This window comes from Scyliorhinus canicula, chromosome 9 (genome assembly GCF_902713615.1).
Source record: "Scyliorhinus canicula chromosome 9, sScyCan1.1, whole genome shotgun sequence".
NCBI lineage: Eukaryota > Metazoa > Chordata > Chondrichthyes > Carcharhiniformes > Scyliorhinidae > Scyliorhinus > Scyliorhinus canicula.
Genome location: NC_052154.1, coordinates 129,062,560 through 129,206,738, shown reverse-complemented (window position 1 = coordinate 129,206,738; position 144,179 = coordinate 129,062,560). Strand labels below are relative to the sequence as shown.

The window sequence follows — 144,179 nt, the reverse complement described above, 5'->3', positions numbered from 1 at the left end:
GGAGCCGTTCATCGACTTGTTTGAGAAAAATTATGCTGTCAGCAGGGGGATGGGGTGAGGGGGGGAGGGGGAAAAAGGGGAGGCATGGGAGGTGGTTGGGGAAGGTGGCACTGTTTGTATAAGCCATGTTGGCTGGGGTGTGTGCCCAGGGGAATTTGTTGGGTATATTATTGTGTTTTGTTTTTGTTGAAATTTGATGTTTAAAATTGTTAAAATTCTAAATGCCTCAATAAAATATTTTCGAACAAAAATGTTTCGAGGGATAAGAGACTTCAGTCATGCAGGTAGATTGGAGAAGCTGAGGTGGCGGTCCTCATGAAAGAGAAGATTGAGGGAAGACTTGATAGAGGTGTTCAAAATCATCAATGGTCTGGACAGAATAGATGATGAGAGACTGTTCCTACTAGCTTGAGAACCAAAGGACACCAGTTTAAGGCCATTGGCACAAGAATGAAGGGCTGAATGAGGAAAAGCCCTTTTTATGCAGCTAATAGTTATAGTCTGGAATGCACTACTTGAGAGGATGGTGGAGACAGATTTCAAAAGGGAATTAGAGAAGCAGCTGAAGAGAAAGAAATCCAGGGCTGTGGTAGTCACCACTGTTGTATATATCACATACCAGATGTAATACGGTAAGGCTCCTGTACTACAGGTACGGGGGTAGATCCCTGCCTGCTGGCTCCACCCAGTAGGCGGAGTATAAATGTGTGTGCTCACCGAGCTGCAGCCATTTCGGCAGCAGCTGCAGGAGGCAACACATCTCTGCTTAATAAAGCCTCGATTACAGTCTACTCTCATCACGTCGTAATTGATAGTGAATCAATTTATTAAGCAGAGATTTTACAGCAATGGACCTCCGCATCAAGCCAGATTGCCTGCAGCTTCACCCTCAAGCAGACAATGCCACGTCGGCCTTCGACCACTGGCTAGCTTGTTTTGAAGCCGACATCGGATCTACGACAGAACCACCCACAGAGGCATAGAAACTCCAGATCCTGTATACACGGCTGAGCTACGATATCTTTCCCCTCATCCGGGACGCATCCACCTACGCTGAGGCCATGGCGCTACTGAATGAGAATTACACACGGCAGACCAACAAACTCTACGCCAGGCACCTCCTGTCCACGCGGCATCAACTCCCCGGTGAGTCTGTGGAAGATTTCTGGTGTGCCCTGCACGCCCTGGCGAGCTGTTGAACATTCCGAACTCCTAATCAGGGAAGCTTTCGTTACAGGCAGAGGGTTGGCGTACATCAGCCAGCACCTCTTAGAAGGGGCTACCCTTGACCTCGTGGTGACCACGAAACTCGCAATCTCACTCACGGTTGCCTCCTGTAATGTGCAAGCGTACGCCCCCAACCGCATGGCACCCCCCCTCCTGAACATCGTTGACTCCACCAGCGACCCCCCATCGTTCACCCCGCCAGCGACCGCCCCACCCAACCCTGCGCCATGCGGCAGCCCGCCAACCCCGGGGGACCCAAGTACTAATTCTGCGGACAGACAAAGCACCCCCGGCAGCGCTGCCCGGCGTGGAGCGCCCTCTGTAAGGCCTGCGGGAAGAAAGGACATTTCGCTGCAGTGTGCCAGGCCCGCTCGATCGCCGCTGTAACCAGGCCCATTGTTCCTGCACCCTCCACGTGCGACCCATGGGCACCGCCATCTTCCTTGCATCAGAACACATGCGGCTTCTGGGAGCCGCTATCTTGCTTGCCTCAGGACACGTGCGGCCCGTGGGCATCGCCATCTTTAACGCCACCCGCCACGTGCGCCCCATGGACGCTGCCATCTTCCCCGCCTCAGGTCCCCTGCTCGTCGGCCGCTCATCGCCTGCAACCGCCGCCAACCAGCCCGGGGCCTTCCAACATCAGCTACAGCTCGCCCCCATCACGATCGACTAGTCTCGGCCGCACAACCTCGCAACCGCGTCGACGACGGTAATGGTCGATGGGCACAAGACATCATGCCTTCTTGACTCCGGGAGCACAGAGAGCTTCATCCACCCCAATACGGTAAGGCGCTGCTCTCTCTCGGTACACCCCCTCACACAACGAATCACCCTGGCCTCCGGATCCCACTCCATGGAGATCTGGGGGTACTGTACCGCCACCCTCACCATCCAGGGCATAGGGTTCAGCGACTTCCAGCTCGACATCCTGCCCAACCTCTGAGCTGTCTTGCTACTCGGCCTGGGCTTCCAGTACAACTTCCAAAGTCTCACTCTGAAATTTGGTGGACCCCTACCAGCCCTTACTGTCTGTGGTCTCACGACCCTTAAGGTCGACCTGCCTTCTCTGTTTGCAATCCTCACCCCGGATTGCAAACCCGTCGCCACCAGGAGCAGACGATACAGTGCCCAGGACAGGACCTTTATCAGGTCTGAGGTCCAGCGGCTGCTGCGGGAAGGCATCATTGAGGCCATCAACAGCACCTGGAGAGCCCAAGTGGTAGTTGTGAAAACTGGGAGAAAAACAGGATGGTTGTTGACTACAGTCAGACCATCAATCGGTACACGCAGCTCGACGTGTACCCCCTCCCACACGTATCTGATATGGTCAATCAGATTGCACAGTACCGGGTTTTCTCGACAGTGGACCTGAAATCTGCCGACCACCAGCTCCCCATTCGCAAGGCGGACCGTCCGTACACTGCCTTTGAAGCAGACGGCCGCCTTTGCCACTACCTTAGAGTTCCCTTTGGCGTCACTAATGGGGTCTCGGACTTCCAACGGGAGATGGACCGAATGGTTGACCGGTACGGTCTGTGGGCCACCTTCCCGTACCTGGATAACATCACCATCTGCGGCCACGATCGGCAGGACCACAACGCGAACCTTTCCAAATTCCTCTAGACCGCCAAACTCCTCAACCTTACGTACAACAAGGAGAAGTGCGTGTTCAGCACCAACCGCTTAGCCATCCTCGGCTATGAGGTGCAAAATGGAGTTCTGGGGCCCGACCCCGATCGCATGCACGCCCTCATGGAACTCCCACTCCTCCACTTCCCCAAGGCCCTCAAACGATGCATGGGGTTCTTCTCATACTACGCCCAGTGGGTCCCTAACTAAGCGGACAAGACCCGTCCACTCATTCACTCCACTGCTTTCCCCCTGACAGCCGAAGCTCACCAGACCTTCAGCCGTATGAAGGCCGACATCGCTAAGGCCGCGATGCATGCGGTCGACGAGACACTCCCCTTCCAAGTCGAGAGCGATGCATCAGACGTTGTTCTGGCCACCACCCTCAACAGGCAGGCAGGCCCGTGGTATTCTTTTCATGCACCCTCCATGCCTCCGAAATTCGGCACTCCTCCATCAAGAAGGAGGCCCAAGCCATCGTAGAAGCTGTGCGGCATTGGAGGCATTACCTGGCCGGCAGGAGATTCACTCTCCTCACTGACCAACGGTTGGTTGCCTTCATGTTCAATAACACGCAGCGGGGCAAGATCAAAAATGATAAAATCTTGAGGTGGAGGATCGAGCTCTCCACCTACAATTACGAGATTTTGTATTGCCCCAGTAAGCTCAACAAGCCCCCCGCACTCTATCCCGAGGTACATGTGCCAGCACACAAGTGGACCGACTCTGAACCCTACACGACGCTCTGTCACCCAGGTGTCACCCAGTTCTTTCACTTCATAAAGGCCCGCAATCTGCCCTACTCCATTGAGGAGGTCAGGGCTATCACCAGAGACTGCCAAGTCTGCGCGGAGTGCAAACCGCACTTCTACCGGCAAGACCGCATGCATCTAGTGAAGGCCTCCCGCCCCTTTGAACGCCTCAGAGTGGATTTCAAAGGTCCCCTCCCCTCCACCAACCGAAGCATGTACTTCCTCAACATGGTCGACGAATACTCCAGATTCCCCTTCGCCGTCCCATGCCCCGATATGACATCTGCCACAGTCATCAAAGCCCTCAACACCATCTTTGCCCTGTTCGGTTTCCCCGCCTACATCCACAGCGACCGGGGATCCTCCTTTATGAGTGATGAGCTGCATCAGTACCTGCTCAGCAAGGGCATCACCTTGAGCAGGATGACCAGCTACATCCCCCGGTGAAATGGGCAGGTGGAGCGGGAGAATGGGACGGTCTGGAGGGCCGTCCTGCTGGCCCTACGCTCCAAATATCTCCCGGTCTCCCGCTGGCAGGAGGTCCTCCCCGACGCCCTTCACTCCATCCGATCGCTACTTTGCACTGCGACTAATGCAATCCCCCATGAACGTCTCCTTGCCTTCCCCAGGAAGTCCACCTCCGGGGTTTCGCTCCCAATGTGGCTGGCAGCTCCAGGACCTATTCTCCTCCGCAAGCACGTGCGGCTCCACAAGGTGGGCCCGTTGGTCGAGAGGGTACAGCTACTCCATGCAAACCCGCAGGCGTACCCCGACAGCAGCCAAGACACAGTCTCCCTCAGGAACCTGGCACCAGCTGGTTCCCCCCCCCCGCCCTGGCGTCACCCTTCTTCCCCGCAGCGCACCTCACGACAGCCCCCGCTCCAGGACGATCCGTCCTCCCCTTGGTCCCACCTGGGGATAAAGATGAGGTCTACACGCTCCCGGAGTCACCGGCAACCGAGCCGACGCCTGCATCGCCACCGGGACTGCAGCGCTCACAACGGAGGATCAAGGCACCCGATCGGCTGGATTTGTGAACTTGCCCCAAAATGTTAACCTTAAAATGCATGGAAATAGTTTTGCACCACCCCCGCTGGACTCTTTTTTAACAGGGGGTGAATGTGATAGTCACCACTGTTGTATATATATCACATACGAGATGTAATACGGTAAGGCTCCTGTACTAAAGGTACGGGGGTAAATCCCTGCCTGCTGGCTCCGCCCAGTAGGCGGAGTATAAATGTGTGTGCTCACCGAGCTGCAGCCATTTCGGCAGCAGGTGTAGGAGGCCCACACATCTCTGCTTAATAAAGCCTCGATTACATTCTACTCTCGTCTCATCGTAATTGATAGTGCATCAAGGGCTACAAGCCTCAAAATGCTGAATGGTCCCCTTCTGTGTTGTAATCATTCTCTGATTCTATGAAGGGACGGCTGAGGCCAGTTAAACATCATATCCAAAAAACCATTTGTGACAATGTGACACTGTCAGCCTACATTAAGGGGTGGGGTTTCTGAGTTAAGGAGGAGGGTGCTAGCGACTGAACCAATCTGTGGCTCCCATTGTAATACTGTGCTAGATTTTTATTCTTTCAAGAAAGGCTGTGCCTGTTGACATGGTATGTTTGCTTTGATCAAGTTAATTAAATTATTTAATGTCATCAATGGAAAACCTCTGTAATGTACTAAACATTTTTCACACAAGTCATCCTAAGAAACTGTAACAAACCAGTTTGATGAAGGGTCACTTTCTGGATTTGTCTGATCCGTGTTCTCGGCACATTTCCAGTTAATCAGGTTGTGTATGTGAGATGCACAGCAAACTGTGAAAGTCTCAAGTTTCATGCAGTGCAATTGCTCCCTGCAGTACCAGATTAGCATGCCTTAAGCATTCATACCATGCAGCAGAAAAACTGGGTCAAATAATGTGACTTCTGATGGAGGAAAATATTCCATCATTGTGATAGAGACATAAAGAGCAGGAATCCAGGGAGAGATTCTGGACAACAGAATTATTTTTATGTTCAAACCTATAGTGTTCAATTACAAAACATTGACTTTCAATAGCATGATACAAATCTCACACTCGATTGTTTTTTTTGCTCTCTAAATAACTGGTTATTGAGCAGTCCCTGTGCGGCAGTGAACTTGTGTACCTGTTTCCACCAGGAATATGGTCAAGACCATTCTCAAACTTACTTCAAAATTATTAGTACATGCACAGAGAGGAGACTTCCATCCTCTCAGTCAGACTTGCAGTTAATTCCAAGTCTGAGGGAAAAGCACAGTATTATCTATCTTGGAATATTCATGGAATAGAATCATAGGATCTCTCCAGTGCAGAAGGAGGCCATTCGGCCCATCGAGTCTACACCAGCCCTTGGAAAGAACACCCAACTTAAGTCCACACCTCCACCCTATCCCCGTAACCCAGAAACCCCACCTAACCTTTTGGACACAGCTGTGGCGCAGATAGGCTATTCCTTAAAGCGGTCTCACAGATCTCAGGACCTGAGAAGAGAATGCGTTGGACGCTGTCTATAAGGAAAGGGTGAGGTAATGACACCATGGGATTAATCCGCGCAGTCCTTCTGCATCCTTGTGTGCATTGAGTGAATGTGTAATGCTGAAAGGCATCCTGTTGCAGACAACCAATGCAACCAAAGCAGCAAAGGAGAGGGAGTGCATGGCCCCAGTGCAGCCAAGTGTGTACAGGACCAGGATGACATACTTGCAGATGTCAGAGAGACAGTGTAAGGAGAGACTATGCCTCTCAAGGCAGACAGTCACAGACCTCTGTACCCTACTGCAGCATGACCTGCATCAGTAGTGTTACAGTGGAAACTCAATTACAATAGCCCTGAAAATCTCCACAGCTTCCAATTCTTCATGTCCCATTTCATCTAGGTTTCCACAGATTTGGGGTGTCTCCCAATCAGCTACTCACGGCAGCATAAAGGTAACAAATGCACTGTTCAACATAGCTGGAGGGTACATCAGGTTCTGCACAGATGCTGGCAGACAGAGGACAATAGGATTCATTGTTCTGGCCAGGTTTCCATGTGTTCAGAACTTAATAGACTGCACCCATATCACCATCAAGGCATCATCTGAGCAGTCAGTGGCCTATATTAATAGAAAGAGCTACTATTCACTCAATGTACATTTAGGAGATGAATACAGGTGTTTGCTCGATATCCATGCTGTGGCACAAGCCTATGTGCTGCGTGACTCAGAGGTGTCACACCTGTTTGCACCCCTGGTTGCAGATTCATCCATGGATCCTCAGTGACAGAGGCTACCTTTCGTACCTGGCTGATGATACCCATCAGAAAGCTGCACAGTGAGGCAAAAGTGAGGTACAATGCTCGTCACACAATAGCAAGGGCCATAATTGAACAAACCATCAACCTTCTGAGGATGCGCTTTTGTTGCCCAGACAGCTCTGTTGGTTGTCATCTTGTGCTGTGCACATCACAACCTTCCCATGCAAAGGGGGGAGAACCTCAACCCAGAGGAAGAAGGGGAGGAATGTCCTATTCTCCTCATCCATCTGATGAGGAGAATGGGGATTATGGAGATTGAGGGGACCAGAACATCTGCATGCAGTTGCTGCCTGAACCTTGGAGTTATTCAGACGGGAAGTAAGGGAGAACTTTATCCACACCCACTTCCAAAGACCACAATACCAATAAGGATCAGCCATTCATCATCCTTATTCTTTGGTCATGGATGGCACATATCCTTGCAATAAAGACCTTACATTATCCTTCCACTGTTGTCATAGAGACACACACTTCTGAAATGGTGAACACGTTTGTAAGGCTCCTTGCATATATTCTGATGGGCATCCATCCTTGGATGACTATGCTGGACATCCTCTGGCAGCCCCAGGCCTGGCAGGCCCAGTTAACTACAAGTCTCCTGCACCAATGCAGGAGGCTCCTCTGTAGCCTTTGTCATGGGAGGAGTGTGGATTACTAGCAGAAGGGCTGAAGAAGCTCCTGTTAAGACATTGAACCCCTTGCGAGGAACCCTCACGTGTGTGAAGCTCCATCTTCCCCCAGCCTCTCAGTGCAAATGGCATCTCCCTGCTTCCTGGTGATTGAGGTATACCTAGCGGAGTGTCCACTGACAACCTCTCACTAGCCCAAGCTGATGTCACTAGCAATGGTCTGCAGGTAAGCTGTAACACCAGGCACACACTGAGGGGTCTCTTGGATCTGCCTCTCCATGTTAGTCACCAATCTCTCCACTGACGGAGCAAAGCATTCACCCACCTGAGACATGGCAGAGGCCGTGGCCTGGATGGACTTTATCATTGATCGTGCATGTCTGTTCAAACCCTCAGGCAGCCCAGCCCGATTCTCTTTGTTTGCCTCTTTAACCCCAGCAGGTTGAGTGTGGTCCTCATCAGAGGCCTTTCATCAGTCTGGGCAAAAGCATGGGCCTGGTCTCCAACAGCCATCCGAGTGTCAGTGGCCTGGTCTCTTGCAGCCTCCGTCATCTATGTAGTTGCCTGTGAGGCACTCACCAGATTGTGGCCCAGGGCCAGTTGGCAATTGTCTCCCCAGCAAAGAGATCGTACCTGCGCTGCTGCTGGGATCAGGGGAAAGATGTAACACTACACCCTCAGAGACAATGGGACAGTCCGCAGGTTCCATGGCAGGAGACTCTTGAGTCTCGGCTGCAGAGGAACCCATGAAGGAAGAACAAACCGTGTTAGCTGGGTGAAGACTGTACGGCCTATTGACAGTGATCTGTTGATATTACAGAGTAGGGCTACATCACCTGATCATTTTAGGTCACAGTTGTCTAAAGGGACACTGTCTCGTGGGAGGACTAGTCATGGTATGCAGTCACATGCTGAAGATACGCAGAACAATAAATATTTCCAATTGATCTGAATGGTGACGGTGCAACACAATTTGAATCAAGTTTTTGGCAAGTAATCACGGCCTAAATCTGATTGTATTTAAACCAATATTTAATTATTACCTCCTGTCAAAGCATGGATTGGAAATTCAGCTGCTGTTGATTATTTAATTTGTTTTTTGTTACAGATCCATTGGCATAACTGGAATGCTCGACCAGAGACTGTGAAAGCTTCGTACTTTAATAGTACAGTAACCGTGGCAACAATTGTATTAGGCATTCTTTTCTCTACCAATGTCTTACTCCTCTCCTGAAGGCACTGAGTCAGAGTGTGATATATTTACCAGGGACACTGGCAACTTCCCTACTACCTCACTAGGTGGCTACTTTTGCAAGCTTTAGGAGCAAATGTCAGCAGGTTACAGCCAAGCCAAACTTGTTTTTGTTGAATGCCCACACACATGTATTCTTGTACAGTGATCAGGAATGGAACAGACAATCATTTCTTGCCTTTTGCCCAGAGGTGTTTAAATCATCGCCATCCCAAACTAGTCCCCCAGCTGCAAAACTGATCATTTTTATTGGTTCTTAATGAAACACATAAGGCGGAATTTTCCATTCCTCAGACTAAGGGCGGGATTCTCTGATCCTGAGGCTAAGTGTTGACGGCGTCGAGAAACACGGCCTCAGGATCAGCAATTCTGGCCCCAACAGGGGGCCAACGTGGCGGGCCGCTCCAGCGCCAACTGGGCACCGCAGGGTCCGCACATGCGCAGTGGCACCGGCACCAACGCGCGCATGCGCACTGGCTACCTTCTCCGCACCGGCCCCGACGCAACATGGCGGAGGACTATGGGGGTCGGCGTGGAGGAAAGGAGGCCCCCAACCAGAGAGAACGGCCTGCCGATTGGTGGGCCCCATTCACGGGCCAGGCCACAACGGAGGCCCCCCACCCGGGGTCGATCCCCCCCTCCCCCCCCCCCCCCCCCCCCCCCCCCCCCCCCCCCCCCCCCCCCCCCACAGGCCGCCCCCGGACCCTTCCAGGCCGTGGTCCCGCCGGCTAAGAGCAGATTAGAACGACGCTGGCGGGACTCTGGTGTTATGCTATGGCCGCTCGGCCCATCCCGGGCCGAGAATAGGCAGGGGGCTGCGTAGAATGGCCCCCGACCGGCACCGCACCGACACACATGTGCCAGCAGTGCCGATTCTTCGCTCTGCAGAGAATCGTGTCCTGGCATCGGGGTGGCATGGCGCGATTTGCGCCGGTCGCGCGGATTCTCCAGCCCGGCCACGGTAGAACATCTGATGCTGCACCTGGACCGATTCAGTGACTGTGGAGGGGCTAGCACTGGCACCACGTGGAACACAATTGATTCTAATGAGAAACAGTGCTGGATTCAGCAGGTTCGCAATTGACACTCAGGAGGCTGACAAGCTGCAGCCACAATACACACTCCACTCCCCGCACACACCATCCCAGCCAACAAGATGGCTGCAAGGTGCGTGGCCCCACAATTTATGGACGCCAAAGCTCGAGACCCTCCTGGATGCTGTGGAGGAGAGGTGCGCCACTGTTGGAACCAACAATTCTACGGACATGTGCTTGTAGGATTAGAATAGCGGTTTTAATATACTCACAACAGAGCCAGCCTATTAGCCATTGAACTTTCGGTGAACTGGCCGGCTGACCATGTGGCACTGATCTTTTATAGAGCAGCTTCCAGGGGAGGAGTCCTGGGCAGAGCCAAGGGGGAAGTCCCGTACAACTCGAGCATTCCCAGAGCTACTCCCCCTGGAGGACAGGTAGTGCAACTGCACTTACAATATAGACACATGTATATACAGATTATAATCCGGTGTGAATCACATTCACCACATTCACCCCCTGTGAAAAAGTCGAGTCCAGCGGGGGTGGTGGCTCACAGAGTTAGTCTGCCCGGTGGATGAATTGTTCTTTTTGATCTGTGGAGTTCCTCAGCGGGGGTGGGGGGGGGGGGGGGGGGGGGGGGGTGGATCCAGCGGGTGCCAGGTCCCGAAGGGATACTGTGTCCTGGCGACCGTCCGGGAACTCCACGAATGCGTACTGGGGGTTGGAATGGAGGAGGCGCACCTTTTCAACAAGGGGGTCAGTTTTGTGCCCCCTGACGTGCTTCCTCAGGAGGACCGGGCCTGGTGTCCTCAGCCACGCCGGACGTGAGACTCCTATGGTAGTGCCCCTAGAAAAAATGAAGAGTCGCTCGTGAGGGGTTTGATTTGTAGCTGTACAGAGGAGGGATCTGATTGCGTGGAGCGCGTCTGGGAGGACTTCTTGCCATTTGGAGACTTGCAGTTTTCTAGACCGGAGGGTCAGTAGGATGGTCTTCCAGACCGTCGCGTTCTCCCTCTCCACCTGCCCGTTCCCCCTGGGGTTGTAACTGGTAGTCCTGCTCGAGACGATGCCCTTGTCGAGCAGGTACTGATGCAAGTCGTCGCTCATAAAGGACGAACCCCGGTCGCTGTGCACGTAGCTGGGGAAACCGAACAGGGTGAAGACACTATGCAGGGCCCTAATGACTGTGTGGGAGGTCATATTAGGGCATGGAATGGCAAAAGGGAATTGGGAGAACTCGTCGATGATGTTGAGGAAATAAATGTTCTTGTTAGTAGAGGGGAGTGGCCCTTTGAAATCGATCGCAAGGCGTTCAAAGGGCCTAGAAGCCTTGACCAGGTTGGCCCTGTCTGGTCTATAGAAGTGCGGTTTGCACTCTGCACAGATCGGGCAGTCCCTGGTGACCGCTTTTACCTCCTCGTTGGAGAAAGGCAGGTTTCGGGCTCTGATGTAGTGGGTGAGCCGGGTGACCCCTGGATGGCAGAGATCAACGTGGATGGCTTTCAGACGGTTGATCTGCGCGCTGGCGCATGTCCCGCGGGATAGGGCATCCGAGGGCTCGTTGAGCTTCCCCGGTCGATATTTAATAACGTAACTATAGGTGGAGAGTTCGATCCTCCACCGAAGGATTTTATCATTTTTAATTTTGCCCCTTTGCGAGTTGTCAAACATAAAGGCAACCGATCGTTGGTCGGTGATGAGGGTGAACCTCCTACCTGCGAGGTAGTGCCTCCAGTGACGAACAACCTCCACAATGGCTTGTGCTTCCTTCTCGACTGAGGAGTGTCGGAGTTCTGAAGCGGATAGGGTACAGGAGAAAAATGCAACGGGCCTCCCTGCCTGATTTAAAGTGGCTGCTAAAGCTACCTCTGAGGCATCGCTCTCAACCTGAAAGGGAGTGGATTCATCCACCGTCCGCATGGCTGCTTTGGCGATGTCCTCCTTGATGCAGCTGAAGGCCTGGCGCGCCTCAGCTGACAGGGGAAATCGTGTGGCCTTAAAGAGTGGGCGGGCTTTGTCCGCATATTGAGGGGCCCACTGGGCGTAGTATGAGAAGAACCCCAAGCACCGTTTGAGGGCCTTGGGGCAATGAGGGAGGGGGAGTTCTAAGAGGGGGCGCATACGGTCCGGGTCTGGGCCCAGGACTCTGTTCTCCACGACGTAGCCGAGGATGCCGGAAAACGCATTTCTCCTTGTTATAAGTGAGGTTTAATTTTTGTGCCGTTTGGAGAAAACGGTGGAGGTTGGCGTCGTGGTCCTGCTGGTCATAGCCGCAGATGATAACATTGTCCAGATACGGAAGCATGGCCCGCAGCCCGTACTGGTCTACTATTCGGTCCATTGCTCGTTGGAACACCGAAACCCCGTTAGTGACGCCGAAGGGAACCCGGAGGAAATGGAAGAGGCGGCCATCGGCCTCGAACGCCGTGTAGTGGCGGTCCTCCGGGCGGATTGAGAGCTGATGGTATGCAGACTTCAGATCCACCGTGGAAAATAGCCGATATTGGGCGATCTGATTAACCATGTCTGCAATTCTGGGGAGGGGATACACGTCTAGGAGCGTAAAGCGATTTATGGTCTGGCTATAGTCGACGACCATGCAAAATTTTCCCCGGTCTTGACGACCACCACCTGAGCTCTCCAGGGACTATTACTGGCCTCTATGATCCCCTCACTGAGCAGCCGTCGGACCTCCAATCGGATAAATACCCTATCCTGTAGGCTGTATCGCCTGCTGCGAGTAGCTACTGGCTTGCAATCTGGAGTGAGATTGGCGAAGAGCGGAGGGGGGGAGATGCGCAGCGTGGCTAGGCTGCAGATAGTGAGTGGGGACAGGGGCCCGCTGAAGCTGAGGGTGAGGCTCTTGAGGTTGCACTGGAAATCCAGGCCTAATAAGAGTGGCGCGCAGAGGTCGGGTAGGACATAAAGTTTAAATTTAGAATAACTAGCGCCTCGAATTGTGAGCGTAGCAACGGTGCGTCCTTGGATTTGGACTGAGTGGGAGCCCGAAGCGAGGGCGATAGTTTGGCTCACCGGAAAAATAGAAAGTGAACAGCGTCTTACCAGCTGTGGATGTATAAAGCTCTCGGTTCTCCCGGAGTCAAAGAGGCATGGCGTGCTGTACCCGTTGATCTGGACCTCCGCCATCGAACTTCGTAGGTGCTTGGGGCGGGATTGATCCAGGGTGACTGCGCTGAGTTGCGGGTAGTCGGCGGCTCGATCAGCTGTGCTGGAGTGGCCCCGTGATGACTGCCCTCTGAGTTCGTAGTCGTCGAGGTGAGTTTCAGGGTTTGAAGGGGATGGATCCCAAGATGGCCGCCCCCATGAGTCGCACATGGCCGGCCGCATGGAGGAGGATTGCCAAGATGGCCGCCACCATGAGTCGCACATGTCGAGTGGGGGCGGAGACGGCATACAGGCTGCAGCATTTTGGGGCCTGCAGGCCTGTGAATTCAGAGAACGAGTGCTTTGAGCCGTGGGAGGGTTAGAGGCTGGTGCTTTCTTCGCCAGACACACTCTGGCATAGTGTCCTTTTCACCCGCAGCTGCTGCAGGTCGCGTTACGGGCCGGGCAGTGCTGCCGCGGGTGCTGGCTTTGGCCACAGAAATGGCAGGCTGAAGCAGCCGAGTAGCTGGCTGGGGCAGCAGAGTAACTGGCTTTGGCAGCGCGGTAGCTGGGGGGCCGTGCGGCATAGGCTTGGGGGGACTGTTGGTCGGGGGTCCACGATGAGGTTGCGGGGTCCGTGGGAAACGAGGTGAGGCTGCGGAAGGAAACTTCCATAGTGGTAGCAGCCTCCACAGTAGTATCTAAGTCCTGGGCCCCCTTTTCTAGCAGTCTTTGGCGCACATAGTTAGACCTAAGGCCCGCCACAAAAACGTCCCGCACAGCAAGCTCCCTATGTTCAGCCGCGGTAACGGCTTGATAATTACAGTCATTGGAAAGATTGTTCAATTCCCTTACAAACTCGGCTAGCGTTTCTGTAGGCCGCTGACGGCGGGTCGTAAACACGTGGCGTGCGTAAACCTCGTTTATGGGCCTAACATACATTTTGACCAATATTGCCAGCGCTGCGGTGTAAGAACCGGCCGGATTCAGCTGTGTGGATATTCTGTGGCTTACCCTGGTGTGCAGTAGGCTGAGTTTTTGTTCCTCCATTGTTCCGGCGGTGCTGGCTTCTGCCAGGTAGGCTTTAAAACATCTCAGCCAGTGGGAAAAAATTTCCTTAGCCTCTGCATCCTCTGGGTCGAGTTCTAGGCGTCCGGGCTTGAGGGCTGCTTCCATAATTTCTTCGACTGTTTCCTGAGTATATTAAATTGTTGGAACCAACAATTCTACGGACACATGCTTGTTGGATTAGAATAGCGGTTTTAATATACTCACAACAGAGCCAGTCTATTAGCCATTGAACGTTCGGTGAACTGGCCGGCTGACCATGTGGCACTGATCTTTTATCCAGCAGCTTCCGGGGGAGGAGTCCTAGGCAGAGCCAAGGGAGAAGCCCCGTACAACTCGAGCACTCCCAGAGCTACTCCCCCTGGAGGACAGGTAGTGCAACTGCACTTACAATACAGACACATGTATATACAGATTATAATCCGGTGTGAATCACATTCACCACAGCCACCATATACCCTGGCCCAGGAAGGAGGCTGCCAGCTGCCGCCTTTCACCGTGCCTGGGTGCAGGTGGCACAGGTGATCATCACCGTTAGCAACACGTTCCAGACAGGCCTGCGGTGGTGGAAGAAATTGCAAGACTTCCTCAACCTGCCAGGGAGAGTAGGCAGCACTGTGCCCCTGGCACTAACCCCCTCCCACACACCCATAACCTCACTTCCCCCCACCAGGAGGGTAGCCGAACCCCCATCCTGCACCGCATGCCGGCACCCATACCGGCTGCCATGGCCGGGTGCCCTGGCTACTGAAGACACCAGTTACCTACTGGTCTGCATGTGTCAGACTGTCTAACACTGTGTGTTATCTGTTTCCCCCCTCCTCAGGAGAAGGCCACCCAAAGCCTCAGGGAGCGGGTAAAGACTGGAGGAGCACCTCCAGACCTGCAGGCCCTCACCGTGGCAGAGCAGTGGACCCTGGTTGTGGTTGGTGGGCCTGAGGAAAGGGAAGTCGCTGAGTTGCGGTTCCCCATGCATACGTGTGTCAACCCCCCCCCCCCACAACAACACCCCCACCACCCTCACACCACCCTCACCCCGCATACCACCCCCACCATCCCACTCACCAAAGTCTAACCATGCGTCTTGTCTTGTGTCTTACAGGAGCTGCTGGTGATGGGGCGGGTCCATCTGGTGTCCCCAGCCCCCAACCACAGCCAGTGCCACAACCATCCTTATTCTTGTATGCCGATATAACTATACCAACATGGAGTTCACGCATATGCCTGAGATCCAGGACACCCCAGAGCTCAAGTCCGTGGATGACACAGATTTCCTGTCACAGCTATCTCCAACACACGCCACCTTCCCAAAGACACTCACCTTGGTTGGGCACTTTAGTGAAGAGGTTCCTGGGCACTATCTGGTTCGCACCACACAGATGCTCCAGTACATCGGGTGGAGGAACTCCCAAGGGGGTGGACAGTCGGAGGGCAGTAACCACCCTGCCCCCCCCCCCCCCCAGCCCAGTCAGTAAACCTGGAGGTGATCAGAGCATTCCGTGTGCATTGGCCTGGAGCACATGTTGTGTGATCTTTTGTGTCTGCCTGGATCCCATATCCTGCCCATTCTCGCTGTCCCCTGCATCCTCCTCGTCGGAAGAGGAGGACTTCACCCTCCTCCTCTAGCACGTCGCTCCTCTGCTGTGCGATCTTGTGGAGGATGCTGAAAGCTGCCGCAATGCAGGCGATACTCTCAGCGCCATGCTGGAGAGCCCCTCCAGAGCGGTCCAGACACCTGTCCCGCAACTTCAGGATGCCGAAGAACCGCTCGATGCATTCAAAAGGCATCTTGACAAATACATGGATAGAATGGGTATAGAGGGCTATGGCACAAGGAAGTGCTGAGAGTTTTGGCCCCAGTTCTGATGCCCCGCCGGTGGCTAGCGGCCACTTGGGGGGCTTGCGGGGAGGTGGTAGGGTGGGAACTGGTGTGTGGACGGTTGTGGGGTGGGGGCTGGTGCACGGGGTGGTGGGTGATGTGTTGGGTATGCTGGGTCTGCGAGGACTGCGTTTATCAGAGCAGTGAGAGAGACAGGCTACCAACATTTGTAGAAGTACAACTCTATTTTATTTAACTATAAGCTGTTAAACATACTTGCTCTGTGGGTCGACACTATGTTAGGTTGACTGGAGACCTGAGGCTAACCTGACCAGACTATACTGCTAGCACATGGTAGATGTTCGTGTTACTGATCACGGGCTCTGGCTGTCTCAGAGGCTGCATCCTGAATGAGCGGGAAAACTAGCGCCCTCTGGCTTTATAGTGGCCGTGTCCTGTCTGGTGATTGGCTGCTGTGTTCTGTGTGTTGATTGGTCTTTCAGTGTGTCAGTCAGTGTGTGTCTATGCACCATCATATACTTGTGTGTATATTATGACATCTCCCCTTTTTGAAAAAAAGTATGCAGACGTGGCAATAAATAGTGTGGTATGTGAATGTTCCTGACTCTGTGGGGAATATGTGAGCATATTTACAGGACTATATACAAAATTGCTAACAGATTTACACAGGAAGGTGTCTAGTGCAGATAGACTGTATAACAAAACACGGAACATGAATAACAGTATGTACAAACTAGCGAACGAATAACCAGGATGATGAAACAATCAGTCCATGAGTTTAGAGAGTTCATAAATTCAGGCAGTTCATAAATCCGGTCTCTGTGGTGGGAGACGAATTCTGGTTGACCGCCTCAAGGGTGGGTCAGGGGCCGCCTGCTCTGGAATGGGCGGGACTGTGCCAGTCGCACAGGGTGGCAACAGAAGAGGTAGATCTGCGAGCTCTTGGACGGGCCTGTCCTGAGGGTGAGGCAGGTCATCACAATCTGGCGGTGAGTGTGGAAGCAGCTGCAGTGCCCACCTATTACGGTAAAGAAGAGAGCCATCCTGCAGACGAACCAGGAACGGCCTGGGGGCCACTTGCTTGATCACCACAGCGGCAGCAGACCAGCCACCTTCAGGAAGTTGTACATGAACCTGGTCATCAGGAACGAGAGCAGGGAGATCTGTGGCACGGGCATCGTACAGCGACTTGTGTTGGGCCTGAGACAACTGTATTCGATGCAGGACCGGAAGGTTGTTCAAGCCTGGGACGTGTATGGTGGGCACCGTCATTCGTAACATGCGGTTCATTAACAATTGAGCTGGTGACAGGCTAGTGGACAATGGAGCTGACCTGTAGGCAAGTAGTGCGAGGTAAAAGTCGGATCCCGCATCGGCCGCTTTGCACAGGAATCGTTTGACAATGTGCACCCCCTTCTCAGCTTTGCCATTCGACTGGGGGTAGTGGGGACTTGAGGTGACGTGCGTGAAATTATACTGCCGGGCAAAGTTGGACCACTCCTGACAAGCAAAACATGGGCCATTATCGGACATGACCGTGAGTGGGATGCCATGGCGAGCAAAAGTCTCCTTGCACGCACGGATGGTTGCTGTCGACGTGAGGTCATGCAGCCTAACTACCTCTGGGTAGTTAGAGAAGTAATCCACTATGAGGATATAGTCCCGGCCTAGTGCATGGAAAAGATCAATGCCAACCTTGGTCCAGGGGGGCGACACCAGTTCATGTGGCTGCAAGGTTTCCTTTGGCTGAGCTGGCTGGAACCGTTGGCATGTCGGGCAGTTGAGAACGGAGTTGGCGATGTCCTGGTTGATGCCAGGCCAGTATACTGTCTCACAGGCCCGCCGTCGCCACTTCACCACCCCCAGGTGACCCTCATGGAGCTGCTCAGGGACGAGCTCCCGCATGCTGCGGAATGACGATCCTGTCCAACTTTAGCAGAATTCCATCTACCACTGCCAGGTCATCTTTGATGTTGTAGAATTGCGGGCATTGACCCTTGAGCCATCCGTCTGTCAGATGGCGCATGACGCGTTGGAGCAAAGGATCATTGGTTATTTCAGGACGAATCTGGATGAGTCGTTCATCTGTGGCGGGCAAGTTAGATGTGCAGAACTCAACATGAGCATCAATTTGGCACACGAAGCCCGACGGCTCGCAGAGCGTAGTGACAGAACGGGAGAGTGCATCGGCGACGATGAGCTCCTTACCCAGGGTGTAGACCAGTTCGAAATCATACCGCCTGAGTTTAAGGAGGATGCATTGTAGGCGCGGCATCATATCGTTAAGGTCCTTCTTTATAATGTTGACCAGTGGTCTGTGGTACGTTTCAACCATACATTTGGGGAGTCCATAGACGTAGTCATGGAATTTGACAATTCCCATGAGGAGGCCCAGGCACTCTTTTTCGATTTGCGCATAGCATTGCTCGGTGGGCGTCATTGCACGCGATGCGTATGCGACTGGAGCCCAAGTGGAGGCGTCATCGCATTGGAGGAGCATTGCTCCAATGCCGGACTGGCTCGCATCAGTGGAGATCTTCGTCTCCTTGGCAGGATCGAAGAATGCCAATACCGGGGCCTTGGTGAGTTTCGCCCTGAGTTCTCGCCATTCTTGCTCGTGGGCGGGGAGCCATTGGAATTCGGTCATCTTCTTCACCAGATTGCAGAGAGCCGTGGTGTGGGATGCGAGGTTGGGGATGAACTTCCCCAGGAAGTTGACCATGCCCAGGAAGCGGAGGACCGCCTTCTTGTCCTCCGGTTTCTTCATGGCATTGATGGCTGACACCTTGTCAGCATCCGGCTGCACACCGAACTGTGGTATGTGGTCGCCGAGGAATTTTATTTGTTTGACCAAAGGAGCATTTGGCTCTGTTGAGGCAGAGGCCACGCTCATGGATTCTCCGGAAGACGCATTGGAGGCGATCAATGTGTTCCTGCGGGGTGGTAGACCAGACGATGATGTCGTCTACATTTGCCTGCACCCCTTCGATGCCCTCCATCATTTACTCCATTATTCGGGGGAACACCTCCGAGGCTGAGATGATGCGAAATGGCATCCGGTTGTAACAATACCGGTGTTAAAGGCGCAGATCTTCCGACTGGATGCGTCAAGTTGTATCTGCCAGAACCCCTTGGATGCGTCCAGCTTTGTGAAAAATTTGGCGCGAGCCATCTCGCAGGTGTGTTCTTCACGCTTAGGGATAGGGTAGTGTTCCCTCACAATGTTACGGTTCAGGTCCTTGGTGTCGATGCAGATGCGTAGTTCTCCGGATGGTTTCTCAACACACACCATGGAGCTGACCCAGCCAGTTGGTTCTGTTACTTTAGATATGATGCCCTTGTCCTGGAGGTCCTGCAGCTGCTGCTTGAGGCGGTCCTTGAGGGGCGCCGGTACCCGGTGAGGTGCGTGAACCACAGGCGTGCCATTTGGTTTTAAAATAATTTTGTACGTGTATGGGAGTGTGCCCATGCCCTCGAAGACGTTGTGGTATCGAGTAATGATGCTATTCAGTTGTGTCTGAAAGTCGGCGTCCGGTGATGCTGACGCCTCAGCGGGTGACATGGAGTGAACCTTTTGGACGAGGTTTAGAATCTTGCATGCCTGAGCACCGAGCAGGGAAGCTTTAGTGGACCCTACAATCTCGAAGGGCAGGGTGGCCTTTAAGGAATGGTGCCACACCAGAAGCTGGCATGAGCCGCTGGCAGCAATGGCATTGCCATTGTCGTCGAGAAGCTGGCAGGCGGATGGCAGGATGGTCGGCTTGACGTGGAGGCTGTCCAGGTCAGACCACGCAATGAGGTTGGCTGAAGCGCCGGTGTCCAGCTGGAATCGGATGCGAGATTTGTTGACCGTGTGGGTGGCACACCACTCATTGTCCGGTTCAATGCTCATCACTGGGAAGGGCTTGGCCTTTTTCTTTTGAAGCACCTTGTGCTTGGTGATGATGCCCACCCGGAATGGGGATTTGAGATCCTCGCTGTCAGGGTCTGGAACCACGTTGGAGTCGGAATCGGCGACCGGTGGTTGGACGGTCCGGACGTCCCTGCGCAGCTGGTGGGAGCAACAGGAGGCAGGTATTTGAGCAGACCTGCACAGGGCTGCGTAGTGACCAAGCTTGCCACACTGGAGACTGCGTCGAGATTTTGCGGAACATTGCCGCTTTAAGTGGGAGGAGCCACAGTTGTTGCACGTCGTGATGTCAGAACGCTCAGTGCGCCACCGCGCATGAGCGGTGCAGTTGTACGTAGTGCGCGCCTGCGCAGTTCGGTCTTCGGCCTCGCCGTCCCTCGGTCGTTGCGCATGCGCGGGAGCCCGGGAAAAGCGCGAGAAATGGCCGCCCTCATCCAGGCTCATGCCCTGGAGCTGTTTTACGGCCTGCACCCACTCTGCTTCGTGGGGGCCTTGCATCGCCGTCTCTGCCGCTTGAATGTGCGAGTATCGGTTAGTGGCGTGCTCATGCAGAACGCAGGCTATAGCGAGGGTCAGCTGTTTAACTTTGAGGAGCTGCTGGTGTAGGGGGTCAGATTGCACACCAAAAATGGTCTGGTCGCGGATCGTTGAATCGGAGGTGGAGCTGTAATTGCAGGATTGCGCGAGGATGCGAAGATGGGTGAGGAAGGATTGAAAAGGTTCATCCTTACCCTGCAGACGCTGTTGAAAGATGTAACGTTCAAAACTTTTGTTGACTTGGATGTCACAGTGGCTGTCGAATTTGAGCAGGACTGTTTTGAACTTGGACTTGTCCTCACCTTCAGCGAATGTGAGGGAGTTAAAAATATGGATGGCTGGTCCCCGGTCGTGGAGAGGAAGAGAGCAATCTTTCTGGCATCTGAGGCAGCTTCCAGATCTGTAGCTTCGAGGTACAGTTGAAACCTTTGTTTAAAAATCTTCCAGTTTGCACCGAGGTTGCCGGTTATGCGGAGCGACGGGGGAGGCCGGACGCTGTCCATACTACCAGATGGCTGATTGCTGGTCGAAGGCAGATTATTTCAGGGTAGGTCCATCAAACTCTAACATCACGTACTGGTACCATGATGTGCTAGGTCTGCGAGGACTGCGTTTACCAGAGCAGTGAGAGAGACAGGCTACCAACACTTGTAGAAGTACAACTCTATTTATTTAACTATGAGCTGTTAGTGCCCTCTGGCTTTATAGTGGCCGTGTCCTGTCTGGTGATTGGTTGCTGTGTTCTGTGTGTTGATTGGTCTTTCAGTGTGTCAGTCAGTGTCTGTCTATGCACCATCATATACTTGTGTGTATATTATGACAGTGGGATGGAGTGTGGAGGCTGGAGTGTGGAAGTTAGGTGCACCCATACAGCCGTCACTCTGCAGAACCAGGGGCCAAGATAGGTAGTCAGTGGGGTGTCCAGCAAGATGGCTGCGTTGCAGGCCACAGCAATGGCGGTCCAGGCCTGGACAATGCCCCAGTCCCGTGGGGGTCACCCCAGCCCTATGGCCTGTTCCCCCATCATCACCCCCTTCCCGGCCCTGGCAGGCACCCCAGACAGCCGAGCCAGTGTCCAGCCCTGTTGCCTATGGTTGTGCCTCTCCGTGTCTTACCTCCTCTCTCTCCCTCATTAGCTACGGTGCCAGTTACACGGGGCGGAATTCTCTGACCCCCCGCCGGGTCGGAAAATCAGCGCCTCGCAAATCACGCCATGCCACCCCGATGCCGGGATGCAATTCTCCGCAGTGCAGAGAATTGCCGCCATCGGCACCTGCATGGTCAGCGCGGCGCCGGTCGGGGTATGCGGCCACTTTCCAGCCCGGGCCGGCCACCTGATTTTCCAGGCCGGATGGGCCGAGCGGCTGTCAACAAAAAGCCAAGTCCCGCCGGCACCATTCTAACATCCTCTGAGCCGGGGGGATCTTGGCGTTGAAGGGTCCGGGGGCGGCCTATGGGGGGAGGGGGTTCTGACCCCGGTGGAGGGCCTCTGTAGTGGCTTGGCCCGCGATTGGGGTCCACCAATCAGCGGGCCGGCCTCTCTGCCCCCCAGCCTCCTTTCCTCAGCGCCGGCTCCTGTAGCACTGCGCCCTTTGGCAGTGGGGCCGGCGCTGGGAAAAAGGCCACTGCGCATGCGCTAATTGGCGCCGGCCCAACTGCGCATGCCTAGGCCGCTCCAGTGCCATTCTGTGTGCCGCAGAATGGGGTCCTGGAACGGGTGACGACGCGGAAGTAAAACACTCCCGTTTTTACTCTGGCGTCGGCACTTAGCCGCCCGTTGGGAGAACCCGCCCATGATCTTTAAAAGCACAAGTGAACCTCGCCGTCAGGAATTCGCTACAGTGGAGGCAGATACTGGGTGAGACCCGCTCTTGATATGCCAGTGGTGTTTACAGTACATGCGTTCCGGAACGCATTGACGCCACTGTCGAAGCAACGGAGGATTGCGATTTGCCGTGAAACCGACGCCAGCCATGATTTCGGTGTCAGATTCGATTCACCGCCCAATCGTGTTTCCTGATTCCGCCGTCGGCAAACGGAGAATCCCACCCAAAGATCGTATCACAGCTGATGGTTAAAAATTCAGGTATGTCCTAGGCATTTTCTTGGGTTCAATGTCATTGTTCAACCTGCTAAATGGAACCCAAATCCAGATTGACTGCCCAAATATCGTGTGACTTGGAGGATGTATTATTCAGACCCCTTATTGTGTGTACTGAATACTACAATTACTACATATGACACCATGTGCATTTTTCCATTTTTTTTGGTAGGCAGACTGTGAAGCACTCTAGCGAGATGCGGCCAATTATAAATCAGCAAACTGTTTATTTTACATGTAATGTTTCAATGAACACAGCACAGTTTTTTACGGTGCCTTTCAATCACTTTCCTATCATCGCTCATGTCATGAAACATAAAGCCTTTGGGCCAAACTCACTTTGTAAGTCGTATCCATTTGTAATACTCAAACTTCCTGCAGAATGACTCTTTCAGAAATAATGTGAAAGACAAATGTTGACCTCTGACCTTACCCTAAGCTGAGTGTGTCATGAGTTGGTTCCCTCAACCACTCAACCATCTTGAAGAAATCGCCCCCCCCCCCCCATATTTCGAATATTCAAAACCGTATTAGTTGCTTAGCTCATCCCACTTCAAAGTGAGTTCTGAATGAAAACCATTCCAACATTTTGATAAAAAGTCACAAAGCTGAAATGCTAACTTGGTTTCTCTCTCCACAGAGAGAGAGCATTTCCAGCATTTTCTGTTTTTATTCCAACATTAAAGGTGTAAGTATCTTTAGGACAGTTTCAATAACGTCCCACTGTGTCAAACTGACCTGGTATATGAAAATGCACAATTCTCAGACAGCTGGTATTCCAATTGGCTGACTCTGACTAATGTTCCAGAAACTTGTAACTCTCTGACAGTGAATCCTTCAATCCCAATATTTAAGAAAGAAGGCAAATTAGTCCAACATTAGTAATAGGCAAGAAGCTAGAACCTTTAATTAGGAATGTGCTAACAGAGCACTGGGAGAATCATAATCAGATTAAGTAGAAATCAGTTAGTCAATGCGGATTTACGAAAGGAAAATTGTGTTTGATAAAGTAGAGATTTTTGGGAATGTGACAGGTGGGTATGTGTAAGAGGTAACCAGTGTACTAGATTTTCAAAAAGTATGTGATTAGTGGCCCCACAAAAAGTTATTGCACAGAATTAGGGCTCATGGAATTTGGGGTAATAAATTAGCATGGTTTGAGAACTTGTTAATGGACAGAAAACAGAGGGCACGAACTAACGGAAACTTTTCTAAGTGTCATTTCAGGAGGGTTTCTGTTGGCGAGTTCCCCACCAGTATCTAACCACACTAAGTCACTGGGGAGTTTCTCTATGGGCTAGCCCGCACTGATTTTTTTCCATCACTGGGGAGCTGAACTCGTTGGCCAGACCAACTCCTCAAAGATTGTGCCAACTTTTTTTTTAAATTCCAATTAAGGGACAATTTAGCATGACCGATACACCTACCCGGCACACCTTTGGGTTGTGGTGCATAATAATAATCTAATAATCTTTATTAGTGTCACAAGTAGGCTTACATTAACACTGCAATGACGTAAATGTGAAAATCCCCTGGTCGCCACATTCTGGCGCCTGTTTGGGTACACTGAGGGAGAATTCAGAATGTCCAATTCATCTAACAGCACATCTTTTTGTTGGAGGAAACCACAGCACCCGGAGGAACTCACGCAGGCACGGGGAGAATGTGCAGACTCTGCACAGACAGTGACCCAAGCGGCAATCGAACCTGAGACTGCGGCACTGTGAAGCAACGGTGCTAACCACTGTGCTACCTTGCTGCCCAGTGCCACCGTTTTGAAAGGGTGGTCCCGATCTCTAAGTGAACTTGAGGGTTCCCACACCCACCACCCATGGGTAATGTCACCCCGACCACACACACACACACACACACATGGGCATTACGCAACCCCCCCCCCCCCCCCCCCAAGTGAGGACATGCCGCTATGGAGTTGCTGAGGACTCCCCATTGTTGGGGGGATCCAGACCCCGACATCTCACAAGATCTTGCGAGAAGCAGCAGCCGTCAGGAAGCCTGCAGGAGTGCTCTCCTGGCATTTACTGGTTGTGTGGCGTCCCAGAAGTAGGAAGAAATAGAACATTTACTGGTTAGCAGTCTGGGACCAGCAAGAATCAGTACTTAGACCCCACCTATGTACAATCTATATTAATGACTTAGATGAGGAGACTGAGTGAGGCATATCCATAATTTCTGATGATGCAAATTTTGGTGTGAAAGTAAGTGGTGACAAGGATTGAACATTTTTGGGTGGTTGGGCAAGAACATTTCACACAGAATTCAATGTGATAAAGCATTGTCTACTTTGGTAGGAAAGATTAAAGAGCAGAATATTTACAAATAAATATTTACATTCAGAGGAATCCAGCTGTCCCGGTACACCAATCACGGGAGGTTAGCATGCAGGTACAGAAAGCAATTTGGAAGGTGCATGGTGTGCTAACATTTATTACGAAGGATTGGGCCATGAGAGTTGAGAAGCTTTTCTACAACAGAGCAGGATATTGGTGAGGTCACACCTGGAGTACTGTGTGCAGTTTTAGTTTCTTAGTTTGGAAAGGATATACTTACTCTAGAGGCAGTGCAACAAGCGTTCCCATGATTAGTTGCAGAGTATCCTGAATAAGGATTGCCCCATTAGGGAGAGGTTGAGTAGACTAGGCCTATACTCCCTGGAGTTTAAAAGAATGATTTGAAACACAAAATTCGCAAGGAGCTTGACAGGTTCTATGTTGAAACGTTTCCTTTGGATGGCGCATCTAGGCACTGGGTTGCAATCCAAGCTATTTAGGACTTAGATGAGGAAATATTTATTCACTCAAAGGGTTGGGAATCTTTGAAATTCTCTACCCCAGGGAATCCCCCTGTGGATTCTCAGTAATTAAGTATATTCCTTGCAGAGGTTGGTGACATTTTGGGTATTAAAGGAATTAAGGGATCTGGGGTAGTGAGGGAAAGCAGAGTTGAGAGAAGATTGGACATTATCTTGTTGAATGTGGGACAGACTTGAAGAGCCAAATGGCTCTTATTACATTGCTATATTCTTATGAGTGTACCTTACACTCTTGGTCAAGTGTGATTCATACCAATTAATGTATAACAGATTATAATGCTGTATTTCTGTCAATGCATTTAATAGGTTTATTAAAGGAGGTCATATGAATTCTGTCATCAACTTAAATTCACAATGGGTAAATGTAAATTTGGGATTTCATAAATCCTTGGACAGGAGTTAGACTGGCGAATGCAGGAGAGCATTTATCTGGCAAAAACCCCACAGTATTGGGCATACTCCATAATGTATGAAAAAATTCAGTTAAAGATCTATTTTCCACAATATTACATTTAATTCAGTCTCTTTCGCTATCCCTAGAACTATTATTGAAATGAAATGAGTTGCCACACACAGCCACACTAGAACTATGAGGTTGGAGATCCAAGAAATCAATTGAGGGCAGGCAACCAATGGAATTGGAAACCCAGTTGATTGTAGGGTGAGGAACCAATCCATTGAAAGGTGAGTGATGACGGGGTGATTAATGAATACTACTATAGGCAGAAGATTGGTGAAGGAGAGATAAAATACATGTTGACGGGGGGGTTAGCAGATCAAATAACTGCGGATTGCAGATTAGCCAATCAATGCTATAGAAAGATTGTTCGAATGAGGAGTATGACATCAGGTTGTTGAGGACATTAATAGAGAGATGAGGGATCGGTTGATCAATGAGTATGAGATCAGTTGATTAATGGTGAGAAATGTGTCAATCAAGCAAAAAAAATGCGTCAATTGAGAAGTTGTCTTTCCTTTAATAATTCAAACAGTTCTGTTCCATCCAGGCAGAGTCCTATATTTGCAATTTGTCCAGCCCCCATAATGTGTAAAATCTCTGGTTTTCCCAGTGGCATCGCTTACCCTTTTCCTGTTCATCTCCATATTGTCAACACCCCACTGCACCTCCCCCTCCTCACCCCATCCCTCGCTGCACAAACAGCCTGTTTCGTACGAACACACAGTGTCAACAAGCACGTTAGCACAGTGCTTAGCACTGTTGTTTAACAGCGCCAGGGACCTGGGTTCGATTCCCGGCTGGGTCACTGTCTGTGCGGACTCTGCACGTTCTCCCCGTGTCTGCGTGGGTTTCCTCCGGGTGCTCCGGTTTCTCCCACAAGTCCCAAAAATATGTGCTTGGTAGGTGAATTGGACATTCTGAATTCTCCCTCAGTGTACCTGAACAGGCGCCGGAGTGTGGCGACTAGGGGCTTTTCACAGTAACTTCATTGCCGTGCTAATGTAAGCCTACTTGTGACACTAATAAAGATTATTATTCTTAGGCAGCACAATGGTGCAGTGGTTAGCACTACTGCTTCACTGCCCTGAGGACCCGGGTTTCGATCCCTGCCCTGGGTCACTGTTCGTGTGGAATTTGCGCGTTCACCCTGTTCTGCGTGGGTCTGACCCCCACAACCCAAGAGAATGTGCAGGGCAGGTGGATTGGCCATGCTAAATTGTCCTTTAATTTGGAAAAAAATAATTGGGTACTCCAAATTTATTTTTTTTAAGGATTATTATTATTATCCCTGTGAGCGTTAAGCACCAGCTATTGTTGGATCTCTTACTCTTCACTCTTTTGCTTCTGTTATGGGAGAGTGTCATGGTTTAGTTTTGATCAAACCTCCCACTATGTTCAAGGACATCATCTGCCCTCTTCATTCCCAATGAAAAATATGCAGTTCCCACATTTAAAAAGTGAAGTGAATTGTGGGCTTTGCATTTGCATCTCATTATTCTGAGGTCCTTTATCTTACCCCAACATTTAGAATAAAAACTCATATCAATTTGATAAGGTTTTCTTTCTGCAAATGTTTTCTTCTATTATGAAGAATAGCCAATGCTTTCTGGGTTTACTTCCATGGGCGTTTGCTGCCCTGTGAGAAAGTGCTTATTTTTCATCTTAGCCTGAATAGTAGGGGCCAGTGTCGACTGTGGATGACATCGTAGTTTAGCCCAATCTTCTCAACACTTAACATTCACCTGTATGCCTTTCTAGCAGATCGCTGGACATGAATCTAATTCGGAAGTCTTGCTGATTATCTCACAAAGCCAATCATTCAGACATCAATGATAGCATCACCAATTAGCACACATCTGTGGTCAAAGCTCAGACCTTCCTTTTCTGTATGGCTCAGTACCACTATGACTAAGGCATTTACACACTATTGTGCACCTATAATCAACGTGACACATTTTCATGCTGGGCATAGCAGAGATTGGACTAAAACTCCAACAATGCTGCTCAACCAATCATACTTAGCCCTCACCTCAGCAGGTCAGCCACTCCTTTATCAGTTGATACTTCATCCCTCCGACATCCTGATGACCTATTTATTGAAACTGGTGACAATTTGTACTGAACCTATTGTTCGCATTGAATTGTGGATCTGTGCACTACAAGAACAGCTGTAGTTGCCCAAGGGGCTCACTCCATTTAGGATCCTAACAGCCAAAGGCATGAGGACTTTAAGCCCATCAGTCTCAGTGGTGATAGGCCAATCTGTTAATTTAGGTGGGGAAATGGTCATTTGTTGGATCCAAGTGGAATTGTGTCACGATATATCGATAATAACTGCCTGCCATGAAAGGCCTCCTCAGAAACAGAGTAAGGCATATAGCAAAAAGGAATTCCATTGTACTCATGTGCTTATGACAATCTATAACGGGTGGCCATATATCTGGGTACATGAACATGGTTGGCGAGGGTTTTGATGAATACCTACAATTCAATTTGTTTATACCGGAATTCACAGTGCACTCTGGGTACTCAAGATGATTCAGGCACAAGGAGGGAATTAGGGGGAGATACATGGGGTGATCAAAGTCTTGTGGAGCAGTGGGGACTGCCGTTGCTTCTCAACCAGAAGCATTGGGTTGAAGTTCAACTCCAGGACTTGTTGACCACGGAAAGGGCGATCATGGCATGGTCAAACAGGTGGAAAGAGCCAGAGAGATTCCTGTAGTAAGCCATGCTAGTTTCAGAGAGATTCCCCTCCAGCTATAACTACTTGTGTGTTATGCCGATGGTCCCTTGTGGACTATGGGGATGGTGTGATCATTGTTGTTACATAGTTCATAGAATTTATAGAATTTACAGTGCAGAAGGAGGCCATTTGGCCCATTGAGTCTGCACCGGCTCTTGGAAAGAGCACCCTACTCAAGGTTAACACCTCCACCCTATCCCCTTAACCCAGTAACCCCACCCAACACTAAGGGCAATTTTGGACACTAAAGGCAATTTATTATGGCCAATCCACCTAACCTGCACATCTTTGGACTGTGGGAGGAAACCGGAGCACCCGGAGGAAACCCACGCACACACGGGGAGGATGTGCAGACTGTGTTACACTAGGTAACTGTACCAATTTGCATTGTCATGCTCCTTGATGAATTATCTAATGTGGTTAATACTGAATTGAGTTAACACAACTCCCTCAAAGGCTTAATTGGTGAAGCCAGCATGTTGCACAGTGATAGAGAAGTCCTGGATTCAGTTCTTAGATTTTGCTGAGCCAGTACAGCTTGACATTTGCAACAATAGAAACATTGGCTTTCAAGCCCCTGGGCATGGGAGAACAACATAGACCATGCAGGGTGACTACACTTGATCACTAGCAAGTGATAACTGTTGGAAAGTGTTGGTGTAAGATGTCAAATGTATACAGGGGTGGGTTGATTGTTGTGATGCATACCACGTAAGGAAGCTCAGTTGAATGAGGTACAAGACTCAGAACCTTCAGGAAAGGACAGTAAGAAGTCTTACAACACCAGGTTAAAGTCCAACAGGTTTGTTTCAAACACTAGCTTTCGGAGCACTGCTCCTTCCTCAGGTGAAAGGCCTCTTCAGAAACAGAGTGAGGCACATAGCAAAAAGGAATTCCATTGTACTCATGTGCTTAGGACAATCTACAACGGGTGGTAAATCTACAATCTACAATTGCTAGTGATCAAGTGTAGTCACCCTGCATGGTCTATGTTGTTCTCCCATGCCCAGGGAGCAGTGCTCCGAAAGCTAGTGTTTGAAACAAACATGTTGGACTTTAACCTGGTGTTGTAAGACTTCTTACTGTGCCCACCCCAGTCCAACGCCGGCATCTCCACATTCAGGAAAGGAAATTGGGAATAAGGAATAAAATGAATCAAACACACAAACTCAGGTTTGCAGCCTGGAAGGGAAAATAAGAGATCAGTGTTCAAAGCTTTAATGGACATCCTGGTGACTGGATAGCTGTCCTGTTAACATCTGGCGAGAGACACTGTGAGGGATTGGAAGCAAACAGCGCCACCTGCTGATAACACATGGAACATGAACAAGTATGTCTCAAGAGAAACAAATTTTATATAAATATGAAAAGCGACAATGCAGATTAACCGCATTCAACAGTCAATACACGCACACAATAATCAGCTGGCCTCCAAACAACACTGTCTGTCTGCCAACAGGCAGCCAGAGACGAGTCCTGAAATTCCAAATGTGTGTTTTCTTTTTAAATATTTACCTGTCTGATTTTGCCCAAAGCCGGAGAATCTAATACTGTATTGGAAATAAGATTTCTAACATCACAAAGGTAAAAATGCAGACATACGTGAAGTTGCTAACTTCACCCAAGCAGTATCATGTCCTCAACCTCCTGCTGTGTCTCTCTTTATTCACAGCATAATAATAGTGTTTAATTGGGAAGTCTATTTCTGCTGAGCAGCGCTGATACAAGCGAGCAGCAGAAGTTCAGAATGAGTACCGTTGAAATACTAAAGGCCAATATGACGTCAAAGTAACACTAGCTCATAACCTGGCATTCTCAATGTGGTATCCAATCTTTCCAGAGTTCCAACTGCCATTTATAGATTGACTGTAATTACTAGAGATAGGCTTGGAGCAAAGATTGGACTCGCTGGATGGCAATGCGCACATGTGGTGGATTGGGCTCCAAGTTGGCCTTAAAAGGAATTTTCTGCAAGGATAATTCAGATGCATTTTCTGCGGCAGATTTGAGATGGTAGCCACTGTGTGTAAAGTTTATTCCATGTAATCCCAGAACTGCTCAAAAACGAACTGTAATTCAACGGAAAATCGTTCCCTTCTATTCAACTCCCGGAAATATTATTCCTGCTGAGTTCTCAGCTATGATTCTAACCCTTAAGAAGAATAATTTAGCAGTGCAACCAACAATATTTTTATTATGCTGCGTGTGATGCTTTTTAGGGCTTCCATCTGGTGCCTGTTGTTGTTTTTTCTGGAGCCTGAGGCAATTGATTGCAACTGGAAACTGTGGGCAGAGATTGGGGAGAAAGGGCAGTGAGAGGGAAGCTGGCCAGGGGCAAGATTCAGACTGTGCAATTGCACCAAGTGGATCATGAAAGGGGATCCCAGTGCAGGGAATCCCAGATCATTCTGCAAACTATTTTATATTACATTTTTGAAACAAGCCTTTTCCTGGTTGTATGTATGTGGATTTGACACCAGACTAAGTAGGTAGTAGTTAGCTTCTCTGTCCAGCAAAACACAAAGGCCTTCTAACCAAACCTTTGCTGACGGCCCCTGCAAGACAAACATCAGCCCTATGTTAGCACTGCTGCCTCACAGCGCCAGGGACACGGGTTCGATTCCAACCTCGGTTGGCTGGAGTGAGGAGTTGCATGTTTGTCCGGTGTCTGTGTGGGTTTCCTCTGGATGCTCCGGTTTTCTCCCACAGTCCAAAGATGTGCAGGTTAGATGGACTGGCCATGCTAAATTACTCTTGAGTGTTCAAAGGTTAAGTGAGGTTACGGGATTGCGGAGGAGGGGGCCGCGGGAGGGTGCTCTTTCAGAGGTCGGTGCAGTCTTGAGGGGCCGAATGGCCTCCTTCTGCACTGTAGGGATTCTATGATTTTCATCTGTGAACACATATAGGTCAGGCCACCGGAATACAAAAATAAAATACTGCAGGTGCCGGAAAGCCGAAATAAAAACAGAAAATGCTGGAAAAACTCAACAGGTCAGGTAGCAACTGTAGAGAGAAAGACCATCAACCTCAATGTTTCACTTTAACGATGCTGTCAGTCCGGCTGAGTATTTCCAGCATGTTCTGGTTTTATTTGAGCTACCAGAAAGTTGCTACCTCGCCAGACAGCGGCATGGGGAGAAATGTATTCTTTTTATTTGTCCTATTTGTTGCCAGAGATGTGCAAATGGCAAAAGTCGTTCGACTGCAGTGTGGATGGCTGGAGCAAGGGTTTTTGATAAATATATTCACACATGCATGTTTGCATCCTTACATGTATTAAAGGCATAAATATATTCACACATGCATGTTTGCATCCTTACATGTATTAAAGGCATACACCCAAAGCACATGCTGGGCGGGAGGGTGGAAGCTCGAGCTGGGAACCAGGCTCCACTGACACTGAGTGAGTGACAAGCTGGCGAAGGGCAGCCTTGCACAGAACCTCAAACAACTGGAGTTAAAGAAAGTTAACGTAGCTGCAACCATGAGGATCGGGTGTCTGATTAAAAGCACGAAATGCCAGCTCCTGGGCATCAGTCTCACCGTCATGGTAAATAACATATTTGTTCTAATGTTTACCCTAATGCAATTTTAATGCGCTGCGTGGGAATTGAAAAGAAAAATGGAATATGTTCTAATACAAAATTGGATGTTTGCAAGCCACTTCCTTTGCAGAGAATAAAACCTCGGGTGTAATGATGTTTCGGGTGTACGTGATGCTTTTGATGAACAATTAAAAAAGAAAGCCTTATTGGGATAAAGTTTTTTTTAATGTTTTTTTAAAGCCGCCCCATCATGATCCACCCCCATTTCCTCGTGATGTTAATGTTAAAATATGAGTTACCTCAGCCCAGGCCCCAATCCTCGTGTTGTAAAACAGTGAATATCTGCGGGCTGCTGGACTTTGGGGAGGTATCAGAGCTGAGTGATTATTCCTTCATGATGATGCATTATCAAAGAGTGTGAACAGATAGCAGCAACATCGGGTTGTGTTAGTTATACTGTGCTAATAAACTCACAAGATTAAAATTTAGGGGCACTTTTCAGACAACCCACTCCCACTCTGCTGCAACAGTTTGCTTCCCGGGGCCAGCTTTTGTGAAGCATCCCTTATTGCACAATGAGATGTTTTCCACTTCCTACACCAGCCATCTTATGGTTTCTCAGAGTTTGCCAATTTCAAATGCTGTGGGAAACATTGTAATGTTTCATTTATTAATGCCTGGAACATGTGGCGCTTCACCCTTAAATGGTGCGATTTTTTAAAATGCCTTTCAATTAGCTGTCACCAAAATAGGGATAGAGGACAGTACAAATTTCAGTTTCTAATGGGACAAATCCTTTATGGCCTACTTTGCTGTTTATCATCAAGTGACCCGGATTGGACAGTCCCATTTCTTTCAAGAATATCTTCAATTTTCCCCCAAAACATACCAGGCAGATAGGGACAAAAGAGGATCGTATATGCTCGAGGCTCGGGGAAATGCTGGAATATTTAATGAATACTTTGTATCAGTGTCCACTAAGGAAGAGAAAGGATGCTGATAAAATATTGGTTGAGAAGTAGAGATGGTAGAGGTAATGGATCGGGTGAAAATTCATCAGCACTTTTTGCTAAAAAGGCTGGCTGTGCTTAGAATGGATAAGGCACCTGATCCAGACGGTTTGCATCCCATATTAATAATGGAAGTTGGGGTAGTCCAAAGGTGTGCAGGTTAGGTGGATTGGCCATGATAAATTGCCCTTAGTGACCAAAAAGGTTAGGAGGGATTATTGAGTTACGGGGATAGGGTGGAAGTGAGAGCTTAAGTGGGTCGGTACAGAGTCGATGGGCCGAATGGCCTCCTTCTGCACTGTATGTTCTATTTCTATGTTCTAGAGGAAGGGCTTGCTATTATCTTCCAGTTTCAGTCGATATAGCTGAGAAGCTGGAGGATTGGAAAGTGGCAAATGTGATATGTTTGTTCAAGAATGAGTGTAAGGACATTCCTATTAACTACAGCTAGTCAGTTTAACATCAATGGTGGGTAAGGTTTCAAAAACAATTATCAGGGAAAAGATCAACAGGCACTTGAAGAATTAATAAAGGAGAGCCAGCATATATATGCGAACGGTTGACTAATCCAACTTTTTATTAAAGAGAGAAATTTGTTTAGTTCTGCAGAGGAGATTTGCAGAATGGTTGCAGGATGACGGTTTTAGTGACAAGATTAGGTTGGAGAAGCTGGGATTGTTCTGGAGTGAAGGAGATTTGATAAAGGTGTACAAGATTATGTATGGTTTAGATGAGGTAGACAAAGTAAACTGTTCCCATTAGCTGATGGTACAATAACTAGGGGACACAAATTCAAAGATTTGGATAAAAGATACCGGGAGCATGTGAGGAAGAACTTTTGTTTACACAGCAACTAGTAATGACTTGGAATTTTTGACAGGCGTCACGGTGGCACAATGATTAACACTGTTGCCTCACAGCTCCAGGGTCCCGGGTTCAATTCCGGCCTCGGGTGACTGTGCAGAATTTGCACTTTCTCCCCATGTCCGTGTGGGTTTCCTCCGGGTGCTCCGGTTTCCACCCACAGTGCAAAGATGTGCAGGTTAGGTGGATTGACCATGCTAAACTGACCCTTGGTATCCAAAAGGTTAGGTATGTTATTGGGTTATGAGATAGGGCGGAGGCATGGGCTTAAGTAGGGTGCTCTTTCCTAGGGCTGGTGCAGACTCGATGAACTGAATGGCCTCCTTCTGCACTGAAAATTCTATGAACTTGCTGCAATTGAGGGAAGCGGAGATGATTTCAATTTGGATGTGCAATTGATGGAAGCAAACCTGCGTGACTACGGGGTGGAGCTCTGACTGGATTTCCCTGCAGAGAGCTAGCATGGACTCGATGGGCCGAATGGCATTCTTCTGTGTGATTATGACTTTATGACTCAATGGTTCTACATCCACGTTCTTATACCCACACTCCAAAATTAGTATTTATCCTCAGTTTTTTGGAAAGGAAATTTAAGTTTCTCAATTGAAGGATTGAAATTTCTGTCCCAAAAAGTTCTTGGTGTAAGTCATTTTCAAGAACAGTTCATATTTATGAGACAGATACAGTTGTAGCTTCAGGGTAATTTTGTCAATGATAAAGTTAGCAGAGGGCAAAAGAGTTAGCCCAATATGCACCAAAAGCTGTGGAGGAAAGACGTTAAATGCAGATAAGTGTGGCAGTAAATTGGAGAATAATATGGTTATCTAGGTCAGTGCTTCTCAAACATTTTTGATTGATAGACCCTTTTTTCAAATATTGTTGTAATCACAGACACCCCTATCAAAGTTATAATACTATATAATACTTACAATGTGGAAGTGTTGAATGTTAAGAGTGTTTTAATAATGCTTTTAAGAAAGCAGATATTTGCTTCCAAAATTCAATTCAATGTGTGTGCCTGCTCCTCACTGCAAAGTCTGTCAATCCTCAGTGTAATGTTTGACAAAGACACTCATAAATCATTCTCCACTTCCTCTTGAGACCCGTACTTTTTCTTCCCGGCCTTTAGGAAAATCGCACCCTGGAAAAAGTTATATCTTGGTGCCCTTTGAGTTTAAGCATGCAGTGTTTAAATACATTAACTGTACTCCCCTCTGTTGAACAAGGCTAAACTCATCTGATGCCCCCTTGAAACCACGGGGCTACTTGTGATCTTCGTGCCACTCTCAAAACTCCTCTGTGCACACTCCCTTCCGAGGTAAGATAGTCAGCCCACTCTGCAGGACACATACGGAGGCTGCACTCCACCCGTGCTGCCTGGCTCGTACCAAATCTGCATCCAGTAGCAGCTGAATCACTTACTCTTTTTTTTAATATAATTTTTATTGGAATTTTTTACAGAAAATATAAAACATAACGACAAACAATGAAATGCAACAAAATAACCCATAATAACTGTAACACCCCCAGACCGTATCGACGCATGTATCCCATCCCCCACCCCCCCAACCCCAATGAACAACAAAAGAACTTAAAACTAAATTTAAATTAAATAAACAAACATAGTCATCGTCCGCCCCCCCCTCACCTTTTCCCTCCCCCTTACCCCCCTCCCCCCCGGGTTGCTGCTGCTACTGTCCCCGTACCCTATCGTTGAACCAGAAAGTCGAGAAAAGGTTGCCACCGCCTAAAAAACCCTTGCACCGACCCTCTCAGGGCGAATTTGACCTTCTCTAGCTTAATGAAACCCGCCATGTCATTGATCCGGGTCTCCACGCTTGGGGGCCTCGCATCCTTCCATTGTAGCAAGATCCTTCGCCGGGCTACTAGGGACGCAAAGGCCAGCACATCGGCCTCTTTCGCCTCCTGCACTCCCGGCTCCACCCCAACCCCAAAAATCGCGAGTCCCCATCCTGGCTTGACCCTGGATCCCACCACCCTCGACGCTGTCCTCGCCACCCCCTTCCAGAACTCCTCCAGTGCTGGGCATGCCCAGAACATATGGGCATGGTTCGCTGGACTCCCCAAGCACCTGACACGCCTGTCTTCACCCCCAAAGAACCTACTCATCCTCGTCCCAGTCATGTGGGCCCGGTGCAGCACCTTGAATTGGATGAGGCTAAGCCGCGCACACGAGGAGGAAGAATTAACCCTCTCCAGGGCATCAGCCCATGTTCCGTCTTCGATCTGTTCCCCCAGTTCCCCCTCCCACTTAGCTTTCAGCTCCTCTACTGACGCCTCCTCCGCCTCCTGCATAACCTTGTCGATATCAGATATCTTCCCCTCTCCGACCCAGACCCCCGAAAGCACCCTGTCACTCACCCCCCTCGTGGGAAGCGAAGGGAATCCCTCCACCTGCCCCCTAGCAAATGCCTTTACCTGCAGATACCTGAACATGTTCCCCGGGGGGAGCCCAAATTTCTCCTCCAACTCCCCCAGGCTCGCAAACCTCCCATCAATAAACAGGTCCCTCAGCTGTCTGATGCCCGCTCTGTGCCAACCCTGAAATCCCCCATCAATGTTCCCCGGGACGAACCTATGGTTCCCCCTTAACGGAGCCTCCATCGAGCCCCCCACTTCTCCCCTATGTCGCCTCCACTGCCCCCAAATCTTGAGGGTAGCCGCCACCACCGGACTCGTGGTATACCTCGTAGGAGGGAGCGGCCACGGCGCCGTTACCAGGGCCCCCAGGCTTGTATCTCCACAGTACGCCCTCTCCATCCATTTCCATGCTGCCCCCTCCCCCTCCATTACCCTGAATCACTTACACTTGACCACGATCCCCTGGGCAGTTGCCCATCTGTACATCTGGCCATCCTCAGTCAGCACTTTCACAATTATTATCTCCTACCTGTCCATGGAAAAAGCTATTTTCTGAAGAGTTACTATAACCTGTGATCAGTCTATGTAACCCTCCTGGAATCAGCAAGATAACTGCCCTTCTGTACTTGATCAAAACATAAGGGGCAGCACAGTGGCAAGGAGCAGCACGATGGCACAGTGGTTATAATAATAATCTTTATTGTCACAGGTAGGCTGACATTAACATTGCAATGAAGTTACTGGCAACATTCCGGCGCCTGTTCAGGTACACTGAAGGAGAATTCAGAATGTCCAAATTACCTAACAGCGCGTTTTTCGGGACTTGTGGGAGGAAACCGGAGCACCCGGAAGAAACCCACACAGACACGGGAAGAATGTGCAAACTCTGCACAGACAGTGAGCCAAGCCGGGAATTGAACCTGGGGCCCTGGCACTGTGAAGCCATAGTGCTAATCACTATGCTACCGTGCTGCCCACGGCACTGCAGGTTCACGGTACCAGGGACCCGTGTTCATTTCCGACCTATGGAGTTTGTATGTTCTCCCCGTGTCTGTGGGTTTCCTTTGGGTGCTCCGGTTTCCACCCACAGTTCAAAGAAGTGCAGATTAGGTGGTTTGGCCATGATAAATTGCACCTTAGTGTCCAAAGATGTGAAAGTTAGGTGGGGTTACGGAGATGGGGAAGGTAAGTGGGGCTTGGGTAGAGTGCTCTTTCGGGTGGTCGGTGCAGACCCGCTGGGCCGAATGGCCTCCTTCTGCACTGTAGGGATTCTATAATGATTCTATTATTAACTCCCTCAACTCTTTCTGCAAAAAATGTGTTTAATTCAACATTATGGACATCATTTTGTGCAGACAGCAGAGGTCCCACTGCTTGAGTCTACCCCAGCCCAATCCCAGGGCCGTCAACAGAGCAGTCTCAGCAACGCCATTGATTGCTCCTAGTGGCTATTGCTGAGGCAGCAGATGACAGGAGAAAACATCTCCCTGAATGTGGGGTAAGTGAGGTTGGAATGCTGGGGTAGGGCAGGCCGGTCCTGGTATTCGGTGGGTGGGCTGGTGGGCAGAGGAGGTTGTGGTGCACAGGCAGCGCTGTACTTGTGGGATCACAGCATTGCCATTGTGGGTACCCTGCGTGGACTAAGGAGTGCCCAAAGAGGAGAGGCCCTGCTGGAACCTGCTGGGAGGCTGTCAGCTCAGCTTTCATTGGTGGTCTTCCCTCATGGTGGCAAACACCCGTGATGTGGGGAAAATGCCCATAGAGGCAGGAAGAGGCCCTTACTGGGCCACTGAATTGCCCCAATTGGGCTCCCAGCAGGTGGCCAATCTTCCAACCTTCCCACTGCTGGGAAAATGGCATCAAGAAGGCAGACAACCAACTGATGCCTTCCTCTGTCATATTGACAGCTTTCCAGATTCCCAGCCAGTTGCCAAAGGATTGAGAAAAATCAGCCTTTTGTTTCAAAAGAAGTCATTCATTCATAAAGATTACAACTATAAATCTCTGAAAACTACATTTGTTTTCCTAACACACATGTAGGGGGGAATAAATGGTAGGGGTTCGGGAAAAGGGTTGGGAGTGGGACTGGCTAAATTGCCGAGAAACAGGATAGGCTTGATGGACCAAATGGCCTCCTCCTGTCGGTAACCATTCTATAAGCACAAACAAGAATATTTCCGAAAATAAAATTGATGATCCAAGAAAGGAAAGGATCCATTTCTCAGAGGGTGAAAGTCAAGTTTAGGTTTGGGTCATTTGGATTATGGAACGTGCTGAGTTCAACACAAATTCAGCAGTAAATAGTTAATATATAACTAATTAAAATAGATAGTTGAAGGTCAGAATGGAAAGAAGCTTGCTTTTCTTTAACCAATGGTGGGCTTTGTTATTCTACACCACACACTTAGGGACTGAGAGGATGGACAGTGAAGCTAGTTAAAATATTTCAGCCACAGAAAAGCCACACGGGGCATAAAAGATGCTGATTGCCCCAGCCCGAATGTAGAAACCCAGCTGAAGATAGTGACAATGTTATGATGTTGATGGCTTCCCCAGAATATTTGACCGCTCTCGGTTCAAATTGGATGTTCAAATGATCGCATGCAAAAGACAAGGTTTAGTGTTGAATTATCTCTTGGAGACAGACGTAAAAAATGTTCCCAGAATCCTTGCTGAAAAATTGATTGGTTAGCGTCCACAGGCGGACATTTTCTGAATATCAGCAAAGGCCGATAGCAGGCGGGAAAAGCGGCATTGCTTTTTCCGCCACACTGTTCGGACTTAGCTAAAAAATGGCCAGTCCCACGATTGATCCTGCCCTTCCAGCAACTTCGTTTTTTGGAAATCGGGATGCCATCTTTGAAGGTCTCCCCACTGCACAAGTGTTAACCAGGAACCAAACCTCACTCACACGCCCCCCCACAATCGCCCATCGCTGCCCAGGCACTACCCCTGGCACAGCCCCCTCATCTGAGCCCCTCGGAGAGGTCTGCTCGGCAGGTGCATGTCTTGGGAATCCAGTCGTCTGCCCTCACACCAACATAGAACATAGAACAGTACAGCACAGAACAGGCCCTTCGGCCCTCAATGTTGTGCCGAGCCATGATCACCCTACTCAAACCCACGTATCCACCCTACACCCGTAACCCAACAACCCCCCCCCCCCCCCCTAACCTTACTTTCATTAGGACGCTACGGGCAATTTAGCATGGCCAAAATCCACCTAACCCGCACATCTTTGGACTGTGGGAGGAAACCGGAGCACCCGGAGGAAACCCACGCACACAGGGGGAGGACGTGCAGACTCCACACAGACAGTGACCCAGCCGGGAATCGAACCTGGGACCCTGGAGCTGTGAAGCATTTATGCTAACCACCATGCTACCCTGCTGCCCTGAATGGCCTTTCTTTCGTTGGGGGGTGATGATTCAGGTATAAGAGGCCTGATAATGTGATGTTAATATATGGAAATAATGTTACCAACATCGAATGTTTGGAATCCTGTTATGCCACTAGCGGGGGGGGGGGGACAATCACATTACGCTTTTAGGTGGGTGGGAAGCGCGATTTGGACGTCTCGCGAGATTTTACGCTCCCATCGCCAAAGTGGTGGAAGAAGCAAAAAATAAATAAAATATTCCAATATTATCGCTGTCTTGTCATGAGTGTAGTCCTGACTCTCACATCTCATTACCTTCCCCTTTGTTGTGTTTCACACTAGTTCCTTGGAGTTGCAGTTGCTGCAGTGACCTCGTGGACCTCCTTCAGTGCTGAGTTTAATGTTATCCGCAATATTACCATTGAAACCAACCGATACACCAGGTTTCATGATCTTGGTGAGTTAACTTGCAGACAGCTGAAATACAGACTCTTTTTCCATAGTGGCAAAGTCTTTTTTTCAATCCTGATGAAAGTTCATATGAAAGAACTATCACGGTTCTCTTTAAGGCCTATATAAACACCAGAATTTATTTAAAATACTGAGCGAGCAAGATACATTTGTATCTTGACTCATTTAATTCTCATTCAGTACTAAATGGCCTCCTTCTGCACTGTAGGGATTCTATGATAATACTCATGGGATGTAAGTTTTCTGTCTGGAAGGACCTGACATGAAATGGATAGTAACTCAACAACTTGCATTTTCATAGTGCCTTTAGCATCAAAAATCACCCCAGAGAACTTCACAGAAGCATTATCAGAGAAATTTCAACACTGTGGCAAAAGTGTAAATATATGGAAGGTTGGTCAAATAATGGATTTTAAGACAGAATCTTATGGTAGAGAGAGAGATAGAACAAGTTAAGAAATAAATTCTCACATTGGAAAGGATTAGCTACCAGTAATGGACAAAGTGAGTGGCGAATACTCAAAACGTCAGAATTGGAAAGCGGCAGACCTCAGAGGGTTGTAAGCTGGAGAAGGTTACAGAGGTATATGGCCAGAGATCCTGAAAGGGCTTAAGCATGAGGGTGAGAATTTTACATTTAATTTTTAAAAAATTATTTCAAGGGATGTGGCCGTCGCTGGCTAGGCCAACATTTATCGCCCATTCCTATTTGCCCTCAAGAAGAAGCTGCTTTCTTGAACAGCTGCAGTCTGTGAGGTGTAAGTACACCCCCAGTTCTGTCAAGGAGGGAGTTCCAGGATCTGGACCCACCAGAACATAGAACATAGAACATAGAACAGTACAGCACAGAACAGGCCCTTCGGCCATCAATGTTGTGCCGAGCCATGATCACCCTACTCAAACCCATGTATCCACCCTATACCCGGAACCGGCCTGCTAAACAATGACCCCCAGTAACCCCCCCTCGCCACCCATGGACCACCCCCCACCAGTCCCCCCAGACCTTGCCGAAGCCCCCCGCGGTCCAGCGGCCGCGCTGGACACAGTCTGCAGCTGCCACGAATGGTCGGTGAAAAAATATAGCATAAGTGTTCATCGGAAATCGGCCCATTGGGGGCGGTGCATCGGGGAGGGGCTTCCGAAGACGCGCCAATGCCTTTCCAACGGCGTGAACCGCGCAACACGATGATGCCATTTCGGAAGAGGCAGAGACTCGAAAACCGGTGTCAAACCGGTGCCGCCACCGCTTTAGGCGTCGGAAGGGATTCTCCCCCCGATCGCCAATTACGATATCGACGTTGGGCAACGGAGAATCCCACCCCCGGTTCCAACTAAGGTGGTGTGTGACTTGGAGGGTAACTCCATGCATTTGCTGCCCTTTTCCTTTTAGGTGGTAGAGGTCATGGGTTTGGAAGGTGCTGTTGAAAGAGACTAGGTGAGTTACAGCAGTGCATCTTGTAGTCTTTCCCGCCCCAGACTTAATCTGGGTGAGGGCAGGAAGGCAGCGAAATGCTCACCCAGCACCCTCCCACCCAGTTAAATGCAACCCGCCTCCAAGCCCACCGCTAGAGAGGGCAGAAGTTTCCGCCCCCAAATTTGAAAAGGCCAGGTATTCAGTTCCAGTTTTCTTGGTTGCAACGGTTTGAGTTCAGCTCAGGAAATGAGTTTGTGGCATTGAAGACTGAAGCTCAAAGATAACTTTTGCCCCGGCTGCTCAGTAGTATAAAACATGGTAAAAATGCCCATTTGTCATGCCTAAATTGTACAAAAGTTATGCCTGACAATATCTTTTCATCATAACTTCTTAATTTAATCAACTGTCAAATTATCGGTGCAGTTACAGACAACCCGGTGACTTGGCAAAATTAGACAAGCTACATCCTGGTGGCTTTTGTTCAGCAGAGAACGGTTTCTGTTCAGCCACATAGGTTCTTCTGGGTGCAGCGAGCTATATGCAGGGTGCACTCAAAATATTTTCTAATGATATGGATAATCCAGAGTCATCTGCAGCATGGCTCGCCATGAAATGCTTTTATAATCTTATAGAATATAAATGCTTTCAGTTCCAATGAAGCACAGTCTCATACTGTCACATAAACATTCTCCTCATCTTGTACAAAATAAATGCTCCTTGGAATCAGCAGGTTTTGGAATCACAAAAGCACAATACTGCCTGATGCTGGAAATCAGAAATAAAAACAAAGAAATGCAAGAACTACTCAGTATGTCAGGCAGTATCTGTGAAGTTCCAGGTTATGATGATCGGTCGTCAGAACTGAGGAAAGATAGAAACATAATGGGTGGGATTCTCCGTTGGCTGAAGCTGAAATCAGGAAAGGTGGAGAATCAGTTTCGATGCCATAAATGTGGCAGGTGCTGATTTGACGGCAGATTGCAATTCTCCATCACCTGGACAGCGATGTCAATGCGTACTGGGACGCACGTACAGAAGACATCATTTACATATCGTTAGTGGACCAGACCTGGTATTCTCCAGGGCCTCCTCGATTCTCCACCTCTGATGGCCTGCGTTCCCCATGGCGCATTTCACTTGTGCTTTTAAAAATCGTGAATCTGCCATCGTGGCTGATGAGGGAAAGAGAGGCGGTAGGACCGGAGAAGAGCGACTGCGGCGCAGACACTGGACGTGCTGGCTGGGGTGGGCCTTTCAACGGCTGGGGGAGGGGAGGGGGAAGGTGGGGAACAGGCCAAGTGGCCGGGGTGACAGCCAAGGGACTAGGGTGGTGTCCAGGCACGGATCGCCATTACAGCGGCCATCTTGCTGCGCACCCACTGATTACCCACCTTGGTCCCTGGTTCTGCAGAGTAACACCAGCCATATGGGTGCCCCCATCCCCTCACCCACACACCCCATGCCCCCGCCACACCACCGCCCCACCCTAATCCCCTCCACCACCCAGCCACCACCCACCGGCGGCCCACCCAGGGCAACACCCACAGTAGCCCCTGACAAACGCAACGCCAGCCAATGATACACCTGGCATCAGGGATGTGCGCCAGAGCCAGAGGCACCCACGGAGCCGGGCACCCACGGGGCCAGGGTTGCGGGGATGTGGGGTGGTAGGACCAAGCGGGAGTAGCACAGTGGTTAGCACTGTTGCTCACAGCTCCAGGATCCCAGGTTCGATTCCCGCTTGGGTCACCATCTGTGCGGCGACTCCACGTTCTCCCTGTGTCTGCGTGGGTTTCCTCCGGGTGCTCTAGTTTCCTGGCACAGTCCAAAGATGTGCAGGTCAGGTGGACTGGCCATGCTAAATTGACCTTGGTGTCCATAAAGGTTAGGTGGGGGTTATGGGGATAAGGTGGAGGCATGGCCTCCTTCTCCATTGTAAACTATATGCTCAAAGCTTCAGCTCTAACCAGGGCCCGTTGGCACGTTGTAGCCCGTTAGATCTGGTTGGGCACAGAGGTACGCACCATGTTAACATGTCGCCCTTTCAGCCCCTGCAGACAATTGATATTGGAATACAATCAGCAATGGTGGCCTTCTTGCTAGTCGCCGCCACCCTGGGGGATGCCCTGTGGCTGTGCAAGGAGAAGGAAGAAGCTGCAGCAGAGGAGCAGGCAGCAGCGGACCATGCCGCAGAGGGACAGGTGGCAGTCAGCCAGGTTGGAGAGCCGGCCACCCAACAGGCCGAGGGGGAGGAGATGCCAAGGAGGCGCCGCATGAGGCCTCGTGTACCGGCATCGCCTGTCATTGGAGGACCTGCCGGACTGGGCATGCCATTGAAGACTCCGGCTGAGTAGGGAGACATATCTGCAAGATGATGGCACACCTGGCACCGGGGTATGGGGGTAGACACCTGCTCCCGGTGGCCGTTAAGGTGACGGTCACCCTGAACCTTTATGCGAGGAGGTCCTTCCAGGCGCTGAGTGGGGACCTGTCCCAGATCTCAGATATCGGTGCACAGATGCATCAGCGGAGGCCCTATATGTCCAGGCAGATCAGCTTCAATGAGAGCCAGGCCCATCAGGATGCTCAGGAAGCGTGGTTTGCCACCATCGAAGGGATGCCCCAGGTCCAGGGGTAATCGATGCGATGCATTTCCCCCTACGGGCACCTGCGGATGACAGGCCGCTGTTCACAAACCGAATGGGGTTCCAATCGATGAAGGTGCAACTGATATGTGACCATCAGGTGCGCATCATACATGTCTGTGCCCGGTACCTGGGAAGTGTGCATGACTCCTGACACTCGACGATTCCTGACATGTTCGAGACGTCCCTCAGACAGGGGGGGGGGTTGGCTCCTGCATGACAGGGGGGAAACCACTGCAGTCATGGCTTCTGACATCTATCCAGAGGCCACAGACCGGTACAACGACGGCCCTACAGCAACGACCAGGAGTGTGATTGAGAGGTGCTTCGGCATCCTGAGGATGTGGTTCAGGTGCCTCCAACCGCTCTGGAGGGCCCTCCAGTGTGATGCTGAGAGGGCCGCCCACATCGTGGTGGCCTGCTGCATCCTCCACAACATCACGCAGCAGAGGGGCGATGTGCTGGGGGAGGAGAATGAAGGCCAGGCCTTGTCCAACGAGGAGGGCGAGGGTGGGCTGAACATGGAGCCCAGGCAGGCATGGGAGGCCACATGATGTGTGCGCCAGGGCCAAGCGCATGGGACGCTCTTATAGCCTCCAGATTCACTGACTAGGAAGGGGGTTAGAGGGGGAGCACTGGCCCGGGGCAGGGACGCCACATCCCAACCCCGCACAACCTCATTTCCCCCCGGCCACCCCGCCTTCAATACCTCTGTGATAATAATAATCTTTATTATTGTCACAATGTAGGCTTACGTTAACGCTGCAATGAAGTTACTGTAAAAATCCCCTAGTTACCACACTCCGGCACCTGTTCAGGTACACCGAGGGAGAATTCAGCATGTCCAATTCACCAACAGCACGCCTTTCGGGACTTATGGGAGGAAACCGGAGCACCTGGAGGAAACCCACGCAGACACAGGGGAGGTTGGATTCTCCGCCAGCAGGATGCTCCATTTTGCCGGCAGTCCAGGGGTTTCACAATGGGACAATTCCGCCCAGGGAGAATGTGCATACACCGCCCCAAGTGGGAATCGAACCTGGGACCCTGGCGCTGTGAAGCAACAGTGTTAACCACTGTGCTACTGTGCCGCCCACATACACAGCAGGCTGCCACGATACATACCTTTCCCACTATGGGGTGGGGGCCCTGGATTGGCAGTAGCACTGGGTCTGGTCCATGGGATGGGGGATAATTACAACCCGCCCAGCGATGAGCTCTGATGCTCCACATCATATGACAATGTCTAACTCCTGCTCACAATAACACCTTCCACCGTCCACCTGGGTGCTCCCTCCTTGCGAGCTGGCCATTCCATGACATGGTACCAATGGATACGTTGTGTGGAAGTGGTGGGGCGGTTGCAATGTCCAGGGGGCTCAGGCATATGGTCGCCTGAGAGGCTGCAACCCTGTCGTGGGCCACAGCCAGAATCTGCACAGAGTGCCCCAGACCTTGGACCTGCTGATCCATAGCCAAAATCGTCACCCCCCCCCCCCCCCCCCAATGCCTCCACTGCGGATGCCACCCCTGCGATTTTGGCCTGGGTGGCACGCATTGTCACCACCACCTCCTGCTGCTGTACCTGCAGGTGCTGCTTGCTCGCTGATAGCCCTCATGTCGTCCCTCCCTGCGCTCAGGCATGACGAACAGCAGCGGCTGGCAGCCTCCTTCTCGAGCCGGGATACAGGGTGATCCGCCGCTCCCCCACCGTGTCCTGTGAACCTCGGGGCTGCTCTCCTCGCTGCCATCTTGTTGGCTGGGATGGTGTGTGTGGCGGGAGAACAGTTTATACGCGGCTGCAGCTTGTCAGCCTTTGGGTGTCAATCGCTAAACTGGCAAATCCGGCACCATTTCTCATTGGAATTGATTGTGTTCCATATGGCGCCGGTGCTAGCCCCTTAATAGTAACTGAATTGGTCCAGGTGCAGTGCCCGTTTTACTGTCGTGAAAGTCCCAGCGTGTTGGCGTGAAGTCTCAGACACGGAGAATCCCGCCCAATAGGTTTTGAGCCATTGAAAGGGGGGCATGGGTCAAGAAGAACAAAAGGGAAGGCCTGTGATAGGGTGGAGGGCAGGAGAGACGGAAAGACAAAGATTTCAGGCTGCAAAAGCGAAAAGAGTGACAATGGGTATTACAAAGAGAGCAAGAATGTGACCAAGTAGGTGTGAATGGTTACATAGCACCCATCTGAAGGCAACATTAAGAGAGATGAGGAAAAAAATGACACCAGACCAGATGGAATTAGACTAGGTGTTAAATTTAGACTCATGTTGTACTGTATTTTCCTGCATATAAATCACATACATAGAGGTCTACTCCTAAATTATTTACCACATTGTCATAGAAACTTACAATTGTCACAAACGCGGACTACTGCTACCAACTGCCTTCGGGCAGATCAAACTCTTGGCGGTAGAACTTAAAAAATTATGACAGGCTATTGTAATTTTTAATTACGCCCTTGACAGAGCAATTTAAGGGCCCTGGCCCCTCTTTGTGCAGTCTTGGCAAAAACCGACCAGAAGGCGCAAGGATGTAGAGGTGGCCCTTTCGAGGCAGAATGACCAGATTACCTCCCTGGAAGTGGAAATGGAACTGGAGGCCAGTGATAACAAGGCATTAAGCGCCAAGCACGACGATCTGGAGAATCGCTCCAGACGGCAGAATTTGAGAGTTGTTGGGCTGCTGGAGGGTCTGGAAGATCTGAACCCAACAAAATAAATGTCGCAGCTGTTTGGGACGATGATGGGGGAGGGTGAAATGGCTTCCCCTCCCGAGTTGGATCGGGCCCACAGGTCGCTCAGGCAGAAGCCCCGTTCTGATTAACCAACGCGGGCAATCATCATGCCTTTTCACAGTTACCAGGAAAAGGAAAGGGTCCTGCGGTGGGCGAAGGACCGTCGGGAATATAAATGGGGGGGGGGGGGGCACGCCATTAAGCTCTACCAGGATGTGGAAGCGTAGCTGGCGAAGAGGCGTGCAGCATTCAACAAGGCCAAGGCTGAGTTGTACAGGAGCAAGGTTCGATTTAGTGGTGTAACCTTTGTGCCTCTGACTAACTACGAATCGACAGATTACTATTTTGATGCACCGGACGGGCAGGATCATTTGTACAGAAGCATGGACTGGGGTTGGTGATGCACCATCAATGACCACGAGACGAAAATGGTGAAACTATTGAGGCTTTATTGCACAAGATGTTTTGCCTCATGCAGCTGGAACCAGAATGGGAGCAGCGCAGGAGAGCATAGACTTTTATACAGAGCCTGCTGGGAGGAGCCAGCAGGCTGGGATTTACTGTGTTACCTGTAGTACAGTGGTATACCATAATACACCTAGTATGTTACCAGTGGTGTTTACCACAGTTGGGCTAACTGCAAATTGGATTTGTTGTGAGATGTTTGTTGGGGGGGGGGGGGGGGGGGGGGGGGGGGTGATATTTGGCATCTGTTGGGATGCCTGTGATAGCCTGCCCGAGGTCTACAGGGTGGGAATGATTAACTTTGATTTGATTTGATTTATTATTGTCACATGTATTAGTATACAGTGAGAAGTATTGTTTCTTGCATGCTGTACAAACAATGCATATCGTACATAGGGAAGGAAGGAGAGACTGCAGAATATAATGTTACAGTTATAGCAAGGTGTAGAGAAAAGATCAACTTAATACAAGTTAGGTCCATTCAAAAGTCTGTTGGCAGTAGGGAAGAAGCTGTTCTTGAGTCGGTTGGTACGTGATCTCAAACTTTGGTATCTTTTTCCTGACGGAAGAAGGTGGAAGAGAGTATGTCCGGGGTGCGTGGGGTCCTTAATTATGCTGGCTGTCTTTCTGAGGCAGCGGGAATTATAGATAGAGTCAATGGTTGGGAGGCTGGTTTGCGTGATGGACTGGGCTACATTCTCGAACTTTTGTAGTTTCCTGCGGTCTTGGGCAGAGCAGGCTCCATACCAAGCTGTGATACAACCAGAAAGAATGCTTTCTATGGTGCATCTGTAGATGTCGGTGATGGTTGTAGCTGACATGCCAAATTTCCTTAGTCTTCTGAGAAAGTAGAGTCATTGGTGGGCTTTCTTAACTATAGTGTCGGCATGGGGGGGACCAGGACAGGCTGTTGGTGATCTGTATATCTAAAAACCTGAAGCTCTCGACCCTTTCTACTTCGTTCCCATTGATGTAGACAGGGGCATGTACTCCACTACGCTTTCTGAAGTCGATGATAATCTCCTTTGTTTTGTTGACATTGAGGAAGAGATTATTGTTGTCGCATCAGTTCACCAGATTCTCTATCTCAGTCCTGTACTCTGTCTCGTCACTGTTTGAAATCGGGCCCACTACGGTGGTGTCATCAGCAAATTTGAAAATCGAGTTGGAGGGAAGTTTTGCGTCACAGTCATAGGTGTATAAGGAGTATAGTAGGGGGCTGAGGACACAGCCTTGTGGGGCACTGGTGTTGAGGATGATCATGGAGGAGGTGTTGTTGCCTATCTTTACTGATTGTGGTCTGTGGGTTAGAAAGTTCAGGATCCAGTCGCAGAGGGAGGAGCCGAGGCCAAGGCCACGGAGTTTGGAGATGAGTTTCGTAGGAATGATGGTGTTGAAGGCTGAGCTGTAGTCATTAAATAGGATCTGACATAGGTGTCTTTGTTATCTAGGTGTTCCAGGGTAGAGTGCAGGGCCATGGAGATGGCATCTGCTGTGGACCTGTTGCAGCGGTAGGTGAACTGTAGTGGATCAAGGCAATCTGGGAGGCTGGAGTTGATTCGTGCCATGACTAACCTTTCGAAGCACTTCATGATGATGGATGTCAGAGCCACTGGACGACAGTCATTAAGGCACGCTGCTTGACCTTTTTTTCGTCCAGGGATGATGGTCGTCTTCTTGAAGCAGATAGGGACCACAGATTGTTGTAAAGAAAGGTTGAAGATGTCTGCGAATACCCCCTCCAGCTGATCCGCGCAAGACCTGAGTGCTCATCCGGGTACTCCATCCGGGCCAGTGGCTTTCCGTGGGTTGACCTTCGAGGAGGCTGCTCTGACGTCTGCAGTAGTGATCTCAGATACAAGTTCATCCATGGCTTCTGGGGTGGAGGTCTTGCTCTCGCTGACCTCTTGCTCAAAGCGGGCATAGAATGCGCTGAGCTCATCAGGGAGGGATGCGTTGGAGCCGATGATTTTCCCCATGCTCCTTGTGCAGTACGTTAGGGGCGGGGGATCTCTATTAAAAGGTCTGCAGTAAGGCACCGATACCAGATCAGGATTCTGGTCGGGATCGACCAGGCAGTGTTAATATCATGTGGAAATAAGAACTATATTTCCGTATTTCACTCAGTGTGGACTCCCCATGTCCTTATTTAGATGCCATTTGGGCATTTCGGTGTTTGCACTTGTATTTTTATTGTGGGCTTGTAGGATGGGTATTGTTCTTCTTTGTTTAGCTATTTTTTAAAAATATTTTATTGGAGATATTTTCAAATATATTCAGAACATAAACGAGTAAACAATACACAATTAACACCCCCCCCCCCCCACCCCGTACCACACCCTCCATCCCCTTTTTACGCCCAGCTCCCCCAAACCCAAGCAAAAGAACCCACCCCCCACTGAAATGTTAGTGCTCTTTAAAGAAGTAAATTAACAGCCTCCACCTTATGGGGAACCCCTCCTCCGCCCCTCTTATGGGGAACTTTACTTTTTTCTAGTTGGGGGAACTCTGCCAAGTCACTCACCCATGTCCCCATTTTCGGCAGCTCCGGGTCCCCCCAGCTTCTGGGCTGTCAGGGAGGTAAAGACTAGCACCTCGGCCTCTCTCCCCACCTGCACCCCCGGATCCACTGACACCCGGAAAATCACCACCCACAGGCTCAGTGCCTCCTCCACTCCAAAAATCTTTGACATTACATTCACAAACTCTTTCTAAAACCCCTCCAACTTCGGACAAAACATATGACATGTGGACATGGTTTGCCGGTCCCCTTGCACACCGCCCACATCTATCTTCCACCCCGTAACAAAACGGCTCTTCCTGGACCCTATCACTTGAACCCTTTGCACCACCTTGAACTGTATGGGACTCAGTCTTGCTCACGACAAGGACAAGTTTATCTTACACAGAGTCTCACTCCACACCCGGCTTGTATCACCCATCCCATCTCCTCCTCCCACTTACGCCAAACCTCCTCCACTGGAGCGCCCTCCCTCCCCATCAGCTCCCCATATATATCTGACACCTTGCCCTCACCTATCTCATCCTCGGACAGCAGCTTGTCCTGTAGCGTTGGAGTTGCGGGAACGAACCCAACTCCTTCCTCAAGAAGTCCCTCACCTGCAGGCACCTGAACCCATTCCCCTTTGGTAGTAGGTACACCTCCTCAAGCTCTTCCTCAACGAAAAAGATCCTGGAAATACTCTATCCCTATCTGCCCCCACCCCAAAAAGCTCGCCCCTACCAACCAAAACACTGACCTCCTTAAACTCCCCCCTGTCCTGGGTATTGATTGGGAATCCCTCACTTTTCCCCATGTTGAGCTTATATCCCAAAAAAGGACAGAATTCCCCCAGGATCCCCGAAATCTTGTTGAAACCATCAAGTGGGTCCACAATATATAACAAGAGGTCAACAGCGTATAAAGAGACTCGATGATGAACCCCGTCTGGTCCTCCCCTATTACTCCTAGTTCTCTATCTACACGGCCAGCATTATTGACAATAGCTTTGTATCAACATTTGACAACGTTATCGGCCGGTACGACCCATACTGTTATGGGCCTTTGTCTTTCTTTAAAAAGAGTGAGATAGACGCCTGAGACGGCGTGAGAGGAAGCTCCCCATCAACTCGTTGTACTTCTCCACCAACAGGGGGTCCAGTTGAACCTGTCCGGGCCTGGGGCCTTTCTTGACTGCATCGACCCCACACAATCCATCATCTCTCCTGGTCTAATTGGGGTTCCCGGCCCCTGCACCCTCGCCACATCCACCCTCGGAAACTCCAGCTCATCCAGAAACCGCCTCATGCCATCACCCCTTGTCGGAGGCTCCAAACTGTACAATTTCCGAGAAAAAGCCTCAAACACACTAGCCTCAGCCTCTTTGTCCTCACTCTATGCAGCCTAATGGAAATAAAGTCCACTCTAACCACTGCCTTCAATGCCTCGCGCAATGTAACCGCAGAGACCTCCCGCCTTATTATGCTCCACATAGTTCAGGTTTAGGTTAGCCACCCCTTTCTCCTCACAGACCTCCTTATCATCCAATAACCCCAGATCCACCTCCACTGCAGCCTCTGGGAGCTCGCCCCGCCAACCTGCAAGTCCACCCAGTGTGGCAGGTGGTCAGACACCATGATCGTTGAATACTCGGTCCCAACCACCCCCGCCAACAGAGCCTTGTCCAGGAGAAAACTAATCAACCCAGGAGTACCCCCTGTGGACATGCAAAAAGAACAAAAATTCCTTCGCCCTCAGCGCCTCAAACCGCCATGGGTCCGCCGTCCCCATTCGCTCCATGAATCCCAGCAACCCCTTCGCCAATGCCGACATCCCATAAACTGGGGCACGATCAGTCCAACCTAGGATCCAGCACCGCATTAAAATCCATCCCCCCCATGATCAGCCGGTGCGTGTCCAGGCCCAGGATCTTTGCCAGGACTCACCTCATAAACTCCATATCGTCCCAATTTGAGGCATAAATGTTCACCAACTCCAACTTCCAGCTCACCATCACAAACCTACCTCCTGGGTCCGTCATTATGCTCCCCACCGCAGAGGACACCCTCTTATTAACCAGCATTGTCACCCCACTCGTTCTCATATTCAGCCCCAAATGAAACATCTGTGCCAACCATCCTTTCCTCAGCCTCATCTGATCAGCCACCTTCACATGAGTCTCTTGCAAAAACACAACGTCTGCATCCAGACTCCTCAATGCACCAACACGGCAACCTCTTAACCGACTCATTTAATCCACAAACATTCCATGAAATCAGTTGGGTTGGGCCCAGCACCCCTTCCCCTCTGATCAGCCATATCTCTACTTTAACCAGCTCCCCCAGAGGGTCCACGCCACACTCACCAAGGGCCTTCCCAATATGTCCGCCACATCACCCCCAAGCAACTGCGCCACACCAACTCCATTCACATCAGCAACGTCCCCTACCCCCGCTATCCCCAACAGAGAAAACGAGAATGAAAACCACGCCCCCACTAACAAATCCCCCCACCACAACAGATGTATCCCCCACTTCACTCCCGTTAACTAGCGAGCATGGCCCCAGTCAAAGCAACTGTCTTACCCCAAACCCGAACAGGTGCCAAATTTGATGACTAGGGGCTTTTCACAGTAACCTTGTAATGTTAATGTAAGCGTACTTGTAACAATATTAAATTATGAATCCCTCGTACCCCCTCCCCCAACACCTTCGCAAAGTTCTCAGTCAGCCTTGGGCCTTCCACCCCCTCATTCAAGACCACAATTCTGGAATTCTGCCACCTCAACCTGTTCTCCAGATCCTTCACTTTGGCTTTGAGTCCTTTGTTGACCTCCACCACCGCCACAGCTCCTCATCCATCGAGGTGAACTGGTCCCTGTGCTGCGACAGAGCTTCCTCCACCCCCTTCAACTTCTCTCCATGCTCCCGTACCTCGGCCAATATCTTCAACACCGCTGCCTTCACTGGGGCCATCGCCTCCTCCGCCAGCTCTTTCATCGTAGCCATCATCTCCGTACGCATCACCTCCATGTGTTTGGCAAACTGCCTCTCAAACCCTCCGGCCATCACCTTGGTCAAATTCTCCTCAGTGAAGGGCGCGGCCCCATCCAGCGATTGATCCTCCGCTATCTTTCCTGCTGCCGGTTTGCCCCGTTCACTCGATGCCAAACTTTCGCTCGCCCCCTTCTTCCCAGCGTTTTTTTCTGGGTCTTCGACATTCCCCATCCTTATGTCTTCCTGCACCAGCTTATCTGAAAACGGCCCTTGGAACCGGACATTAAACTCCAAAACCCAGAACCACCCAACATGCAACTCCCATCGACGTGCCGCCACCGGGAGTCCTCCTATAACCCAACTAGCACATCCCTGCACACTTAGGACAAGTTAGCATGGCCAATCCACCTAACCTATAACCCAACTAGCACATCCCTGCACACTTAGGACAAGTTAGCATGGCCAATCCACCTAACCTATAACCCAACTAGGACATCCCTGCACACTTAGGGCAAGTTAGCATGGCCAATCCACCTAACCTATAACCCAACTAGCACATCCCTGCACACTTAGGACAAGTTAGCATGGCCAATCCACCTAACCTATAACCCAACTAGCACATCCCTGCACACTTAGGACAAGTTAGCATGGCCAATCCACCTAACCTATAACCCAACTAGGACATCCCTGCACACTTAGGACAATTTAGCATGGCCAATCCACCTAACCTACACATCTTTGGACTGTGGGAGGAAACCGGAGCACCCAGAGGAAACCCATGCAGACACGGGGAGAATGTACAAACTCCACACATACGTCACCCGAGGCTGGAATCGAACCTGAGTCCCTGCTGCTGTGAGTCAACAGTGCTAACCACTGTGCCGCCCTTACGCAGGTTTCTTTCCTCTCCTGATGTGTTTCCCAGAATAAACTGCTTCAGCCAGCATGCACCTCTCCTTTGAGTAGTGCAGGAAAGCTTACATTGGTGCTGGCCTCAAAGTCTGAGCTGCAGCTTCTTAGCAGCACCATGGCGCCAGGCTGCATGGCTTTGTCGTGGAAATGAGCATGTTGCCTGCATTATTTTAATTGGCCACAGGTTAATCGCTCATCGATACCCCAGTGTCCCTTATCAGACCGTATCAAATTTATTGCCCATTCTGTGTAATATATTCAATCCATGTAATTTTTTATTTGTCTAACAAATTCAACTTGGTCTTTCTGCAACATGCTCCGATGTGATTGCTTTCACGAACACTCTGGATAAAACTGTAATTCCTCTTGTGTTTTTGTGATGCTCTCACTTTGTAATCCAGTTACATCCTTCTCTCATCACTTAAAACCTTCCATCCTGTGTAATAGTCTCTCCAGATACACTTTACAGACATAACACTGTTTCTCCAATATACTCCCAGTGTGTATGATCTTTATGCAACACGTTTGTTATTGCTGATAATTTGTAGTTTAACGCATACCAACTTGTGTAATGTTCTCACTGTGTGCATTCTCCAGTCTGTTAAATACTTTCTATTCCAAACTCTCCACGTTTCTGCTCCGTGATAGGGTTGAACAGCATGGCTGGGAGTGAGTACATGGTGCGTTATCTGAGGGGCCCCTCTCTCTCTGCTATCTCTCAGTGACCATGCTGAATACTGTTTCTGGTATCAGCAACTGACACCTCAACAAGAAAAATCACCCTGGTTATTTTTCTTGCTTCAAGTTCTGGTAAATATTGAGCAGAGTTGTGAGATCTGACACTATGTCCTGAATTGTTCACTGCAGATCTTACGAACACTGAAGGTTTTCCTCTGAACTGTGACTCGTGAAAGTGAAGCTTCACATTGAAGTGAATAAACAAATTTACATCATAGATTCTGACCGTCAGAAAGGCCATGAACAGGCGTGACTGAGCCATGTAAACTGGGAAGGTGCCAAAGCCAGAGGGGCCGGATAGCCTTGTTCGGGTTGTAATGCCTGATTGTAATGCCTGATTAAATGTGCACTGGGGATTGCAATGCCTGATTAAATGTGCACTGGGGATTGTAATGCCTGATTAAATGTCCACTGGGGATTGAAATGCCTGATTAAATGTGCACTGGGGATTGCAATGCCTGATTAAATGTGCACTGGGGTTTGTAATGCCTGACTAAATGTGCACTGGGGATTGTAATACCTGATTAAATGTGCACTGGGGATTGTAATGCCTGATTAAATGTGCACTTGGGTTGTAAGGCCTGATTAAATGTGCACTGGGATTGTAATGCCTGATTAAATGTGCACTGGGGATTGTAATGCCTGATTAAATGTGCACTGGGGTTTGTAATGCCTGATTAAATGTGCACTGGGGATTGTAATGCCTGATTAAATGTGCACTGGGGATTGTAATGCCTGATTAAATGTGCACTGGGGTTTGTAATGCCTGATTAAATGTGCACTGGGGATTGTAATGCCTGATTAAATGTGCACTGGGGATTGTAATGCCTGATTAAATGTGCACTGGGGATTGTAATGCCTGATTAAATGTGCACTGGGGATTGCAATGCCTGATTAAATGTGCACTGGGGATTGCAATGCCTGATTAAATGCGCACTGGGGATTGTAATGCCTGATTAAATGTGCACTGGGGATTGTAATGCCTGATTAAGCTCCACCCAATGGTTGAAGTGAAGGTAGAACATCAGGTGCCCAAAAGCGGGTTTGGCACCAGGCAGTACACCCGTCCCCAGTCTCCGGTCTGTTCCCGACGGCAAAAGCCAGCTTTCCGTCCCACTTGGGTGGGAACATGCAACAGCTCAAATGCATTCATTTGAATACGATTAATGGGCTAGGAGCCTGAATCTCCAAACCCCAGTTATCCACCAATCCTCCCAGTGGACACTCCATCGGGTAAACCTTGGTGCAAATATTGACAAGTGCTTTCCTGGCACCATGAACCCCAAGCGGCCGGGGGGAGGGGGGGAGGAAGTTAGCCCATTGCTCATATGCCCCTCTCCCCGTCCAGTGAAATGATCGGCAGCTCCTCACCACATAAAAATGAGCTAATTGCTTTCTGCTGAGAAAGAAAGGAAATTAAAGCACTTTGCTCCTTTTGATGTGTGCGGAGCTGTCAATCATTGCAAGATTGTTTATAAACATTGTGGTTAGCATCAATGAAGGGTACTTGAGATGCATCCACCTGTGACTGGAATGATAAATAAACAAACCCCAAGCAGCTGTGTCAGAATCCATAAAACTGTCAATCACTGGCTAGTGAAATGTATTGCTGTGTGAAATTGAATTGGAACTTAAAAGTCTTTCAAGTGTATTTGGCTTTTGAAGTCTCTGACACATTTAACAGCTGCTGCTTTAAACATTTTTGTCTGAGATAGCAGATGTTAGGGAAGGGTAAGTGAAAATGCAGTGATCTTTCACTCTACTGCCTGAACTGCTCTTCAACTATCAGGCAGGGGTGACTGATGGGGGCTTCTGATGGGGGTCTCTGTTGGGAGGAGGTCTCTGATGGGGGTCTCTGTTGGGCGTTCTGATGGGAGGAGGTTTCTGATGGGGGTGGACAAAGGAGGGCTTCGCTGAGTCTTCTGTCACTAGGGAATATGGAAAGCTTGGCTGAAACCTACATGAGTACATGAAATAATAACATTTTACAAAGTGCTTTAAAAACAGATTTTCATAATTATACAGTATATTATATGTTAATCTGTGATATGCAAATGAAAATAATTATATACTGAATGTCACTACACTGCTTTATTAATGGTTTTGTTTTTGTTGGTGTCTGGGGTCACATAAATGTGTCAGTGTTAAAATGGGGTCACATTGGAAAATACTTTAGGAAGCACTGCCTTAGAGAATGCACATTCTTGTTATTTTATCTATACAATGACTCAGCACTCCCTCTGCTGGCCTTTCTATTATATGCAAAACAATCCTGGCATCAATTTGTGGCCTCTTTGGGTCAGATTGCTAACAGGTGAAGTTTTGTGTTGTGTGCTTTTAGTAACTGAGGAAGCGAGCAGTAATGGAATAATTATTTATTTCAAACTATCTACAATACTCTGCCCATGGCAGTAACTCCATTATTCAGTCCCCGTTGGGATAATCAACATCTCCGAGCCCTGCTTGGGCCGGCTTTTATGTGTAAGTCTAACAAACCCCAGCTGAGTGGCCTCCGCCCCCTACCTGGGAAGCTCGTACTCCATGAGTCCCATGGGGAGATCGACAATGGTTTCTCCGTGGTCCTCATGGGGGTTATGACAGTACTCTTAGTTACCAGCCAGTAGCCAAGAAATGGTTCAGCTTCTAATTTTTGACTAGATTTAAACCTCATGCCAAAAGATTAAAGCCAATATTTAACCTGCTCTAGACTCTACATTTCATCAATTACAAAATATGGTGAGATTTTTGTCTTAAGTAGCATTCGTCTGGGCTACCACAGGTTGAAATTAATTTTGTTCCTCTGTCTATTCCTACAGCTGTGTACAGTGGCCTGTCCGCCAGCATCTTTCTCGTTCTCCTGGGAATTATCTGTCTGATTGGAATTCTGAAGGAATCAGAATATTTGCTCAGTGTGGTGAGTAGCACATTATTTGGGATATATTACACAAGATATTCAGGCAACAAGGAGCAAATAGACTGTGCTTGAGGTCACCATCAGGCAGACAAACAAATCTCGGTGTTTCAAGCAATGATCTGACTGTTGTGTGTGGGCAGACATGTTCTGGGCTGAATTCTCCGCTTCCTGCCTCCGGCAGTGAGGATTGCGATCGGGCGGAATATAGCGCACAAGTGAAAAACTGCAGCCGGCACCGAATCCAGTGTCATGCTCCAGGCCCCTGTTGGCGACGTTAGTGAAGTTTAGGACCATGCAAAACCATCATTTCCATTGATTTAAATCTCAGTTCAATCATTAGCGGGTTGGCCACTTCATTCTCCATCCCTCTCAAGCGGAAGTCACGCAGGTGTGAATTAGTGTAAGTATTTACAAGCGGGAACTGGCCGCCGTGGCCATTGGGGGGAGTAAGAGGCTAAAAACTCAAAACCTCTGAATGATTGTGGGGCTTGCTGGGGGTGGCTGCCTGGGCTGAGGGGTGTAGAGGGGAACGACTTGGTGCCAGGTCTGTGGACTCAGGTTGTCCCTCTCGGGATCGGGGTGGCCTGGCTCAGACTGCCTTTGCTGCAGTATGTAATTTAACCGCACCACTCTGCTGCTACTTACAGGCTCCTGGCTGCTCACACTGCTGACTGCTCACTATGTCCTGTAAAGGTTCAGAGAGCCTCTGGTGATGTGGGAGCCCACCCATGCCACCCCTCTGGAAACCCCCATACCCCAGCAGTATCACCAAGGGGATGGGGGCGGCCAAGTTCAGTCAGGGGCCAGCCAAGTGTTGGCAATCTTCAGAACCACTGCCCCATTGCAGAGAAAGCAGGGGATCAGCAGAGCTCACCCCAACCAAAGGTCACCCTGCCCAGTTTCTCTGCCCCTCTCAGAGCAGAGGCCTCACCAGTGACCCCCCCCCACACACCCCTCAGGATCATAAGCTGTCTCCGCCTGGTGAGGTTGGCAACACTGTCTGCATCCGCCACCACCTCTCAGGCACTTTTCAGGAGAGCAGGCTTGATCTGCCACCCCCCCCCTTTGGGGAAGAGGGTGACCATCCGCTCCACACTGCCATTGAGCTGTGGGTCCACTTTAGACTGCCGAAATTGTGGGGGGGGGGGGGGGGGGGGGGGGGGGGTCAGTGTGTGGTGAGTGGAGTGCTGGAAGCAGCTTCAGCTTGTCAGGCTCTTATATCGTGAACTCGGGACCCAGCGGTTCTGCCACCAGTGGGGATGGGAATTGCTTCCAATGGGAATTGAGGAGTGCTTGCCCTTTGGATGTCCTGAATCACAGAATGTACAGCACCCCCAATGGAAACACAAATCGCACACTATTCAGTTTTGGTGGGATTCACCGTTCCGCAGGCAGCTTGCCCTCGCTCACGGGTTTCCAGGCGGCGGGGGATGGTAACAATGCCAAATATCATTGCAGGTGGTGGGAACAGGGAATCCTACTGCCGGTGAGGGCCGGCCACCGAGGAACACCCGGTTGGCGACCGGAGTCCCCGACCCTTAGTCTCCCAAATGGAGAATTCAGTCCTCTGGCTTCTCTCTTTGGGCTGGATCCTCCGATTCTGGGGCTATGTCTCCACGCCGGCGTGGGAACGGTGGTGTTTCACGCCAGAAGAAATGGTGTAAAACAGCCATCGATTCACTGTTTTGCCTGGGGCTAGCGTGCCACAGCCCCAAATAAAGTGTCCCCCCCCTGCCGGCGGATTGGCCCTCCCCTGACTGTGAAGGTGCTGGACTGAGTCCGTAGCCGCCACACTGATCTCCCGACGGGTGAGACCACATGTGTCCCGCGCTGACAGGAACTCGGCTGGCCGGGGGTGGAGCATCGGGGGGTGGGCGTCAGGTAATGTCAGAGGCCGTTGATACGTGGCGCGGCGTACTCCGCTCCTGATTCGGTCTGGAACTTTGATTCTCCGGTCGCCGAACACGATTTCGGCATCGGCGACCGGAGAATTCAGCTCTTTGTTTCTCAGCTCCTGCAGTTGCTTTATTGCTGGTGTACCCACCATGGCATTAATGTGTCCCAGCTCAGCTGTGTGTCCCACTTTGAATTACCAAAAAGTTTTTAGTCACTTGGTATCTAGGAGGTGGAACGATTTAAAAATAAAACGCAAGAGTTCAGGGCCCATTCCTGAAATCTAACCTAACCGGCTGTTCATGAAGAGACAGAAGGCGAGGACCTGGAAAGGTCAGACGACAAGAGCAACCCCACGTGAAGTAGGTAAAAACTAAGAACAAACCAGAAGTATGATGAACTAATGTAAACATGTGACGTTGCTCAACAGATTAAGCCCCAGGAATCAGATTAAAATTAATTTATCACAGAATTGGTATGGTGCAGAAGGAGGCCATTTGTCCCATCATGTCTGCACTGACTGTACAAATGAGCATTATGACTTAGTGTCATTCCCCTGCCTTTTCCCCGACCCCCTTGCACATTGATTCTATTCGAGTAATCATCTTGAATCATCTTGACTGCCTCAGTTGAACCTGCCTCCACCACACTTCCAGGCAGTGCATTCCAGACCTGAACTACTCGTTTATCTAACTACTAAATGTATATTTTCTCCAGCACTTAAAATCAGCCCAAAGTATTTCTTTAGTCCGAATCAAAAAAAAAGGCACTAAGCCTGGAAAATTAATTAAAATCCAAAAGAAGACCCCAATGTGCAATGATCAGCTGACCTCTATGCTATTTCCCTCATCTCTCACCCCACTCCCCACCACCTCCCCAAACATCAATTTTCCTTCCTTTACTTATGTTGGGTAAATACCAACTGTAACTATAGAGAATCCAGGGCCAAATTACACGACGTGCAGTTTTTCAAACTGTGACCCAAGTGAGTTGCAACATTCAAGAATGAACTGAGAGGATACACTGCCAAACATAATTAACCTGGAAGCAAAATGTTAACAGTTGTTGAACTTCTCCAATCGTGACTAAAGCATTGGTGAAGCAGTGACAGGATTCGTATAAAAGATTGAATAAAAAGAGTCCCCAGGAGTTTCAGCTGTTAACCTCATGGTGCAATTCAATTGCCTTCCACTAGGGAGCAGCAAAGTCTTGCTGATTAACTGCATTTCCCGCTTATACGCGTCCAAATGGAGGGCAGGAGTTCCTGCTGGATTGTGTTGGTTTTTCAAGAATTGATCCCGAATCAGCCAAAGCAGCATAAATTATGCTCTACATGAATCGAGTTTCCATGATGTTTTGCGCTAGTTTAAAAAAAAACATTGCGCCAGAAGCGAGTCTCACCCACCAAAATGTCGGGGGCCCAAGACTGAATTCACTACCATTGGGAATTTCCACAAATGGCCCCCTTGCAGACGTTTGGGGAGGCTCCTAAAACAAAACTGCTGTTAGGCAAAAGGACACCCTTTTAAAATCTTCTACAATTTATAATTTACTAAGAAATTTGAAATTTGTTTCCAACTAATAATGATTTTGTTATGCTGTCCTCAATATAGATGAGAAAACTGTAAATCATCGGGAACGGAACAGTCATAATCCTGGGTGCATAGTAATAATCATCATTATTATTGTCACAAGTAGGTTTACATTAACATTGCAGTGAGGTTACTGTGAAAATCCTGCACATCCTTTTGGGTTACATAGAACATAGAACAGTACAGCACAGAACAGGCCCTTCGGCCCTCGATGTTGTGCTGAGCCATGATCACCCTACTCAAACCCACGTATCCACCCTATACCCGTCACCCAATAACCCCCCCCCCCTAACCTTACTTTTATTAGGACACTACGGGCAATTTAGCATGGCCAATCCACCTAACCCGCACATCTTTGGACTGTGGGAGGAAACCGAGCACCTGGAGGAAACCCACGCACACACGGGGAGGACGTGCAGACTCCGCACAGACAGTGACCCAGCCGGGAATCGAACCTGGGACCCTGGAGCTGTGAAGCATTTATGCTAACCACCATGCTACCGTGGGGGTGAGACCCACGCAGAAATGGGGAGAATGTGACAACTCCACACGGACCGTGACCTGGGGCCAGGGTTGAATCCAGGTCCTCAGCGCTGTGGAGCAGTAGTGCTAACCACTGTGTCACCGTGCCGCCTGATAACTATAATCTTTATTATTGTCACAAATAGACTTGCATTACCACTGCAATTAAATCACTATGAAAAGCCCCTGGTCGCCACACTCCGGCACCTGTTCGGGTACACAGAGGGAGAATTCCCAATGTCCAATTCACCCAACAAGCACGCCTTTCGGGACGTGTGAGAGGAAACCGGAGCACCTGGTGGAACTCACGCATACACGGGGAGAACACAGACAGTGTCCCAAGCCGGGAATTGAACCTGGGAATTGCGCTGTGAAGCAACAGTGCTAACCATTGTGCTACCGTGTGCTGATGTCAATAAACCGTTAATTAGGTTCAATTTACTGCAGTCACACTATCAGGAACTAAGCAGGTTTATGTGTGGTATTATTAATACTCCACTTTGAGCTTAGTCAAATTTAGCCAACTTCAGTTTGCAGAGTGAAGTATCTTAACAACAATTACATTAAACTTTAGGAATATACAGAACGCAAGAGAACACTACAGTCAATCTGACAGGTGCAAGGTTAGAAAAATATCATATATCAAGCAAGATGCCAGTGAGAAAATACTTTACATTTCTCAACCTCCTCAAACACTTTCGTCACCCAAATATCCGTCAGGTTTGCTCCTGAACTCACTGACACCATCTAGTTCCACTGTCTCTCTGGCCATTTACTTCCATGTACTATTTTTGTTAAGCAACTGAACTCATCCAGTTTGTTCTTCCAGTCTAGAGTCTATATGAGACATACTTGTAAAAGTTGAACATTATGGCCGGGATTCTCCGGGCGAAATTCTCCCAAAACGGGAGAAATCGTCAAACTGCCGTAAAACCCGGGCGGGTTTTACGGCATCGCGCCCCTTCCCGACGGGGGACCGATTCTGGTCCCCCGTCGGGGCTAGCAGCCCGACGTCGGAGGCTCCGACAAGTCGGGCTTAACGAAAATCGTTAAGCCCGCTTGTCGGATTTAGCGCCGGCTGACGCGTCATATGACGTCAGCCGCGCATGCGCAGGTGGGAAGACTCCACCCGCGCATGCGCGGGTGACGTCATCGCGTTTTTGCGCGAAACCCGCGCATGCGCGGTCCGGGTTGCCCCTCAGCCGCCCCGCGTATTGATACTGCGAGGCGGCGGAAGGACAAATAGTGCGCGGGCATCGGGCCCGCTGCCCGCGATCGGTGGGCACCGATCGCGGGCCCATGGCACCCTTGGCACGGCCGTGGTACTGCCGTGCCAATCGGTGCCATGGTTATTTTTTTCCAGGTGGTCACGACGTTTTTACGAACGGCAGGACCAGGTGTGTTTGCCGTTCGTAAAAAGGTCGTAAAGGGCTGGGACTTCGGCCCTTCTAACAGCTGTGAATCGCTGCCGGCCGTAAAAAAACGGCGGCAGCGATTCGTGTCGGGATTTCGGCGGGGGGGGGGGAGAATAGCGGGAGGGCGTCAAAAAAGTCGGGAAGGCCCTCCCGCTATTCTCCCACCCGTCGTGGGGGGGGGAGAATTTCGCCCTCCGTTTGGGAGACAAAGGGCTGGATTCTCCGATTTTGCGGCTATGTCCGGAGGAAGTGTCTAGTTTTACGATGAAAAAGTCGGTGCCGCCCCCGCACTGATTATCCGCCCGGTGGGGTACGAGCAGCCGTATCATGTGAAGTTCCCGGCGTTTCCGTCATAAACGGCCGGAGAATTGCCGTGTCCATGGCCACACATGCGCACGGTGACGACCTGCAGCGGTCGCGCCTTACAACATGGCGACGGCGGCGCTGGACCCAGCCAAATCGTGTTCTCCTGGACACCCCCTCCCCACCCCTTGGACACCCCCCGCCAGCCCTGGCTGAAGCCCCCCTCCCCCCCGTCAGCAGTGGGGCTCCCACCCCACTGTGGTGGTGCTGGACACAGTCCGTAGCCGCCACACTGGGTTTACAAAAATTCAGACCACACGCGGTCAGGAACTCAGCCCATCGGGGGCAGAGCATCGGGGAAGGGTCCCAAAGCTACGCGCTGACACCGTTACAATGGCGGGTGCGGTGCACGCCTCAATGACACCGATTTGGAGGAGGCGGAGCATCCGAAAAACGGCACCGGCCCTGATTTGGTGGCAAACGGGGATCCTCCACCCGATCACCAAATACAATTTTGGTGTCGGGCAACGGAGAGTCTCGCCCAAAGTGTTGCCACCAGGACTGAAGTGCGTCTGCTTTGCATTCCCGTTGGGGGCGCTATTCGTGAAGTACATTGTGACATGTAAATGAGCTAGCACGCTGCCCATGAGAATCTAGAACAATCCCATTCCTGCTGGCGTCTGAGTCACTGGGGCTGGAATTGGCGCTGGACAGCCTGACAGGTTAAAGCTGCTTTTAAGCACCACTCCCCACACACACTCATTCCAGCCAAGAAGATGGCTACATGAAGACCAGGGCAGAGGTTCATGGAGACTGAGCTGGACAGAATGTTTGAAGCGGTGGAGAAGAAGAGGAACACCCTCTTTCCCAGGGTGGGCAGGAGACTGAAACCTGCCATTGTATACAGGGCCTGGGAGGAGGTGGCAGAGGTGGTCAGTGCTGCCCGCCTCACCAGGAGCACTGGACCCAGTGCTGAAAGAAGATGAATGACCTCCTCAGGACAGCTCGGGTGGACAACCCACCTGCCTGCATCCCCCTTACAACCCACCCTACACCAAACCCCAACACCTGTATTGTCCTCTTTGTCCAGGTGCTTCACACGCATTCTCTCCCCCCCCCCCCGAACTTGTCTCCATGGGTCTCACCATGTCCTTTAATTGATGGCCCAGAATGGGTGGAAGCAGCAGAAAAGCGTCAGGGGCATCCCAGAGGGACATGGCACAGTGCCAGAGGGACATGTGTACCGTGACTGAGGGCATGGAGGCTGTGGCTCAGATGAGAGCGGGTCTCCAGGATTGGCAGTGCCAGGTGATGGTGGAGCCTTTTGAGCTCACTCCAGCCTCACCTCCATCCCATGGAGTAGCCCATGGGCCAACAAGCACCCCAAGGAAGGAGGAAGTGAAGGAGCCCATGCCGGTGCCTCCTGAAGGAGACGTGCGGGAACACCACAGCGCTTCAGAGCCCCCCCCCCCCCCCCCCACCACCGACATTGCCGCATTTGATGGGCAGCGGGTGGAACAGGGTGGCACCTCATCACCTGTGATATTCAAGCATAGGCTGGGCCCATCCAAGTTCCGGCCCTCCAGAGAACAGCCGCCAAAGGCATTTCAGGTCAGAAGGCGAGAGACGCAATAGGCCGCCTCCACGTCTGATATGCTGTTAAAGGAGCTGTGGGCCAGTTACGTTGGCACTGGTGCAGCACATAGGATTGGGGGGGAGGGATTTTCTGGGTTGGTCCTGGAGTATGCGGCGGATCAGGGCCCCCAGGACACTTTAATGTCTCAGCTGGGGTCATCTTCAGCGAGAGATGGCAGAGGAATGGGACCAGAATGTGAGCCCGCCTTGAATGACAGCTTACCGAGTTAATGACACGTCACCCTCACCGTGAAATGGAATGGCCAACACACATGCAGTGATCTTCCAGGCGGACAGTGAAATGTGATCCTGAAGGGGAGTTAAACTTTGCCAAACGATGAGGAGCACCAGAGCTCATCTCACAGCGAGGTGTTGTCATTCTTCGTCCGGAGAAAAAAGACCCGCTGATACTGCCTGCCCAGGGCCAACACCCTGTGGTGATGCTGGTACGATCCTCAGAGGGGGAGCTGGGGTAGTGGGACGGAGTGAAGGTCTGAGGGACAGGGAGGGTGCAGTGAAGAGAGGGGACACAGGGGAGGTGCAGTGAAGGGAGGAGGGACAGGGAAGGTGGAGTGAAGGGAGGAGGGACAGGGAAGGTGGAATGAAGGGAGGAGGGACAGGAGAGGTGTGAGTGGCTATGGGGAAGTGGGTACCATTTGGAAGGGTGGGGTGGGGGGTGGTGGTGAGGTGGGACAGGGCAGCAGAGCGGCCAGAACTCTTAGTCAGTAAACCAGGAGTTGATGAGGTTATCGTGTGTGCAGCGAACCTGGAGCACACACTGGGTGGCCTGCCCTGCCAGCCTGGACTCCATGCTCGGTTCTTCCTGGACACCCTCTGCAACCTCCTGGTCAGATGAAACCTGGCACTCTTCCCCCTCCACCAGCATGTCTCTGTTCTGCAGCATAATGTAGTAGAGGGCACAGCAGGCCAGCATGATGTTCAATTCCCTCCTAGGGCGATATTGGACAACCCCACCAGAGCGGTCGAGATATCGGAAGCGCATCTTGAGATCGCCGAAGCGCTGCTCAATGATTGCTGCATGGGCATCATTATAATGGGTCTTCGTGTCGGGCTGGGGCCTCCGGACAGGTGTCATTAGCCTAAGACATCAGTCGGTAACTCTTGTCGCCCAAGAGTCCACCCCTCACCCGAGGGAGCACCTCAAAGGTGGTGGGAATTGATGAATGCGGCAGGATGTTCATATCGTGGGCGCTGCCTGGGTATCGGGCACAGACATGCACTTGGTGGTCACACACCAACGGCACATTCAAAAATAATAAAATCTGTGCCAAATGGTGGGGCACCTGGTACCGCGGGGGTTTGGAAGAGGACAGCCGTTCCCGTTGGCCCGCAAGGTGACGGTTACCCTGACCGTTTATGTGTCTGGGTCTTTCCAGGAGCCGAGCGGGGACCTCACACACCAATGGCACATTCAAGAATGGAAGCCCTTCCTATTGATGAAGAGTATCCCCTGATGAGCCAGTGTTCATGGGGTGACGTGCGTGCCATCGATACCCCCCGGACCTAGGTTATGCCAGTGATAGCAATGAATCCTACTGCCTGGGCATCCTGGTGTGCCTGGTCCAGACTGAAGGTTATATAGTCCATTGCCCGGGGGCATAGGGCATCCGTCACATGGTGGATGTCTGCGAGATCCCAGACAGGTCCCCGCCCGGCTCCTGGAAAGACCCAGACACATAAACGGTCAGGGTGACCGTCAACTTGTGGGCCACCGGGAACGGCTGTCTTCTTCCAAACCCCCGCGGTACCAGGTACCCCACCATTTGGCACAGATTTAAAAATAAATACATTTAGAGCACCTAATTCATTTTTTCCAATTAATGGGCAATTTAGCATGTTCAATCTGCCTACCTTGCACATCGTTGGGTTGTGGGGGCGAAACTCATGCAAACACGGGGAGAATGTGCAAACTCCACACGGACAGTAACCCAGAGCCGGGATCGAACCTGGGACCTCGGCGCCGTGAGACTGCAGAGCTACCACTGCGCCACTGTGCTGCACCCCATTTGGCACAGATGACACATGGTCTTACTGGTGAGCCAAAGTCCTCAACAGCACAGGTGGTCCAGCAGCAACTCGAAGGACAGGCACTGACGTTGTGCATGTGCCCTCATGGGGCGCCTCCTTCACATCTCCTCCTCGGCATGTTGAACGGCCGGCACTTGAGCCTCACCAGCTGGCACCTGTTCTTGAGGGGCAGGCTCCTGTTGGGCAAGGTCCCCAGTGAGGAGGCCCTGTTCCCCCATCCTCTGTGCGTCCGCAATGGCAGCTGCAGCAAGCTAGATAGGGAGCATAGCTGGCTGTACTCCAAAATTAATTTTTAATAATCTTTATTATCACAAGTAGGTTTACATTAACACTGCAATGAAGTTACTGTGAAAACCCCTAGTCGACTGGTTTAGCACACTGGACTAAATCGCTGGCTTTGAAAGCAGACCAAGGCAGGCTAGCAGCACGGTTCAATTCCCATACCAGCCTCCCCGAACAGATGCCGGAAAGTGGTGACTAAGGGCTTTTCACAGTAACTTCATTGAAGCCTACTTGTGACAATAAGCAATTTTCATTCCGGAGCATGTTTGGGACTTGTGGGAGGAAACCCACACAGACACAGGGTGAACGTGGAGACTCCGCACAGACAGTGACCCAAGCCGGGAATTAAATCTGGGACCTTGGTGCTGTGAAGCAACAGTGCTAACCACTGTGTTACCGTGCCGCCCTATTCCCTGCAGAGGGGGAAAGAGAAGACATGTTAGCAAGATGAGTATTCCCTTGCCCATCCAGATCCAGAGACTATATGGTGACCATGAGTTGTACTAGAGTGCCACCCACAACATGTCCCCCCCAACCCCGCACTGCACTCCTGTCTACATCAGTGAGCGGCACCGGGACTGTGATGTGGGGAGCCTCTATCCTCATCACCCATCCCTGTCAACAGGGGTACCAGTGGCTGCCGTAGACTGGTGATAGGCTCTGTGATCCCTGTCCTGTTTCCTCTAGTGGGATCTACTGCGGGTGTCCTCATTGGGTGTTCTCCTGTGAGCGGAGTGGCATTGGTTGTGGGGTGAAGAGGGTCACCGTGTGCCACCAATCGCCTCCATGTTTCGAGGCTTGGGTGTGGGCAGGTCCTACAGATGGGGAGTGAGGCTGGGAGGTGTGCATCTGCTGGGAGCATAGCTGCAGTGTGATGTGGGTCCGGAGTGTGACACACAGGATGTGACAACCAGTCCGGAGGCAGGAATGATGGGAGCAGAGGCGCAGTGGGCAGGCGAGGCGTGGAGACAGCTGGTGGTCCTGAAGGGTGGGATAGCTGATAGTGTCACTGTTGAGGCCTCTGCTCTGAGAGGGGCAGTGTGCCAGGGAGGATGCCAAAGGCCACGGTACACGTGTCCTTTTATGGGGTGAGCTCTGCTATTCCCCTGCAATGGGGCTGCGCTTCTGATGAGTGCACTGAGGGTGCCGGCACCAGGTGTGCCACTGATTGATTTAGCGACGCACGTCCCATTGACGATCCAGCTGGGGTCTGAGGTTTGCAGTGGGGGGGGGGGCCTGGGTGGGCTTCCAAATGACCAGAGTCTCTCTAAACATTTACAGGAAATAGTGAGTCGCCATCATAGAGAATAGCCAAGGGCCTGTAACTTGTACCAAATGGTTGCATTCAAAACATATGCTGCAGCAATTGCGGTCTGAGCCAGGCCACCTGATCCCGAGGGGAACACCCTGAATCCACAAAGCTGTCACCATATCGCTCCCCGCTATTCCCCCTGGCCCTGGCAACAGCAAGCGCTTCAGCTTTTAACAGTTTTTCAAGTTTTGCTTACCTCCCCCTGAGCAGCCATGGCATCCCATCCCCGTTTGTAAATCCCTGTTGTAAACTGCATCCGTGTGACATCCGCCTGAGAGGGGCGGAGCATCACGGAGGCCCGGTGCATTATGGGTCAAACGAGCTAAATACATTGAAATGCTTGCTGCCTCCGGCGTGGGGTATATACCTCAGTCGGCACCAGTGAGGGACCAGAGCTTTGTGCCGATTCCGCGGACCTCAATTTTGGTCAGACACCCGATTCTCCGCCCGATTGCGGTTCGTATTTGTGGTATTGCAAGGCAGAGAATTTCGTCCTTCGTCTCAGCCTTTTACTCCCAGATGTAAACATTTCCCAGTTTATTTCTGCAACCTGGAAATTGCTGGGTTAAACCCAGGGCTTAACTGAGGATCACATGATAAGGGATTTTAAACACTATTAAAGCACTTGATTTACAGTTTCCTGGAATTGCACTAAACCTTGCCTGTTAGCATCCATACACTGGGAAAAAAAACAAGATGAAACGTCAATAATATGGACCATCAGCTCTGCACTGCAATAAAGAGTCATTTAAAAGCTGCAATAATGCAGGGGAGTCTGGAGCTTCTGTTTATGAAGCAATATTGTCGAGACACAGAAAAGCTGACCAGGTGATGCAAGAGGGGGGTTAGAATGTATGAGACTGCTGCCTCCTCCAATCCCCTCCATCTAGCACCAACACTGCAGCTTTTGGAGAATAGAACTCAAAGGGTCAAAGCTGTGTCGAAAACCTTTAGAAACAGCCAAAGGGGTGAACTATCCTCCGGCAGGAATCTCCATTCCGCCGGCAGCGCACCCCCACCCGTGGGTTTCAGGGTGACGTGGAGGTGGCCACAATAGGAAATCCCATTGGCCGGAGGTGTGAACGAGGAACACGTGGCTGGGGAGGCGGGGAATTCACCCCGATATATTAGGAAAAGAGATAAAAGGCCTGAAGAAACGTGCTGTGGGAAACTACCAGTTGTGTTTTCAAGCCCTTTGGCCCTCTTTCATGGATGACACTTTGGAAATCATTGATTGGTCAATGGTTACTGCCTCTACTATATTACCATGGGGTCCAGACAACACACTGTTTGGACAGAAATCACTCTTTGAGAATTGATTTTGGATTGGATTGGATTTTGTTTATTGTCACGTGTACCAAGGTTCAGTGAAAAGTATTTTTCTGCGAGCAGCTCAACAGATCATTAAGTACATGAAAAGAGGAGGAAATAAAATAAATAACATAATAGGGCAACAAAAGGTACACAATGTAACTACATAACACCGGCATCGAGTGAAGCATACAGGGGTGTAGTGTTAATGAGGTCAGTCCATAAGAGGGCCGTTTAGGAGTCGCGCTGCGCTGGTCAGCGTGCACCGCCCGGCGATTCTCCGGCCCACAATGGGCCGAAGTCCTGCCCGTTCTATGCAGGTCCCGCCGGCGTATATTGGAGTTGGTCCCTTACCGTTGGGACCTGGCGGTGTGGGCGGGCTCCGGGGTCCTCGACAGGGGGGACGAACTGGCCCCGGGGGGTGCCCCCACGGTGGCCTGGCCCGCGATCGGGGCCCACCGATCTGCGGGCGGGCCTGTGCTGTGGGGGCACTGTATTCCAACGCGCCGGCCGTGTAAGCCTCCCCGATGGCTGACGTGTAGGTGAACCCCACCCCCCGCGCGCATGCGTGGGGATGACGTCAGCAGCCTCTGACCCTCCCGCGCATGCGCAGATCTCCGCCGACTGGCGGAGTCCCTTCGACCCCGGCTGGCGTGGCGCCGAAGGCCTTCCACGCCGGCCGGCGGGGCGCCAACCACTCCGGGACGGGCCTAGCCCCTGAAGGTGCAAAGGATTCAGCATCTTTGGGGCGGCCCGACGCCGGAGTGGTTCACACCACTCCATCCCGCCGGGTACGGGAGAATCCTGCCCCCGGTAACGGCGGGGAAGAAGCTGATGTTGAGTCTCTTCGTTCATGTTCTCAGACTTTTGTATCTTCTGCCTGATGGAAGAAGTTGGAAGAGTAAGTTTTGTCACATGTTCAGGAAAATCACATTTCAAGGTCAGGGAGGTAGCCTACTACCTAGGTCTATAGAGGATGGCTGAAATTTAGTCTGCACTGCCATCTGCAATGGAGAATGTAATCACTCCTGAATCATCCTTATTCGAGGCATTGGCTGAGACCATTGGCACAGAGGGAGTATCTCTCCAGAATACTATTGAGCCCTTGTGCTTTTAGGTTGGTTTCATCAAAGCTGAGGAACTTTAAGGTGGGGATTCTAAGGCCTCAGAACTGACCAAAGTTCAGCTCTCAAACAGATCCCTGGACATTTCTGGGGCATTGCCAACATCAATGAGATGCCTCCAGTAGCCAGGGAAGAGGCTCTCAAACCAACACCAATTGCTGACTTATCAACTATTTCTACACAAGTAGTAAACAAAATGAAGCCAGAGTGTTAAATTTGGCTGAGTCAGATACTGGGCTGCAGGGAGACCTGGAAGAATAAGATAACCAGAAGGTTGTCATTATGAAGGATTAATGAGCAGAAGTAGGCATTCAGCCCTTTGCGCCTGCATCGCCATTCAATCAGATCATGGCCGATCTCTTCCTGGTCTCAAGTCCACCTCCCTAGCTGTTCCCCATGTCCCTTTAACCCGTTTTTAAAATCAGAAATATATCTATTTCTTTCTTGAAACCATTTAATGACTCAGATTCCACTGCACTATGGGGCAGCAAGTTCCAAAAATTCACCACCCTCTGAGAGAAGTAATTCCTCATTTCAGTTCTAAATCTACCGCCTCATATATCCATGACCTCTTGTTCTCGATTCCCCTACAAGTGGGAACATTTGATCTACGTTTACTTTACCAATCCCTTTTCGTATTTTATACACCTCAATCAGATCCTCTCTCATCCTTCTAAACTCCAGCGAGTATAAGCCCAAACTGTTTAATCTCTCCTCATACGTCAACCTTTTCATCCCTGGAATCAATCTGGGAACCTCCTTTTTTTTTAAACTAATTTTTATTGGAATTTTTTGAAAAATATATATCAACAAAACAATAAGAACAATAACAATAATAATAATAAACACCCCCCTACACCGTAACAACGCATATAACAAGGTTTAGCTCACCAGGCTAAATCGCTGGCTTTTAAAGCAGACCAAGCAGGCGAGCAGCACGGTTCGATTCCCGTACCAGCCTCCCCGGACAGGCGCCGGAATGTGGCGACTAGGGGCTTTTCACAGTAACTTCATTGAAGCCGACTCGTGACAATAAGCGATTTTCATTTCATTTCATTTCACAAACCCCCCCCAACCCCAATAAACAACAAAATAAATTAACAATAAGCAAATTACCTTAAACACTATCCCCCTAACCACCCCCCCCCCCCTCCGTGTTGCTGCTGCTGCTGCCCTAGTACCTTATCGTTGAGCCAGAAAGTCGAAGAAAGGCTGCCACCTCCTAAAGAACCCTTGTACCGACCCCCTCAGGGCGAACTTGACCCTCTCCAACTTAATGAATCCCGCCATGTCATTAATCCAGGTCTCCACACTCGGAGGTCTCGCATAAATCCACTGCAGCAAGATCCTCCGCCGGGCTACTAGGGACGCAAAGGCCAAGACATCGACCTCTTTCGTCTCCTGCACTCCCGGTTCCACCCCAACCCCAAATATCGCAAGTCCCCAGCCTGGCTTGACCCTGGATCCCACCACCCTCGACACCGTCCTCGCCACCCCCTTCCAGAACTACTCCAGTGCCGGGCATGTCCAGAACATATGGGCATGGTTCGCTGGACTCCCCGAACACCTGACGCACCTGTTTTCGCCCCCAAAGAACCTACTCATCCTAGATCCGGACATGTGGGCCCGGTGCAGCACCTTGAACTGGATGAGACTAAGCCTTGCACATGAAGAGGAGGAGTTCACCCTCTCCAGGGCGTCCGCCCATGTCCCCTCCTCTGCTCCCCCAGCTCCACCTCCCACTTAGCCTTCAGCTCCTCTACCGACGCCTCCCCCACCTCCTGCATTACCTGGTAGATGTCAGACACCTTCCCATCCCCGACCCACACCCCCGAAAGCACCCTATCCCTTACCCCCCGCGGGGGCAGCAAAGGGAACCCCTCCACCTGTCGCCAAGCAAACGCCTTGACCTGAAGGTACCTGAACATATTCCCCGGCGGGAGCTCAAACTTCTCCTCCAGTTCACCAAGGCTCGCGAACCTCCCGTCAATAAACAGGTCTCCCAACTTCCTAATGCCCGCCCTGTGCCACCCCAGGAACCCGCCATCCATGTTCCCTGGGACAAACCGGTGGTTCACCCGCAGTGGGGCCTCCACTGAGCCCCCCACTTCCCCCCTGTGTCGCCTCCACTGCCCCCAAATTTTGAGGGTAGCCGCCACCACCGGGCTCGTAGTGTACCTCGTTGGAGGGAGCGGCAGCGGCGCCGTTACCAGTGCCTTCAGGCTCGTGCCTCCACAGGACGCCATCTCCATCCGTTTCCATGCTTCCCCCTCCCCATCCATTACCCACTTACGTACCATCGAGATGTTAGCCGCCCAATAGTACCCAGAGAGATTGGGCAGCGCCAGCCCGCCTCAATCCCTGCCCCGCTCCAAAAAGACCCTCCTTACCCTCGGAGTCCCGTGCGCCCAAACAAATCCCAGAATGCTGCTGTTCACCCTCCTAAAAAAGGCCCTCGGAACGAAAATGGAAAGGCACTGAAACAAAAACAAAAACCTCGGGAGCACCGTCATTTTAACGGACTGTACTCTACCCGCCAACGACAACGGCAGCATGTCCCACCTTTTAAATTCCTCCTCCATCTGCTCCGCCAACCTAGTAAAATTGACCTTGTGCAGAGTCCCTCAGCTCCTAGCTACCTGAACCCCCAGGTACCTAAAATTCCTCACTGCCCTCTTTAGCGGGAACCTACCAATCCCTTCCTCCTGATCTCCCGGGTGTACGACAAACAGCTCACTCTTGCCCAGGTTCAATTTCTATCCCGAGAAACTCCCGAACTCAGCAAGAATCTCCATCACCTCCGGCATTCCCCCCACTGGGTCTGCTACATACAACAGCAAGTCGTCCGCATACAGCGACACTCGGTGCTCCTCCCCACCTCGCACCAAACCCCTCCACCTCCTCGACTCCCTGAGAGCCATGGCAAGAGGCTCTATTGCCAGCGCAAAAAGCAAGGGGGACAGGGGGAACCCCTGCCTCGTCCCACGGTGGAGCCTGAAGTACTCGGACCTCCTCCCATTTGTCGCTACACTTGCCATCGGGGCCTCGTACAGCAACCTCACCCATTTAATAAACCCCACCCCAAACCCGAACCTCTCCAACACCTCCCACAAGTACCCCCACTCAACCCTGTCAAAGGCCTTCTCCGCATCCATTGCCACCACAATCTCCTCTCCTTCTGCTGCTGGCATCATTATCATATTTAGCAGCCTTCGCATGTTAGTGTTCAGCTGCCTCCCCTTCACAAAACCCGTCTGATCTTCATGTACCACCCCCGGCACCCAGTCCTCTATTCTAGTGGCCAAGATCTTCACCAGCAACTTGGCGTCTACATTCAGCAGTGAAATCGGCCTGTATGATCCGCACGGCAAGGGGTCCTTATCACGCTTCAGGATCAGGGAGATTAGCGCCCGAGACATCGTCGGGGGCAGAACACCCCCCTCCCATGCCTCGTTGAAGGTCCTAACCAACAGGGCGCCCAGCAGGTCCGCATATTTCTTATAAAATTCAACCGGGAACCCATCCGGTCCCGGCGCCTTCCCCGACTGCATGTGGCCAATCCCACTGACCAGCTCCTCCAACTCGATCCGCGCCCCCAGTCCCTACACCTGCTCCTCCTGCACCCTTGGAAATCGGAGCCTGTCCAAAAAAATCTCCATTCCCCCTCCCACCGCCGGCGGCTCCGACCGGTACAGTTCCCTATAGAAGTCCTTAAAGACCTCATTGACCTCTGCCCCTGCCGCACCACATTCCCATCTCTATCCTTCACTCCACCAATCTCCCTTGCGAAGCTGGTGCGCCAGCATCCTGCTCGCCTTCTCTCCATACTCATAGACCGCTCTCTGCGCCTTCCTCCACTGTGTCTCCGCCTTTCTGGTGGTCAATAAATCAAACTTGACCTGCAAGCTACGCCACTCCCCCAGCAATCCCTCCTCCGGGGCCTCCGCATACCTCCTATCCACACTCAACAGCTCCCCCACCAGTCTCTCACTCTCCCCCCTCTCCCTATGGGCTCGGATGGAGATCAGCTCCCCCCTAATCACTGCCTTCAGAGCCTCCCACACCATCCCCACCTGAACCTCCCCAGTATCATTGACCTCGAGTTACCTCTTGATACATCCCCGAACCCTAAGACCATAAGACATAGGAGTGGAAGTAAGGCCATTTGGCCCATCGAGTCCACTCCGCCATTCAATCATGGCTGATGGGCATTTGAACTCCACCTACCAGCATTCTCCCCGTAGCCCTTAATTCCTCGCGACATCAAGAATTTATCTATCTCTGCCTTGAAGCCATTTAGCGTCCCGGCCTCCACTGCACTCCGCGGCAATGAATTCCACAGGCCCACCACTCTCTGGCTGAAGAAATGTCTCCGCATTTCTCTTCTGAATTTACCCCCTCTAATTCTAAGGCTGTGCCCACGGGTCCTCGTCTCCTCGCCTAACGGAAACAGTTTCTTTGCGTCCACCCTTTCTAAGCCATGTATTATCTTGTAAGTTTCTATTAGATCTCCCCTTAACCTTCTAAACTCCAATGAATACAATCCCAGGATCCTCAGCCGTTCATCATATGTTAGACCCGCCATTCCAGGGATCATCCGTGTGAATCCCCGCTGGACACGCTCCAGTGCCAGTATGTCCTTCCTGAGATGTGGGGCCCAAAACTGGACACAGTACTCCAAATGGGGCCTAACCAGAGCCTTATAAAGGCTCAGTAGCACATCGCTGCTTTTATATTCCAACCCTCTTGAGATAAATGACAACATTGCATTCGCTTTCTTAATCACAGATTCAACCTGCATGTTTACCTTTAGGGAATCCTCGACTAGCACTCCCAGATCCCTTTGTACTTTGGCATTATGCATTTTCTCACCGTTTAGAAAGTAGTCTATGCTTGGATTCTTTTTTCCAAAGTGCAAGACCTCACATTTTCTCACGTTGAATTGCATCAGCCATTTCCTGCACCACTCTCCCAAACTGTCTAGATCCTTCTGCAGCCTCCCCACTTCCTCAGCACTACCTGCCTGACCACCTAACTTCGTATCATCGGCAAACTTCGCGAGAATGCCCCCAGTCCCTTCATCCAGATCATTAATATATATGGTGAACATATACACCTCCTACACACCTCCTCATCAGCCAACAACCCCACGTCCAGACGCCAAAGCGGGCGCTGGTCCCGCACCTCCCCCATCTCCAGATCCACCCAAAGCGGAGCATGGTCCGAAATCGCAATAGCCGAATACTCGGCCTCCTCCACCCTCGGGACCAGTCCCCTGCTCAAAACAAAGAAATCAATGCGGGAATAAACCCTGTGCACACGGGAGAAAAAAAGAGTACTCCCGAGCCCTCGGCCTCCCGAACCTCCAGGGATCCACTCCTCCCACCTGGTTCATAAACCCCCTCAATACCTTGGCCGCCGCCGGCCTCCTGCCTGTCCTTGAACTAGAACGATCCAGTAGGGGATCCAGCACCATATTGAAGTCCCCCCCCCCCCCATGATCAAACCCCCCACCTCCAGGTCAGGAATGCGGCCCAACATACGCCTCATGAAACCAGCATCATCCCAATTTGGGGCGTACACATTAACCAACACCACCCTCCCCCCCTGCAGCTTACCGCTCACCATCACATATCTGCCACCACTATCAGCCACAACCTCAGACGCCTCAAACGCCACCCTCTTCCCCACCAGGAGCGCCACCCCCCGGTTCTTCAAGTCGAGCCCCGAGTGGAAAACCTGCCCCACCCATCCCTTCCTCAGACGGACCTGGTCCGCCACTTTCAGGTGGGTCTCCTGGAGCATGGCCATGTCCGCCTTCAGATGTGACTGCTCGCCCCTGGCCATCACCCATTCGGCCCGTTTCCCACGGCGATAGAACCTCACCCCGACCCCCCCGACCCTCACCAACTCCTCCCTTGCCAATCCAGCAGCAACCCGGTATCCCCCCCCAGGCAAGGACCACTCCTAGCCGCGACGCTCCCTCCACTGTACTCCCGTGAGCCAGCTGACTTCTGCTGACCCCGGCAGCTCCCGCTCTAACGCCGACCCCTCCCGATATGAGGTCCCCCCTCCTCCCCTGCATCAGCTCCTGGGCACCGCTTCAGCGTGGGAAACCCGGTCTAATAACCACGCCCCACGCCACCAGCTCCACCCCCTCATCCCGCAGTACGGGAAACCAGAGAAAAGCCCGCGCTTTCACACTGCCCCACCCCACCAACGCAGCTCCCAAACCGCAGTCCCAACCCAACCACCAACTCCGTACAAACAAAGACACAGATCAACCACAAACCCCAGTACCCCCCTTAAAACACAAAACCATAACCCACATCGTCCGAAAGCGAGAGAAAAAACAGAATAACCCGCGACAGCATAAACAATGATATATGAATAGAAAAACTCCCACAGCCCCCACTCTCTAGTTCAAGTCCAGCTTTTCAGCCTGCACAAAGGCCCACGCTTTCTCTGGGGACTCAAAGTAGTGATGCCGGTCCTTGTAGGTGACCCACAGGCGCGCAGGCGGCAACATGCCGAACTTCACCTGCTTGCCGTGGAGCACCGTCTTCGTCCAGTTAAACTCGGCTCTCCGCTTGGCCACCTCCGCACTCCAGTCCTGGTAGATACGCACTACTGAATTCTCCCACTTACTGCTCCTCACCTTCTTGGCCCATCGGAGAACACACTCCCGGTCGCTGAACCGATGGAACCGCACCAGCACCGCCTGCAGGGGTTCATTCGCCTTAGGCCGCCTGGCCAGTACTCTGTGGGCCTCCTCCAGCTCCAGGGGCAGATGGAAGGATCCTGCCCCCACCAGCGAGTTCAACATCACGGCCACATAGGCCGGCAGGTCCAACCCCTCCAGCCCCTCCTCGAGGCCCAGGATCCGCAGGTTCTTCCTCCGTGACCGAAGCTCCATCTCCTCGAACCGATCTTGCCACTTTTTATGAAGCGCCTCGTGTATCTCCACCTTCCCCACGAGGGCCAAAACCTCCTCCTCGCGCTCAGAGGCCTGCTGCTGCAACTCAAGTATCGCTGCACCCTGGGTTGTCTGGGTCTCCAGCAGCTTACTCGTCGTCACCTTCAGGGATTCCAACAACTCCCCTTTCAGCTCCGTGAAATAGCGCAGAAGGGCCGCCTGCTGCTCCTCAGCCCACTGCCTCCACTCCTCAGGGGCTCCACCGGCCACCATTTTGTCCACCTTCCCTCGCTTTTCCAGGGGAGCTGCTGCCGTTTTTCTCCTCGCCCCACTCCGAGTCCGCACCATAAATCCCGGGGGGTTTTGCTCCAGACCCCTTTATCCACCGGGAATCGTCGAATCAGCGCCGTTTGGGGCCCTTAAAAGTGCCCACAAGTCCTTTTAAAGCGGGAGCTGCCGAACGTGCGGCTTAGCTCCGCATAGCCGCAACCGGAAGTCTGGGGAACCTCCTCTGAACTGCCTCCACATCCTTCCTCAAATAAGGAGACCAGAACTGGACACAATACCCCAGATGTAGTCTCACCAACACCCTATACAATTGCAACAATATTTCTCTACTTTTATACTCCAATCCTTTTGCAATAAATGCTAACGTTCCATTTGCCTTTTTAATTACATGCTGCACCTGCATACCGACTTTCTACAAAAGATGCATCTTGAATCTGATTTCCATTCAAATAATAATTTGCCTTTTTATATTTTCAGCCAAAATGGATAACCTCGCAGTTATCTCCATTAAACTCCATCTTCCAAATTTTGGCTCAATCTCCTCCATCCCCCACATTGTTTGAGATAGGAGGAGAAGGGGATCGAAGGGATGAGGGATTTGTTTTTAGAGGGGCGATTTGCAAGCATGGAGGCGCTGTCGGAGAAATTTGGGCTTTCACGGGCGGATGGTTTTAGTTACCTACAAGTTCGCAACTTTGCAAAAAAGATCTTCCCGACATTCCCTTTGGTGCCTCCTTCCGTGTTGTTGGAGAGGGTTTTGTCGCTGGCAGGAACGGAGGAGGGGGTGAAGGCTAAGTGGGAGGAGGAGTTGGGGTTGGAGATGGAGGATGGGGTGTGGTGCCAGGCTCTGTCTAGGGTGAATGCAACATCGCCATGTGTGAGGTTAGGGCTGATACAGTTGAAGGTAGTGCAGAGGGCCCATTTGACCAAATCCAGGATGAGCAGGTTGTTTGTGGGTGTGGCGAATAAGTGTAAGTGGTGTGGGAGGGGCCCAGTTAATCATGTTCACAAGTTCTGCTCATGTCCTAAGCTCGTGGCGTTTTGGGTCTCCTTCTTTGGCACCATGTAGGCGATTCCAGAAATGGAATTGAAGCTCTGTTCCTTAGGGGCCGTATTTGGGGTGTCGGACGTGCCAGAGCTGCAGACTGGGGTGGGGGCTGATGTCCTGGCCTTTGCTTCACTGGTTGCTCGAAGGTGGGTGCTGCTGGGGCGGAGGTCAGCATCTCCACCCAGTGCCTCAGTCTAGCACGGAGATCTTATGGAATTTTTATATCTCGAGAAAGAGAAAGTTAAGTACATTGTGAGGGGGGCAATTGAGGGGTTCTATTGGAGGTGGCAGCCGTTTACTCTGTACTTTAAAGAGCTGGTCATTGTTAGTTGTCAGGTGGGAGGGGAGGGGGAACTGGGGGAGGGGGGGTGGTCTCTCTGTTGTGGGTTGTGCCGCTCAGAGCTGGGGAAGAGGGTTTTGGGGGCTTCTTGATTGTTTTATTGTGATATTGTTTATGCATAAAATTTAAAAATTGTGAATGAAAATACTTTTTAAAAAATAGAAGGAGGGGGTTCAGAGACCCTCGGTGAGGATAATGAGGTGGAACGTGCGGGGTCTGAATGACCCGGTTAAATGGCCTCGGGTGTTTGCACATTTGAATAGCTTAAAGGCGGATGTGGTTTTCCTTCAGGAGACACATGTGCAATAATAAGTAATGAAGGACCAGGCGCGGTGAAGCTAGGGATGGGCGGGGCCGACGCTCTACTCAAGGTCTGATTCCAAATCGAGGGGGGGTTGCGATTCTGTTTCTTAAAATGGTGGGATTTGTGGTGGACAGTGAGGTGCAGGACCCGGGAGGAAGGTACGTGATGGGGCGCAGGGCCTTGCAGGGGGCACTGGTTGTGTTAGTGAATGTATATGCACCCAATTGGGACAATGCGGAATTTGTTAAGAGGACATTGGCAGCCATCCCGAACCTGGACTAGCCTCAGTTGATAATGGAGGGTGACTTCAATTGCCTGTTAGATCCCAGGGCGGATAGTTCGAGCCCCAATTCATTGGCCAAGTGGGAAATATTAAAGGTACTGGGGGTCAGATGTATCAGATGGGGGGGGGGGGGAGAGTTCTGGGGTGGACCCTTGGAGGTTTAGGCATCCGGGAGAGAGGGAGTATTCCTTCTTCTCCCATGCTCATCGGGTATACTCCAAAATAGACTTTTCCTTGGTGAGGAAATCAATGCTCCGGGGAATTGTGGGGGCGGCATATGCAGCGATTGTGATTTTGGACCACGCACTACATTATATAGGCGTGAGGTTTGAAACGAGCCAGAGACTCTCCTGGAGCATCGATGCAACGTTCCTTCTGGACAAGAAGTTCTGTCAGAAGGTGGCCTCGATGATAAAGGACTATATGGAGTTCAACCAAAACAGGGAGGTCTCTGCTTTTGGGAGGGGTTGAAGACAATGCTCCGGGGAGAGGTTAAATCCTATAAGGCCCAAAGTACAAGGTTGAGAGGGTAGAGACACAGAGGTGGTGGATGTCTGGAAGTGGTCCGACGGTACTTGATGGCCCTAACCGAGAGTCGTTAGCGTAAAGGAAGAAGTTACAAGGGAGTTTGATCAATTGACAACAAGGAAGGCGGTGGGCCAGTTTTGTCGCTCAAGGGGAGTGTTTTATGAGTATGGGGAAAAGGCGAGCCGAATGCTAGCCCATAAGTTGAGACGACAGGTGGCCAAGCAGGAGATGGCGCACGTAGGGGATGGGGGAGGAGGGTTGGTGATGACACCAGAGAGAATTAATGAGGCATTCAAGGCCTTCTACCGGGGACTGTATTAGTGGGCAATTTTTAGTGGGCTAGTATTCCTGGAAGTGGAAAGGGGGAAGGGACAGGGATTGGAGGCACCATTGGGACTGTCGAAATAATGGAGTGCATCGGATTGACGCAGTCGGGAGGGCTTCAGCCCGAATGGCTTTCCAGTAGAATTATATAAGCAATTCTCGGCAGTGCTGGTGCCCCATCTCCTGGGAATGTATAATGATGTGTTGGCACGGGGAGAGTTGCCGGCCATGGTAGCTCAGGCTCACTCTCTTTGATCACAAAGAAGGATAAGGACCCATTGGAATGTGGGTCTTATAGGCCCATCTCCCTGTTAAACACCGATGGAAAGCTGTGTCTAACATGTTGGGGAGGCGGCTGGAGGGGTCTGTGCTGGAGGTGCTCTCTGAGGATCAGACAGGTTTTGTTAAGGGTGGTAGTTGTCAAGCAATATTAGGCGACTATCGAATGTGGTAATGACCCGTCTAGGGGAAAAGCATCGGAAGTTATATAAATGGACGGGAATAAGGCTTTTGACCAGGTAGCATGGAGGTACTTGTTTGAGATCTGAGGGCAGTTTGGGTTTGGGCTAACTTTCATTTTGTGGGTGCGGTTGCTGTACGCCGCTCCCACGGCAGGTGTGAGGATGAACACAATGAGTTCGGGATATTTTCGGCTACATAGGGGTATGGGACAGGGATGCCTGCTGTCTTCGCTGTTGTTTGCGCTGGATATTGAGGCTTTGGCTATTGCACTCCTGGTGTCAAGAGAATGGAATGGCATTGAAAGGGGAGGTAGGGAGCACAGGGTGTCATTGTACACGGATGATCTGTTATCATATGTTTCGAAAAAATCACTGATAGGAGTAGTCTATCGGCCACCAAATAATAACATTACGGTGGGGCGGGCAATAAACAAAGAAATAGCTGATGCATGTAGAAATAATACAGCAGTTATCATGGAGGCTTTTAATCTACATGACGATTGGTTTAGCCAGGTCGGTCAAGGCAGCCTTGAGGAGGAGTTTATAGAATGTATCCGTGATAGTTTCCTAGAACAGTATGTAATGAAACTACAAAGGAACAAGTGATCCTAGATCTAGTCCTGTGTAATGAGACAGGACTGATTAATGATCTCATAGTTAGGGATCCTCTCGGAAGGAACGATCACAATATGGTAGAATTTAAAATATAGATGGAGAGTGAGAAGGTAAAATCAAACACTCGTGTTTTGTGCTTAAACAAAGGAGTTTATAATGGGATGAGAGAAGAGCTAGCTAAGGTAGACTGGGATCAAAGAAATGAAATGAAATGAAAATCTCTTATTGTCACAAGTAAGCTTCAAATGAAGTTACTATGAAAAGCTCCGAGTCGCCACATTCTGGCACCTGTTCGGGGAGACTGTTACGGGAATTGAACCGTGCTGCTGGCCTGCCTTGGTCTGCTTTAAAAGCCAGCTCTTTAGCCCAGACTTTATGGTGAAACAGTGGAGAACCTTCCAAGCGATTTTTCACAGTGTTAATCCTTCTTCTGCAGAAGAAGGATTTTACGTAAAATGGAGGCTGTTTCTGTCTCTATTCACGGATTTGTTTGTTGCCAGTGGGTTGGGGGGTGTGGGGGAAGACATTGCTGGGGGGGCATTGTGTTAGTTAAGGAAAAAAAGGGGGAAAATGGGATACTGTTTGCAATTTGCTTGTATTGTTTGTTTATTATGTGATTTGTTGATTGTGTTTATGGTGCTTATTTAAGAAGTGGACCTTAGAGTCATAGAGTCATACAGCACAGGAAAGGCCCTACGGCCCATTGAATCTGCATCAGTCAATAACAACCAGCTAACTATTCTAATCCCATTTCCCAGCACTTGACCCATAGCCTTGTATGTCTTGGGATTGTATGTGCATATCTAAATATTTCTTAAATGTTATGAGGGTCTCTGCCTCCACCACCCTTTCAGGCAGCGAGTTCCAAACCCCCATCACCCTCTGGGTAAAAATGTTTTTTCTCCCATCCCCTCTAAACCTCCCGCCCATTACCTTGAATTGAGGCCCTGGTCACTGATCCCTCCACCAAGGGGAAAAGCTTCTTCCTGTCTACTCTATCTATGCTCCTCATAATGTTACACATCTCAATCATGTCCCCCTTGGTCTCCTCTGCTTCAAGGAAAACAATCCAAGTCTATCCAATCTCTCTTCATAAATAAAACTCTCCAGACAAGGTAGCATCCTGATAAATCTCCTCTGCACTCTTTCCAGTGCTATCAGATCCTTTCTGCAATGTAGATTCTAGAACTGGACACAATACTCTAGCTGTGGCCTAACCAATGTTTTATACAGTTCCAGCATGACCTCCCTGCTCTTAACTCTATGCCTCGGTTAATAAAGGCAAGTATACCATATGCCTTCTTAACCACTGTAACCACCTGTTCTCTAACTTTGAGGGACCAGTATACATGCGCACCAAGATCCCGCTGATCCTCGGTGCTTCCCAGGATCCTGCGTTTATCATGTATTCCCTTGCCTTGTTTGTCCTGCCCAAGTGCATCACCTCACACTTATCCGGATTGAATTCCATTTGCCACTGACCAGCCCATCTACATTCTCCTGTAATCAAAGGCTATCCTCACTATTTGCCACCCTACCAATTTTCGTATCATCCCTAAACTTACTGATCAACCCTCCTACATTCATATTTAAATAATTTATAGAAAGTACAAACAGCAAAGGCCCCAATACTGATCCCTGCGGGACCCCACTGGACACAGACTTCCAGTCCGAAAAACACCCCTCGACCATCACCCTCTCCTTCCTGCCACTCAGCCAATTTTGGATCCAATTTGCTCACCTCTTTGAAAAACTCAATCAATTTGTCAGACATGACCTCCCCTTAACAAAACATGCTGACAGTTCTTGGTTAATCCCTGCCTCTCCAAATGCAGATAATTCTGACTCTCAGAATTGCTTCAAATAGTTTCCCCACAACTGAGGTTAGACTGACTGGTCTGTAGTTTCCTGATTTATCCCTTCCTCCTTTCTTGAATAATGGTGCCTCATTGGCTATCCTCCAGTCCTTCGGCACCTCTGCTGTGGCCAGACAGGAATTGAAAATTATTGCCAGCAGCTCTGCTATTTCCTCCCTTGCCTCAATCAGCAACCGGGGATACATTTCATCTGGCCCTGGAGATTTGTCTACCTTTAAGCCTGTCAGGCCACTCAGAACCTCCTCTCTGTCTGTGTTAATCTCTTTAACTTTATTACAATTCTTCTCTCTGATTTCTATATCCACATTGTCTCTCACAAGTGAACACTGACACTAAGGTTCATTTAGAGCCCTGCCTACATACTCCATCTCCACACAGATATTACCGCTGTGGTCCTTAATGGGCCCTACTCTTTCCCTAGTTATCCTTTTATCCTTAATGTACTTGTAAAACAATTTAGGATTTTCCTTTATTTTATCTGCAAGTATCCTTTCATGTTCCCTTTTTGCTCTCCCCTAATTTCCTTTTTAAGTTCCCTCTTGCACATTCTATACTCCTCGAGGGCTTCTACTGTTTTGAGCCCTTAATATCTGCCGTAAGACTCCCTATTTCTCCTTACCCAATTCAATGTCCAGGGTTCACTGGATTTGTTAATCCCACCATTTTTCTTGATTGGAACATGTTGGCCTTGCACTCTGCCTATATCCTTCTTGAATTAATCACTGTTCTGTCACAGATTTACCTAAAGGTGTCCGCACCCAGTCCACTCTGGCCAAATCATATCTGATTTTATTAAAATCGGCCTTTCCCCAGTTAGAACTTTGATCTCAGGCCCATTGTTGTCCTTTTCCATAACAATCTTGAATCTAATGGAGTTATGATAACTGTCTCCAAAATGTTCCCCTACTGATACAGCGGCTCAGCTTTGTTACCGAAAATTAAGTCCAGCATCGCCCCCTCTCTTGTAGGTCCTTCTACGTCCTGGCCTTAAAAGTTCTCCTGGATGCATTTTATGAATTCTGCTCCCTCTAAACCTTTCACACTTTGGCTTGCCCAGTTAATATTGGGGAAGTTGAAATCCTCCAACATCACTATCCTATTACTTTTATTCTTCTCTGAAATTTGGGGGCCTATAGAACACTCCCACCAATGTGATTGCTCCTTTTTGTTTTTTAAGTTCTACCCGTAAGGCCTCAGTTGAAGACCCTTCTTCGATGTCATCCCTCCTTCCTGTTGTACTTAATTCCTTGATCAAAATTGCGACATCCCCTCCTCTTTTACATCTTTTCCTATCTCACCTGAAAATTCTGTATCCTTGTTGGAAACAGAAACTGGCTGCCACAGGCTACAAGATTCACAAGTTGGCGACAGTTTCTTCAAATTTCCAACAGCAGTTGCAGAACAAAAGCTCAACCCTCATTCTTGTAGAATTTCATACCTCTCATCATTAGGGTACAATACAATCCAGCAAAGCCAGCGACTAGCAGATGATCTGTCTCCCCAGCCTGGTCTTATAACAAAGGGAGCACCATTGAAATTCATTATACCCCCAGAGGCACCAGGAGCCACCATCTATCTCTTAAGGTGGACAATGGACTCTGACCAGAGACATAGAAACTGCTTGTTAGCCTGAAATTGACTCATTATTGGGCAACATCCATAACTTAAGTTTCTGATCTTTGGAAAGTTTAAATATTACATTCCAAGACTCATAATTCAGTCGGCTTTTAAACTCCAACATGCAAACATCTAAGCAAGACCAAGTCCACATCGGTACCAACAACATAGGTAGGAAAAGGGATAGGGATGTAAGGCAGGAATTCAGGAAGCTAGGGTGGAAACTTAGATCTAGGACAAACAGAGTTATTATCTCTGGGTTGTTACCTGTGCCACGTGCTAGCGAGACGAGGAATAGGGAGAGAGAACAGTTGAACACGTGGCTACAGGGATGGTGCAGGAGGGAGGGTTTCAGATTCCTGGATAATTGGGGCTCATTCTGGGGTAGGTGGGACCTCTACAAACGGGATGGTCTACACCTGGACCAGAGGGGTAATAATATCCTGGGGGGGGGGGGATTTGCTAATGCTTTTCGGGAGGGTTTAAACTAGTTCAGCAGGGGATTGGGAACCTGAATTGTAGCTCCAGTACACAGGAGGTTGAGAGTAGTGAGGTCATGAGTAAGGTTTCTGAGTTGCAGGAGTGTACCGGCAGGAAGGAAGGTGGTTTAAAGTGCGTCTACTTCAATGCCAGGAGCATCCGGAATAAGGTGGGTGAACTTGCGGCATGAGTTGGTACCTGGGACTTCGATGTTGTGGCCATTTCAGAGACATGGATAGAGAAGGGACAGGAATGTTTGTTGCAGGTGCCGGGGTTTAGATATTTCAGTAAGCTCAGGGAAGGTGGTAAAAGAGGGGGAGGGGTGGCATTGTTAGTCAAGGACAGTATTACAGTGGCAGAAAGACGTTTGATGAGGACTCGTCTACTGAGGTAGTATGAGCTCAGGTTAGAAACAGGAAAGGAGAGGTCACCCGGTTAGGGGTTTTCTATAGGCCTCCAAAAAGTTCCAGAGATGTAGAGGAAAGGATTCCAAAGATGATTCTGGATTGGAGCGAAAGTAACAGGGTAGTTGTTATGGGGGACTTTAACTTTCCAAATATTGACTGGAAACACTATAGTTGTGAAGGGTAGGTCGTGCCTCACAAACTTTATTGAGTTATTTGAGAAGGTGACCAAACAGGTGGATGAGGGTAAAGCAGTTGATGTGGTGTATATGGATTTCAGTAAAGCGTTTGATAAGGTTACCCACGGTAGGCAATTGCAGAAAATACGGAGGCATGGGATTCAGGGTGATTTAGCAGTTTGGATCAGAAATTGGCTAGCTGGAAGAAGACAAAGGGTGGTGGTTGATGGGAAATGTTCAGACTGGAGTCCAGTTACTAGTGGTGTACCACAAGGATCTGTTTTAGGGCCACTGCTGTTTGTCATTTTTATAAATGACCTGGAGGAGGGCGTAGAAGGATGGGTGAGTAAATTTGAAGATGACACTAAAGTCGGTGGAGTTGTGGACAGTGCGGAAGGATGTTACGAGTTACAGAGGGACATAGATAAGCTGCAGAACTGGGTTGACAGGTGGCAAATGGAGTTTAATGCAGAAAAGTGTGAGGTGATTCATTTTGGAAGGAATAATAGGAAGACAGAGTACTGGGATAATGGTAAAATTCTTGGTAGTGTGGATGAGCAAAGAGATCTCGGTATCCATGTACATAGATCCCTGAAAGTTGCCACCCAGGTTGAGAGGGTTGTTAAGAAGGCATACGGTGTGTTAGCTTTTATTGGTAGTGGGATTGAGTTTCGGAGCCATGAGGTCATGTTGCAGTTGTACAAAACTCTGGTGCGGCTGCATTTGGAGTATTGCTTGCAGTTCTGGTCGCCGCATTATAGGAAGGATGTGGAAGCATTGGAAAGAGTGCAGAGGAGATTTACCAGGATGTTGCCTGGTATGGAGGGTAGATCTTGTGAGGAAAGGCTGAGGGACTTAAGGCTGTTTTCGTTAGAGAGAAGAAGGTTAAGAGGTGACTTAATTGAGGCATACAAGATGATCAGAGGATTAGATAGGATGGACAGTAAGAGCCTTTTTCCTCAGAAGGTGATGTCTAGCACAAGGGGACATAGCTTTAAATTGAGGGGAAATAGATATAGGACAGATGTCAGAGGTAGGTTCTTTACTCAGAGAGTAGTAGGGGCATGGAATGCCCTGCCTGCAACAGTAGTGGACTCGCCAACACTCATTGGATAGACATATGGACAATAAGGGCATAGTGTAGATGGACTTTAGAGGGGTTTCACAGGTCAGCGCAACATCGAGGGCCGAAGGGCCTGTACTGCGCTGTAATGTTCTATGTTTCTATGTTGAGACTCCAGCCAGCCAATAGTCTGTATCAAGTCGGAGCCTCCTCAAAGCCTGCTTTCTCTGGAAGTTTCCTGCTGCGGCCTGCCAAGTCTCTGTATAGCAACCTCATCTCCTTGCATCACCATCACTTTAAAGGAATTCTGCAAAACTGTTCCTGCTAGCTGAACCTGCCTGAACTGTAGCCCCATTATGAAAGAACCCTCACTGGACTTTCTGGACTCTGGCAATCACATGAACAGATATCCATATCTGTGGTGCTTTTTCTTTTAAGTTATTCATAGTTGTAAAAACTCCTCTTTCCTATCTCCTTGCTGTGTGCTTATGTGTGTGTGTGTATGAAGTTGCAATATTCCCCAGGTTTGAATGTATGAATAAACCATGGGCTGGATCCTCTGTCCCCGACTCCGAAATCGTAGCCTGCGCCGGGGCGGAGAATCCAGTTTGACGCCATAATCGGGACCGGCGGCGATTCTCCGGGCACCGAAAATCGGCGTCACCGGGGAGTGTGCCGCGCTGGCATGGGGCCATTGCCAGAGGCATGCTCGGACATTCTCTGCCCCCGACCGGCCGAGTTCCTGCTGTCGTGGAACTAACCTGCTATTGCCAGTCGATTACTCGCGTGGCTGCTGCGGATTCAGTCCGTGGTTGCCCTGGTCGGAGACAGGCCAATCAGAGGTCAGGGGGGGCCTTATAGGTGGCCGGGGAATTAATGTGCGGTGTTTGAGGGTTGGGTGCGCGGCCGATCGGAGGGTCACCTTTGTGGGTCTACCTCCGTGGTCCGAGTCCGCCATGGAGCACGGCCGCCACTGTGCGCATGCGTAGCCACTGACCCGGAAGTGCAAGGGTCCGTATCTGCAGCAAAAGCTGCGAGATTCACTCCGGGTCCCTGTTGGCCCCCTGCAGGGCTATGAATTTGTTTCACTTTTTTACAGGAATTAAGGGAGTAAAACACCACCGTTTTGCCACCGGCCTGGGAACATAGGGGGCGATTATTTTTACGGCCACGCTGGTCTGACGCCCTCCCGCTATTCTCCCCCCCCCCCCCCACGCCCGCCTCCCGACACGAATAGCTGCCCGCCGTTTTTTTACGGCGAGCAGCGATTCTCTGCTGGCCGATGGGCCGAAGTCCAAGCCCTTTACGACCGTTTTTAGGAACGTCACACACACCTGGTCTGACTGTTCGTAAAAACGGCCGTAAAGTTGCGATCTTGGGAACCATGGCACCGATTGGCACGGCAGTACCACGGCCGTGCCAAGGGTGCCATGGGCCCGCGATCGGTGGGCACCGATCGCGGGCAGCGGGTACTTACCCCGCGCACTCTTTGTCCTTCCACCGCCCCGCTGTATCCATTCGCGGGGCGGCTGAGGGGCATCCCGGCCCGCGCATGCGCGGGTTTCGCGCAATTGCGCGATGACGTCATCCGCGCATGCGCGGGTTGGAGTCTTCCAATCCGCGCATGCGCGGCTGACGTCATGTGACACGTAAGCCGTCGCAAACTCTGGCAAGCGGGCTTAACGTAATTCGTTAAGCCAGCGATGCCGGAGTTCACGGCCGCGGCATGCTAGCCCCGACCGGGGACCAGAATCGGTTCCCGGTCGGGGGGGCGGAGGCTGGCGTCAAACCCGCCCGTTTTTGACGCCAGCCTCACGATTTCTCCCGGTTTGGGAGAATCACGCCCATAGTCTTAATAATGGAGAATCCAGACCCATATTTCTGATTAAACCCGAAAGAGAGTTTGTCGGAGTCACTTTAAAAATTGACCTCAAAAACAATGGGCTGGATTCTCTGTCGACGGGAGCATCTGCTTCTCCGGAAGCGCATTCACGCCCGGGGATTACCCGACGGCGTGGGGGTGCCCATAATGGGAAACCCCATTGGCCAGCTGCTGGGACGGAGGATCCTGCTGCTGACGGGGGGCACGCCACACAAGAAAATGGGTGCGGCGGGACAGAGAATCCCGCCCAAAGGGTTTGGGTAAACATGCCACAGCCTATTTCAAAGAATTGAAACAGCTCAGCTTATGGACAGAGACTGAGTAAGATAAAGTGAGCAAGAGTTCAGTTGTGCTGCAATGTAAATACAGCATGAGGTTATTGGTCATGTGAAGAAACTGACAGGGGATGTGTTTTCTGTAATGTAGAGTATTAGTTGCCTACTAAGTATTGCTTAGTTGACATTATTTTTACTTTGTTGCAGTAAAATTTTTAAAACTTGAAATATTCTGCTTCCTTTAAGTCAGTCACTGGGAATTCAAATGCCTTTTTCGGACTTATCCATCTCTAAGTTGGGTGGCATATTACTCAGACAGACTGTGAGCCTGAGTGTGCTATCTATTGACATAGACTGACTATAGACTGAACTGTATTGGCTACTCTTATGTAACCTGCAAACTCTACTGGCTACTGATATATGGACTTGAACTGCACTGGCTCCTTCTCCTATTTCTTATGTTTTTATGTTCTGAGTGTACTGCCTTCTGAGATACAGACTGTGTGCCTCCTTTCTTTCTTAATTCATGCGTGGGATTTGAGCTCCAGCATTTATTGCTCATTCCTAATTTCCCTTGAGATCCTGAATGCACTGCCTACTCACATGTTTAGTCTATGAACTGTGCTGCCTACACACAATCAGACATCCTGAATGGTCTACTCACAAATAGATTGTGAATCCAAATGTGCTGCCTACTTAAATACAGACTGGGATCCTGAGTACTCACTACTACTCACATTGGCCGAGGTCTGTGTTTATCATCGACAAATACACTGAACAAAATAGGGGAATGTAAACAACCTGTATATAGGTTTCATCCTGTGTATATTCCCCACTCGCACATATATGTTTCCCATTAACAAAGGGGAAAATGCTGGAAAATCTCAACAAGTCTGGCAGCATCTGTAGGGCGAGAAAAGAGCTAATGTTTCGAGTCCGATGACTCTTTGTCAAATGTTTCCCATTTAATCATTTAGAAATGCAACATATCACATCCACCACTATTGCATGATGTGAACAACTGTTCAACATTTAGAGGATTCATGCTTGAGACTTCGGCAAGTCTAACATTTGGGCTTGAGACTAGAGAAGAGAGGAGCGTGAGGCAAGTCCCTTTTTTAAATTTCTTCTTGAAACTTATCTCCAGTTTTCGAGGGCTCTGATTCTTCAAGGAACACTGGTACCACATCCAAACGTCTATCCTTCGTGTTACAGCCTGGACAGTGAATATCAACCAACTGTTCGGCAGAAGAGAGCCTCACAATCACACCTCAACATTAGGTCAGAAATGGATCGTCCAGGAGGACTGAATGGACAGTGATCAAATGCTGAAATTTGAATTGATCCTCCTCCATTCCCCAGCCTGGACACAATCAAGGTTAATTAGCCGCGACCTCCACCTTGGGAGCGATCAGGAATCAAGCCTGTGAACCGATCTTTGGAAATTAGTTATACAGTCGGCTGTGTTTTTACCCACTGGATTATTGGGTTGCTGAAATCCTTTGAGGCGATTCTATAAATAGGTGTTTATTTGAGGCAAGCTAGATAAATCAATTCGGTTAGGAATGCGGTTTTTAATCACACAGTCAATATTTTAAAGAACATTGAGAGTCCAGGCTGAGTGATGTGCTCACTAAAGGTTTTATACTGTATTCTGTGCTCTCTCTCTGTGAGAGAGTAATAAATCCTGGCAGAGTTGACGCCAAAGCCTTCAAAATGATCAGCCACTCCAAACTGTGTAATAAAAGCTGGAATGCCGTGTTTGGATTTCCAGATGGATATTACTAATCAAAACCTCTCTGCATTACTCATCCCAGCTAAACAACAACGGGGATGCACCTTTTGGCCTCTCCCAGGAATGCCATTCCTGATTGCTGTAACAAACAAGGGCTTCACTCTGATAGTCAAATAAGCGTACCAACATTTATTGTCGAGGCTTTCGAGGGTAGTCAGTATCATTTCAGCGTATCGGCCAGTGACAGTTTCCATGTTCAAGAAAGAAGAGATAGTACAATGAACACAAGAAAGTACAAACAAGTGAGAGAAAAAAAAGCTTGTCCCATTCTGTCGAGCGCCCATAGTTGAATTCTGTCATGGTCTTCCGTGAAGGAATACTAAGGTTTTAATTCCAGTACCACCCCTGAAAAGAATCAGAAAGTGCTACAAAATGCATTTCTAAACGTGACTACCCTTCTCAATAGCAAAGGCAGTTCTGGTGTAAAGTGTGCAACTATAGTTACCCTACTCATGATTTGATTTGATTTATTGTCACATGTACTGTAGTACAGTGAAAAATATTTTCTGCGGCCAAGCGAACATACACAGTATGTACAGAGTAGACAAAAGAATAATCAACAGAGAACGTTGACAAATGGTACATCGACAAACAGTGATTGGTTACAATGCGGAGAACATTGTTAGTAATTATATAAGAAGAGGAAAATAGTTTTAGTAGGTCAGAACGCTGATAGGAGATAAAAGAAAAGGGACAGGGGGAGCGAGTTCGCAGACCGTCACCACGCTCCGGCGCCATCTTGGAAAATTGTAAATGAAAAGGAGATTAATACATTAGAAATTTACATCAATCCAACCACATTTTTAAAATGTCAGTTGAATGCAAACCATCTTTGGCAATCTTTATTCTCATGCCCAGTGGTTCAACTTAAACAGATTTTGAACTGTTCAAAATGGCAAGCAACACGGGCTTCCTGGCTGGAAATGTACCAACAACCATATCCATTCAGATACCCAGAGCATAGAACGAAAAGGAGGAGCAGGGGTAGGACATTTGCCTCCATGGCGCACCCCAGAAGTATTCAAAAAGCTTATTATAATAAAGTAAGGCCCTTAAAGTGATTGAAGGACACTTCTGTGAAATTGGTCTGCTTCAGGATGTGACTAACCATGTGATAAACCGACCATCAAATCACGCCATGAACAATCAGTAGAGGGCACTGCAGGAGCTCCACTTAAAAGAGCTCAACCCTTCGATGCAAAGGAGTTGCAGATTTGCACTCTTAGCTGCTGGCCACTGTATCAAACATTATTCCGGCTACCATTTTAACACTTACTCTCTATCCCTGGTTCAACTGTATCACTTCTCTTGCGTATTCCCTCTAACAGGTGCTGCGCTCTCTCTGGCTCTCTCCAGTACCACAGTTTCACTCGCTCGCCAATCTCCAGTGCCGATGTGCCACTTGCTCTTTAAACTCCAGTACCACTCTGTGACTGTCAATCCCTAAATGCTAGCAACACTCTGTCACTGTCACTCTCTAAAATCTTCAGTACCGCTCTATCACTGTTACTCTCTAAAATCTCCGGTACCGCTCTATCACTGCCACTCTCCGATCTCCAGTACCACTCGAGCACTGTCATTCCATAATCTCCGGTATCACTCTTCACTAACACTCTCTCATCTCCGGTGCTATTCTATCACTGCCACTCTCTAATTTCTGGTACCACTCTATCACTGTTGCTCTCTAATCTCCAGTCCCACTCTATCACTGTCACACCCTAATTTCCAATACCACTCTGCCACGTCACTCTCTAATCTCCAGAACCAACTGTCACTCCCTAATCTCAGTACCACACTGTCACTCTTGCTCTCTAATCTCCAGTACTACTCTATCACTGTCACTCTCTAATCTCCAATACCACTCTATAACTGTCACTCTCTCCTGCCAGGTACCACTGTGTCACTTTGTTATCACTGTCACTTCCTAATCTCCAGTATCACACTATTACTGTCACTCTCTATCTCCAGTACCGCACTGTCACTCTTGCTCTCTAATCTCCAGTACTACTCTATCACTGTCACTCTCGAATCTCCAGTACCACTCTATCACTGTTATTCTCTAATCTCCGGTACCACTCCTATCACTATTACTCTCTAATCTCCGGTTCTACGCTATCACTGTCACTCTCTATCTCCAGTACCGCACTGTCACTCTTGCTCTCTAATCTCCAGTACTACTCTATCACTGTCACTCTCGAATCTCCAGTACCACTCTATCACTGTTATTCTCTAATCTCCGGTACCACTCCTATTACTGTTACTCTCTAATCTCCGGTTCCACGCTATCACTGTCACTCTCTAATCTCCAGTACCACACTGTCACTCTTGCTCTCTAATCTCCGATTCCATGCTATCACTGTTACTCTCTAATCTCTGGTACCACTCATCACTGTCACTCTCTAATCTCCAGTACCACACTGTCACTCTTGCTCTCTAATCTCCGATTCCATGCTATCACTGTTACTCTCTAATCTCTGGTACCACTCATCACTGTCACTCTCTAATCTCCAGTACCACTCTATCACTGTCACTCTCTATCTCCAGTACCACTCTATCACTGTCACTCTCTATCTCCAGTACCACACTGTCACTCTTGCACTCTAAACTCCAGTTCCACACTCTCACTGTAACTCTCTCATCTCCCGGACCACTCCTATCACTGTCACTCTCTAATCTCCAGTACGACTCTTTCACTGTCGATCTCTCTTCTCCGGTAGCACTCTATCACTTTCTTATCATTGTCACTTTCTCATCTGAAGTTCCACTCTGTCACTGTCACCCTCTAATCAATGGCACCACTCAATATCTGTCACTCCCTAATCTCCAGTACCACTGTATCATTGTCTCTCTCTAATCTCTGGTATCTCTCTAACACTTGTCTCTAATCTGCAGTGCTGCTTTATCACCGTAGCTCTCTTTTTCTCTGATACCACTGTCACTCTCTCTATCTTTGGTATCAATGGCACACAAAATGATTCTTCAACTCAGTGAACATTAGTTATTTTATTATCCCTCTCCTCAGACAGGAATGTCCTGGTTGCATTCACTTATGAAGATTATTGAAGGAATGAAGTGTAGTAGAGGATGAAAGTTGGAGATTTATGAAAACACTGTGAAAAAGAGCTAGAATCAAGAGATAAGCTGTGTAAATACATGGATTGAGCCTGAGAATATCTTGGTTTGTCATGAAAGGTGATAGGTGAAGGCATTCTGGTGACTGCCATGGGGTGTGAGATCACATATTTGGTGGCTCCGGCTCAAAGCGGATTTGTTTTGTCTTTTCCCCGCCCGTAGGGTGAAGCATTTGAGTGTAAGAGGTGCAGGAGTCCTTGGGGAAGGTTTTGCACTATCGCAGGCTTCTATCTCACTGATATTGAAAAAGGATAACGATCCGGAGCAGTGTGGGTCATACTTACCCAATATGGTTACTGAATGTTGACGCTAAGTTGTTGGCGAAAGTCTTTGTCTCGCAAATCGAGGACTTTATCCCGGGGGTGATAGGTGAGGACCAAACGGGGTTTGTGAAGGGGACACAGTTGACGACAAACGTGAGGAGGCTGCTTAATGTAATCAAGATGCCTTCGGAGGGGCAGGAGGTGGAGGTAGTGGTGGTGATGGGCATGGAGAAGGCATTTGAGCAGGTGGCGTGGGAATATCTGTGGGAGGTGTTGGGGCTGATCAGGGTCAGGCAGGGGTTTGTGCACTGAGTCTGGTAGTTATACAAGGCTCTGGTCACAAGTGTGCGGACGAACCGAGTGAGTTCGGGATATTTTGGGCTGCATCGGGGACAACGCAGGGGTATCCGCTCTCCCCGTTGCTCTTCGCGTTGGTGATAGAGCCACTGGTGATGTCACTAAGGGCTTCGAGGGGTTGGAGAGGGATTGCACGGGGGGGGTGGGACCGAGCACAGGGTCTCACTCTATGCGGACGGCCTATTATATACCTCAGAACCAGTGGGCAGTATCGGGAACATTATGGAGATTTTGGAGGAATTTGGCCAGTTTTCCAGGTACAAGTTGAACGTAGGAAAGAGCAAGGTGTTCCCGAATGAGACTAGAGGGCAGAAGAGAAGGTCAGGGGAGCTGCTGTTCAAAGTGGTGGGGATGAGTTTTAGATACTTGGGCATCCAGGTGACCCGGGGTTGGGCGCAGCTGCACAAGTTGAATCTATCTCAGCAGGTGGAGCAAATTAAAGTGGATTTTAAGAAGTGGGATTTGTTGCCGCTGTCGCTGGCAGGGCGGGTGCAGACAGTAAAACTAATAATAATCTTTATTAGTGTCACTCAAATCCTTCACACTATGTTAACACTACAATGAAGTTACTGTGAAAATCCCCTCGTCGCCACACTCCACACTGTTCGGATACACTGAGGGAGAATTCAGAATGTCCAATTCACCAAACAAACACTTCTTTCGGGACTTGTGGGAGGAAACCGGAGCATCCGGAGGAAACCCACGCAGACACAGGGAGAATGTTCAGACACCCCACAGTGACCCAAGCCGGGAATCGAACCTGGGACCCTGGCGCTGTGAAGCAACAGAGCTAACCACTGTGCTACTGTGCCGCCCAAATGCCAGTGCTGTCGAGGTTCGTATTTCAGAACCTCCCAATCTTCATCCCAAAGTCATTTCTCAAGAAGGTTAATGCGCTGATCTTTGGGTTTGGTGGGCGAGTAATACCCCGCAGATTCTGAAGGTTTTCCTGGAGCCGGACGAAGGGTGCTGCTGAACATGATGAACCATCACTGGGCGGCGAATATTGCTATGGTTAGGAAATGGGTCGTGGGGGAGGGGTCAGTGTGGGGTCGGATAGAGGCAGCATCGTGTAGAGGAACAAGCTTGAGGTCTTTGTTGTCAGCGCCACTGTGAGCCCAGTGTTGGCAGCATTTGGGACTGGGTGGTGCCTCAGTATGGGCACTGACCTGCGACAACCATAGGTTTGTGCTGGGGGTTTGGATATGTGGTTTTGGGAGTGGCAGCGATCAGGGACCGAGCAATTTGGTGTCCTATTCATAGATAGGCAAATATGCGAAGTTAGAGGATCTGGAGGAAGAGTACAAGCTGCCCAGGGGGAATGGCCTTAGGTACCTGCAGGTTCGGGATTTTGTAAAGAGGGAGGTGTCGCCCTTTCTTGGGCTGCCGTCCCTGGGGTTGCAGGACAAAATACTGTCGAGGGATGAGATAGGGGAAGGGAAGGTGCCTGAGGTCTACAGGAGCTGATGGATTGGGAGAGGCCCTGGTGGGGGATATAAAGCGCAAGTGGGTGGAGGAGCTGGGTGGGGAGATGTTCGCCGGGACGTGGGCAGAGGTCCTGCGGAGGGTGAACGCATCCTCGTCGTGTGCGAGGTTAAGCTTCATCCAGTTTAACGTAATACATAGGGTGCATGTGACAGTAACTCGGATGAGTAGGTTTTTTGAGGGGGTAGAGGATAGGTGTGTGTGGGGAGTCTCACAAATCACGTCCGCATGTTCTGGGCATTTCCAAAGCTAAAAGGGTTCAGGCAGGGTTTGTGGACGTAATGTCCGAAGTGCTGGGGATGAAGGTGGTCCCGAGTCCAGAGGTGGGGATATTCGGGGTGTCGGAAAACCTGGAAGCCCAGGGGGTGAGAGAGGCCGACGTCTTGGCCTTTGCTTCCCTGATAGCCGGAGACGGATCTTGCTTGGATTGAGGGACTCAGCCGCCGAAAGCCGGGGGTGTGGGTTAGTGATCTGGCAGAATTCCTGAGGCTGGAGAAGGTCAAGTAGGGCCTGAGGGGGTCGGTGGGTGGGTTCGCTCGGAGGTGGAAGCCGTTTATTGATTTCTATATGGAGGTCTGAGGGGTCAGCAAAGGCGGGGTTAAGGGGATTAAAATGGGGAACACAGGATGAGAGAAGGGGGTGCTATTAGGGGAGTAGGGGGAGAGTGAGTGTTGGTTGTTTCTAATGTTGTTGGTTGTTCTGCTTTTGTTTGTTTCTATGAAAATGCCTTGAATAAAATATTTCAAAAATGAAAGGTGCTCCGTGAATGAAAGTCTATCTCTATTCCAGGAGTGTCAAGATTGTTCTGTTTTATCCCAGAAGTTTGTATATCTTACCACCTCTATCACAGGAGTCTCCCCATATCATTATCACTCTCCCAGATGGATGTGTCTTTAACCATCCCGTTGTTCAGTTTGTTTTTTTCCTCTCTCTGCAGGTACTGGTCTCTTTTGCTCTCCTGTTTTGTGGAGTGGTGCAGATGGCATATTGGAGGTCAACATATCAGCAGCTGGTGAGTCACAATCCAAACCTGGACACAATTATATTTATCTATCTTAATAAAACTTGTAACTGACTGGACAAGTGACAAATTATATACAATACGGACCTTGCAGTTAATTACCGAGAGCAGGGCCGGGATTCTCCGACCTCCTGCCGGAGAATTCCCGCTGGGAGGCGCAAATCCCACCCCGACGCCAGCTGCCCTATTCTCTGGCGCCGTTTTTCGGGCGGCAGCGAGATTCACGCCACGCCGGTCGAGGGCCGTTGACAGCGGCCCACCCCGACGATTATCCAGGCCCTGATGGGCCAAGTGGCCGTCCAGTTTTGGCCAGTCCCATGGCGTGAATTACTCACCTCACGCGGGACCTGGCAAGTGAGTGTGCGGGGGGGGTCCTCGGGGGAAGCGCGGGGAGATCCGATCCGGGGGGGGGGGGGCATGGTGGCCTGGCCTGTGATCGGGGCCTACCGAACTGCGAGCGGGCTTGTTCCGTTGGAGGACTTCTTTCCTCTGCACCGGGCCCCTGTAGGGCTCCGGCATATTGAGGGGGGCCGCCGCAGAAAAGAGAACCCCCAAAGGGACTCGAGTGTCCTTGTTCATGAGTCACTGAAAGCTAACATGCAGGTGTAACAAGCAATTAGGAAGACAAATGGTATAATTGGCCTTTATTGCAAGAGGAGTAAAGATGTCTTTCTGCAGTTGTATGGAGCGTTGGTGAGACCACATCAGCCGTATTCTGTGCAGTTTTCATCCCCTTGCCTAAGGAAGGACACACTTCCTTATCATTCCTTCCTACACAGAAGGAGTGTAACTCATGCCCACCAGACTCATTCCTGGGATGGTGGGATTGTCATACGAGGAAAGATTGAGGAGGTCTGTATTCTCTAGTGTTTAGAAGAGTGAGGGGTGATCTCATTGAAACAAACAAAATTCTTGCAGGATTTGACAGAGGCGTGGCAGGAAGGACGTATCCCCTGGATCTGGGGGCGGGGCCTAGAACCAGGGACACAGTCTCAGAATAAGAGGTAGGCCAGTTGACTGAGGTGAGGTGGAATTTCTTTGCCTTAGAAGGTGGTCAATCTTTGGAATTCTCTACCCCAGACGATTGTGGAGGCTCAGTCATTTAGTATGATGAAGAGTGAGATCTATAGATATTAAATATGTGCAGGGTTGTGGGAATAGTGCAGGAAAATGGCACTGAGGCAGAAGATCAACCATGATCTAGCGAATGGTGGAGCAGGCTCGAGGGCCAAAATGGCCTACTCCTGCGCCTATTTCCCAGGTTCCACCTCAAATGCTCCCATTTCCTATTTTAATGGAGGCAGGACGGGTGCCAACAACTGACATGCTCTTAGAAGCTGAGCTCCTCATTTTAATATTTTAATGTGGCAGCATTCCTCAGATCTTTTTTCTCTGCTTTAGCTTTAACATAAGACTGACCTGGTTTGCCAGCTTTTGGGAAGCACTGCTTGTGGCCCATGAGGAACAGGGATATTTTCTTCTGATTCTTCCAGCAGGCCTGTTAAACTGACCAGCAGTTATACCCCTCCGCCATCTCCACAACTTGATTCCCTCCCAATATCCTCCACAGCCTATGATCTCATCCTGACTTTCACCCCGACCCAATGCCCTACTGGAATCCCCATTATCCTCTTTCCTCACCCTACCCACCCCGGCCATCTACAATCTTCTCTCTTCCTGATCTCTCTGGACCACCATCATCTTCTCCACCATGACTCACTCTCTCTCTTTCCTACCTGCTCTCTCTCTCACCCATTGATACCCTCTTCCCCCCCCATCTCTCTCTCTTTCTCAATCGCTCATTGATACCCTCTCCCCCCCATCTCTCCCTCCCTCCTTTCTGCTCACAAACTGTGGCCTACCTGCCTGACAATTGCAAAGCTTCTCAATTTGGCTGCCTGCAGCTGGGAAATGGAATCCAAAATGATGATGAGGTTCTGCTGTTTTCTGTAGCAGCAGCTGAGGAAAATGTGTACTTCTGGGTTTCCTGGCCTCGCAGAAAGGGCAAACAGGGAGGTGGAAAACACTTTAAACTAGTAGAGCGTTCCCCTGTCTCCAAGAAATGAAACAAACCTAAATATAAAGGAAGCAGGACATCACAGAACAAACTAAGTTAAGAAAGATCATAAATGGCAAGCAAAAAAATAGAGTTGTGGAACAGAAGCGGAAAACTACGGTTAAAAATAGCATGAGAGAAACTGCAATTAAAAATTAGTTAATCTGTCTGTACAACAATGCAGATAGTATCCATAATAAAATGGGGACTGTTAGCAACTATAGGTTGCAAGGATCTCGATGTTGTTGGGATTACTGTGACAAGGCTACAGAAAAATCAGGACTGGAATTAAGCAGTGCCGGGTGTAACATATTTCAGAAAGATTGATTGGGAGAAAAGAGAGGTGCGGTAGCTGACCTCATTAGGAATAACATAATGGTAGCAGCGAAAAGTGGCACAACCGTCAGTAAGAGATAGAATTTATGTGGAAATATTTAGTAAAAGATGAAAGATTCATACGATCTGAAGAGAAACCAGAGTTTACTGGATAAAGATACGAAAAGAACAATCAGACGAATAGAGGTAACCAATGATCCATCGAATAGTGCAATAGGATTTGGCTTTGATTGATTGTCACATGTACTGAGGTAGTGAAAAGTATTGTTCTGTGTAACGTCCAGACAGATCGTTCCATAATTGAAAAAATATAAGACATGCATAAATAACAGTGTAAATATATAGACATAGACATTGGGTGAAGCATACAGAGTGTAGTACTACTTAGTAGAGAAGATGTGTGAAGAGATCAGTTCAGTCCATAAGAGGGTCAGTCAGGAGTCTGGTAACAGCGGGGAAGAAGCTGTTTTTGAATCTGTTAGTGCGTATTCTCAGGCTTTTGTATCTCTTGCCCGATGGAAGAAGTTGGAAGAGAGAATAATCCGGTGGGAGGGGTTTTTGATAATGCTGCCCGCTTTCCCAAGGCATTGGGAGGTGTAAACAAGTCAGTGGATGGGAGGTGGGTTCACGTGATGGATTGGGTTGTGTTCACAACTCGTTGTAATTTCTTACTGTCTTGGGCTGAGCAGTTGCCATACCAAGTTGTGATGCAGCCAGATAGGGGCTGGGATTCTCCCAGCCTGCGCCGGGTCGGAGAATCGGCGGTGACGCGGGAAATTCCCACCACGCTGCTGCGGCGCCAGGACGCGATTCTCCGGCAACCGGAGATCCGGCGTCAATCACGCCTGCATGGTCAGCGCGCCGCCGGTCGGGGGCTGCTGCGTTCGAATGCCCGCTGAGTCCCACCGGCATGGTTCCAACCTGGTACCACCCGGCGGGAGCTCAGACCCGCAGCTGCAGTGGCTGTCCTGGTTGGGGGGGGGAATCAGACTCCATGGGGGGCCTCCATGCCATCGAGTCCCGCGATCAGAGGCTACCGATTGGCGGGTACCTGCAATCTGGAGGGGGCCTACCTCGTTCTGCACAGGCCCACTGTACAGCTTCGCCATGGTGCTCAGCGCCGAAATGGCCATCACGCGCATGCGCCGGCGCAGAGAGGGCCGTCGTTTGCATGCACGGACCCCCACCAGCAGCGCAGGGCCACCTTTCGGCACCAGAGCAGTACGCAGCACTCCGGCGCCGTGCTGGCCCCCTGAGGGCCACTGAATCGCTGGGCCAGGAAGCCCGTTGGTGCTGGCGTGCACCAATCTGGTGTTTACGGCGGCATCAACACTTGACCGGGATTTCGGAGAATTCCGGCCCGGATGCTTTCTATGCATTGAATATAGAATAGAATATAGAATGCATTGAGTATAGATGAAATTATGGAAATAAGTTAAAGCAAGATAGCATAATAATCACGGGAGACTTTAACTATCCTAACATTAGGGCAGCACGGTGGCACAGTGGTTAGCATTGCTGCCTACGGCGCTGAGGACCCGGGTTCGAATCCCGACCCTGGATCACTGTCCGTGTGGAGTTTGCACATTCTCCCCGTGTCTGCGTGGGTTTCACCCCCACAACCCAAAAGATGTGCAGGGTAGGTGGATTGGCCACGCTAAATTGCCCCTTAATTGGAAAAAATAATTGGGCTCTCTAAATTTTTTTTTTTTTTTTAAACTATCCTAACATTAATTGAACCAAAGAAGCAAGTAAACAAGGTAAGGGAATGGGGTCCCTACTTCAGGCAATCCCAAACTGTGGGATGTGACCCCCAGTGGGGTTGCAAAGGTCACGTTAAATATTGCAAGCTGCCCCTCTTCCGAGATAACAGTAGTGATTGTGGAGAGGATATTGCTGGACCAATGGGGCAGCCTTAGGCCCAGTAAATCAGGACCACTAAACAGCAAGGGGTAGGCAGTGAGCTCAACGTGCCCTTGATCATCGGGGAGGAAGTGGCGTAGTAATCCAGAGACCCAGGGAAATGCTCTGGGGGCCTGGGTGCTAATCCCACCAGGGCAGTTGGTGGAATTTGAATTCAATAAAAACATCTGGAATTAAAAATGTAATGACAGTGAAACCATTGTCAATTGTCGTAAAAACCCATCTGGTTCACTAATATCCTTTAGAGAAGGAAATCTGCCACCCTTGTCTGGCCCACATGTGACTCCAGATCCACAGCAATATGGTTCACTCTTAAATTCACTCTTATTGCGGGCAATAAATGCTGGCCCAGCCAACGACGGGCACATCCCATGAGCAAATTTTAAAAAAGAAGTGAGCTCAGCTGTGCCCAGGATTTTGGTGTGCCAAATTGGCACAGGGAGAGGCAGGCAAGTGTAACTCACTCACTGACGTAGTGTGGTCTTGAGGCTGAGCCAAGGAGGCTCCGTCTTCCTGTTTCTGCTCCGGTCTACCTGTTGTACAGGCTCTTTACCCCGAGATGCTGACGCTGCTTTGCGGGCACCAGCAACTAAACAAAAGTGGAAAGGGAAGAGAGGTTGGTGAGTGTGTGGAAGAGAGGAGTTAAGAAGAGTGGTACCTGTGTTTAGTGTGTATGCATGTTTGTGTGTGTGTGGGGGTGGGGGGGGGGGGGGTGGTGGAGAGGGGCTGAGTACAATGGACGTGGATGGTGGGGAAGAGTCTTCTGTCACTCCCAGTGAGCCAGAGAAGCCACAGCCAGAGTGAGACACAGCAAAGAGTGAGTTTGGGAATTCGAAGCTGGGTGGGGAGGAGGTGCTTTTTATCCCTGGTACGTGACTGGTAAGTAGTTTTTCTTTTCATTTCTATATTTATTTTCTTTTTTCTTTTGTATTTTGGAATTGTAGTTGTGTAAGTTAACCTAAGGTTTAAGACATGGCAGGAGATCCCAGACCCGTGTCATGCTCCTCGTGTGCAATGTGGGAGCTCAGGGACACATCCACTGTCCCTGGCTCCTTCACGTGCAAGAAGTGTGTCTAGTTGCAGCTCCTTTTAGACCGCTTGACGGCTCTGGAGCTGCGGATGGACTCACTTTGGAGCATCCGCGATGCTGAGTACGTCGTGGATAGCACGTTTAACGAGTTGGTCACACCGCTGGTGAAAGTTACTCAGGGAGATAGAGGGCGCGATTCTCCGCTCCCCACACCGGGTGGGAGAATCGCGGGAGGGCCGGGCGACTAATTTCATGCCCCCCTGGCGCCCCCTCCCCCCCCCCGATTCTCCCACCCCCTGCTCGGAAGAATCGCCGCTCACCGTTTTTCACGGCAACCGCCGATTCTCCGACCCGGATGGGCCGAGCGGCCTGCCGTTCACGGCCGGTTTACGACCGCGGGAACTACACCTGGTCGCTGCCGTCGTGAACATGGGCGCCAAAGGCCCTTTTGAAGCTTGTGGGGGGCGGAGAGGGGAGTGAGCACCACGGCCGTGCTCGGAAGGGGACTGGCCCGCGATCGGTGCCCACCGATCGTCGGGCCGGCGTCTCAAAGCGACGCACTCTTTCCCCTCCGCCGCCCCGCAAGATCAAGCCGCCACGTCTTGCGGGGCAGCGGAGGGGATGGCGGCCACCGCGCATGCGCGGGTTGGAGCTGGCGCTGCCGTCGCGTCATTCTCGGCGTGAGAGGAGCGGCCTCCGAGGCCGTCGTGAAACTCGGCTGAGTTCTCGAAAGCCTTCATGATTTTTCCCGGGAGCGGAGAATTCCACCCAGAAAATGGGTGACCAAAAGACAGAGCAAGAGCAGGAAGGCAGTGCAGGTGTCCCCTGCGGTCAACTCCCTGCAACACAGATTATAGCTCTTTGGATACTGTTGAGGGAGATGGCTCACCAGGGGAAGGCAGCAGCAGCCAGGTTCATGGCACCATGGCTGGCTCTGCTGCGCAGCAGGGCGGGAAGAAGAATGGTAGGGCTATAGTGATAGGGGACTCGATCGTAAGGGGAATAGACAGGCGGTTCTGTGGATGCAATCGAGACTCCAGGATGATATGTTGCCTCCCTGGTGCAAGGGTCAAAGATCTCTCGAAGCGGCTGCAGGACATTCTGGGGGCGGCGGGGTGATCAGTCAGCTGTCGTGGTGCACATAGGCACCAACGATACAGGTAAAAATGGGATGAGATCCTACAAGCTGAATTCAGGGAGTTAGGAGTTAAACTAAAAAGTAGGACCTCAAAAGGTAGTAATCTCAGGATTGCTACCAGTGCCACGGGCTAGTCAGAGTAGGAATGTCAGGATAGATAGGATGAATGAGTGGCTCGAGAGATGGTGCAAGAGGGAGGGATTCAAATTCCTGGGGAATTGGAACCGGTTCTGGGGCAGGTGGGAACAGTACAAACCGGACGGTCTGCATATGGGCAGGAATGGAACCGATGTCCAGGGGGGGGGGGGGTGTTTGCTCGAGTTGTTGGGGAGGGTTTAAACTAATGTGGCAGGGAGATGGGATCCAATGTAGGAAGTCGGAGGGCGGTAAGACGGGGCCAGAAACAAAAATCAGTTAGGAGGAAAGTGTAAGGCAGAGAAGCCATAGTCAAAAATCAATAAGGGCCACAGTACAGGGTACAGTCACTGAGGAGAGTGTGAAAAGGGAGGTGGCCAATGCAGGATTGAGAGTGTTGTACCTAAATGCAGGCAGTATACGGAACAAGGTAAATGAGCTTGTTGCACACATTGAAATTGGCCGGTACGATGTTGTGGGCATCACAAAGACGTGGCTGCCAGGGAATAAGGGCTAGGATCTAAATATCCAAGAATATATGTCCTATCGAAAGGACAGGCAGATGGGCAAAGGGGGCGGGGTTGCATTGTTAGTAAGGAATGAAGTTAAATCGATAGCAAGGAGCGATATAGGATCAGAAGGCATAGAATCTCTGTGGGTAGAGTTGAGGAATCGCAGAGGTAAAAAGACCCTGATGGGAGTTATGTACAGGCCCCCTCGCAGTAGTCAGGATGTGGGGCAGAAAATAAATCAGGAGACAGAAAAGCATGTAAAAAAGGCAGTATTACAATAATCATGGGGGACTTCAACATGCAGGTGGACTGGGAAAATCAGGTTGGTAGTGGATCCCAAGGAATGGAATTTGTGGAATGTCTAAGAGATGGTTTTTTGGAGCAGCTTGTGACAGAGCCTACCAGGGAACAGGCAATTCTGAATTTGGTGATGAGGCAGACTTGATTAGGGAACTTAAGGTGAAGGAACCCTTAGGGAGCAGTGACCACAATATGATAGAATTTACCCTGCATGTTGAGAGGGAGAAGCTGCAATCAGATGTAACGGTATTACAATTAAATAAGGGCAACTACAAAGACATGAGGGAGGGGCTGGTCAGAGTTGATTGGAGAAGGAGCCAAGCAGGGAAGACAGTGGAACAGAAATGGCAGGAGTTTTTGGGGGTTATTAGGGAGGCACAACATAAATTCATCCCAAGTGGGAAGAAACATGCTAAGGGGAGGACAAGGCATGCATGGCTGATGAGGAATGTCAAGGACAGCATAAAGGCAAAAGAAAAAGCATACAAAGTGGCGAGGATTAGTGGGAAACCAGAAGATTGGGAAGCCAAGCGAGAAGAGGACAACTAAAAAAGCAATAGGGGGGAGGGGGGCGAAGATGAAGTACGAGTGCATGCCAGCTAGTAATATCAAGGAAGATAAGGGGCAGCAGGGTAGCATGGTGGTTAGCATAAATTCTTCACAGCTCCAGGGTCCCAGGTTCGATTCCCGGCTGGGTCACTGTCTGTGTGGAGTCTGCACGTCCTCCCCGTGTGCGTGGGTTTCCTCCGGGTGCTCCGGTTTCCTCCCATAGTCCAAAGATGTGCGGGTTAGGTGGATTGGCCATGCTAAATTGCCCGTAGTGTCCTAATAAAAAAAAAAGTAAGGTTGGGGGGGGTTGTTGGGTTACGGGTATAGGGTGGATACGTGGGTTTGAGTGGGGTGATCATGGCTTGGCACAACATTGAGGGCCGAAGGGCCTGTTCTGTGCTGTACTGTTCTATGTTCTATAGGAAGAGATTTTTTTCAATATGTAAAAAGTAAGAGAGGCAAAAATAGACATGGAACCACTAGAAAATGTGGCTGGAGAAGTAATAATAGGAAACAAAGAAATGGCAGATGAACTGAATAGTTACTTTGCATCAGTCTTCACGGTGGAAGACACCAGTGGGATGCCAGAGCTCCAGGAGAACCAGGGGGCAGAGGTGAGTGCAGTGACCATTACTAAAGAGAAGGTTCTGGGGAAACTGAAAGGTCTGAAGATGGATAAGTCACCGTTTCCCGTTTCCAACCCTGGCTGATCCGACACCCCGAATATGGCCTCCTTGGGACCCGGGTCCAGTTTCACGTGTACCACCTTGGAAATTACCCTAAAAACCTCCTTCCAGTAATCCTCTAGCTTTGGACAGGACCAAAACATATGAACGTGATTAGCGCCCACCCACCCCCGCAACGCTCACACATCCTCTACCCCTTCAAAGAATCGGCTCATCCTTGCCCTCGTGAGGTATGCTCTGTATACCACCTTCAGTTGTATCAGCCCCAACCTCACACATGAGGTGGAGGCATTTACTCTCCGAAGCACCTCACACCAGACTCCCTCCTCTATAACCTCTCCCAACTCTTCCTCCCACTTTGCTTTGATCCCTTCCAGTGGTGCCTTATTCTCTTCCAAAAAAGCTCCATACATCGCTGACACTACCCCATTCTCCAGTCCCATTGTCGTCAGCACCTCCTCCAGCAATGTGGAAGCCGGTTCCTCCGGGAAGCTCTGTATCTCCTTTCTGGCAAAATCTCAAACCTGCATGTATCTAAACATTTCTCCCTGCTCCAACCCATACTTTGCCTTCGCCAGTTCTAACCGGCTTCCAAGATCCATAGGCCTCGCCGCGGAGGCCCCAGTCGGGCGCCCATTAATACTGGTCTACACAAACGGTGGAGGGGGGGGGGGTCTTTCAGGCATGGCTGGTATCTGCCGGGTGGCACTCTGGCACTTCTGATGCCATCCGGCCACCCTGACACTGCAAGAGTACCCAAGTGGCACCACAGGCTGACAGTTCCAAAGTGCCCAGGTGGCATTTTGCCCATGCCGGGGATCGGGCCCGGGAGTGCCCTGTCCATGTGAGGTGGGATACGGGGGGGCTGAGGACTCTCCCAGCGGGTGAATAGGGGCATTGGTAGGGTCCAGGGGTCATGTCGGGTGGAAGGGGATCAAGAGACAAGTGGAGCTCCTCAGTTCATGAAATGTGGCTGAATGTGGCCTCCTCGGGGCGTTCCCTGTCCAGACCTGAAAAAAATCTTGTCTTGTTAGATAACGGGGTCATTCCCACCCAGAACGGACTCTGATTTCTGTTGTATAGATTGCACCCAGTGTCTCCCAAACAGAGAATCCAGGTTTACATTTCTGATCTAATAACACATGGTAATAGATGAGAGAAAAGCCAAATTAGAGAGGTTGAGACTTTCAAAAACTAAAATGGACAACAAAAAGTGCGTAGAAAGTTAATAGAAAACACTTAACATTTCCTGTCTTGTTTATCTGCCTCCATGAGATATAACTATTTATTTTCTGTTCATCTGCAATTTTGTTTCATAATCCCTCTTTGCCTTCTGTAGTAATCCACGGGAGGCAGGAGTTCCGTCACCACACCAATATTTACTTACAATAACGATATTACAGGAGCAGCTACAAACAGTGCTGCTAGCAGTCCAGTCAATTTAAGACTGCTCACAAAGCCTACACAGGTGATTATATGGGCCCCCTCAATGAGCTATCATTGAGGGAGCTCATACTCCAATTGGCCAACCAATAAAGACAATTTGAGTTCATTACACCCCCCCCCCCCCCAAGGTCCGAGGAATTCCTGCCAGCTGGCATTCCTCTGAGCTTCCTGCTTCTCATGCCTGGGTCTATCACCTCTGTGTCGTCCGCCGGGTCGTTCTCCGAAGTGGGCGGGGTGTACCTTATAGGTGCCCGTCTTTTCCTTGACGACCTCCTTGGAAGTTGTTCTTCCTCCTCCTCGGGGAGAGGTGTCGCGGCGGCCTCGTCGAGTGTGTCCATCTCCGACTCTGATGACTGGATGACGGGGTCTGGAGAAATTGCTCGGGGCTGGGGATCCTTTCCGTCTGGGCTATCCCAGCTTGAGGCGGTCCTGCTCCGCCTGCCTCCAGGTGTGGTTCCGCTGCCCTTATTTGGTCTAGGTGTTTCTTCAGCACCTTGCCTCCTATTGAAACCTCATAGGATATGGGCCCTGTTTGGGACTCTACCATGCCTTTGACCCACGTTGGTCCATTCCCATAATTCTTGACCCAAACTGGTGCCCCCACCTGGAAATGTCTCTGCTGCCGACTATTATCATGCCCCCTGCGTTGGGCCTCCTGTTGTTTCTCCACTTTCCCCGTTAAATTTGGGAAAAGGAGACTCAGCCTCGTTCGCAGCCGCCTTCCCATTAAGAGTTCAGCTGGCGGTATGCCTGTTGTGGAATGCGGTGTGGTCCTGTAATCAAACAGCCAGCGGGAGAGCTTTGTGTCTATTGACGCTGCCGGCTGCTTCTTGAGTCCCGCTTTAAGTGTCTGGACCGCTCTCTCTGCCAGGCCGTTGGTCGCTGGATGGTAAGGGGCCGTTTTGATGTGACAGACTCCGTTTTCCTTCAGGAATTTTCCAAATTCCCCACTTGTGAATGCCGTTCCGTTGTCTGACACCACACCTCCGGAAGTCCATGTGTTGCAAACGAGGCCCTGAGCTTTTCAATTGTCGATGCTGTGCTTGCCGCGTTTATCCGGTGGGCGTCCAACCATTTGGAGTGGGCGTCCACTATCACCAAAAACATTGAGCCCATGAAAGGGCCGGCGTGGTCAATATGCAGGCGGGTCCACGGTCTGCCTGGCCATTCCCACGGGTGCCATGGCGCCGCTGGTGGCACTCTTTGCCCCTGTTGGCACTCCTGGCACCGACGTACCAAGGCTGCTATGTCTGTGTCCAAACCTGGCCACCAAACGTAGCTTCGAGCTAGCATCTTCATTTTAGACACCCCTGGGTGTCCGTGATGTAACTCAGTTAAGATTGCCTGACGATTGCCTGAGCTGGGACGATTACCCGGGCTCCCCATAATAGGATACCGTCTTCTACGGTTATTTGGTCCCTTCTGCTCCAGTATGGGTGCATCTGGGGCTCCACTGGTCTTTCCAGTTCCCCTGTTAGCAGTAAATGCTTCATTTTGGCTAAAACTGGGTCTTTTTGCGTCCACAACCGAATATGTTGTGCGTCTACTGGTAGGGTGCCCAAAAAATTTAGAGTCATTACTGTCTCCTCTACTTTTGGTATTTGCGGCGGAGTGTCCGGGAGGGGAAGTCTTCTCAAAGCATCTGCATGTGCTACTCGCGTTCCCGGTCTGTGCTCCAGAACGTATCTATATGCCGCCAGTAGCAACGCCCAGCGTTGGATTCTAGCTGATGCAATCGGGGGTATTGACTTGTCTTCTTTTAATAACCCTAATAGCGGCTTATGGTCCGTCACTATGGTGAATTTCCGCCCGTACAGATACTGGTGAAATCTTTTTACTGCGAATATCACCGCCAGTCCTTCCTTCTCGATTTGGGCGTACTTCCTCTCAGCCATCGCCAAGGTCCTCGAAGCATAGGCTATTGGCCGTTCTTCCCCATTCCTTCCTCTATGGGCTAAGACGGCTCCTACCCCGTAGGGGGATGCATCACAAGTGACCACCAACTCCTTCCTTGGGTCATAATGCTCTAGGACATTTTCGGATGACAGCTGTTCCTTAATGTCCCTAAATGCTCGGTTTTGGCGGGTGGACCATTTCCATTCTTGCCCCTTTTTTAGTAGCTGGTGGAGGGGTTCTAGGATGGATGCCCTATTTTCAATAAATTTTCCATAATAGGTTACCAACCCTAGAAATGATCGTAACTCCTGGACCGTGGTGGGAGATGGGGCTTCTTCTATTGCCCTTACTCTGTCTTCTAATGGATGTAAGCCTGACTCGTCTACTTTATATCCCAGGTACGTCACTTGTGGGGCCAGAAAAACACATTTTTCCCTTTTTAGTCGTACGCCTGCCTTTGCGAAACGCCTGAGCACTTCCTCCAGGTTCCTTAAGTGTTCCCTGTTTGTCCTACCCGTGATTAAGACATCGTCCAAATAAATCACCACCTGCGGTAGTCCCTGCAGAATATTTTCCATCGTTCGCTGGAATATAGCACAGGCTGATGACACTCCAAAAGGTAGCCTAGTATAACGATAAAGGCCCTTCAGGGTGTTGATCGTAGCGAACTTCTGGGAGCCCTTGTCCAGTTTTAACTGCAGGTAGGCGTGGCTCATGTCTAGTTTCGTGAACAAAAGCCCACCTGCCAATTGGGCATATAGGTCGTCTATTTTCGGGATTGGGTATTTGTCCAGCAGTGCGTATTTGTTTACTGTCCGTTTGAAATCTCCACAGAGACGTGTCGAGCCGTCTGGCTTCAAGATTGGTACCACCGGCGCTGCCCATTCCAAAAACTGTACTGGTCTGATAATGCCGTCACCTTTCTATTTCATCATCTTCTTTCTTCCTTAATGCAAAAGGTACCGGCCTGGCCTTACAAAATTTCGGAAGGGCTTCTGGGTCCACGTGCAAAGTTGCTTTGGCGCCTATGATTTCCCCCAAACCTTCCTGGAAGACCTCCGGGTATTTTTGGAGTACTCCACTCAACTGCCCGCTTCCACTCTGGAAAATTTTCATCCAATCTAATTTTAGGTCTTTCAGCCAGTTCCGTCCAATTAAGCTCAGTCCGGAGCCCTCTACTATCGTCAACGGTAATCTGAGCAATTGTTTCTCATATTCCACAGGTACATGAGTCGTGCCTAGAACTTCCAGGGGTGCGAGATTTTAAGTTTCGTCGATGTTTTTGTTAGGGTTAGTGGCTGGAGTCCATCTTTGATTTTTCTAAATGCTGCCACTCCCATTACTGATACGGCTGCATCCGTGTCTATTTCGATTATTGTCGGCCACCCGTTCACCCGTGGGGTAATCCTAATGGGCTCTGCTTTCTTCGTTGTAGTATATAATTGTTCCCCTTCGGAGGAGGATGGGGCGTCTAGGTTGTGTACTTCCCTGCTATTCCTCTTTTGCCACCTCCTTCTAGGGTTTCTGTCGTTGTTACCCCACTCTGTCTGGTGCCAGAAACGGTCCTTCTCTGTTGGGGGAGCCTCAGCCGTTACTTCCCTCGGTCTCCAGTTAGTCCTGGCAGACTTGGGGGCAGTTCTGGGGTTTTCCTTTTTCCCTCTATTCCTCAGGTTTTTCCTGAGAGCGGCTATCTGGTAGCAGGACCCGTTGTGGTAGTCCCTCTCACAGGTATCTACCTCCATTGGCGTGCCCTGTAGTTCCTGCGCCCCACTTGCTGCCTTTTCTAGGGACAGTGCGAGCTGTAATGCCTGCCTGCAGTCTAGCTCCATTCCCGCCAACAGGCGTTTCTGTATTGTGACGTTGTTTATACCACACACTAACCGGTCCCGAAGCATTTCATTTAGCGTCGGGCCGAACTCACATTTTTCCGCCAGCCTTCTCAGGCGGGTCAAGAAATTTGTGACTGACTCCCTGTCTTCCCGCTTCGCTGTGTAGAATCTGTACCTACGCAAAATGAGGGGTGGTTTTGGGTCGTAGTGCTCTTTCACCAATTCCGTTACTTCTTGGAAAGTTTTCGTGTCCGGTGCATCGGGATAAGACAGACTACGTATAATGGCGAAAGCTGAGGGTCCGCACGCCGACAGCAGGATAAGCCGTCTCCTTTCGTCCGTCAGTATATCATTTTCCCGGAAGAAGTAACACATTCTCTCCACATACTGGGACCAGTCCTCAATAGCCGGGTCGAATGCCTCTAACCTCCCAAAAAACGGCATTTTTAAAATGGAAAGGCTTACCCTCCGAGTGCAGCAGCTGGTCGCCGCAAAATTCGTAGTTTACCTCGTCGCCACTGTAGTAATCCACGGGAGGCAGGAGTTCCGTCACCACACCAATATTTACTTACAATAACGATATTACAGGAGCAGCTACAAACAGTGCTGCTAGCAGTCCAGTCAACTTAAGACTGGCTCACAAAGCCTACACAGGTGATTATATGGGCCCCCTCAATGAGCTATCATTGAGGGAGCTCATACTCCAATTGGCCAACCAATAAAGCCAATTTGAGTTCATTACACCTTCCAAATTATATTTTCTCTGCTCTCCTAATTGCTTCATTTTCTACCTTAACAGACTCTTTCTTCTCTGTTGTCCATGTAGTTAGTGTCTGCCTTTTTCCTTATCCTCAATGTTTTCCTTTTCTTTATTTATCCGTCTTTCGTTTGCTCTGTGGATATCACATTCAAACTATTGTAAAATATGATGTCTTCCTTTTTTTCCTGACCTGGATATTTTGGTGAACGTAAAAAAGCATCTGCCGATCTATGGAACTTTCCTCAGCAATTATCCTCTGACGGACCTCAAGTTATGTCATTTCCTCACAAAATGTACCTGAACATTTGGTCTTAAAGGACAGTTAAGGCACAGCTGTATTTTTCCAGCTAAACTACATAACCATGATCCAGGCATCAGGCTGCCTGCTGCCTATTAGCATCCCCACAGGAGATCAGTTAGTATTAATTAAACACTTGATTACCTATTGGTTGAGCTGCTAAAACTACAGACTTGAGTCACAGACAATAGCAATTAATCTGATGCAGACAGTGCTGGATTTATGGCAGTATAATTCTGAGAGCCTTCACTCAGTATCTATTACATATAGAGCCTCATGTGAATGCACAGTCTATGGCTCAGGGCCTCATTTAATGAATTCTCTAAGGTCTGTGAGCCATCATTAATAGCCAGAGATTGAATTGAATTTTGCTTTGTGGAGACTGGCAAGAGATTTCTCAAGTAGACCATCTTATAAAGCTGGTTTAGGAGAGGCTCACAAAGTAGCTTGTGTGGCTCTGCTGCATTTCCAGCTGGATACATCCATTCTGTAAGATACTTACACTATCTAAAATTAAACTAACTTACAGAACCTGACCCTATACTGACCCCAGTATAGGTAAAGGATCAGTACTAATTTCTCCATAACTGATCCTGATACATATTCATGATCAGAACTAACCTCCCAGTGCTGAACTACACTTTGTGCATGGGCACAATTTAACGGAAACATTTCAAACCATTTTGAATGCAATTGGCAGGGCGTTTCTCGATGGACGCGTTGGTTAGATCGTGTCCCGTATTTAACCACATCTAGTGCTGGACATGAGCCCCATAAGCTTCTCACCATTGCTGACTCCCTTGCTGTCTGATTCACCAGACTTGCTCTTCAGCGTCTCGCCGTTAACAAAGAGGAACTGCTTTAAAAAATTCCCTCACCATTCACTCCAGTCAACACACAAGCATGGCAGCGTGGAGACCTGCTCCTCGCTTTGGGAATGCCGACCTCACAAGGTTTCTCGATGCTATGCATACGAAATGGGACATTCTGTTCCCCCTGGAGGGCCAACAGCAGGGTCAGCAATACCGCCTGGGAGGCAGTGGCAGCGACTGTCAGAGCGGGCAGTATGGCCAGGAGGACCACCATACATTGTAGGAAGAAGATTAATGATATCCACTGAGCTGCAAGGGTAAGTTACCACCTCTCCCCAGGCATCAGTTCCACCTGCCACCCCTCAGATTCCCAACCAGAAGGACTAAAATGCAGCGGGGATGCACACCTGACAAGAATCCACAACCTCATCATCCTTGTCTGGAAGGAGGAAAGGATGCCAATGATTTCAGAGGTGGCTTAATTGCGACCATCGTCAAGAAATTACAGAGGAATTTTCCTACTGTCTGCCATGGGAAAGGTCATTGTGAGAATACTCCTCAACCACCTCCTCCCAGTGGCTGAAGAGCTCCTCCCTGAATCTCAGTGCAGCTTCCGCTCATCAAGAGGCTCAATGGATAAGATCTTCAGCATGGGACAAATCCAGGAGAAGCATCAACCTCTGTACATGGCCTTCTTTGATGTTGCAAAGGCCTTCGACTATCAACCACCTCTGGCGCATCCTTCTCAAATTCCGCTGCCCGCAGGAATTCGTCACCATTATCTGCCTGCTCCACGATGACAAGCAAGCCGTGATCCTCGCCCACAGAACCACCTCAGACCCAATATGTGTGCAAACTGGGGTCAAACAGGGCTGCAACATCGCACCAAAGTTCCTCTCCAGCTTCCTCGCTGCTACACTCCATCCTGTCACCCTGAAGCTCCCGCTGGAGTGGAGCTAACCTACCGGGCAAATGGGAAACTGTTGAAACTCCCCACCTCCAGCCTGGAACTAAGACCACTCCAACCTCTGTCATTGAGCTGCAGTACACAGACGATGCCTGTGTGTGCGCACATTAAGAATCTGAGCTACAAACCACCGTCGATGCTTTAACCGAGGCATATGAGAGAATGGGCCTCAGACTAAACTTCTGGAAAACATAGCTTCTCTATCAGCCCACTCCTGCCACACAAAACTGCCCCCCAACCATCAAGATCCACGGTGAGCCCTTGTACAATGTGGATCATTTCCTATACCTCAGGAGCCTCCTCTCACTGTGAGCAGACATTGATGACGAAATCCAACATTGATTCCAAAGTGCCAGCGCAGTCTTCGGATGCCTGAGGAACAGAGCATTCGAAGACCTCAAACCCAGCACCAAACACATGGTCTGCAGAGCAGCTGTGGTCCTTGCCGTCCTATATGCATCAGAAATGTGGGCAATGTACATCAGAACCTCAATTCCTTGGAGAAGGAACACTCAACACTGCCTCCGCTAAATACTGCAAATCCACTGGCAGGATAGGCGTACCAACGTGAGCGTCCTGTCCAAGCCCAATATCGAGGTACTAGTGACACCTGCGCAGAATCTAGAGCATCCCACCCACCCACCTCATCACGTACCGCCTGCCACACCTGTGGCAGAGTCTGCGGATCCAGGATCGGACTTTTCAGCCACCACAGAACCCACCCCCCAGGAGTGGAAGCAAGTCATCCTCGACACTGAGGGCCTGCCCAAGAAGGATAAGAAGACATAAAAAGACCAATTTTCAGAAATAACTAGAAATAGAGCCTAGATATTGCTATGAGGTTGAATAATTACTCGAGTAAGAAGGCAGCAATCTCTGAGAAAGCACGATTCCCATGTAAACATTGAAGATGCTGTGCTTGATTGCACTTAAACCATTAGGCTGTTTTGCTTATTAATTCATGGATAATTGATCATACATTACATTATTGCCACACTTTAAAAGTACTTCATTGGCTGTAAAGCACTTTGGGACGTGCTGAAGTCTTTGAAGGCACTTTATAAAATGGAAGTCATTATTTCTTAAAGGACTAGTCTACGAAATTCCAATCTTACATATTGGAGCAATATGCTCTTACTACTCACAGGAAGCAGTTATTGCACCTGAGTCAGCTCCTTGCCTGTCAGGATTCTGAAAGAAATGAGTGTGTTGTGTTACTGCTGCCGGCATTCCTCTACAATCAGTTTAGTAAAGGAGTGGCAGAGAATGGTCAGCAAGGGATGGCAGATAGCAACAAAATTATACTGTCGAGGACTGCTGCTTTATGATGTATTGTAACTAAAGGCAATGAAAGAAGAGCAGTGGGTCCGGAGATGGTGACACAGCTATTGGGCGGGATTCTCCAGTCGCTGACGCCGAAATCGCGTTCGGCGATTGGCCGGAGAATCACCGTTCACGACCGGGATGGCGCCGCTTTAACGGTGCTCCGCCTTCTCCAAAGTGGTGTACTCGGACATTGACTGAGGCCCACCCCCTGATGCTCCGCCCCCAACTGGCCGAGTTCCAAACGGCGTCAGTCAGGTGTGGTCTCATCCATCAGGAATTCGGTGTGGCGGCTGCAGACTCAGTCCAGCGCCGCCACAGTTGGTGGAGGGCCGATCTGCGGGCAGGGGGGATTTTGCCAGGGGCTGGGGGGGGCACTGTTGGGGGGGTGGTCCGGGGCACACGAGCCAGCCAAAGGGGGGGCACTATTACACAGGCTGGGTCCGCGAGCGGCTGCCACCATGTAGCACAGCGCGGCCACTGCAGGCTGCCGCCGTGCACATGCGCGGCCACGGACCCGGCTATTCTCCAGGCCATATGGACAGCTTGAACCGGGTGCTCTCCACTGACTTGATGCTAGCCCCCAGGCAAAGGGAGGATCGGTGACCGTTTTACGCCATTTTTCTGTTGCAAAACGCTGCCGTTCGCACTCCGGCGTGGGGACATAGCCTCACAATCAGAGAATCCAGCCCATTATATCTGCTTCTGAAAGACCTGCAGACAACATAAGAATGGCATTGCCACTGGCCATATAGGTGACTACTGCTGTCAGTTAAATGCCTCAAACCTCTTCTAAATCAATGCAGAGGACATCACCAGGATCAATAGGCTCCTCAACTTTGCTCAACAGGGATAACTTCATCTCCCAAGTGGCAGCAGCAGAATGATAGGGCTGCCAAGTTCTGACTTTAATAAGCAAAGGGGATGACTGTTAATGAGCCGCCCATCCAGTCCTCCAGCCACAACGGCCCATGTGAATATGAGGGGTGTCCTGATTCATCAGTGTACAGCTGAGCAGTGAGAACCGGGCACAGTATCACAGAGGTTCACAAACCCTTCACAGGGAGGACTCACAATGCTTTCATTTGAAGGCTGTCATCATCTGAGGCATGTTTGAAGGTGAAAGCTGTTGGCTGGAAGGCTTCTGGAAGATGATGGTGACCTTCTTTAGCCTTGACCCTCTTACTACTTCAATGGTGTTAGGGAAACATGTCAACCTTTCCCCACCTCACCAGCCATTAGTCAGGGGTGGGGGTCTTTTTATGTCTTCTTCTCCTTCTTGGGCAGCCAAGATAAATTGCCCTTTAGTGTCCAGGATGTACAAGTTATGTTATGGGTATAGAGTGGAGAGGATCGGTGTGGACTCGATGGGCTGAATGGCCTCCTCCTGCATTGTAGGTATTCTATGAGATTCTATAAGGTTTTCTGTCCGTAATCAGCAAAATGGACAAAGCAACTTCTTCCCATAGCATTTTATCAAGGATCTTGCTTTGTAGATCTCGACAAGGTTCCCTCTGCACTTCTGCAGAGCCTCGATTATTTGAGCTTGTAAAATAGCATTATGCTTGTCCATGGTATAGGTGGATCTGCCCTGGCAACTCACAGGTCCGGTGGTGTCAAATCTTCCAATGGAAATCCCTGACTGCTAATTTGAATAGGCTAGTAGCACTGCACTTGGTAGCTCATTAATTATGCACAGGGGAGTTCCCCTCCGAAGCTCCTGGCGTGCCGGCAACCGATTCATCCGTCTGCCCTCAGCTGACGGGTTTAAAGGTCCCGTTGCCGTATTTAAACACCAGTCCTGCACACTCATATCATTCTCTCCAGCCGACCTGTCTTCAGCAGCAGGATATCAGCAACCCAGAAGGAAAAGGATACCACCCTTAAGAAGTCTGTTCCTCAATTCAACCACCTTCCCATCTAGCCCGTCACCTGCAAGGCGTCCGTGCCCCACTTGGACCTCTACCTACTGCCTCTGGAATCTTCAACAATCCCCTTCCAGCAAGCAATGTGCTATCCCTTTGACCCCGTTGTTTGTGAGCTTTTCATGCAGCCTTGTCAGGACCCACCTACCCGCCCCTCAGTCTTCCTTCAACCTTCGATTGTTCACCTTCATCATCCACCTCCTTGGCCCTCCGCCTAACATTGTGAGCCCTCGCCCAACACCCCATCCTTGAACAGCTTTCCTTCCACATTGCCCTCTTGTTTTTGTCAGGCCAAACCTGCACACACCCCCCCCCCCCCCCCCCCCCCCCACATCAGCCCACTCCTCCCCACCTTGCACTGATTGAACCTGATTGAACTTCGGACCTTGTTGCGGGGGCTGCATGGGTCCCACAGCATGGTGCTGTGCAGGTAGACACTGGTGTGTGGCACCAGGGGACGGAGACATCTGTCCTTCCCAACCTCAAGCACAGTAGTGATCTGCATTGGTGACTCAGGAGGGTCCTTGTATCCAGCAGCACCGTGCTGTCCATAAAGACCAGTTTGGCATGGAGACAGAGGCAGGAACCGGTGCCCTGGCAGAGTGGTGAACAGCGCATCAGGAGCAGAACAGCACTTTGACAGAAAGTTGTTGCACTCACCTTGAAGTCTCTGGTGAACTGAAGACCAGCTTGTAAAAGCCACTCTTAACAATCGGGTTTGACGCCAACATGACTTCCCGCTGCCGTGACACAAGATTGGAAAGTCTGACGGGATGCTGGCAGGCAGCTGTTTAAATGAGCATTCATGAGGTGCAAATGGCACTCACACCACTGGCCAGTGGGATGACCGACCTGCCGTTGGGAGAATTGCCGCCTAATTTTATGCAGGTGGGTTGTAGACATTTTGGCCAGGATTCTCCCTTCTGGGGACTAAGTCCCCACGCTGGCGGGAGAACCGGCGCCAACCACTCCGGCGTCAACAGCCCCCGAAAGTGCGGAATTCTCCGCATTTTCGGGGGCTAGGTGGAAGCTGGAGGGGTTGGCGCCGCTCCAGCCGGCACCGAAGGGCGGCGCGATTTCGCGCATGCGCCGAAGGGCCGGCGTGATCTCGTGCATGCACAGAACCGGCAGCGTGGTTCCGTGCATCCGCAGACTGGCCGGCATATTTTGGCGCATGCGCAGGGGGTTCTCCGCACCAGCCATGGCGGAGCCGTAGAGGGGAGGGCGCGGAAGAAAGGAGTGCCCCCACAGAACAAGCACGCCTGCAGATCGGTAGGCCCCGATCGTGGGCCAGGCCACCGTGTGGGTCCCCCTTGGGTGGATTCCCCGCATTCCCCCACGAGGACTGCCCCTGCCAACTTACCTGCCAGGTCCTGCCGGTACATGAGTTGCGTGATTCACGCCAGCGGGACTGGCCACAAACGGACGGCCGCCCGGCCCATCGGGCCCGGAGAATTGCCGGGGGGGGCACTGTCGATGGCCCCCGACCGGCATGGCATGAATCCCGCCCCCGCCGCTGAGAATACGACAGCCGGCGACAGGGCGGGATTGGTGCCCCCCCCCCCCCCCCCCCCGGGAATTCTCCGACCCAGTGGGGGGTCGGAGAATCCGTCCTTTGGCTCCACCAGATTCCCTGTGCCGCAGCTGGAAGAACTTTGTCCCATGACTCATCACAAGGAGAAGGGGAGGGAAGGAAAACCAGCAAAATAAAGTGTAGCTATATTTTTTAAATGTTTGCCTTGTTGCTGAAGTGTGTGTGTCTATATGGCTGTTAACATTTGAATATGTGTCTCATCAGGTAGAGAACGCAGTGAAGGACGTGTATGATTTTCTATATGACGATTTTACAAGAAACAGCTCCAATCACTCGAAACAGGATTTGACAGCCATTCACTCAACTGTAAGTAATGGTATAAACGACTTCCAATGTGTCAGATTCCTGTTATAGTGGAGATACTGATTGGAAACGATGAAATGAAAATATTACCACGATCTGACAAAATGACTGACATTTATAAAGCATCAAGGGCGAAATTCTCCCAAAACGGGAAAAATCGTCAAACCGCCGTAAAACCCGGGCGGGTTTTACGGCATCGCGCCCCTTCCCGACGGGGGACCGATTCTGGTCCCCCGTCGGGGCTAGCAGCCCGACGTCGGAGGCTCCGACAAGTCGGGCTTAACGAAAATCGTTAAACCCGCTTGTCGGACTTAGCGCCGGCTGACGCGTCATATGACGTCAGCCGCGCATGCGCAGGTGGGAAGCCGCCACCCGCGCATGCGCGGGTGACGTCACCGCTTTTTTGCGCGAAACCCGCGCATGCGCGGTCCGGGTTGCCCCTCAGCCGCCCCGCGTATTGATACTGCGGGGCGGCGGAAGGACAAATAGTGCGCGGGCATCGGGCCCGCTGCCCGCGATCGGTGGGCACCGATCGCGGGCCCATGGCACCCTTGGCACGGCCGTGGTACTGCCGTGCCAATCGGTGCCATGGTTATTTTTTTCCAGGTAGTCACGACGTTTTTACGAACGGCAGGACCAGGTGTGTTTGCCGTTCGTAAAAAGGTCGTAAAGGGCTGGGACTTCGGCCCTTCTAACAGCTGTGAATCGCTGCCGGCCGTAAAAAAACGGCGGCAGCGATTCGTGTCGGGATTTCGGCGGGGGGGTGGGAGAATAGCGGGAGGGCGTCAAAAAAGTCGGGAAGGCCCTCCCGCTATTCTCCCACCCGTCGTGGGGGGCGGAGAATTTCGCCCCAAATATTCCAAAGTGCTTCACAGGAATACGATCAAGCAAAATCTGGCACCAAACGACGTCAAGAGTTTCTAAGATCGATGACTGAAAGAGATCGATTTTAAGGAAGTTACAGAGCTAGAGAAGTGAAGAGGGTTAGTGAGGGGAATTCCAGAGTGTAACACCTCGGTAGCTGACAGCACGGTCGTTAATGGTCGAGCAATAAAAGTCAGGGAAGCTCAAGAAGCCAGAAGTGATGGAGCACAGTGATCTGGAAGGGTTGGAGCACAGTGATCTGGAAGGGTTGGAGCACAGTGATCTGGAAGGGTTGGAGCACAGTGATCTGGAAGGGTTGGAGCACAGTGATCTGGAAGGGTTGGAGCACAGTGATCTGGAAGGGTTGGAGCACAGTGATCTGGAAGGGTTGGAGCACAGTGATCTGGAAGGGTTGGAGCACAGTGATCTGGAAGGGTTGGAACACAGTGATCTGGAAGGGTTGGAGCACAGTGATCTGGAAGGGTTGGAGCACAGTGATCTGGAAGGGTTGGAGCACAGTGATCTGGAAGGGTTGGAGCACAGTGATCTGGAAGGGTTGGAGCACAGTGATCTGGAAGGGTTGGAGCACAGTGATCTGGAAGGGTTGGAGCACAGTGATCTGGAAGGGTTGGAACACAGTGATCTGGAAGGGTTGGAGCACAGTGATCTGGAAGGGTTGGAGCACAGTGATCTGGAAGGGTTGGAGCACAGTGATCTGGAAGGGTTGGAGCACAGTGATCTGGAAGGGTTGGAGCACAGTGATCTGGAAGGGTTGGAGCACAGTGATCTGGAAGGGTTGGAGCACAGTGATCTGGAAGGGTTGGAGCACAGTGATCTGGAAGGGTTGGAGCACAGTGATCTGGAAGGGTTGGAGCACAGTGATCTGGAAGGGTTGGAGCACAGTGATCTGGAAGGGTTGGAGCACAGTGATCTGGAAGGGTTGGAGCACAGTGATCTGGAAGGGTTGGAGCACAGTGATCTGGAAGGGTTGGAGCACAGTGATCTGGAAGGGTTGGAGCACAGTGATCTGGAAGGGTTGTGGGCCAGAGAAGGTTACCGAGATCAGGGGAGGGATTCTCCAATAATGGGGCTATGTCCCATGTCCTCGAAAAAAAAGCCCGTGAATCACTCTGGACTTACCTGGAGAAAGTCCAGGGTGATTCTCCGATGTGCAGGGGAAAGCAGCTCCTCGCAGCTCCGGCTGCCGAGACGGGGCCCTGCACTTCTGGTCCAGGGTCCGCGCATGCACACGGTGGCGGACTGCGCCGGCCGCCCCGCGAGACATGGCAGACCCACACCGTGGACCGGCACGCGCTCGCGGCTTGGTAGCCCCCAATCGGTAACCTGGCCATCCTAGTGCCCCCCCCCCCCCCCCCCCCCAATGAATTATTCCCCACCACCAGGGCGGCCGCGGACTGAGTCCGCAGCCGCCACGCCGAGTTGCCACCGGGTGGAACCATGAGAGAACCACGCCGGCGGGAACTCAGCCAGCTGCACACGGTGAATCACCGCAATGGCCTCTTTCAATGGCCCCCGACCGGCACAGCGTCGACCTCGCGCCTGATTGCCGGCGTTTCTCCGGGGACCGGAGAATCTCAGGAGCGGCACCGGACATGATCTCGGGTTTATGCCCATTCTCCGGCCCCGCGCCAATCGCGATTTCGGCTCAGAGAATCCCGCCCAAGGAAGGGCAAGGCCATGGAGAGATTTGAAAACAAGGTTGACGATGTTGCTGGACTAGGAGCCAAGTAGGTCAGCAAACATGGGATGATAGGTGAATGGGACTTGATGCAAGTTAGGATATGGGCAGAATTTTGGATGAGCTCAAATTTACGGAGTGTGGAAGATGGTCAGCTGGCCAGGGGAAAATTTTAATAGTCAAATCCAGATGTGACAAACGCATGGCTCAGAGTTTCAGCGGCAGACAAGCTGCGACAGGAGTAGAGATGGCCAATGTTACGGAGGTGGCGGTTTTGGTGCAGATATAGGTTGGAAGTTACCTTAAAGTGAAATATGACACTGAGGTTTCAAGTGATCTGGTACAGCTTCATACCCCAGTTGCCAGGGAAGGAGATGGAAACTGTGGCTGGAGAAGAGTTCAGGCAGGGACTGAAGAAAATTACTTCCCAATATTTAAGGAGAGGAAATTTCTGTTTATCCATTACAGGATGTTGGACAAACAAGGAAACAAACAAAATACAATGAAGAGCAATGGAGGGGTTGAGAGGGGTGATGCCGAGGTAGAGCTCAGTCTATGTGGCATACATGTGCAACCTGATGTGTTTTTGCATAATGGAACCAAGGGCAGGTGTAGATGAGAAACAGGAGGAGGACAAGATAGATCCTCAGGTAATGCTGTAGGAGCGGAAAGAGTAGCCATTGCAGGTGATTCTTTGGCAATGATTGAATATACCATGGAACCAGTCTTATAGATAAAACTCTGTACAAAATGGCTGTCGGACTGCATTTGTATTTAAGATATAATAAGGTACAATGTGAATGGAATTCCTTGGCCGAGGTTTTACAGTCAATGGTTAAATGGCACCAGGCACTGAGCTGAAAGAAGGTTGCCCACAAATATCTTGTGATGTCTGTAGGTGTGGATTTCCCCTTTTATTCTGGCACCAAGTAACGGGGATCCCCTGGTGTCCAGCAACAGTGACAACAAGCAGGATAATCCGCAATCAGAGACAGAGAAACAAGAAGTAAAATGTGTCATAATAGCCACTCATGTAAAGAATGAGATGCAGACTGGCAGTGATTGACACAGAGGATGACCAGTAAGCATACAACACAGTACAGCCAATCACCAGACAGGACACTACCACTATAAAGCCAGAGGGCACTAGGTTTCCCGCTCTCTTGGGACCCAGCTACTGAGACAGTCAGAGTCCACGAGCTAGCAAGTGCAAACACCATGCGGTAGCTAGTAAGTCTGGTCAGGCTACTACAAGGTCACCAGTCAGATCAGGCAAGTGTCGACCCACAGCTGAATATGTATAGCAGTTCTATAGTTGAATAAAACAGTGTCGGATCTTCTCCAGTGTTAGACGTCTGTTTCTAACTTCCCTGCATCGAGTGCAGTCCACATCGAACCAACCTGCCTAACACATCATGGTACCAGAGTGTTACTGATCTTGTCGGACCTACCTCGAGTGAATCAGCATTGACCAGGAAGCAGCCATCCAGCGAAATGGAAAACATCCAGCCTCCTCCGCAACTCGGCATCTCCGGCAATCTCGGCGTCAACTGGAAAATCTTCAAGCAAAAGTTCCTCTTGTACATCGAGGCCTCCGACCTTGAGGCAGCATCGGATGCCAGGAAGATCGCGCTATTTCTCTCCACTGCGGGGGATCACGCCATCCATATCTACAACTCCCTCACGTTCGCCGACGACGAAGACAAAACAAAATTCAAAACAGTCCTGCTGAAGTTCGACAGCCACTGCGATATTGAGGTGAATGAGAGCTTTGAACGGTACATCTTCCAGAAGAGGCTTCAGGGTAAGGATGAACCTTTTCACTCCTTCTTGACCCATCTCCACATCCTAGCGCAGTCATGTAACTATGACTCAACAGCTGATTCCATGATCCGGGATCAGATCGTTTTCGGGGTCCACTCCGACTCCCTGCGGCAGCAGCTCCTTAAAATCAAACAGTTGACCCTCTCTGTCGCTATTGAGACGTGCGTTGTCCATGAGCATGCCAAGAATAGTTATTCCCACATCAAAGCGGCAGACACTGCAAAGCTGGCCTCCCACGAGGCAGAAAGGGTGCAGGCCACCGCACAGATGCAGGGCCTGAGCATCGAGGAGAGTGGCCATTTTGCGCGCTTTTCCCGGATCCCTGCGCATGCGCGCCACGACTGAGTGGACGAAGAGACTGACAACCCGACTGCGCAGGTGCGTACGTCGACCGACCGCACTGCGCATGTGTGATGGCGCATGGAAAGCGCTAACGCAGCGTCATGACGTGTCCGAATTGTGGCTCCGTCCCCTTAAAGCGGCAATGTCCGGCAAAAGGACGCCGATGTCTCCAGTGTGGCAAGTTTGGCCACTATGCAGCCCTTTGCAGATCTGCTCCACCGCTCAGCAGCCAGCGATCCCAGCTGCGGCGCAGAAGTGTCTGCTGAATACAGCAAGGCATGCCAGATTCCGATCCCGACAGCCCAACGGATCCTGATGCTGACTGGCTCAAGTCTCTATATCGGGTGGGTATCATAACCACACATGAGCTGGCCTCCACCACACCTGCGCAACGCCTCTCGATCCTCAGTGTGGATCCAGACGATGAGTGGTGTGCTGTCCTCACAGTTAACAAGGCTCGCATCCGATTTAAACTGGACACCGGCACGCCTGCGAACCTCATCTCACAATCCGACCTTGACACCATCCAGGCCCGACCAAGCATTCTTCCACCGGCCTGCCAGCTCCTTGACTACAATGGCAATGCCATAGCTGCTAGTGGCTCATGTCAACTAGGGGTATCCAACAAGGTGATCAAGGCAATATTAAGGTTTGAAATCATCAGGCCTGACAGAGCGTCCCTGCTCGGTGCTCGTGCCTGCAAGCTCCTGAACCTGGTTCAGCGATTCCACACCATGTCATCGTCACTGGCGACGGCCTCGCCCGATGGAAATTTGCAAGCCAACATAGAGAACATTATCACGTAGTACCACAGCGTATTCGATGGAATGGCATCCTTTTGCCGGACATTGCCGCTTTAAGTGGGCGGAGCCACAATTCGGACACGTCATTCGGAATGGGCACGCTCCCGTACCGATATAAAATCCTGCTCAAGCCGAACGCCACCCCTGTAATTCATGCACCACATTGGGTGCCTGGCGCCACTCAAGGATCGTCTGAAAAAGCAACTACAGGACCTCCAAGACCAGGGCATCATCTCGAATGTCACAGGGCCAACAGACTGGGTCAGCTCCATGGTTGCATAAAGAAGCCATCAGGGGAGCTCCGCATTTGCATTGACCCTAAGGATCTAAACCGCAACATCATGCAGGAGCATTACCTGATCCCGAAACATGAAGAGTTGACCAGTGAGATGGCTCATGCCAAATTCTTCACTAAGCTGGACGCCTCCCGGGGCTTTTGGCAAATACAGCTGGATGCGTCCAGTCGCAAGCTCTGCACGTTCAACACCCCATTCGGTCGCTACTGCTACAACCGCATGTCTTTCGGCATCATATCTGCCTCCGAAGTGTTTCACCGCATCATGGAGCAGATGACGGAGGGCATCGAGGGGGTGCAGGTATACGTGGACGACGTGATTATTTGGTCCACAACGCCCCAGGAACACATCGCTCACCTCAAGCAGGTCTTCCAGCGAATTCATAAACATGGTCTCCAGCTCAACAGGGCCAAGTGCTCATTTGGTCAATCAGATATTAAGTTTCTAGGTGACCACATCTCGCAGCAGGGTGTGCGGCCAGACGACGACAAGGTCTTGGCGATCAACACCATGAAGACCCCGGAGGACAAGAAGGCGGTCCTCCGCTTCCTCGGGATGGTCAACTTTCTTGGGAAATTCATTCCCAATATGGTATCCCACACCACGGCCCTCTGCCATCTCATTAAGAAGTCAGCGGAATTCCAGTGGCTGCCCACACATGAAGCGGAATGACGTGAGCTGAAGGCAAAGCTCACCACAGCCCCAGTTCTAGCGTTCTTCGACCCAACCAAGGAAACCAAGATATCAACTGATGCAAGCCAGGACGGCATTGGAGCGGTGCTCCTCCAGCGAGATGACTCCTCGTCCTGGGCTCCAGTGGCATATGCCTCCAGGGCCATGACGCCCACTGAGCAACGTTATGCCCAGATTGAAAAGGAGTGTCTGGGTCTCCTGACAGGAATAGTCAAGTTTCATGCCTACGTTTACGGCCTGCCGAAATTCATGGTGGAAACAGACCACAGGCCTCCAGTCCACATAATCCAGAAGGATTTAAATGACATGACACCTTGGTTGCAGCGAATTCTTCTTCGACACCGCCGCTATGACTTCGAACTTGCCTACACGCCAGGCAAAGAGCTGATCATCACAGATGCCCTATCCCGGTACATCACCACACCGTGTGAACAAGGTGACTTCATCTGCCACATAGAAGTGCAAGTGCAATTGTGTGCCACCAACCTCCCAGCCTCTGACGAACGGTTGGTCCAAATTCATGAGGAAACGGCCAAGGATCCTCTACTGCAGCGTGTGATGCAGCACCTTACCCATGGCTGGCAGAAGGGACAATGTCCCCAATTCTTTAACGTGAAAGACGAGCTGAGGTTGTGGAGGGAATCCTTCTGAAACTCGGCAGGATCGTTATTCCTCAGAGCATGCAGGCTATGGTGCTGGGTCAACTCCATGAGGGTCACCTTGGAGTCGAGAAATGCCGACGCAGAGCTCGGGAGGCAGTTTGTCGGCCAGGCATTAACCAGGACATTGCCAACAAGGTCCTCAACTGCCCCACCTGTCAGAAGTTTCAACCGGCTCAACCCAAGGAAACACTGCAACAACACGAGATTGTGACCTCTCCGTGATCCAAAGTAGGTGCAGACCTTTTCCACGCCAAGGGGCGTGACTACGTACTTCTGGTCGACTACTTCTCCAGTTACCCAGAAGTGGTGAAACTGTCCGACCTCACATCAAAGGCGGTCATCAAAGCCTGCAAAGAAACGTTTGTCAGGCACGGGATACCGCTCATGGTAATGAGCGACAACGGTCCATGTTTTTACAGTCAGGAATGGTCTGATTTTGCACAGTCCTACAACTTCCATCACGTTACCTCCAGTCCCCACTACCCGCAATCAAACGGGAAGGCCGAGAAAGGGGTCCATATTGTCAAGCGGTTGCTGTGCAAAGCTGCAGACTCAGGCTCCGACTTCAACCTGGCAATGCTGGCATACAGGGCAACCCCACTGTCCACTGGGTTGTCTCCAGTGCAGATGCTCATGAATTGCACTCTGAGGACCACAGATCCAGCCATCCATGTTCCAGACCTTGACCACCTCATGGTTTTACAAAAAATGCAGCAGTCCCGGGCCCAACAGAAGGCCACATATGATGCTCATGCCACGGATCTACCCGAGCTGGCTCCAGCCGATCATGTTCGCATCCAGTTGCCTGAGGGCGGCTGGTCAGCCACAGCTGTTGTTGTCAAACAAGTTGCCCCAAGGTCTTTCCTTGACCGCATGGCTGATGGCTCCCTGCTATGGCGCAACAGATGGGCATTGTGAAGAGTTCTACGCCCACCACCTGACTGCAGTGCTCCACCGGCCATCATACTTCCTCCGGACACACCCTGCCACGAGGCCACTGATCTGCCAGCGATCCTGCCGGCCCACGCGACCACCGCGATGGCAGCGATCCCACCTATCCACGTGCAGGCGGCTCCTGATCCACCTCTGCGGCGATCGACAAGAATCCGGCGCCCGCCACAAAGACTGAATCTGTGGACTGGACTTCTGTAAATTTTGTGACTGAATTCATCGATTTAACCTTTGAAAATATTGCTTTGTTTACCATGTATCTGCACTATCGACACCTTCCCATGTGTATACATTTGTTCAAGCACATTTGTATATCGTCAGGCATATATATATATATACGTATACATACCTCATTATTTATTTAACTAGAAAAGAAAGGGGGGAGATATCATAATATCCACTCATGTATATAATGAGATGCAGACAGGCAGTGATTGCCACATAGGATGACCAGTAAGCATACAACACAGTACAGCCAATCACCAGACAGGACACTACCACTATAAAGCCAGAGGGCACTAGGTTTCCTGCTCTCTCTGGACCCAGCTACTGAGACAGTCAGAGTCCACGAGCTAGTAAGTGCAAACACCATGCGGTAGCTAGTAAGTCTGGTCAGGCTACTACAAGGTCACCAGTCAGATCAGTATAGTGTCGACCCACAGCTGAATATGTATAGCAGTTCTATAGTTGAATAAAATAGTGTTGGATCTTCTCCAGTGTTAGACGTCTGTTTCTAACTTCCCTGCATTGAGTGCAGTCCACAACGAACCAACCTGCCTAACACATCAAAATGTACTGAATTTTCCAACTTTAATACGATTTTACAGAGCACAAAATAAATTATTGCAAAATGGAGTTAAGGTAGAAGTTGAAATATCATGAATTAACCTTAAAATATGTACATTTCAAAAGTGTGATTTTTAAAAATTAATTAATTAAGGAATTTTATATTTCACAAATATAAAATTGGCTTTCCAAGGCCTGAGGCATTTTACAGCAGCAATTATGAACTAAGTACGTTGTTAAAAAACCCAGTTATGCCTCATTCAACAAGGTGTAACTTTTAAAAATAAATTTAGTGCAGCAATTCATTTTTTTCCAATTAAGGGGCAATTTTACGTGTTCAATCCACCTACCCTGCACATCTTTGGGTTGTGGTGGTGAAACCCACGCAATCACGGGAAGAATGTGCAAACTCCACACGAACAGTGACCCAGAGCCGGGATCGAACCTGGGACCTCGGTGCCGTGAGGCAGCAATGCTAACCACTGCTCCACCGTGCTGCCCTAACAAGGTGCAACTTTAAAGGGAGGCTAACAATTTAAAAGAACAAGGCATTGATTTTCATTTGATTGCAGGCTCTGGGGTGGGAATGGAGCCTTCAATGCCTCACCCTGTGGGGCAGGGGATCAAAATAATTTTCTTCAAGGGCTCCTTTTCAGATTTTCTCAAGGGAGACTTTTTTATTCCCAGAGGCTCTTTTTTAATTCACAGAAAATCCTTTATTAGGTGATGCAGTCACATAGTAACATTACCGTCTGTATTTATTTCAGTGCTTCCTCATTGAGATCGATAAAATAGCTCTAATACCAAATGTAGAATACATAGCAGCTCACCTAACCTCAGATGAAGGATTAATCAGATCAAAATAGTAAACTAATCATGTGTCAATACTGAATTAAAAACTTATTTTTTAAAATGTATTCTTTCACGGGATACGGGGAGTGATTTTGAGCCCGCCCTAACCAGCATTGGATCGGCAATGGCAAAATCCAGAGAGAATTGGAAAAGCGGAAATCTCTCGGGTCAGATTGCAATTTCTGATTTTTAACCCCCTTCTCTGGTGGAATAACACGAAACATGCCGCGGGAGCCCGGGGTCCTCATTTTAATACATTAACATGTCGTTCGCCAGCACTCACTAGGGGACATCCCCCACCCCTCATTGAATATTCAGCAGGTGCCAGTGTGATATCACGGCAGCTCCATTTGCAACAGCTTTACGTGACCCTGGCAACCTCACCTCCAAGGAGGATTTCAGAGATGAGTGCTCAGGCAACCATCGCCCACCAGGGTGTTGAAAGCTCAAGGGGCACCGGAGATTTTGAGGGGGCACTGATAAGTTCAACTCAGGGCCTGGGCTGAGCTTCAGTAACACGAACTCAGGGTTAGAGGTCGCTGGCAGGCCTTACCTACCTTTCATGTCTGGGTGACACTTGCTTTAAAGGGGTTTGAAGGCTGGCTTGCAGGCTGCATTTCCTGTGTCCTCTTTGCTGGGCTTGTGTGAAAATCGCCACTGAGGGAGCGCCGTTCCTTTGTGGAATGTGGGTGGGAGGGTCAGCACTGGGGTGTTTGTGAGGTTCTCGGGTGTGGTTCCACGAGAGGCCAGGCTGCAAGGGCAGAGTGGGGGACTCGGGAATGAGGTACGTCTCTGCCTCATGAGGCATGAGGACCTTCTCACTGATGGGGGATGACTGCAGTGTGAGTTGAACCCCACACTCAGGCAGCACTGTGGAAGTTCAACTCTGCTTGTCAGGAAAGTCTGACTGTCCTGAATTAGTGTTCGGATGAATGGCTGATGGATGACATGTCAACTCTGCAGTCTTTGTGGCATTCTGAGTTTATTGACAACTCTAGAATACAAAAAAAATCAGCAATAAGTTAAAAACATTCACAAGACACCAAAAACAAAACCACCAGCTCTCAAGTAAACACATAGCAACCCCCCGCCACAGCAACCCCTCCTCCTCTCCTTTCTTCCCCCCCCCCCCCCCCCCCCACAAGCAGCCCCACATCGGGGAAAAGGTTCCCAAACGAGCAGCACAGATCACCAAAAAAGGACACACACATATACGGGGCATGGCGGTAGAGAGAGAGAGAATTCCCTTTACCAAAAAAAGCAAGACAGAATACAGAACAAGAAACCCAACAGACAATTAAGTACAAAGCAAACCGCTAACACTCAAGCCAGTGCATGCTCCCCTCCCACACCCTCCGTGGCTCCAGCAACAGCTCCACGCCAGTGAAAAGGCACCTACAAGCAGCACAGTCCACCGGAATAGGACAGGGAGCGCACGGTTGAGGGGAGAGAGAGAGAACACCCCTCCCCCTCACTAGCACCGGGAGGGACCCCTCAACCCCCAGCAGCAGGAGGACGCAACTGGCAAGGTCCCAGCCGCTAGGCCCAAAATAACAATAACCAGCAAAAATACAATAATAACCATACAATCCCCCAACAATGAAACAAAATTAACATCAGTACACATAGTCAATTGAGCCACCGCCCTGCTGCTCTCACAGTCCCGGCATCTGGTCTCCGGACACCATCCAGTCGAAAACTGCAAAAGCAAGTCCGTTCTCCTCCATTTTCAGCTCGGCCAACCAAATCCACTCCTCTCTCCAATCCAAGCCAATAAGCAGAAAGGCAGCCAGTAACAAATACAAGTCTCAGGCATGGCAGCTGCAGACAAGCAAACTCTTTGCTCTCTCTCCCCTGCTAGCAACTGGCAGCAGGCAGCAAACTCCTCTTCCCCTCCATCCAACCGGTTGTAGCATTGTTCATCGTCGCCATAGTCCAGGCTTCAAAATCTGGAAAAAAAGACAACCAGCATACAGAATAGCACACCAGGTCCGGAAACCCGCAGCATGGGAGTTCCATGCCTGGTCTGCCCCTTCCAGCCCTGGGCAACCTGAAAATCACCTTGGCATGGTGATCTGCACTGTGAGGCAGCAGTGCTAACCAATGTGGAATGTGGCACTGTGCTGCCCTTCTAGTATCAATTTAAACACAGAATTAGGTCACAATGCAAATTCTTATTTTTGTTTAGCACAGATTGCGAGATTCCCCAGTGCAGTTTTTTTTGTGAGGTGTTGCTAATTAAACTATCTCTTCTCTATTTTCTTACAGTTTCTTTGCTGTGGAAAAAACTCAACATTCAGCCACTACAGCAGTGTTGAGAATGAAACATGCTTTGCAGAAGGTGCTCCGCTAAAGGTATGACTAGGGTTGCAACTAAAGAGAATAGTAACGATCTTGTCTAGGATTATAGACAACAATCGGTGCTCTGTCCAAGATTACAGGTATAAGGGTGGCGCAATGGTCAGTATTGCTGCCTACGGCCTGGGTTCGAATGCCGGCCCTGTGTCATCCTGTTCCCCCGATGGTGTCAGAGGACCAGCAGCAGGGTCAGCAATGCCGCCTGGGAGGCAGTGATAGCGGCTGTCAGTGCAGGCAGCATGACCAGGAGGACCTCCGTCCAATGTCGGAAGAAGACCAACACACCTCCAACAAGCTGCAAGGGTCATAACCTCTATCTTGGCATCAGTTCCGCCTATCACCCCTCAAATTCACAAAATCCCCCCCCCCCCCCCCCCCCACAATCCACAGCTGAAGCTGTGGCTGCCCTTGTTATGGGTCGCCACACTATTTAAAGATGGCTTGAAGGCCTCACAAGTACAAAGCCCCTCACCTCCTGGCCCAGGGGCGACCCCGACCTGGAACCTGAGTCCACGTAAGAGTGGGGCGCAGAGTTCGGGGAGTACGTATAGCTGGAAATTAGAGTAGCTGGTGCCCTGAATCGTTAGGGTCACGACGGTGCGCCCTTGTATGTGGACAGAGTGTGAGCACGAAGCGAGGGAGATAGTTTGCCATGCAAGGAAGATAGGGAGCGAACAGCGTCTTACCAGTTCAGGGTGTACGAAGCTCTCGGTGCTCCCGGAGTCGAAGAGGCACGGTGTCCTGTACCCGTTGATTTTAACGGTCATCATCGAGTTCGGGAGGTGTTTCGGACGCGACTGGTCCAATGTGACTGCGCTGAATTGCGGGTAGTCGGCGGCGCGATCAGCTGTGCTGGAGTGGCCCCGTGATGACTGTCCGCTGAGGTCGTAGTCGTCGGGATGAGGTTCGGAGGCTCGAGAGGATGGAGCCCAAGATGGCCGCCCCCGTGGATCGCACGTGGCGGGCAGCGAGGAAGATGGCGTCCAAGATGGCGGCCCCCGTGAGTCGCACATGTCGGGTGGGGGCGGAGTCGGCAGACGCTGCAGCATTACGGGGCCTGCGGGCCTGTGAGTTTGGGAGGCGAGTGCTCTGGACTGCGGGGGAGTTTGGAGTTTTCGACTTGGCTAGGCATACTCGCGCATAGTGTCTTTTGCGACCGCAGCTGCTGCAGGTCGCATTGCGGGCCGGGCAGTGCTGCAGTGGGTGTTGGGGCTGTCCACAAAAATGGCACGCTGGTGCTGCATAGTGGGTGGGTGGCCGCGCGGCGCAGGCCTGGGGCAGTCGCTGGTCGGGGGCCCACGATGGGGTCACTTGGTCCGCGGGGAATAAGTTCAAACTGCGAACGAGCCCTCCATGGTTGTAGCTAACTCTACAGTGTCCTCCAAGTTCTGGGGCCCTTTCTCAAGCAATCATTGGCGCACATAGTTGGACCTGAGCCCTGCAACGTATACATCACGGACAGCGAGCTCCATATGCTAGGCGGCTGTTACAGCCTGAAAATTGCAGTCCCAACCAAGGGCTTTTAAATCGCGCAAAAAGTCTTCCAGCGACTCCGCGGGGCACTGGCGGCAGGTCGTGAAAATGTGCCGCGCGTAGACCTCGTTGATGGGTCGCACTTACATTCAGTCGAGCATGGCCAGGGCCTCAGTATATGAAGTGGTACAATTAAGTTGTGTAGAGATACGATGGCTCACCCTTGCGTGCAATAGGCTGAGTTTGCTCCTCTGTAGTTTCGGAAGTGCTTGATTCAGTCAGGTAGGCCTTGAAACATCGGACCCAGTGTAGAAAGAGTTCCTTCGCCTCTGCAGCCTGCGGGTCGAGTTCTAGTCGATCAGGTTTGAGGGCTGATTCCATAGTAGTTTTCTTCAAGTTTTCTAATACTATTAAATTGATGTGACCATCAATTCACTAGACACACGATTGGAAGTAAACTGGTTTTAATAGTCTTACAACTAAGCCAGCCTGCGAACAGAGGAACTGAGAGCAGGCTTACGGCTGCAGTACTTTATACTTCCGGTTAGTGGGAGGAGCCATGGGCGGAGCCATGGGTGGAGCCCAGTACAAACTCCTCATCTCCCCCTATGGGCAGAGCCGCGCAATGGCTCACATACAGAGCCCACAAGGACACAATACAACGCAAGGCAATACAGTGTGAATTACGATGCATATAATTCACCACACCCACGCCGACCCCGACCCTACATGGCGCAGGAGTACAGGCGCCACGCGGAGAAAAAGAGGCCGGGAGACAGAGAGGCCGGTTCGCCGATCGGTGGGTCCCAATTGCGGGCCAGGCCACATCGGAGGCCCCCCTACCCCCCCCACAGGCCGCCCCCGGACCCTTCAATGCCGAGGTCCCGCTGGCTCAGAGCAGGTTAGAACGGCGCCAGCGGGTCTCGTTTTTTTTTACAGCCGCTCGGCCCATTTAGGCTGGAGAATCGCGGAGGTGCCCCGTAGAGCGGCCCCCGACCGGCTCCACGCCGGCCCCAATGGCGCCAATTCTCCGCTCTGCGGAGAATCGTGTCGGGGCAGCGTGGCGCAATTCGTGCAGCCCTCCGGTGATTCTCCGACCCAGCGCAGGGTCGGCCAATCCCGCCCAGTATGTATATAGATCATTTGAATATGTGGATCTTGGCAGGAAATGGCCGGCCGTAGGAACTCTCTGTTCCTGCCAGCAGCGCAACTCCGTCCATGGGTTTCCCGGCAGTAGGGGGTGGCTTCAATGGGAAATCCCATTGACAAGTGGCAGGAACAGAGAATCCCGTCGCCAGCGAACGGACACGCCACTGAATAACACGCAGCTGGGGGACCAGAGAATCCAGCCACATGGGCTGGATTCTCCGCTTGGCCATGCTCGAAGCGAGAATCCTGATCAGGCGGAAAATCGCACAAAATGGAAATAATCCGTTTTCGCCCAGCGCCGATTCCGGCATCATGCTCTGGTCCCTCGCTGTCGCCAAGATCGAAGGTTGCACCCATGCTGGTATTGGCATGGATTTGAATATCATTTGCGGGTTGGACACTTCATCATCCACCCCTCCGCGATGCTCCATCCCTGATAGGCAAGCGTCTCGTGGGCATGAATTGGTGCCGGTATCAACAAGTGGGAGTTGGGCACTGGGGGTAGGGGGAGATGGTGGACCCCCAGTGCCCAACGCGGCCGATGACGTCAGCCGCGCATGCGCAGGTTGGACAACACCAACCCGCGCATGCGCAGTTGCCGTCTTTTCCCTCAGCCGCCCCGCAAGACGTGGCGGCTTGGTCTTGCGGGGCGGCGGAGGGAAAAGAGTGCGTCCGTTACAGACGTACGGCCTGCGATCGGTGCCAACCGATCGCGGGCCTATGCCCCCCTTGGCACGGCCATGCCAATCGGGCCCCCAGATGCCCCAAACGGGCAGCAAGCAGGTGTGTTTGCTGCCATGTTGAAGCGGCCGTGAAGGCTCGGCCGCTCAGCCCATCGGCCTCAGAGAATCGTCGCTCGACGTAAAAAACGGCGAGCGGCGATTCGTGGTGGGGGCCGGGCGTGGGGGGGTTGAGAATAGCGGGAGGGCGTGAAAAATGTCGGGAGGCCCTCCCGCTATTCTCCCACCCGGCGTGGGGGGCGAAGAATCGCGCCCCACATCTTTGGGTTGTGGGGGCGAAACCCACGCAAACACGGAGTGAATGTGCAAACTCCACACGGACAGTGACTCAGAGCTGGGATCGAACCTGGGGCCTCGGCGCCGTGAGGCAGCAGTGCTAACCACTGTGCCACCGCTGCAAAGTTGAGCTGGAAATTCTTGACTCGAAGTGCAGCAGTGAGGACCATGGGCACAAATGGGATTAGGAGACTTCCTGTAAAGGCAGCCATCTGAACACATCCAAAATAGCGTATGGACTTCTCTGAGCTTTGTCACTTCTGGCACCGGGCCACACGGTAGCGCAGTGGTTAGCACTGCTGCCTCACAGTGCTGAGGACCCGGGTTTGATCCCGCCCCCACAACACAAAGATGTGCAGGGTATGTAGATTGACCACGGTAAATTGCCCCTTAATTTTAAAAAGAAAGTCACTCCTGGCACCCTGCTCTTCCCCACTTCTGTCGTGCCCCTCCCTCCATGCTGGGAAATATAGCAGATACCCTGCAGCCCTCTTTTGGCTACTGCCACCCAATAGTGTAGCCCCAGTGCTTCCATCGCCTGGCAAGAGAGCTGCCCAGAGCACCAGAATGTTAACACAAATAACCAAGTCCACTTTATCCAGTGAGGGCAGCTCATTTGTGCACAGACTGTTGCCTGGGTCAAGCTGAGAGATGAATGAGGGGTTTGTTGAACCTGTGATTTTTGTTTTCACTTGGAGGCACCTCTTCTTCCATAGTGGCATTCAGATGTGAATTTTCATAATCATGTGTCTTATCCATTAGGATTGTCTTCAGGCAATGGAGAATCGGGTCACTGGCCTCATGGCTGTGGTTGAAGCACTGACGATGTTGGTGGGAATTGTCACGGTAATTTCAATACAGAGCTGCAATTCAATTTCACCTTGATGAATGTTCTTGATGCATTAAGAATACAGTTAAAAAAATCTTTATTGTCCAGCATGCTGGGGGAGATGGGTGAAGCTAGGTAATCAAAAATGGTGGTTCACAGGAGTTTATATTTTATTCATTTATGGCATGTGGGCTTTGCTGGCTAGGCCAGCTATATTGTCCATCCCTAATTGCCCTTGAGAAGTCATGTTTTTCTGGACACAAGACAAGATGCGTGACATCTTTGCTCTGGCTCGATAAGGAAAACTGACCCAATAATTTGATAATTTCAATGTAAATCCTCAGAACAAATTCTGCAGACTTACAATCTATTGTTATATTATTTTTTTTTAAATGATGTATTATTTGAACATGGAAAGTAATTGGCTTTTAAAAAACCTCAAGCTGTCAGGAATTCCAGTCACTCAAGAATTCCGGTTGGTTGGGTTTCGGGAACACAAAGTTTACTGTATTTTGAAAGATCCCACTACAAGAGAGTTCTGTTCGGAGGACAGAACTTTGTTCTGAAGGGAATGATGCGGGAAATATAAATCCAACAAGACCTGACGGAAAAGATGAGGGAAATCATTGGGAAGAATATGAATACTTCCAATTGGTTGAACTTTCTGAATAGATTTAAACCAGTGTTTTTCAAACTTTTTTCCGGGACCCACTTTAACCAACCAACCAACCTTCACGGCCCATGCCGGCCAACCTTCTCGGCCCACGCCAGCCGACCTTCACGGCCCACGCCGGCCAACCTTCACGGCACACCATTTTTGCTTCCCTTTAATGCGATAGGTGAGCCTGCTTGGTCCTCATAACCTCACTTGCTTTATCATTCAATGTTACATTTATGCTGAGGACTTCAGCTGGTGATTTAAGTTCTCACTGCATCCTTTGAAAAAAATCAAGAGGTTTGTCCTCAAACTCACTATGCCTAGTCTTCAACTGCCTTTGAAGTTCTGAAGGTTCTAAACTTTAATTTGTCAGTACTTCCCTGCATATAACGCATCCTGATTTGCATTGGCACAATTAACAAAGCCATTCCTCAAGAAATCATCTTTATACTGCTTTGTTCACGATTTCAGTTCCAACTTCAGTTCTTCACAGTCCTGTTGCCTTGCTTGCTTGCAGCTAGAAATTGGAGGAATCTCTCTTCCATGATTTTGCACCGAATGTACGTACATAAGGGCATAAGATGTCAGTGCATGTGCCGGGCACGTGACCTGCTATCTGCCGGCACTTCTGGCCAGAAGAGTGCGCCGTTCTATTTAAAACGTGGTCGCGACTGGCATTTTTAAGGCCGGTTGTGGATGCTTCTCCCGCGATCAGCAATGCCGCGACCGATCGCTCCACGACCCTCCCGACGCTCGCCCACAACCCACCTGCGGGTCACGACCCGCAGTTTGAAAAGCCCTGGTGTAAACAAGTGATATTGAATTGATGAACCATTATAAACCTACGCAGGTTTTCCTCCCTGTAAAGGTCAATGGGGTGTTTGGAAGCCACCCCCAAAGCCCTCATCCAAGATGCTGCTCTTCACATTATGGAGGCTGGCATCTATCCCTCACACCATATAGCTTTCTGTGTCCGAAGGCTATAAATCAGTGCTTCCACCTTTGATACACTGACTGACTTACAGTTCTCCCTGTTAAGGAGGAACATGATAGAGCTTTTAAGATAAACTACTCTGCCCAGCTGGCACTGCATGGAAGATCTCTCTTGATTGTCTGGCGAAGGACGGGTATTAGAATCAGTGGTCTATCAGCCAATTTCAGGTGAAGCAGTGTTTCACTTGCACCTCCGTCAATTTGGTCTACTGTATTCACTGCTCCCAATGCATTTTCCTCTAATTTGGGGAGGCTAAACGCAGAGCGGATGACCGCTTTGCGGAATACCTTTATTCAGTCTGCAAGCAGGACCCCAACCTTTCTGTCACTTGTTATTTCAACTCACCATCTTGCTCTCATACCCACATGTCCATCCTAGGCTGGCTGTAATGCCCCAGAAAAGCACATCGCAAGCTGGAGGAGCAACACCTCGACTTCAGATGAGGCACATTACAGCCTTATGAACTCAACATTGAGTTCTACAACTATACACCTTAAACTCTCCGCTCCATCGTGACCCCATTTCCTTGCTTGTCTTAATGCAACCCCCCACCTGTTGGGCCATCTGTCACTTGTTCTTTAATTTTGCTTTCACTGACCTTTGCTCTCTTATTAACACGTTCTGCTCTCTTACCTTTATGCCACTATCAGCACCTTCTTTAGTCTTTAATGCTACCATTAACACTCCCTTTGTCTTGTGTCCATGGCATATTTGTCAATCTCTCCTTAGTTCCCACCTATCCCTGACCTTCTATTCTGCTCCACTTTTTATATCCCCCTCTCTCCAACTATTTAATCCATCACATTTCTACCCCTCTTCAGCTCTGAAGAAGTCATATGGGCTTGAAACATTTATTCTGTTTCTCTCTCCGCTGCTGCTGCCAGACCTGCTGAGTTTATCCAGCATTTTCTGTGTTTTATTTGGTATCTATCAGCTGCTTCTGTAGCTCTTGCCTTTGTTTACTATTTCTGAGGCAAGAATGAAACCCAACAATTAGCATAATTCTGCTCTTACTTAAATAATAACTTCACCTTCTTATGTTAGAGTTTCAACCAAATATTTTGTAGCTGCTCTGATCTGTTTTGGCCATGATCTGATTAAATGTTGCAACATGCTCAAGGAGCTGAGAGTTCTAAACCCGTGTCTATGAACCATTGCCATACCTCATCATAGTTTCAATTGGTCAGCCCCCCCCCCCCCCCCAACCTCCATGATTTTACAGGCGGCTGTGCAAACTTCAGATGGGTAATTTGCCCAATTAAGGGCCTCATCCTGCCACTGCTCTGATATAATTGGCGGTGGGAGAGGCCTATCTCAAACATGTAACCGGCAGCTTTAACCTTGCAGGCTGCTTGTCAGTTAAGTGGGAGGGAGGGTGCCTTCTTCCTGGACCCATCTGCCAATCGAGGCCCCCTGTCACAGTTCTACCTCTTCATGACCATCCCCTTCCATGTCCTGTCCAATATGCACCCCCCCCCCCCCCCCCCCCCCCCCCCCCGCCATCCCGCCCCGCCCAACTTCACTCCCTCTTGCTGAGACTTGTCAGCCTGGCCCCAGCGAGATCTTGGATCTATCACAATGTCTGTTTCCTGAATGCCACCTGCTTGGCCTTCCTGCAGTACATCCAGTGGCTATCTCTCTTGGCTTGCCGGCCTCAGATTGGCTGGCAGCTCTGTGCGGCGGGAAGTCCTCCTGGAAAAGGACAGAAGTCCTGCCTCATTCTAATTAAAGGGGTGTTACCCGAAAAATTAAAGTGGGTCAAGCCAGCTAAGTGAAGGTGGGCCATCCCCCAGAATTCACATTGGAGTGTTGGGATCCTGCCCTCAGGGTAAAACCCAGCCCCATGTTTAGCCAAAATGGAGACTTGCCAAAAAGTCTCATCATATCATGTCATTGGGAGACAGAATAGTATCATGAAAGCAGACTATTAGCACCCCACTGTCCTGGGTCATCAATCTGAGTGCCCACTGATTAGCAGGAGGGCAGGTTTGATGAAATCAGTTAGTTGTTTAATAGAATGTCACATAGGTTTCAAATGAAGGGAAACACTATCAGAAAAGGCATCAAGTTGGCAAGAGGACAGAAAGCAGAGTTGCGTAACTGTTGATATCCCTTAGATGCCATTACTCGTCTCATTCTAGCATGAGCACGATTGGCCAAAGGGTCTCCCTCTGTGCCTTACTGTTATATGACATATTTACGATTAGGAGCAGAAGCCAGACCTCCAAATTTGCAGAAGTCACAAACATAGAGAGATGATTAATTATGGAAAGACGCTAAGAGACTTGAGGGAGGCAGAGACAGGCATATATGTGTCAGATTAAATTTAGCGTCACAAAATATGAGGCCATACAATTTTTGAGGGAGAATAAAAAGAAACAGAAACCAAATTATAAACTTATAAAAAGAAGTAAAGAGACTTAGGGGTTCCACTATGCAAAGCTTTACGGTGGCAAGACAAAGCAAGTTGTTCATTATTACGAAGCATTAAAACTGTGTTCTGGAATGAACAGTTAAGAGGTTAGGAACCAGAAAGGAAACAGGGTGGAGCTTTTTTTAAAGTTGACCTTTAAATATTTACATTAACTGCTCGTTTCTGTTGTCCCTGCAGGTTTATGGGATGATCTTGACCGCTTTCCTCTGCTTTGCTGGTTGCTTAACCGAGGATTGGTACACAAAAGGGGAGTACAGAATGGACAAGCAATACTGAGCACTGAGCTGGAATCAGAAACTAGGAGCTAGCCAGACAGGAAGAAATACCCTGTGAACTGAACTCTCTTGATACTGTGAAACATGTCACCTCTCGCACAGTTCAGATTCTCTTTACACTGAAATATCTTACATTCTCATTCTCAAGGAAGGCAAATTAATGCTTATCTACTTCACAGGGACCTATGGTGAGCAAATCCCATGGGCCTATCCCCTCTCCCACTGCATTGTGCCGATAGATTCCGCTTTTAACAAGTGCTATGCTTTGTGTCATGCTGCTGGAGCAAGAAACTGTGACATTGTGATTCTTCCGCTGTGTGACTCTTTTTTAAAAAACATTCAAATTTTAAACAGAAATGTGTTTTAAAAATTAACTTTGAGAAGCTCTTCCTACTGGGGTAGGCAGTTGGGAAGGGGGAACAAGAACATAAGCCAGCCAGTCAGCCCCTCTTGTCTGAGATCTGTCATTGGCCATGCTAAATTGCTCCTGCGTGTCCAAAAGGTTAGGTGGGGTGACTAGGTTACATGGAATAGATGGGGACTTGGGCCTAGGTAGGCTGCTCTTTCGGAGGGTCGGTGCAGACTCGAAGGGACGAATGGCCTCCTTTTTTGGATTCGATGATTTTATGAACATTGCTTTTTGTGGGAGAGATTTCAAACTTCTAGAACCCTTCATGTGAAGAAGTGTGCCTTAACTTCTCTCCTGAATGCCTGGTTCAGATTCTAAGGTTTTATTCCTTTATCCTCGACTCCAAACCATTAGAAAATGTGGAAGGCTCCCACCTGACCCGACTGATCATGCTCCTTGGAATAACAATCTACGTGACAGGTTAATTGACAATACTAGAACACTGGTTGATTTGGAGTGAGGAAACATTGATTAGTGTAGGAGGGGGAGTGAGGGTGGGAATGAAAGAGCATCTAGGCTGGTGAGGAGGAGGAGTCCAGTTAGGTTAGGACCTGGAATCATAGAATCCTCACACTGCTGAAGGAGGCCATTCAGTCCATCGAGCATACACCGACCCTCTGAAAGAGCAACTTACCTCGACCCACTCCTCCTCCCTATCCTTGTTGCCCCATAACCCCACCTAACCGTTGGAATCAATCTAAGGGGCAATTTAGCATGGATAATCCACCTATCCTGCACATATTTGAACTGTGGGAGGAAACCAGAGCACCTGGAGGAAATTCACGCAGACACGGGGAGAATGTGCAAATTCGCCACAGACAGTGACCTGAGGTTGGAATTGAGCCTGGGCCCATGGCAGCTGTGGGGCACCAGTGCTAACCACTGTGCCTCAACGAGAAGGCTGCACTGTGTTAGGCACTAAGAGGAGCAGCTGTGTTGATTGGCAGGTATGAGGGGCTGGAGAGAAGAAACTGCTATTGGCTCAATTATCTGTGATTCTTTAATTCTTACTTATGAGTTAAGTTGGAACAGCAAGGAAGTAGCCCCGTTGATGCTGCTATGGACAAGAATGTGGTAGTGGTAGTCAAACACAGGTCTTTAAAGAGAAGCATTCTGGTTCAGTAATCAGTGCATGCAGAGTTTCGGTCCACAATGTGATATAGAATCCCTAGTGCAGAAGGAGCCATTCGGCCCATTGAGTCTGCATCGGCCCCACACCTCCACACTATCCCAGTAACCTCCCTAACCTTTTTGGCACGAAGGAGCAATTTACCATGGCCAGCTCACCTAACCTGCATCTTTGGACTGTGGGAGGAAACCAGAGCACCTGGAGGAAATCCACGCAGACACGGGGAGAACGTGCAAACTCCACACAGTCACCTGAGGCTGGAATTGAACCCGAGACCCTGGAGCTGTGAGGCAGCCGTGCTAACCATGTTTATCATCACTGGGTAACTATAGCTTCCTCTTCTTGCAATACATGCTGGGTGTAGACTGTCAGCCCATTAAAATGTAATTTTAGTCTTATTCTCATACCATTGCATCTCACTTGCCCTAACACATACTGACATTCTCACCAAACAGTACTGCTCTACTCTGCCTTTAATTGAAGTTCTGGTTTCAGAGCATCCCATCTATCACGTACATCTGCAAATTAATAATACTCCAGCCCTGAAGTGTTAAATTCTGCTCATTCCAAAATGAAAACAGTTTCACTGTTTGGTACCCATTGTGTGACTCACACACACAGGCAGCAAGATGACATGATTGACAGATGAATAGCCCCAATGTTTAATAAACAATACAACGTCTGTACCATGCTGCCTTCACTGATGAAAGGATGAATTATGTGATGTTCTCAACTCCTTCAGATGGACTTTACTGCAGTGGGTGTCTGTTTGTTACACTTAAGCACTTGGTACAAACCCTTGCTGGCTCTTTGAGTAATGATCCACCTGGTGTGGTGCTGAGCAGCACAGGCCTAGGATTAATTCATTCCCTGTGTTGACAGCTGATTAGAACCAGGGACAGTTGTCGTGGTGCTACAATTAACCTCAGCTCCCCGAGGTTCAGGAGGACAAAATCAGATAGGCTGCACGGCCTTGAATATTATGCAATGGCTCCTGATGGAATATGCACTTGTATGGACTTCACTCTTACTGCCTGTAGAAATTTTTATCACTATTCGAGATCTTCAAGTACTACAACTTTATAAACTTCCCAGCCCAATTGTGGAATGGATGCAGAATAATCAGTTGCCACTCCGCATTTATGCGGCCTTGCTGCTTTCAGACATAATGCAGGACATCTCGACTTTCAGAATCACAGAGATGCTCAGCGAGAAAACAAACTTGTATTTATATGGCAATTTTATTCCCTGAGGGTATTCCAAAATACTTCAAAACCACTGAGATACATTAGAAGTGTAGTCACCATGGTTATGTAGGCAAACGCAGCAAACAGGTTGCACATAGCAAAGTCCCATAAACTACAGTGAGATAAATGACCAGATAAACCATTTATGCCATCTTGGTTGAGTGATAATTGTAGCCAATATATCTATCCTGATCTTTTTAAAATTTTTCTGCCATGAGATCTTTAAAATTCACTTTAACAAGGACAGATGATGCTCTGGTTTAATATTTCATCCCAAGGATGTATTTTACTGTGCAGCACTGTCACCCTCTTGGGATCACAGTGGCACCTTAGTGCTGGAAGAAGTGTTCATCTCTGAAGTGGGTCTTGACCCCCAAAACCAGGAAAGACAAGCATGAGCCAAGGCTGATACGAACAGATAGAAGACATGGAGGCCATTTTGTCAGCATGATTTTTATTCTGTAACTCTGAGGAATAAAAGCTGATGATATTGAAACGGTTCCAAGGTTCTGATGAATGCACCAGCACAACACAAATCTGATTGAAACACAATAATACAGGCAGACCAACAAAATATAACACCAGAATGTTTTAGGCAGACACAACAATCAAACAGGCAGACAGCAATACAGTCAGAGATAGCATTGCATAGTCAGGGAGACTAGGAAGAGCATTATAAAGGCATAAAGCTCAAAAGGAGCATGAAACAGATCGGAAATCCAAATACAATCCTATAGAGGCGATTAAATGCAGAATAACACAGGAAAGATTTAAAATACAGCACCAAATAGGCAGGATTCCAGGTACAAAATAATA

The 144,179-nt window shown here is 50.2% G+C and overlaps 1 protein-coding gene across 1 annotated transcript; it reads left to right on the top strand.

Annotated features, from left to right (window-relative positions):
- Positions 1–31,851: 31,851 nt before the first annotated feature.
- On the top strand, positions 31,852–140,931 carry LOC119971679 (tetraspanin-32-like). Its single transcript, XM_038807562.1, has 8 exons — positions 31,852–32,002; positions 39,975–40,089; positions 57,330–57,427; positions 97,719–97,793; positions 119,522–119,623; positions 131,661–131,747; positions 136,151–136,234; positions 140,481–140,931. Exons 1-8 carry the CDS (start codon positions 31,937–31,939, stop codon positions 140,577–140,579), a joined length of 726 nt encoding a protein of 241 aa, XP_038663490.1. The 5' UTR covers positions 31,852–31,936; the 3' UTR covers positions 140,580–140,931.
- Positions 140,932–144,179: the final 3,248 nt, after the last annotated feature.

Bases quoted from the DNA above. Each gene is read 5' to 3' on its own strand.
- LOC119971679 (XM_038807562.1), top strand. From the start codon at position 31,937: ATGAGGATCGGGTGTCTGATTAAAAGCACGAAATGCCAGCTCCTGGGC. The intron at 40,090-57,329 runs GTGAGTTAACTT...CTATTCCTACAG, and splicing joins CACCAGGTTTCATGATCTTG to CTGTGTACAGTGGCCTGTCC. The intron at 131,748-136,150 runs GTATGACTAGGG...CTTATCCATTAG, and splicing joins CAGAAGGTGCTCCGCTAAAG to GATTGTCTTCAGGCAATGGA.